Source organism: Chelonia mydas, chromosome 27 (genome assembly GCF_015237465.2).
Source record: "Chelonia mydas isolate rCheMyd1 chromosome 27, rCheMyd1.pri.v2, whole genome shotgun sequence".
Taxonomy (NCBI): Eukaryota; Metazoa; Chordata; order Testudines; family Cheloniidae; genus Chelonia; species Chelonia mydas.
The window spans coordinates 3,535,459-3,677,302 of record NC_057860.1 but is presented as its reverse complement, the minus strand read 5'-3'; the positions used below and the strand labels follow the sequence as shown (position 1 = coordinate 3,677,302).

At 53.5% G+C, this 141,844-nt stretch overlaps 1 protein-coding gene across 1 annotated transcript; it reads left to right on the top strand.

Annotated features, from left to right (window-relative positions):
- Positions 1 to 52,526: 52,526 nt before the first annotated feature.
- On the top strand, positions 52,527 to 116,172 carry LOC102943899 (alpha-2-macroglobulin-like protein 1). Its single transcript, XM_043536975.1, has 36 exons — positions 52,527 to 52,597; positions 53,624 to 53,813; positions 54,260 to 54,422; positions 54,888 to 54,940; positions 55,984 to 56,004; positions 56,842 to 56,995; positions 58,879 to 58,963; positions 59,231 to 59,360; positions 72,754 to 72,868; positions 73,814 to 73,923; positions 81,651 to 81,815; positions 82,906 to 83,136; positions 83,557 to 83,620; positions 83,766 to 83,911; positions 84,754 to 84,903; positions 85,543 to 85,722; positions 89,315 to 89,438; positions 95,715 to 95,871; positions 97,660 to 97,885; positions 99,018 to 99,144; positions 99,692 to 99,813; positions 100,367 to 100,418; positions 101,026 to 101,100; positions 101,499 to 101,675; positions 102,146 to 102,227; positions 102,508 to 102,664; positions 103,903 to 103,977; positions 104,725 to 104,881; positions 107,102 to 107,313; positions 107,567 to 107,782; positions 107,933 to 108,057; positions 112,592 to 112,682; positions 113,105 to 113,173; positions 113,622 to 113,724; positions 114,160 to 114,201; positions 114,545 to 116,172. The coding sequence occupies exons 1-36, from the start codon at positions 52,527 to 52,529 to the stop codon at positions 114,577 to 114,579; spliced, it is 4,452 nt and encodes a 1,483-aa protein (XP_043392910.1). The 3' UTR covers positions 114,580 to 116,172.
- The last annotated feature ends 25,672 nt before the right edge of the window (positions 116,173 to 141,844 follow it).

The following is a 141,844-nucleotide window of genomic DNA, read 5'->3' as shown; positions in this document are numbered from 1 at the left end:
TGTGTTTGGTGCTCACTCCTGCCTGAGCCCTGAGACTGTGTTACCAATCTGCCCTGACTGCAGGCCAGAGCCCCTAACTGTTTGTTCCCTGCAGTAAGGGCCTGGGTTTATAGACTGTGTTACTCTGCCCTGACTGCAGGCCAGAGCCCCAATCTGTGCCCTGCCTTGCCTGAGGGCCAGAGTTCATACACTCGCTATTGCCCAGCCCGGATCAAGCGGATTGAGCTCCAAAGACTGCTAATTCCCCACTAATTGATTGCAGTACTAAGGGCTCGATAGCAAGGAGGCATGGCCTCCCTCAGAGACAGACCAGGAGGGACGGCCGCGCAGCTTACAGGGCCCTAAAGAAACATCACAAAACAAGGAAATGCTTCTAATTCCATGAAATCAGATCTACTCAGTGGAATCTCAGCAGACTCACTCGGCAGCTCTTCAGTGCATGTTGCCCGTGCTGGAGATTCATCACAGTCCAGTTGTTCCGGTGGTTAATTACCCTCACTGTTAAAGATGTGCACCTTATTTCCAGGCTGAATTTGTCTCAGCACCAAGGCAGGATGGCTGAGAGTCCACATTTACAATTGCCACCTGAATGCAGGCGGCGGGAATGTTGTCGCATCATCCACGGAGCAGCTGGCATGGAGGAGCCGTTCAGCAAGTGAATGCAACAGAGAGGCAGTGGGACCAGGAACAAGAGACGGCAAAGCCCCATTGAAACAGCAGGACCTTCGCAACAAGGGTCAGGGCCCAAGGGTCAGCACCCCTGAGAAGCATCCCCGTGAGTCCCGGTTGCCATAGAGCTGCCGAGGAGATGAAGTCCCCACCCCTCCCGCCCACTCTTGACCTTTCAGCTTCCAATTATTTCCAGCATGGCCGTATGAAAAAGCAAAGCCATTTAATGCATTCCTGAGTGTCATTAGCAGGGTAATTTCCACGCACTGTAGTTGTAACTATCATTAAGAGGGTAATTTGCAGAGATCTGCCATTAGTCAATTCGAGCTGACGTGAGTCTAAAAATAGCCCCCAGCAGAGCGACATTTGCAGGAGGGTCAAGCTGTGGTACAGACCAGCCCTGGCCCCCTGCCTCCTAGGAATCACCCTGATGGTTGCTCACCTGGCTTGGGCTCGACAGCTGCCAGCCCAGCACCCCACCTGTGTGATTGCCGCGTGGTAATATTACACCAGCACCCTGAGGCTGTCACAGAAATCAAGGCCCCACTGTGCGAGGCACTCTGCATACACATATGAAGAGACAGTCCCTGTCGGTAGAGTTTACAGTCTAGACAAGGCAGACAAAGAGTGGGAGGAGAAACTGAGGCACAGAGACAGGAAGGGACTTGCCCAAGATCACCCAGCAGGACAGCAGGGGAGCTGCGACTAGAACACAGGTCTCCTAAGTCCCCGGCGTCTGGACCATGCGGTGACGAATGGGGGAGCGTTCTGTAATATTGTTATGAACAACATGACTCTCCCCGCTGGGCTTTGCATTGTCACCCCTGGGATGCTGCAGGGTTAAGATGTTTCCTCTGGATCAGAGCAGGAGGCATGAGGGTCACACAGCCATCTGGCATTAGCATGCCCCCCCAGCGCAGGGCTGGAATCAACCCAGATGAATGGAAGACCCTAGAGGAGCGATAGGGACCTCAAGGACTGAAGATGAACACCTCGCTGCAGAGGCAGCTGAAGGGCGGAGCCCAGAGAACGGAGCCCACGAGGTGTCTGTGATAAAAAGAGCAGCGTGCACAGACGCAGGGGAGCACTCCTGGGACTGGAGGGACAGAGAGAGCAGGGATAGCCCTATGGGGAGTAACTCCCACTAATGGGAACTGTATGCCAAGCCTGCCTCGCTCATGCTACCCCAAAAACAGTCAGATTTGGTATGCCAGGTGGCTAACAGATCCTTAGGTCTTTCTGAACAGGCTGCCTGGTGTTACTGCAGACACTTACTGTGCCCTGAAAGGGGAAGGAAAGTCTCCTGGAGAAGCCTGGCTTGACTGGACCTAGCAGGTCTCAAACCCCAGCATACAAAGGTACTAAATAGCAGACACCACCCAGCAGCAGCTACATAGAGCTTGCCCTCCACTTCACACAACCCACTATGGACACAGACCATCGGCAGAAGTCCCGCCTCAAGGGATCTGACAGGCAGCAGCCTCCTAGTGCCTGATTGGTTCCCCAGCCTATATAAACCCAAGGAATGGCCCAGGAAGTGACCAGGAAACAGTGTGGTTCTTTTGTAGCAGCTGTGACCATTTCTACCCCCTGAACTCTTGGCTTCAACCTTGGCTTGATTTGGACTTTGCCTTCTAATCCAGACCCTGAAACCTGACTTGGACTCTGGTCCTTGCTATCTACCCCAGCCTGGAACCTGGCCGCGAACTCCTCTGCTACTGCCAGCCCTCGGGTTTGACCCAGCTCTGCCCCTTGGTCCTGGTGGCCTTTGTTAGGGTCCTGAGAAGAGGTTGCTCTGGGCACCTCTCTCTCTCGGTCCCAAAGGCCTTGTTTGTGCTACTGAACGGCTTGTCCGTTCTCCGGGTCTGTGGCATGTGTGCCTTCCTCTGCAGCACAGAGCTTCCCATGGGCCCCCCGCCTCTGGCCTAAACCACTGTCACTTACTTCTGATAGTGCTTCCTGCAAAATGGCGCTGGGGCTGTGGAAATTACAGCCAGGGCCAGCCTTAGGGAAAATAGCACCCTGGGTGACCTGGTATTTTGGTGCCTCTGGCCGCTGCTGCCTCCCTGAGCCTCCCACAATGGGTCAGCAGCCCAAGGGGAGGTGCAGTGACAGGAGGGGACCAGAGGGCTGTGGTGGCAGGGGAGCATGGTGACCGGAGAGCCCCAGAAAGGGGGAAGCGAACCAGAGGCATACAAATGGAGCCCCACTGGCTTGGGGATGCGGGGGGGGGCAGTGACATGGGGGCTCCAGAAGGGCAGATCTCTCCCAGTAGTGAGCATTCCCAATATTCAAGTGCCCCTTCCCAGGGAAGGTGCATTATTGGGGGGCAGGGAGGTTAAAATGCAAATGCCCCAGTGCAGTGGAGGTAGCTGGGGTGGGTGGTGATGGTGAAAGATTTGCTCCTGAAATATCCCCCACACCCTGCACTAACACCTCCCTTTGGGATGAGCAAGAAAAAGGGGGAACCTCTGAGATCTGGGGAGCACAGGGAACTGGGGGAGTCAATGTGTGGCATGGGAGAAGGGAACCTTGAAGACTTGGGGTGAATGGGGGGGCCCTGAGAACTAGGACCTGGGGGGCAGAGGGAGAGGCCCCTGGGAGCAGGGCTATGGGGTCAGGAACCCCCTGAGTTACTCATCTATTTCCCCTGCAGTTTCAGCTCCCTTCCCCTCCCAACCCAGAAGAGGCTGGCAACTTCCAGCTCCCATGGGCTGGCCGTGATGCCACGCTCGCCTTCCATTGAGCCGCATCGCTTTCATTCAGGCTGCCATGGAAGGAGGAATGGTCCAGACTGGGGATGGTCCCGGGGTGGGGGAGCCTGCTGGCTCACAGGGCGCGGAGGCGGGACTAGGAGCTGGGCTGGTAAACCACATGGGGTGGCAAGCAGGGGGACTCTGCTCAGGAGCAGGGAGGCGGGCGCTCCTGCCGCACCGGGCTGCACCTCATAGGCAGCAAAGGGGAGCCTGAGCCCCTTGCCTCTGCACCACAGTGCCCCCATGGTGCACCGTAGCACGCAGCTCCTTGGTGCAGGGATGAGGGACTCCGGCTATGGCTACACTTGAAACGCTACAGCCGTAGTGCTTCAGTGTGGACACTTACTACAGCGACTGGAGGGGTTGTCCCATTGACGTAGGTAATCCGCCTCCCTGACAGGCAGTAGCTAGGTCGAGGGAAGAATTCTTCCAGCCAGTGTCCACACTGCAAGTTATGTCAGCATAACTATGTCACACCCGGAGAGACATAGCTCTGTGGCTGTAACTTTTCAGCGTAGACAAGCCCTTACACTATGAGCTTTTTGAGGCAGGGACCCTCTTTTTGTTCTGTGTTTGTACGGCACCTAGCGCCATGGTTCATGACTGTGGCTCCTTGGTGCTACAGTAATAGAAAAAATAAATAACCAGCTGCCCTGGTGAGCCAACAAATCGCCTCAGATCTTGCTGACGGAATATGGTGCCCTTAAAGTGGGTCTCTGCTCTGAAAGGGACCACGTAAATATGGCTTCTGCAGATCTGCTCCCTGCCTGCATCCGAGTCAGAGCTGCTGTCTTTAACAACTACAATCTGTTGCACGGTTCTTTGTTCCCGCTAGCCCTGCAGAGCCAGGCCAGCTAATGGACAAGGAACTAGAATCTGTTCTGAACTGATTGCAAGACCCCATTAAATCCTCACTCACTTCTGGGTAACCCACTGATGTCCTGGTCCTGCTTGCAGGTTCTGAGGGAACATGCAAGTGGGGGTCAAGTTGCAGCCAGCCAACATAGAGCCAGGGGAGTTGAGTGTTCCTCTCTTTTGTAGGGAGTGACCTGCTTTGTGTGTCTGGGGTTGGTTGGTTGGTTTGTTTTTTTAATTCTTATGTGGTGTTATTCTGGATTCTGAGAAATAGTCATGTTATGATGCAACACTCCTTCAAGAGGATTTTGTTTTTATTTAATTCTTCTGTGTGTATGCTGTGAAACATAATTATTGCTTTCTATATTTTGTAAAGTGCCCAGATACAGTGTTGGCCAGTATCTAAATAGGTCAGGGCCCAACTGTGCTTCCCGTACTCCCATTGTGTAATCAGTAGTCAATCTTATTGATAGGGAATGAGCAGACCCGCTTCCCCCAGTTACTCACCCTGCCAAGTGGGTTGCATCTGCATGGGCAGGGAAGCTGATCCTGCTGCAGGCTCCCCCTCATGCCACACACTGTGTCCTCTGCTGGGGCAGGGTTGACAAGACCCCAAGAGCTGTAGAGTTGGAGGCTAACATCCCATTGAGACTCATGAGGCAGTTCCCCTGTCTAAGAGCTATTGACTCAGGCTCTCAGCAAACTCAGGCAAACATCACTTCATCAGTCGTACTAGTGTCTCATCTTTGAGCTTCTCTTTGCAATGATACTTTATTCTGAATGGAAGCTGAGATTCCACCCTCTCACATGACTCCAGGAGATGGGGGCCTGTTGCTCCTCAATCCAGGCCTGATACCCTTTGCTGTCTTTCCAGATATGTGTCTCTGAGTAAGTGCATCGCCTGGCTCCAGTGCTTCAGACCGAGTCCCTGTGCTTCTCTTGCCAAATGGCCAATTCACCATGAAGACTTTACTGCAAGCCCCAGCAGGACCATCTGGGGCTGGGAAGGAGCCTGTAACACACAAATACCGTCAATAATTAAGCTGTGTGGCAAGAAAAGCTCTTCAGCCCAATAAGAAGAGTTGGCTTTCTGCCAGACCTCGCCTCTGCTGGAGAGCAGACCCCACCCTCAACCCCACAGGAAAGTCCTTCTTGAAGGATTTCCGCCAAACTCAGCTGCACTTTTACCCTTGATTCAGAGAGAGCCTGCTGCAGTCAGAGGAAGTGTTCCTGTCCCCTGAAAGGGCCTGATCCTGGGAGACTCCTGGAAGAAGGGGCCTCCCTGGGAGCTGGCACTCAGTTGGGCCCCAAGGCCATTATTAACAGGCAGAAGGATTCTCGGCCAAGGGAAGTGTCCCCAGGGAGCCATACTAGGCAATAATCACACGTGAGAGCCATTTTAGTGTGCTATAAGCAGCCTTGGATTGAAGCAAAGAATGAACTTGGATTAATAGGGGGCTCTTAAATTTTTCATTGCCGAGCACAATATGCATTGGTAGGAACGGCGAGGGAGCTGATATCTATTTATCATCCTGAATGCCAGCAGCAAAGGGATACAAGAGAGGGCAAAGTAATAAGTGCCTTCTAATCCATTATTAGTATTATGGTAGCCCATAAAAATCAAGGATCGGGGCCCTGTTGTATTAAGCACCAGATGAAGAATAACAAGGAAGAGGCCCTGGCCCAAAAAGTGGGGAGAAGGATGGCCCGGGGTTAGGCTGGTGTGCTAGAGACCCAGGTTCAAGTCCTCCTCTATCGGACTCTTTCTGTGACCTTGGTCAAGTTGCTCACAGCCAGATCCTGAGAGGTGAATTTAGATGCCGAACTGCCAGTGGAATCAACCGAAATTCAGGAGCAAGCTGGGTCTGGAATCGGAAAACGTGCCGAGAGCAGGATGGAACAGCTTCTGTGGGAGGAGAGATTAAACAGGCTGGGACTGGTCAGCTTGGAAAAGAGACGACTGGGGGCGGGGGGTGATAGACACCGTGGCAGATTAGCCACTGGGCCAGCTGGGCCTGTGCCTGGGGGGGCTATGGAAAATGGGAGGCCCTGATCCGCCCAGCGGGCCTGCTTGGCAAGCCCCCAACACTGCTCCTTGGCAGAAGTGTGGGGGGAGTGCGGGGGGCCCCAGGGCCCCACAGACCCTGATTCTGCCTCTGGAGAGAGGTCTATAAAATCGTGAAAGGTCTGGAGAATACAAACAGGGAAGTGTTATTTACTCCTTCATGCAACACAAGCATGAGAGGTCACTCTATGGAATTAATAAGCAACAGGATTAAAACAAACATAAGGCAACTTCACACAACGCCTGGCCAGCTAGGGGATGTTGTGAAAGCCAAAAACATAACTGGGTTCAAAAAAGAACTAGATAAGTTCACGGAGGACGAATGGCTATTCTCCAAGATGGTCAGGGATGCAACCCCATGCTCTGGGTGTCCCTAAACCTTCAGCTGGACTGGACAACAGGGGATGGATCACTCGATAATTGCCCTGTTCTGTTCATTCTCTCTGAAGCATCTGGCACTGGCCACTCACAGGCTACTGGGCTGCGGGGACCATTGGTCTGACCCAGAATGGCCCTTCTAATGTACTTGTATTTCAGGAGCTGGACTTTGGAAGCTCTCTGTCTTCTCTCGCTATCTGCCATGTGAGGAGTATAGCCCTTCCCTGCTTCATAGGGGTGTTGTGAGCAGAAGTACATGAAAGATTATGATACAGCGATAGATTGCTATGGTAACAGGAGCCAGACAGGTACCTGAGCCAGATCAATAGGGTGGGAGTAATAAAATGAGCAGAGTTTAGCAGGAAGATGGGGAATGTCTCATTCCAGCTCTTGCCAGGTGGGCGTGGGCTCTGCTCAATGTCTTAGAGTGATTAGATAGAAATGCGGGAGACCAAATGTAGAAGATGGGACGGAAGGGAGAAGCAGTCCGGTTCAGCTGAGATCCTGCTCCCCAGGAGGGACGTGGGGCTTTGCTCTGATAATGTCTGTCTGATCGTTGTAAGGGATAGTTACAGACTGACCGTACTGGGTAAAATCAACAGGGCTATTGGGAAACAAACAGGAAGGCAAAGCAAGGACTGGAGAGACGACTTCCCGTGCATCCTTCCCCCCCCAAACACTTGGAGTGGGGGATTGTTACAAGACAAAGGAGTCTGTTTCAGCCTCCCACCAAACTGATTTTGGGCAGCAAGTCCAAGCCCCGGCAAACTGAAGGCAAAGAACTGTGGGCAAGTTAGACTCTACGATTGGTAGGAGGTTGTGAGGGGAAAGGGAGGGCAATATGGGGCAGGTGGGAGACAGGAGAGTGTGGAGAACTTGGAGGGAGGATGTGTGGGGGCAGCTGTTTGTCCTGTCTAGCTAGGGAGGGGATGGAGAGGGACAGAACGGGTCAGAGAAGGTAAATGGAATCCCCTCCGGTCAGTGACTGGGGAGGTCACATCTGGGTATAGCTCAGGGGGTCTGGCTTTTTTACATCGCTCAGGGGCTGGCTTTTCCCTCTTGCCCAGGAATGATGCAAGGCTAAAGCTCTTTGAGGTGGGCTCTCAGAGTTGGTATTATGAAAAACTCTGCAATCTATCAACAATTATGTTTTCACAGTTCAACTAACTGCAACTCTAACAATTGTGGACAGACAAAGGCAGAGGGGTCAGAAAATTCTCTCCTGCATAGATTACCTTTAAGTAATAATAATAATTAATAATAAAAAGCCAAGACGCCTAGCTTTCTCCATATATAACCCTCTTCCTTGCCTGTGTGCCCTGCAATCCCTCATACACTTTTATTGAATAACATTTTAGGTTGTATTCTAGAAACAGATGAAAAATCAAAGTCTACCTTTGGCACGTAGATACACAGAAAGGAGCAAGAAGTATAGGCTATTGAGATGCTGGGTCTGATTCATTGCTCTCATAAAAGAGTGCAGCTCCCTTAAACCCACTGATTTATGCCATTTTGTACCAGCAGTGGATTTGACCCACAGTATCCATGTGAATAAAGTGAGACAATTTTCGAGTAAAATGAAAACTTTGCAATTGGAAAGAGTCCAGCAGAGGGCAACAAAAATGATTTGGGGACTGGAACACATGACTTATGAGGAGAGGCTGAGGGAACTGGGGATGTTTAGTCTACGGAAGAGAAAAATGAGGGGAGATTTGATAGCTGCTTTCAACTACCTGAAAGGGGGCTCCAAAGAGGGCGGCTCTAGACTGTTCTCAGTGGTAGCAGATGACAGAACGAGGAGTAATGGTCTCAAGTTGCAGTAGGGGAGATTTAGGTTGGATATTAGGAAAAACTTTTTCACTAGGAGGGTGGTGAAACACTGGAATGCGTTACCTAGGGAGGTGGTGGAATCTCCTTCCTTAGAAGTTTTTAAGGTCAGGCTTGACAAAGCCCTGGCTGGGATGATTTAATTGGGGATCGGTCCTGCTTTGAGCAGGGGGTTGGCCTAGATGACCTCCTGAGGTCCTTTCCAACCCTGATATTCTATGATTCTATGATTCAGTGATCCACCTGCAGAAGGCATCACTTCCCAACAAGCGATCACAGAGGGAGTTTGTGAATTCCTGTCCTGATGGAAAGTTGAGAATAATTTATGGAGAATGTGGTAACGAGGGGAGGGAAGCTGCTAACTTGCTGCAAGGGAATAAATTCCAGGGGATCAGGTTGGGCTGGGCATGGCAGTGCACTCAGCATGGTTGTTAACCAGTGCTTGGGGACATAGGCGCTAAGTTTTATTTTTCCCCAGAGGTGCTCCACCCTCGCTCTCCCCCAAGGTCCCACCCTCACTCTGCCCCCTCCTGCCAGGCTCCACCCTTATTCCACCTCTTCCCACACCTGCTCTGCCCCGTCCCCCAAGGCCCAAGCCCTCTCTTCCAGCCTCTTCCCACCCCGGTCCACCCCCGAGGCCCCGTCTGCCGCTCCCAAGTGCCTCCCCCACCAACAGCACCCAACAGATGTGGCTGGTGGGTGCTGTGCACCCACTGTTTTTTTCCATGGATGCTTAAGCACCCAGGGAGTCAGCACCTCTGCTTGGGGAGATGAGGAATTACTCCTTGCAACCTAAGACTGTGGCCAGTCCCTGTGAAGATGTGTGCCAGGAGCTCCCCACCTGTCAAGCTTAATGGGGTGAGTCTGCTACCCGCCTGTATCATCATCATCCTACCCAGCTCTTAGCTAGTATTTTTCATAAGTAGATCTTGAAAGCACTTCACGATCTTTAATGTAGTTCTCTTTCCAGCACACCTGTGCTATCGTCCCCATGGTACAGGTGGGGAACAGAGGCACAGAGAGGCTAAGCGACTTGCCTAAGGTCACTCTGGAAGCCTGTGGTAGAGCAGGGATCCCTCAAGCTCTAGGCTAGTGCCTTAACCCCTGGATAAAGTTACTAACATCACACGCGTGAGTTCGGAAAGACCCAATCCTACAACAAGGACACTGCTGTCAGAGTTTGAGACTGGAAGGGACTCTTAGATCACCTAGTTTGGCCTCCCATGTAACACAGGCCATTAAATTCACCCCGTCACCCCTGTATTGAGCCCAATAACTCATGTTTGGCTCCAGTATCTTCCAGAAAGGCCTCCTGGCCTGGTCTGAAGACTTCAAGAGATGGAGAAACCCTTGGGGGTTTGTCCCACTACTGGCTAATCACCTTCACAGCTAAAACATTGCACCTAATTTCAATTTGTCTGGCTTCAGTTTCCAGCCATTCGTTCTACTCTGCTCTTCTCCACTAGATGAAAGAGCCCTTTAGGACTCAGGGTTTTCTTCCCAGGAAGGTATTTACACAGTAATTGAGTCTTCTTTACGACAAACTAAAGAGCCTGAGCTCTGTACGTTTCTCCCTGTGAGGATGTTCTCCTGTCATTGGGGTGGCTCTTTCTGCCCCCTCGCCAATTTATCACATTCCATGGGGCTACTTTACGCTACTGATATGCATAAGGTTACTCGTGGACGTGTTTGCAGGAGTGGGGCTTTTGTGCTTTCAGAAGGGATGTTTTGTTAATAGCTGAAGGATTTTCAAACACAGGAATTATGACATGAAAGACATAATGGCTTGAAGAAAGCCGAACATCCTCTGCTGTTTTTATACCAGTCTAAAGCAAAACATCTTTCAAGTGTCGGTTTTTATGTGGTTTTATCCATAATCATGGCAGAGAGATAAAGTTCTGTAATTTATTTCCACTAATGAAGCCAGTCAGCAGTTGATGCTTTTATGAGGGTGACTATGATGTCTGTGCAATGTACCGATGTTTCTAGGGTGGTAAATTGGATTTATATAGAATACTCGGCACTCCTGTTGATCAAGGAGTGATGTTTCCAGGACAGCTAATGTGGTTTGGATTGATTAGATTAATAGCAACTCAGTGAGGTGACATTTGTGATGCACTCTTTTTTTTGGCAGGGGGTAGGTTCTAACATCCCTAACCCTAGCAGTGGTGCTGCTTGTATTCGCAGTCAGAGGCCAGGTGTCAAAGACACGGAATGAAGAGAGGGTCTGTTGTCGCTCCTAGCCAAGATAATACAAAACGGCCACATCATTTGCTGGAGCTGCCCGTGCACCAAGCCCCAGGCAAGGGGATGCTGAAGCCGCAATCCTTTACCTTTAGGCCGTCCCTCCCGATTCAGCCTCTGATGGGTGATTGTGAGGCAGGAGACAGGGTGGTGGATGCTGATCTATCTGAGGCTCCTCTCCAGGGGCGGGCAGGGCAGGGAAGGGAGCTCTGGGCAGCAGCCGAGAGAGGTGCCGGTCATCTCATCAGATCCCGCAGCGATGGCCCTTGGGCAGGAGCACCCCCCTCCACACACACACACACCAGAGATTTCTGAAGGAGCCTCCTGGCTGGGAATGCAGAGGTTTTCCTGGCTTGGAGGATAGGGGGCATTTAGACACAGGAAAAGACCATGTGGGGTGGGGATGCCAGTGAACTCCCTCCCCACCCCACACCCCACTGTTCACCACCTAGGCAAGCTGCTGTCCTGAGCCGAAGCCCCACGAAGGTGCCCCCTGGTGCTGCACTGCCCAAGGGCTGTCTTTTACTGAGCCATTGAAACCGAGCCCCTGGCTACCAGATAAAGGAAACGGCTGGACTGTGTCGTCAGTTCTAATGATAAATCAGCCTCTGGGGCGGCTTGGCGAAGGCTACTGTGTTCCCAGTATGGATGGGGAAGGAATTTCAGTGATTCAGGTTGTGCTCGTGCCTAGGAGCCCTAGTCATGCTACACACTCTATATTGTCTACTAGGTGTATTATGGTAACACCTAGGCATCCCAGCCAGGGACCAGGCCCCCACTGTGCTAGGGGCTGTACGTTGTCTATTAGGTGTATTATGGTAGTGCCTCGGAACGCTAGTCATGGATCAGGCCCCTCTGGTGTGAGGGGCTGTGCACACGCGGAACAGAAACATGGTCCCTAATCAATATTGTACCCCCTGAATGCGCGGCGGAGCTGTAATTCCGTTTCTGACTCCCTGCGGGAAGGCACAGCAGCGCGACACGTGGTTTGCAGTCCCAGCCCTCGCCTCCACGACCTGCCAATTTCCGCGCTTCCAGCCCTCAAGTGCTGCGTAGCCTCCGTGTCTGTGTTCTCATGGCTTGTCTCGGTGTCCGCCAGAACCCGAGGGCAGGGTCTGCTCCTTAAACAGCAGTTGCTTTCTACCCCAGAAGTGGCTGCCTTTCAGCCCTGGTTGAAAATACACCTACACCTCCCTGATCTTCCTGCCAGTGGGAGGCGGATAAATTGCTATTTGTAAAACACCGTGAGGCCCCTCTGATGGACAGTGCTCTGGATGGGTGAGGGGTGATTATTGGTTATATCAGGTAACAAATGAAGTGCCCCGGAGATCCCAAAAGAAAAGACCTTCCTCCAGCCTCTCCCTCTCTGCTGCCTCCTGATCCGCCCTTCTAGCTAAAACCCAGCCCCTGTGTTGCCCTGGGCCCAGGGCTGCACCGCCTCCATTGGAATGGGAAGCGCCTGAACTGACCCTGTTGCTCCAGGCCGATGCTGGGTACCTGGCTGCGTCAGACTCATTCTGTGTGTTGCTTTGCAGGCCCCCAGCCAGTTTAATGTTTCTCCTGCTCACAGATGGTGCTTGAAAAGCTGCTCTGAGGACCACGATTACCCCAGGAGTGGAGAGAGGAAAGCAATCCCCACTCCGCTCACTGTGCCCGTCCCGGACGACATCGGCCCCAGTCACTGACGGGCCTGGCACGGGGAGTAACGTCTCGGTTTTGCAAGGTGTCCGGGTAATCGAAGGGCTGCACGGCCCTCAGTGACATCATGGGCAGCGGGTGTCACAGGCCAAGGGAGGCTAAGCCTCCCCTAACCCGGGTCATGACCCCACCCACGGCTCAGCCCAAGGCCTTGCCCTGACTCCCCCTCTCCCCCAAAGCTGGCAGAGGCTCAGCTCAGGCCGGCGACCTGGAGCTGGGGCTTGGCTTACCACTTCAGGAGCATGGAAGGCTGCCTGGGGGCCAGCCTGGCGCTCGGGTTGGAAGGCAGCCGGGGGTCAGGGCGGTTTGGCTGGAGCTCCTCTGGCTGCGGTCGGGTGCAGTGAGGGCTCGGGGCTCTGGTGGGCAAGGGGGGACAGAAGGGGCAGGGTAGGGGTGGGGCCTCAGGCAGAAGGGGCAGGGCCGGGGAAGGTCTAGTCTCCCCGAAGGGGGTGTTCATGCGCCACCCATGGGTAACGTGACCTTTGATCCAGTCACCCACTGTGCATCATGCCAACGGAGCACGCCATCTGTGTGGGCAAGGCACCTTCGCACTTAACCAGAGGCACTCGGCCCAGCTGCTTTCGTTGGGTCTCTGGTGCTGGGGCTTTGCTCACGAGTCCAGTGCTCTGAAAATGTCATTTCCCAAAGGGTGCCGAGTGCACTCCTCCATGCACGCACAGAGTCGTTCCTGTGCACACACTCGCTTGCACCTTGCACGCTTCCTCGTACGCATGTACTGATGCACACACTTGCTCAGGCTTGCACATGCTCTCACACAGCTGTGTGATTTGGACACCTTGCCGGAGGCATATTTTTGAGAATGTGCCACCCTAGGGGTCAGCTGGCAGCCGCGGTGGTGTGGGAACAGGAATGAACTAACGTCCAGGTCATATTGCCACGGCCTCCTACTGCTAATGCAGCATGTCTCAGCGGGTTCTCTTGGGCACATTTGTACAGCCACTAATCATGGTGGTGTCTCACTGCCCCCTTGTGCTGAAGAGTTGTTTTATATTCTTATTTTTCTCCAGCCTGGCAGAAGGCAAGCAACTTCAGTGCTGAGAATTACCAACAAAACCCTGCCTGGCAGAGAACCGCAGCTGAGTGTGCTGGCTACCTGTCCACACCCGCAAACTCAACGCCCCCTAACGCAGAGAGAGGCCAGCCAAGGTGCTACTCACCTTCCAGTCCAGCACAGCCAGGACATCGCTCTGAGAAACGAAACGGGTCCCTTGATCTCGTGGGACTGCGGGAGAGGCTCCCTCCCCACGCAGTCCATCCGGACAAAGGTTCTGCTTGTGTAACCAGGCCACATAGAGCCAACCAAACCTCCTCCACCGCTTCCCATCATCCTTTCCACTGACACCAGAGTCACTAAGACAAGGAAGCGAGGGCACAGAACACCTTGGGGAGGGCCCGAGATTTTCCACTGTGATCAAACCATTAAACGTTGCAGGAGGCGGCCCTTCCTTTCTACATGGTGCACACTGCAGAAGTGGGAATGGGCAGTGAACAAAGATGGAGAAACCTCACTGGGAGGGCACAATCCTCCTATGATCTGGACGAACAGTAACTGCAGCACATACCTGGAGCTCCCACGCCCGCCCCCGGCCCTGCAGGAGACCACAGCACAGAGGGGCAGCTCATGAATATGGAGGCTGAAGGGGAACTGACTAGCCAGGAGAATGAATCCAGGCAGGGCGTCTCCGTAACCCTTACAGCCCTGGGCAGCCAGAGATGCAGTCCCACACAAAGCACTCGAAATCTACACCTGAGCAACAGCAAAATGGACAAGCCCCCCATCTCCGGAACGCTCCTGCAACACCCGCCCCCCCCCCGAGCACTTCCTGGGGCCCAGCTCCCCAGCGCTGCCCCAGTCTGGCACCGTTCCAACTCCTCCCACCTCCCCCCCGAGCACCCCACGGGCGGTGGGCACAGCCAGGGAAATCGCTGTGCAGTGCCACCCATAGGGAGCGAGGGGAGGAGCAGCACACACCAGTGTGACTGGTGCTGGGGCCCATACCTGTCACAGGTATCCCCTGCCCCCTGCTGGCTGCACTCGGAAAGACTTCTGTGCAGGAATCCAGAGGCCATCTAGCAAAGGTGCAGTGGTTGACTGCCTGGCGAAGCCCTACTGAGGTCTCTCTCCCAGAGGGTTATTAAAAGCGACAGCAGAGCACTGGCACCGTTGTTACACACAGCACACGTTCCCGAGAGCTGGGACGGGAGCCACCCTCCTCCAGGGGTAAGAACAGGGGCTTTACTACTGGAGCTAACGGGGATTTCACTCTGCTGGCAGTGGGTTTGTCCTCTTGTGGGCCAGCTACTAGAAGACACCTCACTCCTGCGGCTCCCCAAAGCCTCATTAGACATTGCTTGTGGTGCCCTGGAGAGGAGCTTGGTCAGGGGCCATCTCGCACACTGTGCTTTCAGCAGGTGTCTGAAGGCAACAGAGGGCATGTAAGCTAGCATGCCTGAGAGGTGCGGTTAAGTACATGTGTGAGCCTTGGGCTGTGGCATGACCCCATATCCATGGGCAGTGTGGACAGGCTAAGGGGCAGGTACAAGGTCTCAAGCTTCAATCGTCTCCCGCCTTGCGCTGAGCCCTTTTCTGCCTGACTCTTATCCAGTCTCTTACGGTCCCTGTCCCTGCATTGTCGCTGGCAGTTCCGAGCTGTGCTGACCACGTCAGAACAGCTTCCACTGCCCTCTTTACCGATCAGTCCTGGTGAGCGTGGATCCTGCTCCGAGAGCAGCCAGCCAGTCGACCCGGGTGCTGATCAGTGGGGGTGGGTGGAGTGCACACTGCTCCACGGCCTCGCCCCATGCAACAGAACATTCACCTGTACCGGGGACTCTCACAGAGGCTGGAGCAGGGAGGCATTGACCAGACTCCGGCCCTGTGCTGGGAACGCACCAAGCCCCTGCAGCTCAAACAGTCACTCCAGGAGGGCAGGTCTTACAGGCTTCTTTTACAACAAGCTGGACCCAGTGGTGTCAAGGGCTCCCAGTACAGAGCCTGGAGTGGCTCACGACCCCTCCTTCTTGTCCGACAGGATGCCAATGAGGCCAGGGTGAGGAGGCAGCAGGGACCAGCAGGTGACCAGCTTGGCTTAACAGTGAAATCTTTGCTGATCTTAAACACAAAAAAGAAGCTTACAAGAAGTGGAAGCTTGGACAAATGACCAGGGAGGAGTATAAAATTATTGCTCAGGCAATCAGGAGTGAAATCAGGAAGGCCAAATCACTCCTGGAGTTGTAGCTAGCAAGAGATGTTAAAAGTAACAAGAAGGGTTTCTTCAGGTATGTCAGCAACAAGAAGAAAGTCAAGGAAAGTGTGGGCCCCTTCCTGAATGAGGGAGGCAACCTAGTGACAGAGGATGTGGAAAAAGCTACAGTGGGGCGCAGACTCCACTACTTGACCGTGTACATGCTCCCACCAGTTCGCCATGTGATTCTATGACCATGGATACCCCAGAAGTCCCAGGAGGTGAGCAGCATGTGATTCAGCACCTCTGCCAGGAGGAGCCAGTTGAAGAAACCCCCGCCCCCCGATGAAACCGACAAGGACCCCGAGCCCTGGCAGGAACCAGAACCCAACGTTGGTAAGTTACAACAGACCCTACCTTGCCCCCCAACATCCCTCTTGCTCTGATGCTACATTCCTGATTTGAAGCCCAGCCTGCTCTCTGCTCTACCCCGAGCATGACGCAGCCATAAATCAATGAGTTTATTGATTTCCAATCAGCCACTGTTATGCATTTGGCAGAAGCTGTGCAATAGATTATTAATGAACCATCATATGCCTCTGTGCCTGTACTTTTTGCCCAGCACACAGCCAGCCATTGGTCCGGGGGCCACATGTGGGTGGGTTTAGAAAGGTCTCAGCTGAGGATTGTGCTAATGCTGGGTAATGACAGAGGCAGGGTGGACGTGGGCACGGTGCATGACACTCGTGTCCAGCATGGCGGACGTGGCCTCTCGGCGTAGGTATGGCGAACTGGTGGGAGCATGTACACGGTCAAGTAGTAGAGTCTGCGCCCCACTGTAGCCATAACCTCAGTTTGAGGGGAACATCAATGCATTTCTCTGCCCCTGGCACAACTTTCAGCCCCCACCCACAGAGGCGGGACAGTCTGCCGCTGCTCAGCACCCCACCCCAACCCCTGGCTGGAGATCAGCTGTTGGACTGGCCAGGGAGGCAGCAACTGCAGTTGCAGCCTAAAGCCACTAGGGCACACTCTGTCCCCCTGCTGGTTAGGTGTGGTGCTTCAGTCTGGAGCCTTCGCTGCCCCCTGCCTGATCCCCCACACCAAGCTGGGAGTACAGAGCAGGGGGCCAGCATGGCAGGCATGGGGCTGGGTAGGCTCCTGAGGAGAGACTGACCCCCTTGCTTCCTGCCCAGCAGGAGCTCCAGCTCTTACTCCCTCCCCCACCCCCCACCCAAGGGGGTTGGGAGCTTGGGGATGACACAGCCACATGGTGAAGAACACTGGCTTGAAAGGGCACTATGGGAAGGGGAAGTGGGGACGACAGCCCCATGAGCTCTTGGTGCTAGGAAGGTACAGGCCCACCCCCAGTGGTGCTAGCAAAGTTACTCCAGTGCCCATCAGGAGTAACCTGTACCTGACTGAAAGCAGGGTCCGGCCCACTGAAGGCATTTTCTCCTGTTAAAGCACTGAAGGTGACTGAGTAAAAGTTCTTCTGGTATAAAATCTATAGCAGCCTGCACGGGACTTGGAGGGAGGAGCACAGGGTGCAGGAGGGAAGAGTTTGGAGGAGGCACCAGGAAGTCAGTCTGCATGCACATGGCAGGAATGTCAAACACAGTCCCAGCATCTCTGTAAATAGTTCTATTAATAAGTTCAGATTTAAAAACATGGAGTCCTCTCCTGTTATTACCCAGCATGCATTGTGTCAGCCGAGATGGCAGCCATCACCCATGCACCTAGTGATCCCAGCCACACATTGCTAAATGCCCAGCCACGGTGTGCAAGATTCAGCAGAAAAAATCATCTGCCACCAATTTGCAGCTCACCGAGCTTACATGGAGGGGACTGAGTGGCTTTTCCCCAGACAACACAACCCAGCCCCGCAGCAATAACCTTGGTTGGTTGGATGGAATTTGACAGGCTCCAGACACAGCCTCAAAACTCCCATCCAGCCAAGGACGACTGAACAGGGAAACGCCAAACTCAGTCTCTTTACAGCCCGAAGAAGAAAGCCAAACATGAACCATCTTCCCAGTGTAAGATTAATTTCTCCTGACAGGGCAGCTTCCCCTGAACAGGTGAATAATTTAGAACCAGGTTTTCAGGCTGGCGGTAACTCCAAGTCTAGTGGTGCATTATGTAAGCTGCCAGGCAGAATGGCATCAGAAGCTCGAGCTGCCTTGGAAATGGAGTAGCGGTGGGGGCTGTGCGGCTGGAGAGGGATTGTGCTTTGCACCAAGCTGGGGCATGAGATAAATCTCAATAGCACATGGGCCACGTCTGCATTACAGACATACATCGGTATAACTATGTTGCTGGGTGTCAGGGTTCCTTCCCCACTCTTAACTCTAGGGTACAGATGTGGGGACCCGCATGAAAGACCCCCTAAACTTATTCTTACCAGCTTAGGTTAAAAACTTCCCCAAGGTACAAACTTTGCCTTGGCCTTGAACCCTATGCTGCCACCACCAAGCGTTTTAAACAAAGAACAGAGAAAGAGACCACTTGGAGATGTCTTCCCCCAAAATATCCCCCCAAGCCCTACACCTCCTTTCCTGGGGAAGGCTTAATAATAATCCTCACCAATTTGTACAGGTGAACACAGACCCAAACCCTTGGCTCTTAAGAACAATGAAAAATCAATCAGGTTCTTAAAAGAAGAATTTTAATTAAAGAAAAGGTAAAAGAATCACCTCTGTAAAATCAGGATGGAAAATACTTTACAGGGAATTTAGATTCAAAACACAGAGGATCCCCCTCTGGGCAAAACCTTAAAGTTACAGAAAACAGGAATAAACCTCCCTCTTAACACAGGGAAAATTCACATAAAACAACAGATAAACTCATCCGCCTTGCCTGGCTTACCTATACTGGTTGCAATATTGGAGACTTGGATTAGGATGGGTTGGAGAAGATGGATTCTGTCTGGCCTCTCTCAGTCCCAAGAGAGAACAACCACGTAAACAAAGAGCACAAACAAAAGCCTTTCCCCGCCCCAAGATTTGAAAGTATCTTGTCCCCTTATTGGTCCTTTGGGTCAGGTGCCAGCCAGGTTAGCTGAGCTTCTTAACCCTTTACAGGTAACAGGATGTTGCCTCTGGCCATGAGGGATTTTATAGCACTGTATACAGAAAGGTGGTTACCCTTCCCTTTATATTTATGACATGCCCCCCAAATCACAGATAGGATGAAACACTGGCTGTGATTTCTTCCTGGAGCTCTAGGAGAAAACAGAGTTAATAAGACACAAGTATCTCTAAATATACTACTAACTGTATAAAGACTAACAATATTTCCCACATCTTAAGGACGATTTGGACCTCAAGGTAGGCGACCGCATATTCTTCCAATCCCGCTAGGAGACCATCTACAAGTTTTTGGAAGGTGGTGGGTGCATTCCGCAGCCCGAAAGGGAGCACATTAAATTCATGCAGCCAGACACATGTGATGAAGGCTGACCTTTCCTTGGCGGATTCATCTAGCGGTACCTGCCAGTACCCCTTGGTTAAGTCCAAGGTAGAGATGAACTGGGCCCGTCCCAGTTTCTACAACAGTTCATCTGTGCGTGGCATTGGATAGTTGTCTGGGTGAGTTACAGCATTTAGCTTATGGTAGTCCATGCAAAAACGTATTTCCCCATCTGGTTTGGGAACTAGAACCACTGGAGATGCCCATGCACTTCCAGAGGGGCGGATTACACCCATCTGTAGCATATCCTGGATCTCCCATTCTATAGCAGTTTTAGCTTGAGGAGACACCCAGTAAGGTTGGGCTCTAATTGGGTGAGCATTCTCTGTGTCAATGGAGTGATATGCCCGTTCAGTCAGTCCTGGGGTGGCTGAGAATGTCGGCGCACAGTTAGTGCACAGCTTCTGGATCTGCTGTCGCTGCATACGCCCAAGGGTCATGGAGAGGTTCACCTCTTCCACGCCACCATCACTTTTCCCTTCATAGTAGACACCTTCAGGCCAGTCAGCGTCATCTCCTCCCTGGGCTGTAAACTGACAAACCTTTAATTCTCTGGAATAAAAGGGCTTTAGATATGGTACACCTTAGGCTTTCGGTTTGAGGTGGGGAATGCTATGAGATAATTAACAGCTCCCAGGCACTCTTGGACCGTGAATGGCCCTTCCCACGACTCTTCCATTTTATGGGCCTGGAGCGCCTTTAAGACCATGACCTGGTCCCCTACTTTGAAGGAACGCTCTCTGGCATGTTCATCATACCAGGCTTTTTGCTCTTTTTGAGCATCCTGTAAGTTTTCTTTAGCAAGGGCTAGAGAGGTTCAGAGGGTGTTTTGTAGGTTGGTTACAAAGTCCAGAATATTAGTTCCTGGAGAAGGTGTAAACCCCTCCCATTGCTGCTTCACCAACTGTAATGGCCCGTTAACTTCGTGGCCATATACAAGTTCAAATGGTGAAAACCCTAAACTGGGATGGGGTACAGCTCTGTAGGCAAAGAGCAACTGCTTCAACACTAGGTCCCAATCACTGGAGTGCTCATTTACGAATTTACATATCATGGCCCCCAAAGTTCCATTAAACTTCTCCACCATGCCATTTGTTTGATGGTGGCAAGGGGTGGCAACCAAATGATTTACCCATGAGCTTCCAAAAGGCTTTCCATCATTCCTGCCAGGAAATTAGTTCCTGCATCTGTAAGGATGTCGGAGGGCCAACCTACCCTGGCAAAAATGTCTGTTAGTGTCTGGCACACACTTTTAGCCCCGGTGTTGCTTAGAGCTACTGCTTCCAGCCATCGAGTGGCAAAATCCATGAAAGTCAGTATGTACTGCTTTCCTCTGGGTGTCTTTTTCAGAAAAGGACCCAGAATATCCACAGCTACTCACTGAAATGGAACCTCAATGATGGGGAGTGGCTGGAGAGGGGCTTTGACCTGGTCTTGGGGTTTTCTCACTCTTTGGCATACCTCACAAGATCAGACATAGCCAGAAACATCCTTGCCCATTCCCTCCCAGTGGAATGACCTCCCCAAACGGTCTTTGGTCCTGTTCACCCCAGCGTGGCCACTAGGATGATCATGGGCTAAGCTCAAGAGCTTTTCCCGGTACCTATTTGGAACTACCAACTGTCTCTGAGGATGCCAGTTTTCCAGGTGCTAATCAGAAAGAGTTTCCTTGTATAAAAGTCCTGTTTCTACAACAAACCAGGATCGATTAGAAGAGTTGAGAGGTGGTGGGTTGCTCCATGCTTCTGTCCAAGCTCTCTGGAGGCTTTCATCTGCTTCCTGTACGGCCTGGAACTGTTCCCTTGATGCTGGAGACATCAGTTCCTCACTGGATTGTGGACCTGGGCTTGGTCCCTCTGGAAGCGATGCAGGTGATGGGGCCTTTTCGGTTGATGGTGAACCACTCTCCGCTATGGGGTGCACTATGGGGTATTTCAGGCTCTGGCTGAGCCTCTCGTGTAGGGTCATCTGCTGCTGCTGCCAGTGCAGGCTCGGTGGTGCCCTCTGGTGTTAGAGCTGTAGACGGGGTTGCAAGCACTGGACTCAGTACTGGCAATGGTTCTGGTGTTGTTTGCTTCTCCAGTTTCGGTTCGGGGACTGGCTTTGCCTGGGTTTCTGGGACTGGATCCACTACAGCCGTTGCAGTTGTTGGCAGGGGACCCGGTTCCACCACCTCCATCTGGGTCTCTGGTAACACGGACGGGGCCCTAGTGGAAGGCTCAGGAACAGGGATAGGTGTGGAAGCTCACTTAGTCTGGCTGCAGATGACCATTCCCACCCTCTTGGCCAGCTTTACCTGGTTGCCCAAGTCTTCCCCCAGCAGCATGGGAATGGGATAATCATCATAGACTGCAAAAGTCCACGTTCCTGACCAGCCCTTGTACTGGACCAGCAACTTGGCTGTAGGCAAATTGAAAGAGTTGGACTTGAAGGTTTGAATCATCACTTGGGCTTCTGGGTTGATTAAGTTGGGGTCCACTAAGGATTGATGGATAGCTGACACCTGCGCCCACTAACCCAGGAACCTATCCTTGCAACAAAGCCCATTGCGAACTGTGTCCACACTTCTATTCAGGGGACACCATCATAGGGCCTAATCACATCAGCCACACTATCAGAGGCTCATTCACCTGCACATCTACCAATGTGATCTATGCCATCATGTGCCAGCAATGCCCCTCTGCCATGTACATTGGTCAAACTGGACAGTCTCTACGTAAAAGAATAAATGGACACAAATCAGACGTCAAGAATTATAGCATTCAAAAACCAGATGGAGAACACTTCAATCTCTTTGGTGACTCGATTACAGACCTAACAGTTGCAATTCTTCAACAAAAAAACTTCAGAAACAGACTCCAATGAGAGACTGCTGAATTGGAATTAATTTGCAAACTGGATACAATTAACTTAGGCTTGAATAGAGACTGGGAGTGGATGGGTCATTACACAAAGTAAAACTATTTCCCCATGTTTATTCCCCACCCCGCACCTTCCACTGTTCCTCAGACATTCTTGTCAACTGCTGGAAATGGCCCACCTTGATTATCACTACAAAAGATTCTCCCCCCCATCCCCCGCTCTCCTGCTGGTAATAGCTCACCTTACCTGATCACTCTCATTACAGTGTGTATGGTAACACCCGTTGTTTCATGTTCTCTATGTATATAAATCTCCCCACTGTATTTTCCACTGCATGCATCCGATGAAGTGAGCTGTAGCTCATGAAAGCTTATGCTCAAATAAATTTGTTAGTCTCTAAGGTGCCACAAGTCCTCCTTTTCTTTTTGCGAATACAGACTAACACGGCTGTTACTCTGAAACCATGAGAGTGTCTCTCTCCATGGGTGTTTTCTTTGTGTCTAGTGCCTGGTGACATCCCCTGGGCTCAGATGCCATCCACCCTGGGGCCTGTCGCTGTGCCCTGGGGCAATGGGCTCCTGAGATTTCACAATGAACGCAAGGCTGAGGCTGCTCAGGACCCGGAGGGGAGCCCATTGAGGAAAGTCGGGAGGCTGCAGACAGTGGGGTTGGGGAGTCATTGCTGAACCAGCCGTCCCACATGGCGCTAGGGAAAACTGCTCCTGGCGCATCAAGGCTGCCTTACTAGCAATGTCCAGGGCTGCCCAGTGGGGTCGGGGCAGGGAGCTGCTGCCTGAAGAGTTGGGGTGGGGTCAGGATGTGAGTACTGGAGTTTTGGGGGGAACAAGGCTCAGCTGACCCCTGGATTGGAAGTGGGAAGTTGGGGCTCTGGGTGAGGGGAGATTTCTAGCCAGTGAAAGGGGAGGCAGGCATTAAAACTGGGAGCGCAGATATTGTGCTGAGCTGGATTCAGGGGGACGACAGCTATGGCAGTTTCTTGAGGAGGCAAGGGGAGAAGTGAGGAGGCCTGAGTGCTTAGTGGGAGGGACGGGACTTCCACCGAACACATGGAAACCCCCAATCCATTCCCTGGGCCTCATCTGTATCCAGCCTCTTGAGGTAGCTTGAGGTGGGTCGGAGGGGGCGACTGCTGCCCGCGGCAGGGGGAATGGGATGTTTTTGCAGAATGGGTGGGTAGGAAGGGGGGATGCATAATGAGTGGGGAGATGTGTGTGGAATGGCTGGGTGGAAAATACGTGGCAGTGTGGGGCAGGTATGGGAAGCGTGCAGCATGGGTGGGGTGCGCCCTGTGGGTAGGGGTGCACCAAATGAGCAGCTGTATGTGTTCAGGGTGTGGGCAGGTTGGGTGAACGGGGCGTGAAAGGAAGTGGGGGGGAGTACATTGCGTCTGGGGATTAAGTTGCATAGTGCATGTGTGAGTGCAAAGAAGGGGTGGCGAAAAAGCAGGTGCCCTGGGCTGGCTGGAATGAATGCACGGAGGGGGTGCAAGCAGGGCAGTCAGGCAATATGGGCACAAATGTCTGCATAGTTATGAAAACTCAGATCCCAAGCTTTTCTGTTTGCCCGTACTTGCCAGGCGAGAGAACTGTGAAGCAACACTGGCTGCTGAGGCTTGATTCCCTTCTCCCATCACCCGGGAGCTATTCAGGAACTGCTCTCAGCAGGCTGTCAGAACCCTGCCTGACACTGATGGAATAATTGTGGCTATTTTGTTAATGCAATAAAATAGGCCAATTTAATCCCTAATTAAAAGATAGCAGTGTGCCGTTTTACTGGCCTGCCTTCCTGTCCCTACACAGCCCAATCATCTCTCCACATCGTGGGCAGAGAGCCCCTGATTATTTTAAATGCCTGCCACACGCTGGGCTTGGAGGCTGAGCTGGGGAAGTGACGGGTGGCTCAGACATGCCAACACTAAATGGACTCTGTGCCGTTGTTTGTATAGCCAAGTGCGCTATCGCACCTCGGCGGCGGCTGCTGCTGTTGGCTGGAGTCATGGCGGGGGCAGAGCCACAGTGCATTGGTGCTGTTCTGAAGCATGAAAAGGGACGGATTTCATCTGTGAAGCAAAAGCCGACCTGCTGCAGTCTACGTGGGCAATGATCCTAAAACCCAGCACCCCCCATCACCTGGCCTCCGCCTTTGTGCAAAGGGGTAAGTTACTGGGGAGGGTGAGTGGAGAAGAGTCCGGCGGAGCTAAAGAAACTTCTAGGGCCACGTCTATGCTACAGACTTTGTTGTTACATCACCATGGGCAGTATGTCGCTCAGGCTCATGTGTACTTGGCTGCTTGTGTAGGCACTGCGCCTATTTACCAGGAGTGCTTGTGTCAATGCAAAGTGCAGTACGCTGTGGGTAAGTATCCCAGTGTGCCCCACGCCCCACACACACCCCGGCACAATGCGGTTTGGGGAAACGTCACACCATATCGTGGTGCAGAAACGAGTCATGCAAGGTGGACTGAGAGCAAGGGGACAAGTTCCCATCATGCAACTTTCTCCATCCCATAATGCCACCCATATCCTATATCTTTCCCACCTCTTTTTGACAATCCCATAAACCCACATAGGACCTGTCATAAATATAAAGGGAAGGGTAACCACCTTTCTGTATACAGTGCTATAAAATCCCTCCTGGCCAGAGGCAAAATCCTTTCACCTGTAAAGGGTTAAGAAGCTAAAGTAACCTAGCTGGCACCTGACCCAAAATGGCCAAAGGGGACAAATTCTTTCAAATCTGGAGGGGGGGAACAAAGGGTTTGGTCTGTCTGTGTGATGTTTTTGACAGGAACAGATCAGGAATGCAGCCTCACAACTCCTGTTAAGTTAGTAAGTAATCTACCTAGAAATGCGTTAGATTTCCTTTTGTTTAATGGCTGGTAAAATAAGCTGTGCTGGATGGAATGTATATTCCTGTTTTTGTGTCTTTTTGTAACTTAAGGTTTTGCCTAGAGGGATTCTCTGTGTTTTGAATCTGATTACCCTGTAAGGCATTTACCATCCTGATTTTACAGAGGTGATTCTTTTACCTTTTCTTTAATTAAAATTCTTCTTTTAAGAACCTGATTGATTTTTCATTGTTCTTAAGATCCAAGGGTTTGGGTCTGTGTTCACCTGTACAAATTGGTGAGGATTCTCATCAAGCCCTCCCCAGGAAAGGAGGTGTAGGGCTTGGGGGGATATTTTGGAGGGGAAGACGTCTCCAAGTGGGCTCTTTCCCTATTTTTTGTTTAAACGCTTGGTGGTGGCAGCATAGGGTTCAAGGCCAAGGCACAGTTTGTACCTTGGGGAAGTTTTTAACCTAAGCTGGTAAGAATAAGCTTAGGGGGTCTTTCTTGCAGATCCCCACATCTGAACCCTAGAGTTCAGACTGGGGAAGGGACCTTGACAGGGCCATTCACCGTCTGTGACAGAAGCATGGAGCCCGCACAGCTCTGCACTATTCTCATAGATGTTGCAAACACAGCATGCAAGTATCCTGTTGCAGATCACAGGATCCACCACTACAATGGGGAACAGGATGATTTCTCGGAGGACAGTTTGCCAAGGAACAGAGCCAAAAACAAGTCAAGGTTGTTGGTGGCATTCACAGGGCAGCTGGGGACAATGGAGCACCGCGTCTGGGCCGGAGAAATGAGCACTGACTGGTGGGATCGCAGTGTAATGCAAGTTTGGGACAATGAGCAGGGACAGCTGAACTTTCAGATGTGCAAAGCCACATTCCTGGATCTGTGTGCGGAGCTCACCCCAGCCCTCCAGGGCAGGGACACCCACATGAGAGCTGCACTGGCAGTGTAGAAGCAAGCGGCAATCACACGGTGGACGCTTGCAACACCGGATTGTTCCTGGTCAGAGGGAAATCATTTTGGAGCTGCAGGGCGTGGCTAAGTCTGCAGAGCCATTAATCATCTGTTACACAGGACTGTGACTCTGGCAATTTGCAAGGCATCCTGGATGGATCTGCAGCAATGGGGTTCCTGAACGGTGGTGGAACAATAGCACACACATCCTGGTTTTGGCACCAGCCCCCAGAGTACATCAACCGAGAGGCCTGCTTTCCTGTGGCGTTGCAGGCGTTGGTGGATCTCAGGGGACACTTCACCGACATCAGTGTTGGCTGCTCGCCTCTTTAAGAGCACAGGACTGTTCAGGAAGCTGCAAGCAGGGACATTTTTTTCACGACCGGCAGATTCCCATTGGCGATGCTGAAATGCCAAGAGTGATCCTGGGGGACCCAGTCTACCCCTTGCTGCCTGGCTCAGGAAGCTGTACATCAGCCTCCTTGACAGCACCAAGGAAAGATTCAGCTACTGGCTCAGCTGGTGCAGAATGACGGTTGAATGTGCTTGTGGGTAGCTGGAAGGAAGCTGGCAGCATGTACTCGCTACACGGGGGGGTGGCTGCCTGTTGTGTTCCGGGTGACATCTGCGAGGCAGAGTTGCTGCGTGGGGGGAAGTGGAGCAGCTGTCTGCTGAGTTTGAACAGCCAGACACAAGGGCTGCTGGAAAAGCTCAGCACGGATCTAGGCAGCTGATGGAGGCCTTGAAAAAGCACTTCAACAGTCAACCACAATAATGGGGTGTGCCAGGCAGGGCTTTACCTGTCCCTGAAGTTTCAGGGGGTGTTAGGAATTGAGTGTGGCTTGGTGTATATTTATCACCCTGTCTTTTAATGAAGCTATGAATTACGTGGTGCTTACTGTACATTTATAATTATTACACTGTTTGTCACTGAACCTCTGAGTTTCTTTGCAAGCAGTGCGTGCTTTGAGGAGCACGAGGCATTCCGCTGCGCACTTTTTGTGAAGTAATAAAGAGGAATTGATTTCCAAAAAATAAAAATGTATTGCGTAGCAACAACAACAGCACAAAGAATAATGTGCAATTAAAAACCAAGTCTGTGCAAACTTATAAAATAAATTAATGGATCAGAACTTTAAAAACAGGACGGTAGTAAACGTTCCTCTCCAGTTCTGCCAAACATACACCAACCGTGGCGCTCACAGGTCAGTATGTGAAGCTGTGGTTGTCCTTTACTGTCGGGGCGTCAGAACTGGCAGAGTCAGGGGCCAGTGGGGCCCATCACTTTTAAAAGTGGGTTCACTACACTTTTTTCTGGTTGTAAGGCCAAGTGCAGGGGGGGTGGAGAAAAGTGAGTGGAGGGCAGGGTCTTGGGAGGGAAGGGCAGGGCGGAGGGGTGGGGCCACGGTTCAGGCATGGTGGTTCCCTCACTTTTAGGAAGCTTCTGCCTCTCCTGTGGTAAGGATAGGGACGTGCCCTCCCCCATACCACATGAATATGGGGTGTGGGGAGCCGATGAAATGCAGTTGTCCATTGCAAAGGGAGGCGAGCTTGTGATTGTTGGACCTGTAGGGGCATCTCCCTCTCCTGGTCCGGCTGGGACCCCCTGGGCCTTTCTCCTGCCTGCTTTTTCCTTCTCCAGGCTGTTGAAGAGATTCACCCTCCAGGCCCTTTGCTCAAGGCCCAATGCAGTGCTGACTTGCAAAATCTCACTTCTTTCATCAGGGTCAGGTGTTCTCTGGGTGTGGAGGGGGATCACTGGATTCACACTCACACCGGGAAGGGAAAGAGATGTTTCAAAACTCCCTTCCCTTATTCCCAGACAAGTTTTAAATAAGACACCTAATGGACGCTTCAGCTCTGCAGGGCCCGGCTCTCCAGCCACAACCTTGATAAGTGTGGAGACGACGGTGGAGAGGAATGGGAGGGAATTTTTCAGTTGTGTAAAACAAAAAAAAGTGTGGCCCCTACTTCCACAGGTATGCGTGCAAGGCAATGGCCCTGAATAATGGTGCTGTTTTTCCACAGGCAGTGGTGATCATAGCTGAGATCTCACTCCTAAGGGTAACAAAGGCACAGAGAGCCCAGCTGTTGCTGGCGTCCCGAAGCTGCCTGGGTCCATGTACCATTAGCCTGTGTGCAGCAATGGTGCCAGCCGAACTCATGGCGTGGGAAAGTATCCTACTGGGAAGGAAGAAATAAGGCTGCCATCCCTAGAAACCTTCTGGAGAGGCCTGCAGAGTACCTCCATGGATGTTGTCAGCGAGATCTCTCAGGAGGATATAAGGGACATCCCTGTGACCGTAAACCCACTGCTGTGCATGGCTCCCCTCCCCCCACCTCACCCTGCAAGGGGAATGAAAAGCAGATAACAAGGCTACCTCTGTTTGTTGGGAGGAGACTCTTCTCATCCACGTAAAACAATGGAATGCAGATATCTGCACCCTGATAACGAGGCTGGGCCAGGTTCCATCGTCCCATTTAAACACATGTACCCAGGTTCCTTCCCCTGCCTTAGGCTTGGCTGAGCTCAGCTGGCAGGACTGACTAGATTGCAATGGAGTTTTAAAGGTCCTGGCTCACAGCATAGCTGGACACCCCCATGTGCTCCATCTCCCCCTCCTCTACCTCGCTGGGGCTCTGTCTTGGGTTCCTCAGAGGTATCCAGGGTGGTGTGCGGGGTGCTAGTGGGGTATTGGTCAAATACGGCAGGCAGCTCGTAGTACCGTGATACAAGGCACTGGTGAGACCTCACCTGGAATACTGTGTGCAGTTCTGGTCTCCCATGTTTAAGACGGATGAATTCAAACTGGAATAGGTACAGAGAAGGGCTACTAGGATGATAGGAGGAATGGAAAACCTGTCTTATGAAAGGAGACTCAAAAAGTTTGGCTTGTTTAGCCTAACCAAAAGAAGGCTGAGGGGAGATGTGATTGCTCTCTATAAATATATCAGAGGGATAAATACCAGGGAGGGAGAGGAATTATTTAAGCTCAGTACCAATGTGGACACAAGAACAAATGGATATAAACTGGCCATCAGGAAGTTTAGACTTGAAATTAGATGAAGGTTTCTAACCATCAGAGGAGTGAAGTTCTGGAACAGCCTTCCAAGGGGAGCAGTGGGGGAAAAAGACATATCTGGCTTCAAGACTAAGCTTGATAAGTTTATGGAGGGGATGGTATGATGGGATAGCCTAATTTTGGCAATTAATTGATCTTTGACTATTAGCGGTAAACATGCCCAATGGCCTGCGATGGGACGCTAGATAGGGTGGGATCTGAGTTTTTACAGAAAATTCTTTCCTGGGTATCTGGCTGGTGAATCTTGCCCACATGCTCAGGGTTTAGCTGATCGCCATATTTGGAGATGGGAAGGAATTTTCCTCCAGGGCAGATTGGAAGAGGCCCTGGGGGTTTTTTGCCTTCCTCTGCAGCGTGGGGCACGGGTCACTTGCTGGAGGATTCTCTGCACCTTGAAGTCTTTAAACCATGATTTGAGGACTTCAGTAGCTCAGACATAGGTCAGGGGTTTGTTACAGGAGTGGGTGGGTGCGATTCTGTGGCCTGCAATGCAGGAGGTCAGACTAGACGATCATAATGGTCACTTCTGACCTTAAAGTCTGTGAGTCTATGATAAAAGCAGCAGCTCTGCGGCTTGGCACCAGATAAACTGTTGGCCTCGCTGGCCTTGTGGTACATCTGCCATAGTTTCTCTGCTTTCCCGCAGCACTGCTGCTGGTCCTGGTGGTGCCTCTTCTGCATCCCTCCCGCAATCTGCTCGTAGATGTTCTACTGTTGGTCCCTAACTGGGCCTGCACAGCCTCTTCTCCCCCCAGGCCCCGGAGATCCAACAACTTCGATCTACCCCAGGCAGGAGCACAGCTAAAGGATGTAGCCAGCACGGTCAGCTGGGCTGTTGCACACAAGAAGGGAGAGCTGATAGATGTGTGTGCCAAGCTGGGCAAGCAGGAAAATCATTTCAAAACTACATGAGGGTTTTAAAGGGGGATAGCTACTAGTCTCCATCATTCCTGGGCAGCGGAGTTCACAGTTGTGACAAGAGTGGTTGCTTTCAGGCATTGTGGGACAGCTTCTGGAGGACTGCTAGGGTCAACGTAAGTCATTCAGTGTCTACCCTAGCACCTCATTGCCCATCGTACGTCAACCATGCTCCAACGCCTTTTGGGGAGGTGGTGTTCCTGCGTCCCTGTAATGGGGCACTTAAATTGGCAGGAGACAAATTTCAGTGTTGACAGGTGCACACACAGTGGTCGACACACAGTGACTTAGGTTGGCCTAACTTTGTAGCGTAGACCAGGCCAAGGGTATGTTTCTGGAGGAGGCAAACGAGTGACTGAGGATTGGGAGTGAGAAGGTAAATTAATCAAGGGCTGGTCTGTTCGGTTTAGATGACCTCTTCCCATTCCTCATGAAATTATTCCAGTTCTCATTTCATGGGCCAGAAATGGCCTGGGGAGATCAACAGTCGATGGTATTTATACAGCCCATGATGCTGCACTATCTTTGATATATCGACCCTCACAGCCCCACCCCCACGAGGCAGGGTGGTGCTAGGAGCCCCCCTGTGCAGATGGGGAAAGGAGACACTAAGTGACTGTCCCATATGGATGTCTGTGGCAGAGCAGGGAACTGAAGCCAAGACGCCAGTGGGCCAGGCTGGCATCCAGTCCACTAGGCCAGGGTTTATCAAACTGCATAGCACCATGACCCCCTTCTGACAACAAAAATTACGACATGACCCCAGGAGGGGGGACCAAAGCCTGAGCCTACCCAAACTCTGCCGCCCCAGGGCCGGGGGGGGGGGGGGGTCAAAGCCAAAGTCCGACCCCCATTGGCCTGGGCAGGGGGGCCAAAGGCAAAGCCCAAGGGCATCAGCCCCAGGCAGGGGGCCTGTAACTTGAGCCCCAGTATCCAGGCTTTGGCCCTGAGCCCCAGCAAATCTAAGACTGCCCTGGAAACCCCATTAAAATGGGGTCAGGACCCAATTTGGGGTCCCAATCCACAGTTTGAGAGCTACTGCACTAGGCCATCCTTCCAGCCACAGTGACATCATTTTGTGTGATTCTCATGGGGAGTAACTCTGAGGAACATGGCTCCATTCCGTTCTCTGCGTTTTGGGAGGCGGGATGTTGCTGTGACATGACTCCCTGGTACATTCACCCAGGGAGATTACAGGGAGTTTATGACGTTAGCGACTCATTTATTACAATGAGCCACCGTTGGGTTGACCACCAGCCACTGATATTGCCTGCTCCTCCCATCCCCTGCCAACCTCCAGGCCACCTCTGAAGGAGGAGGGAAGCTGAAAGGTAAGAAAAGTGAGGGGCAGGCCTCGCCTGGCCTGGCCGAGTGTCTAGGGCACTGGCTTGATTTGGCTTCAGAAAGACCTGTGTTCAAGTCACACTCCACCACAGATGCTGGGTGAGTTAGTTAGTCTCTCTGCACCTCTGTTATCTACCTGTACAATGGGGATAATAGCTGTGTCCTGTCTTATGGGGGGTTGTGAGGCTAATTACACACCCTAAGTGCACAGACAGAAAATAACCATGAGATGTTTTTGCTCATCAAGTCTGTGAGCCTCACTGCAGAAGCTCTTCCTTTCTTCTAGAGCAGTGGTCCCCAACTTTCTTGTGGGAATAGCACAACCTTTCTTGGGGACCCCTGTTCTAGAGCAGTGGTTTTCAGCCCGTGGCCCGTGGGCCCCTGGGGGTCCTCAGACTAAGTGTAAGATTTCCAAGGGGGTCCGTACCTCCATTTGAAATTTTTTAGTGGTCCGCAAATGAAAAAAGGTTGAAAACCACTGTTCTAGAGTCACAAAGCTGCTTTCCCAGCAGAGCTGCCATCTGCATCTTCAGTGCTGAGTTTCTTCTGCCCTGGGCCCTCAGTACGGTATCTCCTAGAACCACACATGGTCACCTTGTGTCCAGCTGACCTGTGGCTGAGAGAGAATTTGGGAAGGGGGCTTGAGTGACAGTGGCTTCCATCCAGCTCCACGTCTCCGAGATTGTCGGAAGCGAATGATTTGTCAGCCTTGTCTAGACTGTGGTGGAGGCTAAGACAATTTCCTTCACCAATGCAGCTGCAAAGCTGAGGCCAGCAGACTCTGGGCAGCCTGCTGGTGCCAGGTTGTCCCCCTAGTATACGGAGCCACGTATTTGTTGCTGCAAAGACTTTTCCATCTCCACTGCAGATGAAATCCGTGGTGTTGGACTGTCTCCAAGCTGCGGAGTTCTAGCGGGACGGGCTGCGTGCACCTGCCCTCTCTGGCTGAGTTAGGGCAGGACTTGCACCTGTTCGGCGGCTGGAGCAGCATTTTTAGACACACACCAGCAAGAGAAAAATCTTCTTTCCCCTAATGCTGCTGGGAAAGTGACATTGTTTGCGATGCTCACCGTACATCTGTCCCCGCAGGATCCTGCTGACTTCTTCAAAGAGTGAATCCACCCGATCTGACTGGGCACCCTCCTTTTCTTCCTCCATCCCCACTTCCCCCGTCACTGAAACTGAGCTCACTTGTCCCCTCTCCACCTCTAAACCCCCCTCGGCCCCCTTCCATCCTGCCTCCTGATTTCTCTTGCTCCCACTCTCCTCCCCCCGCACCTCTCTCACTCCCCTCATTCACTCCCTCCCAAGACACTTTAGCTCATCCCTCCTTCAACGTGTTCCTGACCTCACCTGCTTCTCTGGCTACCGCCCTACAGCAGGACTGGGTGTCTGTCTCAAAGATACACTCCAGCTCAGCCAGCAGGGGTGAGCACCCTGCAGAATTCCTGGCTGACGTTCTCTGCCCTGTGCTATGCAAACCAGACTAGATGGCCACAGTGGTCCCAGATGTGTGCAACTATGAATCTCTCTCCCTCCAGCCCTTTGCTGGCCATGCTGTCTGCAAGCACTGGAGCTTGCCTCTCCTTCAGCTCCATCCTAGCCCATCTCCACTCGAGCTTCTACCCCCTGCGCTCCACTCAAACGCCTCTCCCCAGAGTCTCTAATGACCTCTTCCTAGCCAAATCCCAGAATCAGCTTTCCAGCCTCATCCTCCTCAGCGCCTCAGCCACCTTTGAAACTGTCAGCCACGCTCCTCTCCTTGGAATCAGGTCCTCCCTCAACCTTCCTGGCTCCATCTTCTCCTCCCTCTCCAATAGCCCCTTGTTCAGTGGAACATCTGATCTCCCTCAAGAAAATCTCTATCCAGATGCCTAGATCTGCATTGAAGGGGCTGGCAGAGTGCCTCAACCCTCCCCCCCACACACACACACACTCTTCCCCACTTAAGGGCTAGACTCCCCCAGTGGGACACAGAGAAAGGGGCAAAGAGGAAGCCGAGGGAGAGTGAGGGTGATTTCAGACAGAGCACCTCATGGAGGGAGAGAGATGGGGGTCAGAGGGTAGATTTGGCAAGGAGGGAACTGGGCCCTGGGGAATAGGAGATCCCAGATGGGGAGCTACCTCAAAGACACAGCGCAGGGGGTGTTGTGTTAATTTAGATGAAATATATGGGACAAAGGCGTTAACATAACCGAGTGACTGTCCAACATTAGACAGTGTTAAACAAGGTCAGGGGTTTGGTAAACAGAGACCTCAGCCTGCTTCATACCATGATGAACACCCCATTAAAAGTCCTCTGAACCTGTTATTAAAGATGCAGAGAAGAGAGGAAAAGAGTTGAGTGAGGATTTTGTTGTAACAACCTGACTTGTTCCCCTTCCCTTTAACAGGAGGGAACTCTTGGAAGGAAAACCCTCCTGTTTGACAGTCTCTTAGAAGGTAACAAAGATGCTAATAACTGTCCTTGGGGATGCAGGGGAAGAGAAGAAGTTACTTGAGATGGGCTAGAGCTGTGGTTGTTAGGGTCTGATCCCATTACATCTGGGGTTCAGCTGGAGCTGGTAGGGGTGGCGATGTTACCTGGGTCCCTCTCTCTGCCCTGGTCTGGTCAGGACATCACTCAGGATTAGAAAGAAGACAGTCCGGGACCCCAGGAGAGAGTTGGGGTGGGGGATAGCCAAAATGGTGAAGCTTGCTCCAGTAGCCTCCATCTGTTCTTCTGTCTATTCCCCCAAAAGTCTCTTTCTTTAAGGACCCCTGAAGGGAGTGGTGGATAGAATTGCCCCTCCCCTCATTATTTTGTCCACCAGTTGGGCCTAATATCTGCCATACCGATTTTGGTTCATTAAATTCCAGTTCCACAACTTCTGTTTTTACCAAGCACGGTTTCAGCACGATCCTTGAGTTCTAGCAGGAGGCCTTTTTGGCTAGACTAATTCCGTTGATCTCCCTTTCGTCCCTTTTGCCATCAAGATTTATTATTATAGGTTACGGTGACATTTTATGAACTTTCAGATACTTTCTATGTGTTTCTGCTGTTGCCTGGGCCCTGGGAGCTTTGTGATCTCTGTGACACCACCTAGCTCACCTGAGAAATAATAGTCTCAGCTGATGCTTTCATGCATATCTGTGACTGTTCATTTCTGTCTGACCTTGTGTGTCTCTTTCCCCAGGTCACCCAAAAAGCCATTCCAGGATCTCTCACCCCACTCCCCTCCCTGAAGCACAAATTGGCCACCAGCAGAGATTTGCAATTTATATGTTAATTGAGACCCTATCATGGGACTGTTTTGACTCTGGAGAAAGGGAGTCTTAATTGGGAAATATGCAAAAGACGCTGTTTTAACTTTATTTCCCTAGTGGAAGTTCCCTGGTGTCTGTGTAAACAGATGAGAATGTATCTGCTCCTTGGAAACATACAAGGCATCTCCGTGGATGGGAGAAGGTGGGGTTGCTAATCAGATGTCAGCCTATGTCACGTGATGGAAAAAGAAACCATGATAATTATCTTTATTCCTAGCTGCCACAGAAAAAGCTCTTTAATGAGAAACCTGGTGTACTTTGACCCTATGCTAATGATCTGACACCTAGTGGGATAATGAAAAATGTCAAAACTATCAGAGGGCTTCTGACAAAGCTAATGATTTTTTTTTTTTTTGACACTCCTGGGAAAAATGTCAGTGGAGGAGCTCAAAATATTGGTTCACTGTCTCTAGCTGAATAACTGGAGATGCACACACATACAGCAGTGTGTAGCTCTAGCGTGATGCTGTGAAGGATCAAACTCACAAAAGCTAAGGGTTTGTATTTGCCAGAGACTGCAGCTTTCCCAGAGCCATGACTTTAGCTTACAGAACATCAATATATGTCTGCAATATGAAGGACACAGTAAACGCCAGCTGTCTGTCACATGCAGGGACCAGTGGCTGCAGTGGGGACCCTGGGGTTTGCTGCCCGTCCTGCCTGGGGCGGCAGGTTCAGTGTAAAACAAAATACAAAACCCCACCTCTTTGTGAGGCTGTTTTGTCGCTTTGTGCCTGCCCTGCTCCTGCTCCTCACATGGCTCCTGTGGATCCTGAGAGCAGCCAGATCCTGGGACCGTGGCTCTGTCCCCTTCCCCAGCCCTTCGGTCATTGCTGTCGGGTTTGGCTTTAACCCTGGGGATGGCAGAGTCAGCGACAGCCCCCCGGGTTCCAGCTCCGCTTGGCAGAGCTGCTCTTGTTACACACGTCTACATGAAAATGGAACCAGTTGAACTGAAATTAGTTTTAAAACCAGTTTACTTACACCAGTGAAAACCCCAGTGTGGATGCACTTATTGTGGTGTGAAGGAGGGTTATTTTACTTTAGGTTCAATCAATTAGGAATTGAAGCTAACCCAGAATCTACTCTTCTCTCAGACTGACAGAAGCACCTCTACCAGCTTGCATGGGTTGAACTAAATTGATTTTAAAAGCCAAGGCCCAAGAGAAAGAGGAATAGTTTGTCAGATGCCTTACAACTCTTCCTTGTTTTGTTTGTGTTTTGTTACCATCTGTTTAATTCCAGGGACTAAGGAACATTGTGGGGAGAGGCGATCTCTGTGAAAGGTCTATCCCCAGTCAAGCTAGGTGTGAGAGCCTAGTGTACATGCTGTGAGATACCCAGCCAGTCCTCCAGAGACCCCAGGGCAGATCAGACTTGACATTCCTGATACTTACAGGGTAAATAGGAAGCAAGAAAAATAAATTCATAGACCGTGCAGACCCTCCCTATCCATCGTAAAGAATCAAGAACTCTTTGTGGGTCCCCTTTAAAAGCAGGAAGCTCATTTTCCTTTGTGCAGATGTTAAAGGCACCTGCTGCAGTTTGTGGCTGCAGGGGCTTTCCCCAGGTCTGGAGTGTGAAAGATTCACCAAAGAGTCACGATCACGAGCTCAGTCGCACTTGGAAAGGATGGCACAAATACATCCCAGAGGGATCTAAGAGGGAAAGAGAACTGGACTTTAATATTTGGGGAATAGGATGTGCTCCCATATTGAAAGACGGTATTGTCCTGTGTACAGCCAGAGGGAGGTCACAAAACGACATTTCTTTTTCTCTTTGCCCGGGCCTGGCTTCTGTAACAATAATGTTACACTAACACACCTCGTAGTATTTAATTCCTGTTGCTGGTGATGTTTATAGGGGGAGCTCATAGCAACCCCTATATTTAGGCTGCCTGACCCTTTCCATGATAAAATAGTCTTGCAATCTTTTCTTTGAGACAAATCTGAGGAAAACTGTCCCAGATTGAGCTGTTAGAGGAGGTTTTGGAACAAACTGATAAACTAAACAGTCATAAGTTACCAGGACCAGATGGGATTCCCCCAAGAGTTCTGAAGGAACTCAAATGTGAAATTGCAGAACTACTAACTGTAATCTACAAACTATCATTTAAATCAGCTTCTGTACTGAAATGACTGCTCACAAACAAGGAAGAATTAGTAGGGGGAGCTACAGTGGATGGGAACCTGAGAGGCAGTGACCATGCGATGGTCGAGTTCAGGATCCTGACACAAGGAAGAAAGGAGAGCAGCAGAATACGGACCCTGGACTTCAGAAAAGCAGACTTTGACTTCCTCAGGGAACTGATGGGCAGGATCTCCTGGGAGAATAGCATGAGGGTGAAAGGAGTCCAGGAGAGCTGGCTGTATTTTAAAGAATCCTTATTGAGGTTACAGGGACAAACCATCCCGATGTGTAGAAAGAATAGTAAATATGGCAGGCGACCAGCTTGGCTTAACAGTGAAATCCTTGCTGATCTTAAACACACAAAAAAAGCTTACAAGAAGTGGAAGATTGGACAAATGTCCAGGGAGGAGTATAAAAATATTGCTCAGGCATGCAGGAGTGAAATCAGGAAGGCCAAATCACACCTGGAGTCATAGCTAGCAGGGGATGTTAAGAGTAACAAGAAGGGTTTCTTCAGGTATGTTAGCAACAAGAACAAAGTCAAGGAAAGTGTGGGCCCCTTACTGAACGAGGGAGGCAACCTAGTGACAGAGAATGTGGAAAAAGCTAATGTACTCAATGCTTTTTTTGCCTCTCTCTTCACGAACAAGGTCAGCTCCCAGACTACTACACTGGGCAGCACAGCATGGGGAGGAGGTGACCAGCCCTCTGTGGAGAAAGAAGTGGTTCGGGACTATTTAGAAAAGCTGGACAAGCACAAGTCCATGGGGCCGGATGCGTTGCGTCCGAGAGTGCTAAAGGAGTTGGCGGATGTGATTGCAGAGCCATTGGCCATTATCTTTAAAAACTCATGGCGATCAGGGGAGGTCCCGGGCAACTGGAAAAAGACTAATGTAGTGCCCATCTTTAAAAAAGGGAAGAAGGAGGATCCTGGGAACTACAGGCCAGTCAGCCTCACCTCAGTCCCTGGAAAAATCATGGAGCAGGTCCTCAAGGAATCAATCCTGAAGCACTTCGAGGAGAGGAAAGTGATCAGGAACAGTCAGCATGGATTCACCAAGGACAAGTCATACCTGACTAATCTAATTGCCTTCTATGACGAGATAACTGGCTCTGCGGATGAGGGGAAGGCAGTGGACATGTTATTCCGTGATTTTAGCAAAGCTTTTGATACGGTCTCCTACAGTATTCTAGTCAGCAAGTTAAAGAAGTATGGGCTGGATGAATGCACTATACGGTGGGTAGAAAGCTGGCTAGATCGTTGGGCTCAACAGGTAGTGATCAATGGCTTCATGTATAGTTGGCAGCCGGTATCAAGTGGTTGGTCCTGTGGCTGGTTTTGTTCAATATCTTCATTAATGATCTAGAGGATGGCATGGATTGCACCCTCAGCAAGTTTGCAGATGACACTAAACTGGGAGGAGTGGTAGATACGCTGGAGGGCAGGGATAGGATACAGAGGGACCTAGACTAATGAGAGGATTGGGCCAAAAGAAATCTGATGAGGTTCAACAAGGGCAAGTGCAGAGTCCTGCATTTAGGATGGAAGAATCCCATGCACCGCTATAGACTAGGGACCGAGTGGCTAGGCAGAAGTTCTGCAGAAAAGGACCTAGGGGTTCCAGTGGATGAGAAGCTGGATATGAGTCAACAGTCTGCCCTTGTTGCCAAGAAAGCTAATGGCATTTGGGGCTGTATACGTAGGGGCGTTGCCAGCAGATCGAGGGACGTGATCATTCCACTGTATTCGGCATTGGTGAGGCCTCATCTGGAGTACTGTGTCCAGTTTTGGGCCCCACACTACAAGAAGGATGTGAGAAAATTGGAAAGCATCCCGCGGAGGGCAACAAAAATGATTAGGGGGCTGGAACACATGTGTTATGAGGAGAGGCTGAGGGAAGTGGGATTGTTTAGTCTGCGGAAGAGAAGAATGAGGGGGGATTTGATAGCTGCTTTCAACTACCTGAAAGGGGGCTCCAAAGAGGATGGATCTAGACTGTTCTCAGTGGTAGCAGATGACAGTACGAGGAGTAATGGTCTCAAGTTGCAGTGGGGGAGGTTTAGGTTGGATATTAGGAAAAACTTTTTCACTAGGAGGGTGGTGAAGCACTGGAATTCGTTACCTAGGGAGGTGGTGGAATCTCCTTCCTTTGAAGTTTTTAAGGTCAGGCTTGATAAAGCTCTGGCTGGGATGATTTAGTTGGGAACTGGTCCTGCTTTGAGCAGGGGGTTGGACTAGATGACCTCCTGAGGTCCCTTCCAACGCTGATATTCTATGATTCTATGATTCTCTGACTGGAGGATAGCTAATGTGACACCAATTTTTAAAAAGGGCTCTAGAGGTGATCCTGGCAATTACAGGTCAGTAAGCCTGACTTCAGTACCGGGCAAACTGGTTGAAACTATAGTGAAGAACAAAATTGTCAGACACACAGATGAACATAATTTGTTGGGGAACAGTCAATATGGTTTTGTAAAGGGAAATCATGCCTCACCAATCTACTAGAATTCTTTGAGAGGGTCAAAAAGCATGTGGACAAGGGGCATCCAGTGGATATAGTGTAGTTAGATTTTCAGAAAGCCTTTGACAAGGTCTCTCAACAAAGGCTCTTAAGCAAAGTAAGCTGTGATGGGATAAGAGGGAAGGTCCTCTCATGTACTGGTAACTGGTTAAAAGATAGGAAACAAAGAGTAGGAATAAATGGTCAATTTTCAGAATGGAGCACAGGCGCCGACTCCGTGGGTGCTCTGGGGCTGGAGCACCCTCGCGGAAAAATTGGTGGGTGCTCTGCGCCCACCGGCAGCTCCCCGCCCCAGCTCACCTGCGCCTCTGCCTCCTCCACAAGCACGCCGTGTGCCCGCTTTCCCCCTCCCTCCCAGCGCTTGCTGCCGCGAAGCAGCTGGGAGGGAGGGGGTTCAATAAGGACAGGGAGGGGGCGGAGTTGGGGTGGGGACTTTGGAGGAAGGGGTTGGAATGGGGGTGGGGCTGGGGGTGGGGCGCAAGCACCCACCGGCACCATGAGAAGTTGGTGCCTATGGAATGGAGAGAGGTAAATAGTGGTGTCCCCCAGGGGTCTGTACTGGGCCCAGTCCTATTCCACATATTCATAAACGATCTGGGAAAAGTAGTAAGCAGTGAAGTGGCAAAATTTGCAGATGATACAAAACTGCTCAAGATAGTTAAGTCCCAGGCAGACTGCGAAGAGCTACAAAAGGATCTCACAAAACTGGGTGACTGGGCAACAAAATGGCAGATGAAATTCAATGTTGATAAGTGCAAAGTAATGCACATTGGAAAACATAATCCCAGCTATACATATACAATGATGGGGTCTAAATTAGTGGTTACCACTCAAGAAAGAGATCTTGGAGTCACTTTGGATGGTTCTCTGAAAATATCCACTCAATGTGCAGCGGCAGTCAAAAAAGCAAACAGAACGTTGGGCATCATTAAGAAAGGGATGGATAAGACAGAAAATAACCTATTGCCTCTATACACATCCACGGTATGCTCACAGCTGGAATACTGTGTGCAGATCTGGTCGCCCCATCTCAAAAAAGATATATTGGACTTGGAAAAGGGTCAGAAAAGGGCAACAAAAATGATTAGGGGTATGGAACAGCTTCCGTATGAGGAGAGATTAATAAGACTGGAACTTTTCAGCTTGGAAAAGAGAAATCTAAGGGGGGATAAAATAGAGGTTTATAAAATCTTGACTGGTGCAGAGAAAGCGAATAAAGAATTGTTATTTATTCCATCACATAACACAAGAACTAGGGGTCACCACATGACATTGATAGGCAGCAGGTTTAAAACAAACCAAAGGAAGTCTTTCTTCACACAACGCACAGTCAACCTGTGGAACTCTTTGGCAGAGGATGTTGTGAAGGCCAAGACTATAACAGTGTTCAAAAAAGACCTAGATAAATTCATGGAGGACAGGTCCATCAATGGCTATTAGAATCAGAATTTTTAGACATGTCTGTGGAGTCGCAGGGGGCCGTGGACCACACGCTGTAAACCACTGTTCCATCGGCACCGAGTGCAGGGTGCTCTGAGGCTGGAGCACCCACGGAAAAAAATAGGGGGTGCTCAAAACCCACAGGCAGCCCTGTGGGTCAGCTCCTCTCCCTCCCCGACCCAGGGCCTCCCACCTGCCGGAGGACCCTGCCCAGCAGCTCCTCCCCCTCCCTCCCTGAGCCTCCCGCCCGCCAAGGATCAGCTGTTCAGAGGCGTGCAGGAGGCTCTGCGGGGGACAGGAAGAGGCGGGGGGGCAGAGTGGGGGCATGAAGAAGGGAGGCGGGGTGGGGGGTTGGGGGAAGGGGTGGAGTGGGGGCAGGACCTGGCGGGGAGGGGGAGGAACAGGGACAGGAAGAGGCAGGGGGAAGGGTGGGGTGGGGCAGAGTGGGGGCATGAAGAAGCGAGACGGGGTGGGGGTTTGGGGGAAGGGGTGGACTGGGCCGGGACCTGGGGGGGAGGGGTTGAGCAGCCCCAGGGAACTGTCAAAGTCGGCGCCTGTGCCCTGTTCTGTGGGAACGACGGCCTTTCGCGGACTCCTTAGACGTAGTTTGCCAGCCCCCGTTTGTCCTCGGGCCACAGCTGGAGAACCACTGACATAAACTGTTCAGAACAGCCCCCATTTCCCCTCCGGCACTTGTGCTCCTGCCAGAATCGCACTGAACTCGAACCTTGCACAGAGCCGCCTCCTGCTGCCCCCACCAAAGCACCGATGGGCTCACGCCGGGCACCGCCAGGCGTTTCCTCAGCGTGAGAGCCATTAGCCTGGTCAGCAGGGGGCGCTGCAGACCCATCCCCTGAGTCATTTCAATCCGGCCCTGGGAAAGCCTGCACTGCCCGGGGACAGGGCCGGGTCGGGAGGGGCAGGACGAGCTGTCCCCAGTCGCTCGGTCCCAGCTCTGATTTCCGGGGGGTAAATTCTGCTCTCGGAGACGCTCCCGCAGCTGTGCCCAGACCACACTGGGGCTGTGTAGCCTGTTTGGGTCATCGGCTGGGGCTGTCTCGGGATGCCCAGCTCTGACCGAGGGCATAATTGGGCTCTGTGATGCCAGGACTGAGACCTGAGCCGTTCCATGGATGCCGATCTAAGGGATATGGCCCCAGGCCTGATGCCTGATACTCACCGCCTTCCTGAATCACTGCCCTCGGGGCAAGGGCCTCCCACCCCACCACCAGCTTCACCAGCTCCAAAGGGCCCTGTCTGCCTGTTGGTGCTGAAATCCCCGTTATGTTTGAACAGTCCCTGAGGACAGGTAAATATTTGAGGGTAAACCAGCAAGGGGCAGTGACCTGGGGCCAGATCTCTGCATCCCTGGAGCTGACAGCGAGCCAGGGCAAGCAGGCTGCTGCCTCACTGTGGAGGTGTCTGCAGTGGTGGGGGAGGGGAGGTGACAGACCAGCCCTCTCCCCTCCCCCTCTTCCCAATCCCAACTCACTACCTTGTGTTTTCTTCTGAGTCTCTCTCTGCGGGACCCAGCCAGTCCCAATGGATCATACATCCCTCTCCCGCCCCCGTCTGCCCCCTGCACTGGACGGGACATTCATGAGACACAATGCACCCCCACCCCCACTGCAGGGATTCAGAATGGACTGGGTGTAGGGGACTCCGGGGCAGTGCCGGGTTTACTATGGTGCCAGTGACTCCATGGCCCATGCTCAGAAGGGGCCCTGGCCTGCTCTGCTTACACTGTACCCTGAAATCCCGCCAGCCCCCGCACTCCACCCCACACACCACTTGCTTCTCGTGGCCTGTCCACCAGCTGGCCGAGGACTCCTCTCCGCCCTCTGGCCCCACCCACCGGCTTCTTGCCAGCAAGTTAAAGAAGTATGGGCTGGATGAATGGACTATAAGGTGGATAGAAAATTGGCTAGATCATCGGGCTCAAGGGGTAGTGATCAATGGCTCCATGTCTAGTTGGCAGCCGGTATCAAGCGGAGTGCCCAACTGGTCGGTCCTGGGGAGTGTTCCCACTAATTTTTCCCACCCATGTGCGAAATTAATTTTGTTATTTGCACCAATATGAAGGTGATATGTGAGGGTTGGTGTGCAGGGGTGTGAGGGCCCCAGCTGGGGGTGCGAGCTCTGGGGTGGGGCTGGGGATGAGGGGTTTGGGGTGTGGGAGGGGGCTACAGGGCCACGGTGGGGAGAGAGGACTCCCCCCAGCTGTCTCTCCCCACAGGAACACCTGGGCTGTGAGGGAGAGACACCTCTCCCCACCACGGCAGCTCCGGGGCTGGGGCTGCAGGATAGGCGCCCCTCCCCCGGCCCCAGCAGGTCCAGGCTGGGGCTGGGATTGGGCCAGGGGAGGGGCGCCCCAGCTGCACCTGGGTCCATGCCGTGCCTCCCGGGCCGTGACTGGGGTTGGGCCACGCTGCCCTGGCCATGTCTGGGGCCGGGCTGGGCTGGGCCACGCCACCCTGGGTGCTCCTGGGTCCAGGCCGGGCCACTCCGGCTGGGCCTGGGTCCACGCTGCCCTGGCTGCAGCTAGGGCTGGGTCAGGCCACACTGCTCCGGCCACACCTGGGGCCAGGCCGGGCCAGGCCTCTCTGTCCATGCCTGGGTTTGGGCCAGGCCACTCCTGGGTTTGCACCGCCCCGAGCCGTGCCTGGGTCCGGGCCCGGCTGCTCAAACTGCGCCTGGATCCAGGCTGGTCCAGGCCACTCCTGGGTCCAGGCTGCGGCTATGGGGGCCTGGCTATGTTGGGGCCGGGGGAGAAGCTCACCTCCCTCGGCCAGTTCCAGGCCATGGCAGGTCCCCAGGCAGATTCCCTGAGCACCTGTGTGGTGCTAAATAGGCTGCTGCATGGCCACACAGTTTACAGGGAATTTAGGGTGTGGGGTCAGTTTTGTTCAACATCTTCATTAATGATCTGGATGATGGTGTGGATTGCACCCTCAGCAAGTTCGCAGATGACACTAAGCTGGGGCGAGAGGTAGATACGCTGGAGGGTAGGGATAGGGTCCAGAGTCACCTAGACAAATTGGAGGATTGGGCCAAAAGAAATCTGATGAGGTTCAACAAGGACAAGTGCAGAGTCCTGTACTTAGGATGGAAGAATCCCATGCACTGCTACAGGCTCGGGACTGACTGGCTAAGCAGCAGTTCTGCAGAAAAGGACCTGGGGATTACAGTGGATGAGAAGCTGGATATGAGTCAGCAGTGTGCCCTTGTTGCCAAGAAGGCCAACGGCATATTGGGCTACATTAGTAGGAGCACTGCCAGCAGATCAAGGGCAGTGATTATTCCCCTCTACTCGGCATTGGTGAGGCTACATCTGGAGCACTGCGTCCAGTTTTGGGCCCCCCGCTACAGAAAGGATGTGGACAAATTGGAGAGAGTCCAACGGAGAGCAACAAAAATTATTAGGGCGCTGGAGCACATGGCTTATGAGGAGAGGCTGAGGAAACTGGGCTTGCTTAGTCTGCAGAAGAGAAAAGTGAGGGGGGATTTAATATCAGCCTTCAACTACCTGAAGTGGGGTGTGATGGGTTGGGTCACAGAAACCCCCTTGGGAGCTGCCACCTGATGTGCTGAGACTACCTCTGAGCCTGTTTTCCTTGGCAGCTTGGGACTTCAGTACACTGCCTTGTTGTGCCAGACACGCCAGCCTGCTATAACCACAGACCCAGGTCTGAACCACGTCCCCCAAAAGCTGCAGGCTTAACTGAAAACAGCTTAAGAAGTGCTCTTGTCTCCAGCACCCAGATCCCAACTCCCAATGGGATCCAAACCCCAAATAAATCCATTTTACCCTGTACAAAGATTATACAGGGTAAACTCAAATTGTTCGCCCTCTATAACACTGATAGAGAGATATGCACAGCTGTTCCTGCCCCGCCCCCCACCCCCGGGTATTAATACTTACTCTGGGTTAATTAATAAGTAAAAAGTGATTTTATTAAATACAAAAAGCAGGATTTAAGTGGTTCCAAGTAATAACAGACCGAACAAAGTGAATTACCGAGCAAAATAAAATAAAACATGCAAGTCTAAGCCTAATAAGGTAGAAAACTGAATAGAGATAAAATCTCACCCTCAGAGATGTTTCAATAAGCTTCTTTCACAGATTGGATGCCTTCCTAGTCAGGGCCTTCCTAGTCAGGGCCCAATCCTTTCCCCTGGTACGGTCTTTGTTCCAGCTCAGGTGGTAGCAAGGGGATTTCTCATGACTGCAGCCCCCTTTGTTCTGTTCCACCCCCTTATATATTTTTGGCAAAAGGCTAGAATCCTTTGTCCCTCTCTGGGTCCCCACCCCTCCTTCTAAATGGAAAAGCATCAGGTTAAAGATGGATTCCAGTTCAGGTGACATGGTCACATGTCACTGTAAGACTTCATTACCCACTTGCCAGCCCACAGGTATATAGGAAGACTTACAAATAAACAGAGCCATCTACAGTTAATTGTCCTGGTTAATGGGAGCCATCAAGATTCCAGACCACCATTAATGGCCCACACTTTGCATAATTACAATAGGAACTCAGAGTTATATTTCATATTTCTAGCTTCAGATACAAGAACGATACATTCATACAAATTGGATGACCACACTAATAGATTATAAGCTTTGTGATAATACCTTACAAGAGACCTTTTCCATGAAGCATATTCCAGTTACATTATATTCACGCTCATTAGCATATTTTCATAAAATCATATAAAGTGCAGTGTCACAGGGGGGTCCAAAGAGGATGGAGCTCAGCTGTTCTCAGTGGTGGCAGATGACAGAAAAAGGAGCAACCGTCTCAAGTTGCAGTGGGGGAGGTCTAGGTTGGATATTAGGAAACACTATTTCACGAGGAGGGTGGTGAAGCACTGGAATGGGTTACCTAGGGAGGTGGTGGGATCTCCATCCTTACAGGTTTTTAAGACCCGGCTTGACAAAGCCCTGTCTGGGATGATTTAGTTGGGGTTGGTCCTGCTTTGAGCAAGGTGTTGGACTAGATGACTTCCTGAGGTCTCTCCCAACCCTGATATTCTATGATTCTATGATTCTCTCTGCCCCCTGCCTCTCTGCCAGTGCACCTCTGGCTCCGGGCCGTCTCTGCTTTCCACCACCTGTGTAGCCCCACCTGTCTCCCTGGAGCTGAGCTGCGTGGGACTGGTGCAGAAGCCTGGCCAGTCTCAGCCAGTTGATGGGGGGCAGGGTGAGGAGCTGTCACGGAGTCCCCCGGCGATGCTCTGGAACTGCTCCCTATGAAGCCAGTCAGGACTCTGGGGAAGTCTCCTTTCTGTGAGCAGCCTGTCTGCAGGACACACAGCTCACACAGCTTCTACCTTCCTGGGTCTGACCTCAGAGCATTCAGCCTCCTCTGCCCCTCTGTGCGCTTCCCACAGCGAGTCCTCCCAGGCGGGGTCCTGGGGAAGCCAGAGGGTCCTGCCCCGCAACTCCGCAGTCAGACGTGACTCTCAGCCAGCCAGTAAAACAGAAGGTTTATTAGAGGACAGGAACATAGCCTAAAACAGAGCTTGCAGGTAGAGAGAACAGGACCCCTCAGCTGGGTCTATTTTGGGGGGCGGCAGTGAGCCAGACAACCACGTCTGCACTTCACTCCATGTCCCCAGCCAGCCCCAAACTGAAACTCCCTCCAGCCCCTCCTCCTCTGGGCTTTGTCCCTTTCCTGGGCCAGGAGGTCACCTGATTCCTTTGTTCTCCAACCCTTTAGCTCTCACCTTGCAGGGGGGAAGGCCCAGGCCATCAGTTGCCAGGAAACAGGGTGTTGGCCATTCTCTGTGTCCAGAGCCCTGCACACACCTGCCCTCTAGGGCTCTGCAACAATCATACACCCTTATCTCCCCACCTAGATACTTAAGAACTGCATAGGGGAAACTGAGGCACCCCCACAATATTCAGAGGAAACATTAAGAACAGTCCCGCTTCGTCACAGGAGCTTGGCTGGGGCCCCTCCAGGCAAGTGGGTCCTGAGGGAGGCTGGTTGGGGCAGGCCCTGGCCGGGATGATCGTGCCACTCCTGAGGGGCCAGAATGATTCTCCACCCCGGGACCAGCCCTGGCTGCACTGGCAGCTCAGCCTGGCAGACACAGTCACCTCCCAGCAGGGCCGATGAGCGCGGCCGGGAGGCAGGACATGGGGGAGTGTGTCTCTGGGGGACCTGGGGGGGTGCTGGGCTGTGAGGGGGCGGAGGAGATCTGTGTGATGGGGCACTAGGGAGTGGGGGCTCTGTGTGGGATGCTGGGAAGTTGTGGTGGGGCTGTGGGCAGGGGTCACTGGACCGGGTGGTGGTGTGCAGGGCACTGTGCATTTGTGGCAGGGTCTGGGGCGGGCGCTGGGCATAGCAGGTCCGAGGGGGCTCTAGCCATAAGGAATGGGGGGGGGGGGGGTGTTCTGGTGTTGGGTGGGAGAGATGTGCAGTGCGGGATGGCCCACTCCCGAGGGAAAGGGGCATGCTGGCAGCAAAGGGTCAGGCGGGCCACTGTGTGTCTGGCAACTGCCGGTTTGTAAATAGTGCCCTCGCACTGGGCTGGGAAGAGCGGGGCCACCCCTGCCATACCATACCCCTGGCCAGCCCCTCACTCCGGGGACTGCCCCCCCCTCCCCGCGCTATACTCCATTGCCCCCATGGAAGCCAACATATATGTTTGACGCTGGGCCCACAAAAGGTTAATCTGGCCCTGCTTGGGGCAGTGGGTATTTCTGTTACCCAACCGATTTCCCCGTTACACAAGGAAACCCAGTTCTCTTCCCCCCCGGAGCGAGGGCAAACATGGAAACTGAATTCTCCTCCCAGCCCAGCTGGGGCTCTGCTGGCGCATGTGTGCCCATGTGTGAGTGAGAGCGCTCAGCCAGCTGGTAGATTTTTGCACCCCAGGTAATTATTTCATACCATAAACCTACCTTAAAAGAACATGATTCACGTGGCGAAGCTGAGCGCTGGAACGTTAGGAAATGCCCGACTCAAGGAACGGACAGGACGTGCTTGTGTCAGAACACACTGTACTATGACGTGCTCGCACGAGGGGGCCGAATGAAGGATGACACGGGCAATCTGCCTTCTGGCATTGCTGAACTTTTCACTTCTAGACTTTGCAACCTTAATGCTCCTGGGATGGAGTTTTTGTGTTTAATTTCTCGTGCTGGGGGTAGGGGTTAAAGAAAAACAAACATTTTCTGGAATGCCCCTGTAAAGACCCCACCACTACAGCCCAGGGCCATGGAGTGTAAGGCCAGGAGGGACCATTAGATCATCTAGACCAGTGGTTCTCAAACTTTTCTATTGGCGACCCCTTTCGCTCAGCAAGCCTGTGTGTGCGACCCCCCCTTATAAATTACGAGTCCTTTTTTTATATTTAGCGCTATTATAAATGCTGGAGGTGAAGTGGGGTTTGAGGGTGGAGGCTGCCAGCTTGCGACCCCAACATAATAACCGTGTGACCCCCTGAGGGATCACGACTCCCAATTTGGGAACCAGTGATTGAGACTGACCTCCTGCATAACACAGGCCAGAGAGTTTCATCAGCTATCCCTGCGCTGAGTCCATTGCTTGTGTTTGATTGAAGCCCGTCCTCCCGAAAGGCATCCAGTCTGGATTTGAAGATGTCCTTTGTTGTTCTCTCCATCCAAACTCATAAATAAGAGCCAGTGGAAAAATGAAAGTTGGCTCCAAGTACAATGCTCCTTCCCCTAGGCCAAGGTGTATTTCGATGGGAACCCATAGGAGGATCTATTTTGTCTGTGCCCTGACCCATCCAGGGGGTCCGTGGGGCTGGCTCCGTGCGGTAGAAGAGCAGGGTGAGCGCACATGGGTCTGTGGGGCTAGGAACAGGCTCAGCGGCAGTGGGTCTGTACAACATGTTCAGTGTGGAAGGAAGAGACCAGGGCTGGAGCCACAGGCTCTGGCTTCCTCTGGGCCCTGGGGGTGCTCAACCCGCTGCTCTGCCCCAAGCCCCCACCCCGCCCCTTCCCACCCAGTACCACCCCTCCCCTCAGCGCATCCTGTCCCCGCTCCTCCCACTCCCTCCAGCTCCTCCTGCACACTGTGGAACAGCTGATTATGGAGGGTGGGAAGCGCTGGGAGGGAGGGGGAAGAGTTGATCAGCTGGGCCTCATTTTTTTCCATGGGTGCGCCACAGCTGAAGTCAGAGTCGGTGCCTAGGGCTGGAGTGTGCTCAGCGCAGATGCAATATACAGAGACTTTAGCAGCAAAGATTTATAGATTCCAAGGCCAGAGCAGACCATTGTGTTTCATCTAGTCTCACCTCCTGTATAACCCAGGCCAGGGAATTCCCCCAAAATAATTCCTGGAGCAGAGCAAATCAAGGAAAACATCCAACCTTGATTTAAAAATTGCCAGTGATGGAGAATTCATCACAACGCTTGGGAAATTGTTCCACTGGTTAATTACTCTCCATGTTAAAAATATACACCATATTTCCAGGCTCAAAATTTTTCTAGCTTCAACTTCCACCCATTGGATCGTATTATGCCTTTCTCTGCTAAATTGAACCGTCTGTTATCCAATATTTGTTCCCTGTGTAGGTACTTACAAACTGTAATCGAATCACCCCTTGGCCATCTCTGTGGTAAGGTAAATAAGTTCAGCTCTTGAGGATATCACTATAAGGCACGTTTCTAATCCGTTAGTCATTCTCGTGGCTCTTCTCTGAACGCTCTCCAATTTATCAAATTCTTCTTGAATGATGGACACTGGAACTGGACACAGGATTCCAGCAGTGGTCGCACCAGTGCCAAATACTGTACAGAGATAAGATCACCTCTCTGCTCCTACTCCTGATTCCCCTGTTTATGCATCCAAGGATCACATTAAACCTTTCGGACACAGCATCACACAGGAAGGTCATGTTCAGCTGATTATCCATCACTGCCCCGAAATCTTTTTCCTGTAAGTATGGCCTACAGTCTTTGTTCCCAGATGCGTAAATTTACATTTAGCCAAACTGAAACTCATATTGTTTGATTGTGCCCAGTTTACCAAATGTACCAGTAAACTGTCCTCTTTGTTGTTTACCACTTCCTCAATTTTTGTGTTGTCTGCAGGCTTCATCACTGATGATTTTAGGTTTTCTTCCAGGTCATTGATAAAAATGTTAAATATCATAGGACAAAAAAATGATCCTTACGCGACCCCCTGGAAACTCCCCTGATCAATCATGTTTCCCATTTACACTTACATTTTGAGACCTATCAGTTAGCCAGTTTTTAATCCATTTAATGCGTACCATGTTAATTTTATATAATGTTCCAGTTTTTTAATCAAAATGTTGTGTCATATCAAGTCAAACACCTTACAGAAATCTCAGTATAGTACATCAACACTATTACCTTTATCTACCAAATTTATAATCTCATCAAAAAAAGATATCAAATTAGTTTGACAGGATCTGTTTTCCATAAGCCCATGCTAATTGGTATTAATCATATGACTCTCTTCTAATTCTTTATTAACCAAGTCCTATATCAGCCACTCCATTATTGTGCCAGGGATCCATGCCAGACTGACAGGCCTCTCATTACCCAGGTCATCCCATTTACTATTTCAAGTATTAGCACAACATTAGCTTTCTCCCAATTGTCTGGAACTTCCCCAGTGTTCAAGACTTACTGAGAATCACCATTAATGGTCCAGTGAGCTCCTCAGCCAGCTCTTTTAAAACTCTTGGATATAAATTATCTGGAGCTGCTGATTTTAAAATGTCTCACTTTTGGTAGCTGCTGTTTAACATTCTCCCCAGATACTAGTGGAAGGGAACGAGTGTTCTCCCTTTAATATGATATGACAACTTTATCTGTTTTTTCCCAAATGCAGAACAGAAATATTTATTGAACCCTTCTGCCTTCTCAGCATTCAGGAGCAGCAGAAGCTCCCGAAAAGTGGGGAGCCACTGGTGACCAAGCAATGGCCCCACCTTTGCATCGCCCACTCCACCCGAGGCCACATCCCCATGTCACCTCTTTCCCCCAAGACCCCACCCCCCCCATTTCCTCCTCTCCGCCCCCTTGAACCCATTGCTTGCCCTCACAGATAGTAAAAAGTGGGAGGGCATAGCCCTGCCACTTTTAAAAGTGATGGGGCCATGGCCCCTTGGCACCCCCATTCCAGTGCCCTTGTCTGCATTTTTATTGATAATTCTACCATTTCATCTAGTAATTGACCAATACCATTGTTAGAATTCAAATTGTTCTTAAGAACCAGTTTTTAAAGTATATTATTGTCCTTAATTCTGCTGGCCATATATTTCTTCTTGTATCGCTTTGCTTTCCTTATCAATTTTCTACAGTTCTTAGCTTCTGATTTATACTTATTACTGTCAACTTCTCCCTTCTTCCCTTTGATATACATTATTTTTAAAAATATTTTATCGTTGCTTTCATGTGCCTTCTAAGCCAGGTCAGTTTTTTAACCGGTATGGCTTCCTTCCTTGATTGTGGCTTTTGGAGCATCTAATAAAGTGTTCTTAAACAATTTCCAATTATCAGTCCCACTTTTCTGATTAAATTCTTCCTCCCAGCTGGTTTGGCTCATAATTGTTTTCAATTTCAAAGTGAAATTGGCCCTTTCACAGCACCAAGTACAAATATTTCTGGTTTGGACTTTATTCTGTTGGTGCATTATAAATGTGATTGTCAGGATCACTTGTACCTAGGCTATCGTTCATTTTTAGTTCTTGTGATCAGTTCCTCTTTATCTCTCAAGACGAGGGCTAATGTAGAATACTCCCATGCTGGATGCAACACTTTTTGAGTTAGGAAATTGTCATCTTTAATATGATGAAATTCCAAGATGATTTTGGTATTAGCAGCATCACACCGCCAACATGTCACTCACACTGAAATCCCCCATGATCACGCAGCTTTTTTTCCTACACTCTACAAAGAGCTGCATAAGGAGCTTCTCATCCTGTTCCTTAGTGTGATTTGGTGATCTGCCCCAGACACCAGCTAACCGTCCATCTTGTGCTGTATCGGTTAGGACAGTGATCCATAACCATTCAAGATCATTTTCTCTGAAGTTGTCAGTGACTCAGAAACAAGTCTGAGACACCCTACTGACTTTGTGCACATGGCAATGGTCTGTACTTTATAATCTAGCCAGATCGACATGGATTTTCATGGCATCAGGAAAAACCCTTCTCTTCCCCTAGCACAATCCCCCTGCCAAATTTCAATTCCAGGCTCCGAGGCCTGGAGGTGCTAGAACTCCTCAAAGAAATGCTCAGAAAAATGGATTGCCCTGGAAAACCCTACCTGTGTTAATGCTAACCGTGTTCTAAGAAATGGTGTGATTAGTTTTTGCTGAAAGTTTACCAAAAACATTCAACCCAAGGCAGAGACTGAGCATGGAAAGTTCATCCCCGACAGTCCCAGTTTGGGAAAGTTAGAAGCGATCGTGAATGGGGTTTTCATGAGACATGCTCAGCAACCCCAATGTTCCTCTCATTTGCATTGCAGTAGTGGGGTAGCTGCCAGAACCCCACTTTAACGAACTCATTTCTCAGCAAGCTCCTCCTTTTCCCCCGCTCCCGCCAGGGCTTTCCCAGCATCCTGGCTTCTGCACCACCCCCTGCTGTGTAACCAATGCAAGGGGCCTCCTGGCCCACCTGAGACTTTGCCAGGCAGCATCCTCTGACTCAAGTTGCAACACCCTGTCAGAGCCTCGAATCCAGCAGCTGGGTGTGGTGGGTAAATATTGTCCTGGCTGCGTCCCCCAGCTCCAGCCAGAGACCTGACACGACCCTTGTTTACCCTCGATCAAAGCGAAACTCTGGCTCCAGAGTCTGTATCAGGGCAGAGCAGGCTGGTCTCCAGCACAGAGCCGGGGAGAGAGGGAGGAAGAAAGACCCAGAGGGGGGTAACGTGTATGTGTCCCCTTGCGCCTGCCCATCTGCCTGCACCCCAGGAATGGGGGCCCCAGTAACCCCGGCCTGCCTGCTGCTTCTCCTGCACCTCACAGCTGGGACGTCTGCAGAGCCGTAAGCCCTGTCCGTGTCTGTCTGTCTGCATGGTGGGCAGTGTGGGGGGGTTGGAAGCAGCCAAGGGCACCGATGAGGGGGCTGCTCGATCCGAAACTGACGGGACAGTTCCGTTCTCCCCTGGGAATTCAGACCCCGATGCTGGGTCCCTCCTGGGCCCCCTGGTCCTGCGCCTCCCAGCGCCGGGGGAGGTTGGCTCTGGTTAAGACAGTGGCTTGGGGCGCAGGAGAGCTGGGTTCAGTGCCCGGCTCTGCTACAGACCCCCTGTGCGCCCCCAGCCAGACCCCGACCCTCTGAGCCTCAGCTCCGCTCTGTACCATGGGGTGATAATCCTCTGTGGCTGCCTGCTCCGTCAGCCTGTCACCTCCTCGGGCCACGGCCTGTCTCTGCCTGCGGGTCTGTCCAGCCCCAGTGCAGGGGGGCCAGGCTGGGATGGGTCTCTAGGCCCATAGTGAAATAGAAAACTAATTACCGACAAACGCAGTGTGTTAAACGAACGTCTCAGCCAGAACCTGGGAGTGCCCCGAAGGTGCAAACGCCGAAGGGTCCCTGTGAGAGCGGGCGGAGGCCCCGGGGTGCAGAGTGGCCTGGGGGTGGAGGTGGGGTTGTATCTAAGCCAGTTACTGGCTGCAAAGGACTCAGGTGCTCAGACCAGCTCCAGACTAATCAGCCCCCCCCACAGCCCACGCCGTGCACAGGGGTCTCTGCTCACTCTCAGGGCCACTAGCTGCCCCCTTCTGAGGAGACCGAGCAGCCGAGAGGACGGGGATGGACGGGAACTGAGCCCCTCTCTGTGCCCCTGAGGCCCCTCCAGCTCCGCGGGAGGCAGGCTGGGGCAGGGGATGCAGCGGGGGGCCTTGCCCTGCCCCTGCCCTGTGGTTAGAGAAACGAACCAGCCTCCAGCCCCGTCGACCCAGCCCTGTCCCCAGCAGGAGGGACACTCAGGAATCGGGAGTCACCCCCGGCCCTGGGGGAGGCTCTGGGCTGTCCCCTCCCGCACTGCCCATGGTGCTTTCCCCTCCCCAGGCACTATGTGGTGGTGAGCCCAGCCGTGCTCTACCACCCGCACACGGGGACGGTGTCAGTTCATCTCAGTGAGCTCAACGAGACCGTCCGGGTGAGCGTCCGGCTGGAGCGGGGGGATGGACCCAGCGCTATCCCCCTGCTGGAGAGAGAGGTCCAGGAGCCCCGTCTGCACGAGAACGTGCGCTTCCAGGTGAGCCCCCGCCCGCAGCCATGGGCACGGCCCCGGGCACTGGCCATGGGCACGGAGCCCGTCAGCCCCGGGTCTGCAGCCCCCGCCCAGCCTCAGGGCCCGGGCACAGCAGGGCTCAGGGGACTGGCCCTGGGCACGGAGCTGGTCACTCACTGGGCAGCTGTAGCCGCAGAACTCGAGACCATCCCTCAGCAGCGACAGGCAGGAGGGAGCGGGGATGGGGTGGGGGGTACAGAGAGCGCCCTGGCTTCCAACTCCATCGAGCGCCCCAGGTTCATGCTCCCTCCCATTCAGGGCCCCAGGCTGGGGAGGGGGTTCCTGTGTTTTGGGGGGCTGGAACAGGGACTCACAAACACCACTGCCCCCCTGCCCACGCGATAGCGGGTCTGCACCACGACCGGCCCGTTACCAGCCGCTGTGGCCTTGCTGGGGTTCCCCGTGTGCAGGTGCCAGCCCCGTCCGGGGGGCAGCAGGAAGTGGCGGAGCTGCACGTCTCGATCCGGGGAGACGCCCTGCACTTCTCTGAGCGGAAGAAAGTACTGCTGCAGGCCCTGGAGCCCGGGACCTTGGTGCAGACGGACAAGGCCGTCTACAAGCCGGGACAGACAGGTGAGAGGGCAGGAGCTGCTGGAGAGAGAGTCCTGGGGCCCCAGCCCCTTGGGACGGACGCCTGGGCCCTGGGGTCGGGCTGGGGGCCTCGCGAGGGACACGGGTCTCTCATTTCTAGGCCTGTCTGCACCCGGTCCCGGGGCGAGAGGCCCCAAGCCTGAGGCCTGTTTGGGGGCCTGTATGGAACCAAGTGGGGGTCTCAGCCCGTCCTTGGTGATGGCACAGACGCGGCAGGGGGCACCGATCGTCCCCCCCGGCAGCCTCCAGCCGCGCAGGGCAGGGCCGTGGTCGTTGGCAGAGGGCAGCGTGGGGAAGCTGGCGCTGCACTGCCCGGGCGGTGCCCATTCTGCGGGTTCACAGAGGCCGTCAGTGCCCGGGCGTCCGGCTGGCACCTTCCCCAGCTGGGAATTCACTCAGACAAACCAAGCCGGGGCTGATCCCACCTCTGCCTCTGCTCCTTTCCAGTGAAGTTTCGAATCGTCAGTTTGGACAAAGACTTCATTCCCAGTCCCAGGAAGGTGAGAGCGGGGGGCAGGGGCTGGGGGGCAGGTAACAGGGCCCTGGTGCACTGAACATGTTAGGTATGTTTACACCAGGCAGGCCATTCATCCAGTGTGAAATCAGACAGTCCTCTTCCTGGGTGGTTTGCCCCCGTCCAGTACATGCTTGTGTCTGGTATTGGATGGCGGGCGCCCTTTGGAAGAGCGCACTGCTCCGCCCTTGCTGGGGTGAACTCACACACACCGAGTGTGGGAGGTCACGCCAGCGGGGAGGGCCCTCGCCATTCCCGGAAACACCGGGATCTCCGGTATCCTGGGAAGGCCTCAGCCGCCACCCCGGTCTTCACTGCTGCTGGGGGCGAGTCTCCCAGGGCAGGTTAACAGACTTGCAATCGCAGGGCTTGTGCTGGCCGGCTGAAAACAGCAGTGTGGACCCGCCCCCGGGGCCTAGTGCCTTGGGCAGTCGCCTCTGTTGTTTGCAGTCTCTTTACTACGCAGAGAGGGGTGATTGCACATGGCATGGAGCCTGAATGAGGGCGCTGGGCACCCCCTGGCTTTAGTGAAGTCTGTGATTGGCTGTGGATGCCAGCCCCCCACCCCTGGCATGACAGTCATTAGCACCTTTCAGCCTAACCGCGCTGGGCGCTCTGAGTGAGGTGGCAGAATCGGGCCCAGTGTGGAAATACAGATTGACAGCTCCCCTCCCAGCTGTCTCGCCCGGCCACTGGCTGCAACACAGACCCCCGGCCCTTCGACTGCCCCTTGGCAGAGACCCCAGCCTCTCGCCCTGCTCCTCCACGCACAGACCAGCCACCCATTGCCCTGCATCCGCCACTGCAGGGAGGGGAGGTGCGAGGTGCCAGCCTCATGGTCCCAGTGTGGGCAGGGCTGTGGGCTCCCCTTCCGGTCCCTGCTCTCTCGGTCACCCCCGCTGCTGTCTGCATGATCCCCCATGGCCCGAGAGACACCCCGGCCCTGGGGAGGTCACAGGCAGAGCCCTGGGCAGTGGGGGGTGTTTCCTGTCCCTCTAACCAGCCATCTCCTGTCTGTTTGCTTTGCAGCTGCCCCTGGTGACTCTGCAGGTCAGTCTGTGCCTCTCCAGCCTCCTCCTCTTCCTGTCTGGCTCATCTGAGGGCACCCAGGGGTGTTCAGTCATAGGGATCCCAGAGGAGTCTGGGCTGTGACCACAGTGTCCAGCAATCCAGCCCTAGACCCCTCTGCCCCGCTGTGGGGGTGCAAAACGTCCCAGAGCAGAGGGTGTTTCTGGGCTGGGCCACATGGGGGGCAGGGAGGGGACATTTGTGCCATCAGGTTATGTCCTCCTCACCCCCCCATTGCAGCGTCTGGGGCTGCCTGTCCAGGAGGCAGGTGGGTTTGGGGCTGGCTGGGATCCCTGCCTGAGTCGCTCACCTCGAATGTTCCCAGCCCCCGAACTCCGGGTCAGGCGGCGACTTGATCAGGCCAGTGGGGAACTCAGCGGGGAGCTCCCGTGGGAGCCTAAATGGGGGAAGGGCAGGGGAGGAGGGAGGGTCTCTGGGAGCTGCAGGGGCAGTGGGGAGGGGTGGAGGTTTGGGGGGGCTGTGTGGGGGGAGGGGAACAGGGAACATACCCACAAAGACCTAGCACTGAGATGGAAATGGTCCCTACGGCCTGTTCCCTGGGCTTCATCCAGGCTGGAGATGGGGCGTCCCTTGGGAGCCTGTTCCCCCCTCAGGTGGTGCCCTCGGGTCAGGGCTGAGGGGCGCTGGCAGGGCCCCCTTGCCCAGGGGCTGCCCGGAGGTGCCTGCTCCAGGCTAAGGAGAAGGATTTGAGCCCCTGGCCGTCGATCCAGCCCCGTCGGCAGCACGAGGCACTCGGGGGCTGCCGGGGACGAGCCGTGTGTGGGGGCAGCTGCTGAGCAGGGCATGTCCGTGTGCCAGGACCCCAGCGGGAACCGCATCGCCCAGTGGCGAGATGTGACTCCGCAGCAGGGCATCGTGGATCTGTCCCTCCCGCTGTCTACAGAGCCAGCCCTGGGGACGTACGCCATCGAGGCGCAGGGGACGAGGCACTCGTTCAGCGTGGAGGAATACGGTGAGCAGCAGGGCCCAGGGCAGCGACCGAGGCCACGGGTCCGGCACGAGTCTCCCAACTCCATCTATGCACCTCCTGGAGCACAAGGGGCTCTTCACACATACTCACCCTTCCCAGAGCGGGTGTTGCTGGGAGGGGAAGGGAAATGTCAGCTGCTCCCTCTCCATTCCCCCCCGCAAAAAAACCCTTCTCTGGCTACTGCAGGGGAGGGGGACAGATGAGCTCTGAGGTTTCCCTTGAAACAGCTGGCACCTACCCCCACCCTCACCCCAGGCACCTGCCCCGACTCCCTCCCCACTGCCTCCCACCCCTCGCTTCCCCACACACCCTGCCTGTGAGCCCCACTTCCCCAATGCTCCCACCTTTCCCTTGCTGGCCAACCCCCCATTCCGTAAGCAGGAGGGAAAAAGCAGGCACCCCACAACTTCCCACCCCACCCAGTGCCCCATCCCAGCGCTGCACATTCACCCAGCCCCGATACACACTCCCCTCCTGGGACTTGTGGGCCTCGGAGCCGTACAGCCAGCTCTTGTCAGTGCCCCAGGACGGCCCAGACCCTGAGGGACAAAGTACCGTGGAGCAGCCCCCCGGCTCCTCTGGGCTGAGCCCAGGTGTGAGTTTGGCCCTGTCTGTCCAGGCTGCCTGGTGGGGCCTGGCAGGGGGCGAGGTCCCAGCCGAACACCAGCTCCTGGAGGGGAACAGCCAGGACCTCATCAGCCAGGAGAAATGCCCCCATCCACTGGGCCCACGTGGTCCCTGGCCCTGGTCCAGCTCTCAGCCCCACATGGTCCCTGGCATGTCCCTGCTCTCAGGCCCATGTTGTCCCTGGTCCAAACCCCAGGTCTTGAGCTAGGCTGACGATACATTCTGGTTTGGCCAGGACAGTCCTTTCTTTTAAGCTCTGTCCCGCTGTCCCAAGTATTTTTGGCAAAAGTGGGCATTTGTCCTATTTTCTCTTGCCAACTTGATCTGTGGAGGGTAGAGGAACATGTGGGGGGGGTGAGCGGCAATGCCAGCCCCAAGCGCGGGGGAGGCAGGGCTCTTGCAGGGGGCAGGCAGGGCGTGAGCAAACAGTGACGCCATCCCCAGCCTTTGGGAAATATGATCACCCCATCTAGTATGTGGGGTTGGGGCCGAGGGGTTTGGAGTGCGGAATGGGGTTCAGGGCTGGGGCAGAGGGTTGGGGTGTGGTGAGGTGAGGCCTCCGGCTGGAGGTGTGAGCTCTGGGGTGGGGCCAGGGATGAGGGGTTTGGGGTGCAGGAGGGTGCTCTGGGCTGGGATCGAGGAGTTCGGAGAGGGATAAGGGCTGGGGCTGGGGTGGGGGTTGGGGCGTGGGAGGGGGTGAGGGATGCAGGCTGCGGGCATTGCTTATCTCAAGCAGCTCCTGGAAGCAGCAGCATGTCCCGCCCTCTGGCTCCCAGCCACGGTTTCCAGCCAATGGGAGCTGTGGGGGGCGGCGCTTGGGGCGGGGTTAGCGTGCGGAGCCCCCTGGCTGCCCCTACAGGTAGGAGCCGAAGGGAGGACATGCCGATGCTTCCAGGAGCAGCACGTAGCCATGGTACACAGGGAGCCTGCCTTAGCCCTGCTGCCCCGCCAACCGGACTTTTAATGGCCCAGTCTGTGGTGCCAACCGGAGCTGCCAGGATCCCTTTTTGACCGGGTGTTCCACTTGAAAACTGGACAGCTGGCAACCCTACTGCTACAGCCTAAAGCCTCTTCCCAGCCCTGCTGCATTTCCAGGCCCTTCCCCTTCCCAGCCCTGCCGGCAGGTTGGTGAGGGGGCTGCAAGACCCGGGGAGAAGCTCCGAGGCCGAGGATCACAATGAAACCCCCAAGCTGGGGCTGCAAGTCAGTTTCACCCCGTCTCTCTCTGCCCCCCCCAGTGCTGCCCAAGTTCGAAGTGATCCTTGAGCTGCCCCCCGTGGTGACGGTGCTGGATGAGACGATCCTGCTGCGAGTGTGCGGCCGGTGAGTCTGAAAGCAGCACTGCCGGGCCGATAAAAGGAAGGCTGGTACCGCCCTGGACCTGCCTCCCCACCCCTGCGCCCCCAGGCCAGCATCTGACCTGCCACTTCCCTGCCTGCCCCCTGCTCTGCCCCATGCTCATGGCCAGGGCTCCCTGGGGCTCTCACTCCCATCCACATGACCAGCCCCACCCCAGCAGGGACCCCCCATGGGCAGGGGCATTGGCCTCCTCCCCTCCCACTTACCGTCTCCCTCCCCTCTGCTAAACAGATACACCTACGGGAAGCCCGTCCTGGGGAGGGTCCAGGCCAGCCTGTGTCGGGAGAAACAACCATCATATCTCTGGTACCGTCTTGATGCCGAGCTAACCAGGGCTCTGTGCACGGAGCTTTCTGGCCAGGTGAGTGTGACTGGGGGCGGGGGGAGGGGAGGTACATGGCATGCAGCTGGGGGAGACTCCTCTCCATGCTTTTCTTACACTGGCCAGAGGGGGCGCTGTGATCTGCCTTGATGATGTTGGTGACATTGGTGTAAGTGCAGGCGAATCAGGCCCTGGATCCATCAGGGTCCCCCATCTGGCAGGCTGGGGGGTGGGGACATAAGAACGGCCATACTGGTCAGACCGAAGGTCCATCTAGCCCAGTGTCCTGTCTTCTGACAGTGGCCAGTGCCAGGTGCCCCAGAGGGAATGAACAGAACAGGTAATCATCGAGTGATCCATCCCTTGTCGCCCATTCCCAGCCTCTGCCAAACAGAGGCTAGGGACACCATCCCTGCCCATCCTGGCTAATAGCCATTGATGGACCTATCCTCCATGAACTTATCTAGTTCTTTTTTGAACCCTGTTATAGTCTTGGCCTTCACAACATCCTCTGGCAAGAAGTTCCACAGGTTGACTGTGCGTTGTGTGAAAAAATACTTCCTTTTGTTTGTTTTAAACCTGCTGCCTATTAATTTCATGTGGTGACCCCTAGTTCTTGTGTTATGAGAAGGAGTAAATAACATCTCTTTATTCACTTTCTCCGCACCAGTGTTTATAGACCTCTGTCCTATCCTCCCTTCGTCGTCTCTTTTCCAAGGTGAAATTCCCAATCTTATTAATTTCTCCTCATATGACAGCTGTTCCATACCCCTAATCATTTTTGTTGCCCTTTTCTGAACCTTTTCCAATTCCAACATATCTTTTTTGAGATGAGACGACCCATCTGCACACAGTATTCAAGATGTGGGCTTACCAGGGATTTATACAGAGACGATATGATATTTTCTGTCTTATTATCTATCCCTTTCTTGATGATTCCCAACATTCTGTTTGCTTTTTTGATGGCCGCTGCACATTGAGTGGATGTTTTCTGAGAACTATCCACAATGACTCCAAGATTTCTTTCTTGAGTGGTAACAGCCAATTTAGACCCCATCATTTTATATGTATAGTTGGGATCTGTGTTCCCTGTAAGCTGCGAGAGATGAGATTTAAGTGCCACCCAGCTAATTAGCAGAGCAGACGTAGCCCTCAGCGTGCAGTCAGGTCCCCCTCCCCTGTACCCCATCTCCACAGAGCAGGGTAGCAGGGACAGCCTGGCTCAGGAGGACTGGGAGCTGCTGCCCTCTGAATGGTGAGTGGCTGAGTGCCTTTCTTAAAGAGACAGTGAGTGCACTGTTTCTGAGATTTCCCCAGCAGCCAGCTCACAGAGTCTCTGTCTCTCTTCCCCTCCCCCTCCCCAGGTACCCCATCTCCTCAGAGCTGGGGAGGGGAGACAACAGGGCTCAGGACAGAGCAGGAGAGCTTTTAGTGAGTGTCTTAAAGAGACAGCGCACGGCTTTCCCCAGCAGCCCGCACACACACTGTCTCTGTGTCACACACACAATCTCTGTGTCACACACACACACACACTCTGTCTCTGTCGCACTCACCTCCCAGCACATACTTGTATTATTGTTGTTAGTACTTCTTAGTACTTCCTGTAATGCACATATATTCTCTAAAAAAACAGGAGGACTAACAAATTTATTAGAGCATAAGCTTTCATGGGCTACAGCTCACTTCATCGGATGCATAGAATGGAACATATAGTAAGAAGATATATATATGCATACAGAGAAGGTGGAAGTTGCCATACAAACTGTGAGAGGCTAATTAATTAAGATGAGCTATTAGCAGCAGGAGAAAAAAAACTTTTGAGTAATAATCAAGATGGCCCATTTAGAGAGTTGACAAGAAGGTGTGAGGATACTTAACATGTGGAAATAGATTCAATATGTGTAATGACCCAGCCACTCCCAGTCTCTATTCAAACCCAAGTTAATGGGATCTAGTTTGCATATTCATTCAAGCTCAGCAGTTTCTCGCTGGAGTCACTTTCTGAAGCTTTTCTGTTGCAGAATTGCCACCCTTAAATCTTAGTGGCCAGCGAGGTTGAAGTGTTCTCCTACCGGTTTTTGAATGTTATGATTCCTGATGTCAGATTTGTGTCCATTTATTATATTGCGTAGAGACTGTCCGGTTTGGCCAATGTACATGGCAGAGGGGCATTGCTGGCACATGATGGCATATATCACATTGGTAGATGTGCAGGTGAACGAGCCCCTGATGGTGTGGCTAATGTGATTAGGTCCTATGATGGTGTCACTTGAATAAATATGTGGACAGAGTTGGCATCGGGCTTTGTTGGAAGGATAGGTTCCTGGGTTAGTGTTTTTGTTGTGTGGTGTGTGGTTGCTGGAGAGTATTTGCTTCAGGTTGGGGGGCTGTCTGTAAGTGAGGACTGGTCTGTCTCCCAAGATCTGTGAGAGTGAGGGATCATTTTTCAGGATAGACTGGGGGAAGGAGTTTATCCTACAAACCGATGCCTCTGATGTAGGGTTGGGGGCGGTACTTTCACAAATGGTCGGGGATGACAAACACCCCGTCCTCTTCCTCAGTAGGAAGCTCCTACCTAGGGAACGGAAATACGCCGTTGTTGAAAAAGAATGCCTGGCGGTAAAATGGGCCGTAGAAAGCCTCCACTACTATCTACTGGGACGGAGGTTTACCCTTGTCACGGACCATGCCCCTCTGCAGTGGATGCACCAAAATAAAGACAAAAATGCCAGAGTGACAAGATGGTTCCTGTCGCTTCAACCCTTCCACTTCAGAGTACAACAGGTCTGGAATCCAACGTGGCAATGCGGCTGGCCCGTCGAGAGTGCACTGTCTGCCGACCCAAGTAGCCCAACCCCGTAGTGTTGAGCAGGGGCGGGGGGATATGTGGTAAACCCAGAACAAACAGCTACAAAAGGGGGGTAGCAATTAGTCCCAGGGGTTTAAACGGCCCCTCCCTATCCACTGAGGAGAGAGAACCAGGGGGCAATAAGGTTCAGCGGGAAAAGGGGTTGCTTGGGAACCAATTAGGTTCAGCTGACTCCAACTACTTGGGACCTTTTTAAACCCTCCCCTGGGGGGCGGGGGGGGAGAGTGAAGGAGTGAGAGGAGCAGGGAAGGGGCCAGTAGGTTGTTTGCAGCAAGACACCAAACCTTCCCAGTAGGGAGGCTGCACTCGCTCCCCAGGAGAGAAGGAAAATAAGGACAAGGACTGACTGAGAAGAGGAGTAGCAGGACCCTGTGCCACCCTGTGCCTTGCCCCAAACCTGAGTCTCCAAGACTAAAAAGGATGGAGCCTACGGAGGCGAACAAGGTATTTTGCCACAATATATTATATCTAGGTTTTTTGTTTCTACTGGTGGTACACATAGGCACATACCTCGGTACACATAACAAAATGTATTCCGCACATGGATGGAAAAAATTAGTGGGAACGTTGGCTGGGATTATGTTTTCCAATGTGCCTTACTTTGCATTTATCAACATTGAATTTCATCTGCAATTTTGTTGCCCAGTCACTCAGTTTTGTGAGATCCTTTTGCAGCTCTTTGCAGTCTGCCTGGGATTTAACTATCTTGAGTAGTTTTGTATCATCTGCAAATTTTGCCACCTCACTGTTTAACCCTTTTTCCAGATCATTTAAGAATATATTGAATAGGACCGGTCCCCGTACAGACCCCTGCGGGACACCACTATTTACCTCTCTTCATTCTGAAAACTGACCATTTATTCCTACCCTTTGTTTCTTAACTTTTAATCAGTTACCAATCCATGAGAGAACCTTCCCTCTTATCATAGAATCATAGAATATCAGGGTTGGAAGGGACCTCAGAAGGTCATCTAGTCCAACCCCCTGCTCGAAGCAGGACCAAGTCCCAGTTAAATCATCCCAGCCAGGGCTTTGTCAAGCCTGACCTTAAAAACTTCTAAGGAAGGAGATTCTACCACCTCCCTACGTAACGCATTCCAGTGTCTCACCACCCTCTTAGTGAAAAAGTTTTTCCTAATATCCAATCTAAACCTCCCCCACTGCAACTTGAGACCATTACTCCTCGTTCTGTCATCTGCTACCATTGAGAACAGTCTAGAGCCATCCTCTTTGGAACCCCCTTTCAGGTAGTTGAAAGCAGCTATCAAATCCCCCCTCATTCTTCTCTTCTGTAGACTAAACAATCCCACTTCCCTCAGCCTCTCCTCATAAGTCATGTGTTCTAGACCCCTAATCATTTTTGTTGCCCTTCGCTGGACTCTCTCCAATTTATCCACATCCTTCTTGTAGGATGGTGGGGCCCAAAACTGGACACAGTACTCCAGATGAGGCCTCACCAATGTCGAATAGAGGGGAACGATCACGTCCCTCGATCTGCTCGCTATGCCCCTACTTATACATCCCAAAATGCCATTGGCCTTCTTGGCAACAAGGGCACACTGCTGACTCATATCCAGCTTGTCGTCCACTGTCACCCCTAGGTCCTTTTCCGCAGAACTGCTGCCTAGCCATTCGGTCCCTAGTCTGTAGCGGTGCATTGGATTCTTCCGTCCTAAGTGCAGGACCCTGCACTTATCCTTATTGAACCTCATCAGATTTCTTTTGGCCCAATCCTCCAATTTGTCTAGGTCCTTCTGTATCCTATCCCTCCCCTCCAGCGTATCTACCACTCCTCCCAGTTTAGTATCATCCGCAAATTTGCTGAGAGTGCAATCCACACCATCCTTCAGATCATTTAGGAAGATATTGAACAAAACCGGCCCCAGGACCGACCCCACTTGACACCGGCTGCCAACTAGACATGGAGCCATTGATCACTACCCATTGAGCCCGACAATCTAGCCAACTTTCTACCCACCTTATAGTGCATTCATCCAGCCCATACTTCCTTAACTTGCTGACAAGAATACTGTGGGAGACCGTGTCAAAAGCTTTGCTAAAGTCAAGAAACAATACATCCACTGCTTTCCCTTCATCCACAGAACCAGTAATCTCATCATAAAAGGCGATTAGATTAGTCAGGCATGACCTACCCTTGGTGAATCCATGCTGGCTGTTCCTGATCACTTTCCTCTCATGCAAGTGCTTCAGGATTGATTCTTCGAGGACCTGCTCCATGATTTTTCCAGGGACTGAGGTGAGGCTGACTGGCCTGTAGTTCCCAGGATCCTCCTTCTTCCCTTTTTTAAAGATTGGCACTACATTAGCCTTTTTCCAGTCATCTGGGACTTCCCCCGTTCGCCACGAGTTTTCAAAGATAATGGCCAGTGGCTCTGCAATCACAGCCGCCAATTCCTTCAGCACTCTCGGATGCAACTCGTCCGGCCCCATGGACTTGTGCACGTCCAGCTTTTCTAAATAGTCCCTAACCACCTCTATCTCCACAGAGGGCTGGCCATCCATGACAGCTTACATTGCTTAACAGCCTTTGGTGAGGAACCTTGTCAAAGGCTTTCCAAAAATCTAGGTACACTATATCCACTGGATCCCCCTTGTCCATATGCTTTTAATTCCCCACAAGGAATTCTGGTAGATTGGTGAGGCATGATTTCCCTTTACAAAAACCATGTTGGCTCTTCCCCAACAAATTATGTTCAACTATGTGTCTGACAATTTTGTTCTTTACTATAGTTTCAACCAGTTTGCCCAGTACTGAAGTCAGACTTACCAGCCTGTATTTGCTGGGATCACCTCTGGAGCCCTTTTTAAAAATTGGCATCACATTAGCTATCCTCCAATCATTTGGTACAGAAGCTGATTTAAATGATAGGTTACAGACTACAGTTAGTAGTCCTGGAATTTCACATTTGAATTCCTTCAGAACTCTTGGTGAATACCATCTGGTCCTGGTGACTTATTACGGTTTAGTTTATTAATTTGTTCTATAACCTCCTCTAATGACACCTCAATCTGGGACAGTTCCTCAGATTTGTCACCTAAAAAGAATGGCTCAGGTTTGGGAATCTCCCTCACATCCTCAGCTGTGAAGACCAATGCAAAGAATTCATTTAATTTCTCTGCAATGGCCTTATCGTCTTTGAGTGCTCCTTCAGCATCTCGATTGTCCAGTGGCCCCCACTGGTTGTTTAGCAGGCTTCCTGCTTCTGATGTACTTAAACAAATTTTTGCTATTACTTTCTGAGTCTTTGGCTAGCTGTTCTTCAAATTCTTTTTTGGCCTTTCTAATTATATTTTTACAGGTTTCAGAGTAACAGCCGTGTTAGTCTGTATTCGTAAAAAGAAAAGGAGTACTTGTGGCACCTTAGAGACTAACCAGTTTATTTGAGCATGAGCTTTCGTGAGCTACAGCTCACTTCATCGGATGCATAGCATATCGTGGAAACTGCAGAAGACATTATATACACACAGAGACCATGAAACAAAACTTCCTCCCACCCCACTCTCCTGCTGGTAACAGCTTATCTAAAGTGATCATCAAGTAGGGCCATTTCCAGCACAAATCCAGGTTTTCTCACCCTTCCCCCCCCCCCCCCCACACACACATACAAACTCACTCTCCTGCTGGTAATAGCCCATCCCTCTTTGAAACCTGCATCCGATGAAGTGAGCTGTAGCTCACGAAAGCTCATGCTCAAATAAACTGGTTAGTCTCTAAGGTGCCACAAGTACTCCTTTTCTTTTTACGAATACAGACTAACACGGCTGTTACTCTGAAACCTCTCTTTATAATGCGCATGATAATCAAGGTGGATCATTTCCAGCACTAATCCAGGTTTTCTCACACACCCCCACACACCCCCCTCCAAAAACCACACACACAAACTCACTCTCCTGCTGGCAATAGCTCATCTTACAATGTGCACAGCAATAATCCAAGTTTAACCAGAACGTCTTGGGGGGGGTTTGTAGGAAAAAAACAAGGGGAGATAGGCTACCTTGCATAATGACTTAGCCACTCCCAGTCTCTATTCAAGCCCAAATTAATAGTATCCAATTTGCAAATGAATTCCAATTCAGCAGTTTCTCGCTGGAGTCTGGATTTGAAGTTTTTTTGCTTTAAGATAGCGACCCTCATGTCTGTGATTGCGTGACCAGAGAGATTGAAGTGTTCTCCGACTGGTTTATGGATGTTATAATTCTTAACATCTGATTTGTGTCCATTTATTCTTTTACGTAGAGACTGTCCAGTTTGACCAATATACATGGCAGAGGGGCATTGCTGGCACATGATGGCATATATCACATTGGTGGATGTGCAGGTGAACGAGCCTCTGATAGTGTGGCTGATGTTATTAGGCCCTGTGATGGTGTCCCCTGAATAGATATGTGGGCACAGTTGGCAACGGGCTTTGTTGCAAGGATAGGTTCCTGGGTTAGTGGTTCTGTTGTGTGGTATGTGGTTGTTGGTGAGTATTCGCTTCAGGTTGGGGGGCTGTCTGTAGGCAAGGACTGGCCTTTCTCCCAAGATTTGTGAGAGTGTTGGGGGAAGGGTGAGAAAACCTGGATTTGTGCTGGAAATGGCCCTACTTGATGATCACTTTAGATAAGCTGTTACCAGCAGGAGAGTGGGGTGGGAGGAAGTTTTGTTTCATGGTCTCTGTGTGTATATAATGTCTTCTGCAGTTTCCACGATATGCTGTGCATCCGATGAAGTGAGCTGTAGCTCACGAAAGCTCATGCTCAAATAAACTGGTTAGTCTCTAAGGTGCCACAAGTACTCCTTATATTTTTACACTTCATTTGCCAGAGTTTATGCTCCTTTCTATTTTCCTCACTAGGATTTTACTTCCAACTTTTTAAAGGGTGCCTTTTTACCTTTCACTGCTTCTTTTACTTTGTTGTTTAGCCACGGTGGCACTTTTTTGGTTCTCTTACTATGTTTTTTAATATGGGGGATAATTTAAGCTGAGCCTCTAATATGGTGTTTTTAAAAAGCTTCCTTGCAGCTTGCAGGGTTTTCACTTTTGGCGCTGTACCTTTTAATTTCTGTTTAACAAACCTCCTCATTTTTGTGTAGTTCCTCTTTCTGAAATTAAATGCCACCATGTTGGGCTGCTGTGGTGTTAAATTTAATTATATTGTGGTCACTATTACCAAGCAGTCCAGTTATATTCACCTCTTGGACCAGATCCTGTGCTCTACTTAGAACTAAATCAAGAATTGCCTCCCCTCTTGTGGGTTCCAGGACTAGCCGCTCCAAGAAGCGGTCATTAATGGTATCCAGAAATTTTATCTCTACATCCCATCCGGAGGTGACACATACCCAGTCAGCATTGGGATAGTTGAAATCCGCCATTATTATTAGTTTTTTATTTTTATAGCCTCTCTAATCTCCCTGAGCATTTCACAGTCACTATCACCATCCTGGTCAGGTGGTCAGTAATATCTCCCTACTACTATATTCCTATTATTAGAGCATGGAATTTCTATCCATAGAGATTCTATGGCACAGTTTGATTCATTTACAATTTTTACTTCATTTGATTCTACGCTTTCTTTCACATATAGTGCCACTCCCTCACCAGCACGACCTGTTCTGTCCTTCTGATATATTTTGTACCCTGGTATTACTGTGTCCCATTGATTATCCTCATTCCACCAAGCTTCTGTGATGCCTATTATATCAATATCCTCATTTAAAATGGGGCACTCTAGGTCATCCATCTTATTATTTAGACTCCTAGCATTGGTATATAAGCACTTTAAAAACTTGTCACTTTTTAGCTGTCTGCCATTGCATGGTGTAATTGAACTGGACTCTTTTTCATTTGACTGTTTCTCATCAGATCCTACCTGTATTTTATCATCTTGCATCCTCTCCTCCTCTGTTCTACTAGGACATAGAAAATCTCCATTAATAGATCCTCCCCTAAGGGATGTCGCTGTCTGACCCATGTGCTCCTCCGCACCTGTTGGCTTTCCCCCAGGCTTTAGTTTAAAAACTGCTCTATGGCCTTTTTAGTGCCAGCAATCTGGTTCCATTTTGGTTTAGGTGGAGCCCATCCTTCCTGTATAGGCTCCCCCTTTCCCAAAAGTTTCCCCAGTTCCTAATAAATCTAAACCCCTCCTCCCTACACCATTGTCTCATCCGCGCATTGAGACCCTGCAGTTCTGCCGGTCTAACTGGTCCTGTAAGTGGAACTGGGAGCATTTCAGAGAATGTCACCAGGGAGGTCCTGGACTTCAACCTCTTACCTAGCAGCCTAAATTTGGCCTCCAGGACCTCTCTCCTATCCTTTCCTGTGTCATTGGTATCTACATGTACCCAGTGATGAGCTGTCAAAATCTTAACAGCCAGTTCCCTATAAAAAGTTCTGATTTAAGGGATGTGCCCCAGTATGTGTTTTTTGCACCAACAGGGTTACCATATGTCCATATTTTCCCGGGAGGAATTTTTAAAATTTTAATTTTAAAATTTAAAAATTCCTCCCGGACGGCGATTTAAGAACCAAAAAACCTGACCTGTCCAGGAAAATACGGATGTGTGTTAACCCTGCCTAAAAAGATGGGCCTGAACTAGAAATGAGCTCCGTTTCACAGGTGTGGGTCCCTGCCACTCCCTGGGGGTGTGCTGGGGGGACCAGATGTCCCGATTTTATAGGGACAGTCCCGATTTTGGGGTCTTTTTCTTAGATAGGCTCCTATTACCCCCCACCCCCTGTGCTGATTCTTCACACTTGCTGTCTGGTCACCCTAGGGTGTGCACATGTGTGGGTCCCAGCTGCTCCCTGCCCCCCTCATTGAAGCAGGTGTGCAGGGTTACTGCCCTGGGAACTGCAGGGCACCAGTGGACGTGGGGCCAGCTGCAGACAGGGGCGTGGGGCAGGGCTAGCTGGAGGCAGGCGGTGCAGGGCTGGCTGCGGGCAGGGCAGGAGGTGCGGAGCTGGCTGGAGACAGGAGGATGCAGGGTTGGCTGGGGGCAAGGGGGTGTGGGGCTGGCTGGAGACAGGGGCAGGCTGAGGGCAGGGCAGGGGGTGCATGCGGCAGGGGTTGGCTGGTTACAGGGCAGGGGGTGCAGGGCCGACTGGAGACAGGGCAGGGAATCATGCGGCAGGGGCTGGCTGTGGGCAGGGGCTGGCTGCGGGCAGGACAGGGAGTGCATGTGGCAGGGTCTGGCTGCGGGCAGGGCAGGGGGGGTGCAGGGCTGGCTGGAGACAGGGGCTGGCTGCGGGCAGGGCAGGGAGTGTGTGTGGCAGGGGTTGGCTGGATACAGGGCAGGGGGTGTGGCAGGGGCTGGCTGCAGGCAGGGGGTGCAGGGCTGGCTGGAGACAGGGCAGGGGTGCGTGCGGCAGGGGCTGGCTGTGGGCAGGGGCTGGCTGCGGGCAGGGCAGGGGGTGCGGGGGTGGCTGGAGACGGGCTGGCTGCGGGCAGGGCTGGGGGTGTGTGCGGCAGGGGTTGGCTGGTTACAGGGCAGGGGGTGCAGGGCCGGCTGGAGACAGGGCAGGGAATCATGCGGCAGGGGCTGGCTGTGGGCAGGGGCTGGCTGCGGGCAGGACAGGGAGTGCATGTGGCAGGGGCTGGCTGCGGGCAGGGCAGGGGGTGTGGGGGTGGCTGGAGACAGGGGCTGGCTGCAGGCAGGGGGTACGGCAGGGGCTGACTGGAGGTAGGGGCTGGCTACAGGCAGGGCAGGGGGGGTGCAGGGCTGGCTGGAGACAGGGGCTGGCTGCGGGCAGGGCAGGGAGTGTGTGTGGCAGGGGTTGGCTGGATACAGGGCAGGGGATGCGGCAGGGGCTGGCTGCAGGCAGGGGGTGCAGGGCTGGCTGGAGACAGGGCAGGGGTGCGTGCGGCAGGGGCTGGCTGTGGGCAGGGGCTGGCTGCGGGCAGGGCAGGGGGTGCATGTGGCAGGGGCTGGTTGCAGGCAGGGCAGGGGATGCGGGGGTGGCTGGAGACGGGCTGGCTGTGGGCAGGGCTGGGGGTGTGTGCGGCAGGGGCTGGCTGCAGGCAGTGGGTGCGGGGGTGGCTGGAGATGGGCTTGCTGCAGGCAGGGGGTGCGGCAGGGGCTGCTGCGGGCAGGGGGTGCAGGGGTGGCTGGAGACGGGGGCTGGCTGCAGGCAGGGGGTGGCTGAAAGCAGGGCAGGGGGTGCGGGGGTGGCTGGAGGCAGGGCAGGGGGTGCAGGGGTGGCTGGAGACAGGGGCTGGCTGCGGGCAGGGCAGGGGGTGCGGCAGGGGCTGGCTGGAGGCAAGGGGTGCGGGGTTGGCTGGAGGCAGGGCAGGGGTGGCTGGAGACGGGGGCTGGCTGCAGGCAGGGGGTGGCTGAAGGCAGGGCAGGGGGTGCGGGGGTGGCTGTGGGCAGGGTGGGGGGGGCTCACAGGGAGAGCAGCAGGACACCACCCAGGCCCAGCAGAGCAGCCGGGGACCCACCCGGCAGCAGCGGGAGCCCCAGGGCCAGGGGAGCAGCAGCAGCACCAGGGCTCGTGCCCAGGGCCAGGTGGCAGCCCACTTGGCTCCCGCAGCGCAGCGCCCCCGGCGGCCAGAGGAGGAATTACATCACTTCCCGGCCAGAGCCCATCAAAGCCTCAGTGTCCCCTGCAGCGAAGCAGGTTAACAACCGGCTCCAAAACTGGTTCAAAATTTACAGCTGGTTCGCGTGAACCGGTGAGAACCGGCTCCAGCTCACCACTGCATGTACCACGACCACCGGCTCCTCCCCAGCACTACACATAAGTCTATCTAGATGCCTCGAGAGATCTGCAGCCTTCGCACCAGGCAGGCAAGTCACCATGCGGTTCTCCCAGTCATCACAAACCCAGCTATCTTTGTTTCTAATGATCGAATCCCCCATAACTATTACCTGTCTCTTCCTAATAACGGGAGTTCCCTCCCACAGAGAGGTATCCTCAGGGCGAGAGGACACCACGACATCATCTGGAAGGAGAGTCCCAACTATGGGATCGTTTCACTCTGCTCCAGTTGGATGTTCTCCTTCCCTGAGACTTTCATCCTCCTCAACAGCACAGAGGCTGTCAGACGGGGGGGTGGGACTGTTCTACTGTGTCCCGGAAAGTCTCATCTATGTACCTCTCTGTCTCCCTTAGCTCCTCCAGCTCAGCCACTCTGGTCTCCAAAGCCCGTATACGGTCTCTGAGGGCCAGGAGCTCTTTGCACTGAATGCACACATATGACATCTGCCGTAGGGCAGGTAATCATACATGCTGCATTGGGTGCAATAAACTCGATAGCCCCCACTCTGTTGCTGGACTTCTGCCTGCATTCTCTTTTTACTCCTGAAGCTCGTTCCTTTGTTGTTGCTTTGGTTTTATCAGGAGGTGGTTTGGGCTTTAAATTTAAAGAATGTTAAGTGTATTTAGCCCCGCGGCTCACACTCCCTGCTCTAAACTCCCCCGTAAAACTCCCCTGTTAGCCGCTCCTATTCGCTAGCTCCTCTGGTTGCTTACGAGCAGGCTTTTTAAAGCCCGGGTCCTCCTGAGTAGTCCCGCCCCCTGGTTAAAGGTTGATGGGGGCTAAATGGCTTAGGGATCACAGCCTCCTTAAGCAGCTCTCAGCCTTGCCTAGCAGCCCGCTAGGCTCAGCACACACATGGTCAGCACAAACAAACAGACCACACAGTATATTTCAATCACACTACAGACAACTGGCAGCTGTTGAGCAGGGCTTAGGGCCTTATATGCCTCCCCCCCTTCACCATAATATCTCAGGGCCTCACTGACCCTCCTAGCCCTGGGAGGCGGGGCAGGCTCCTGTCCCCATTGTACAGATGGGGAATTGAGGCACGGAGATGCTCAGCGTCCGTCTGCGCAGCAAAAACCCTGCGGCAGCGTCTCTGAGCCCAGCTCTGCTGCCTGGGGCTTGCGCCGTGGCGCTAAAGTAACAGTGTAGATGCTCGGCTGCAGCCTGGGCTCCGAGACCCTCCCCCCTCCCCGGGTCTAGAGCCTGGACCTGAACATCGACCTGCTGGTTTTAGCCCCGCAGCTGGGCTCTGAGACTCGGTGCCGCAGGGTGTTTCTGCTGGAGCCGTACTCAGAGGGACTTGCAGGCAGTCTGTGGCAGAGCAGGGACTTGCCCGCAGGTCTCTCCAGACCTAGGCCAGTGCCCTAGGTTACGGGGCCTCCCTTCCTCATCAGCAGCTCTCGTTAGGCGGGGGCACTGTAAAGACACAGATCTCCCCGAATGCTCTCAGTCCTGGGGGGTTGGGGGGCCGATTGGAATAATCCAGCGTTAACACGACGATGGGGACAAGCACCAGGGGATGGTCACGAGTGGCCAGGGCCTCTGTTTTACGTCTCATCCATCCACAGCAGCTCCAGCTGCACAGCGCCCCCTAGCGCCGTGCTGGGATACCGGTGTCAGGGCCGACTCCAAGGTGTGAGCGCCCCCTGCTGCTGACTTCAGCACCCAGGTTTTCTCTGAGTGTCTCCCGTCCAAGCGCTAACCAGGCCAAGCCCGATTAGAGACCTGCTGAGCTGACGCCTGCAGGGCCTGGTGCAGAGCTGCTGCTAACGGGCCGTGATTCTCTCCCTCCAGACTGAGAGCAATGGCTGCTTTTCCAGAGAGGTGGGGACGGCTCCCTTCAACCTGACCCACTCTGGCTACAAGAGGAGCCTCCAGGCCAAGGCCTCTCTCATGGAGGAGGGGACAGGTGGGACTGAAATCAAGCACACATGCACGCCCCCAGGCAGCCCCCAGCAGTAAACCCCCAGGGGCAGAGGGGTCTCACTTGCACATGTGGTAATGTTGTTTATACCCCAGCTGCTTTAGAGATGGGCCCAAGAGGTAGCGTTTGGGGGTTGGATCTGGGGTTCTGGTTCAGCCCATCTCTGGATCGATCCCTCATGAGGAGTTCAGACCTGGGTACGTTCATGCAAAGACTAAACAGCCTCCCGCGAGTGGCCTCTGGCTTTGGACTGAGCTGGCAGAGTGGAGTGAAGGCCCAGCCTGTGTCGCTGGGTCCTGAGTCACGGCCTCAGTGACGTTAGCGCTTAGCGTTCAAAACTGCAAGTGCTAATCGCTTAGTAATGACCCCAGACAACTCCACATTTAACCCAGAAGAATCCTGATTTCCAGAGCGGTTGACACCCATTTGGCTGAAAACTGTAACTGTGGGGTGGCTACAGTGTTACCCTTGGGTGCTGACATGAGCGATGGCGAAGTGGCTGGAGGAGAGCGGGTCCAGAATGGCAACGGGTCACTGGGCACTTCTGAAAACGGCCCTTTCTGGGGGCAGACACTGTGCCGAGAGGCCTGTGTGCGGGGTCAGCTCTGGGGCCGTTCAGTTAAGAGCTCTCTGCTGGGGAAAGGGCTGCAGCGCAGGAGAGCCTGCTGGCAAATGTCAAGTGGCTGGTTTGGGATTAAGCCCCATGGGAAGGTGGATCTAAATTTTCTAGTTTCCAGATTCCCCAGGAAAATCCTTCTCCGACCCCAGCCGAACTTCCCAAATTCTCCACCAAGATCACACCCTCCAGCCCGTAGCGAGAGGGGGTAGAAATGGCTGCACGTATTGTTATGCAGAGAAATCTGGGATGTAGCCTGAACTCTGGTGTCGCTCCCAGCACCTTCTTCCTATCGTCCCTCCCTCTCCTGCTAGGGGTGGAGCTCAACGCAACCAAGAGCTGCAAGATCACATCTGAAATCGCTACCGTGACCTTTGAGGACGCTGACACTACCTACAAGGCTGGAATCCCCTACACTGGCAAGGTAACAGGATTACCAGTGTGACAGAGTGGAATATGTCTGAACCAAACTGTAACCTCCATTTACACTGACTGTTTGCCAGATGTGCTGCACTTCTGGTGCACATGTTCCCCATGCACTGGAGATCAGAATGCTTTAGCTGTGCTCTCCATGTCCTCAAGCCCCCTCTTACCGAGGGCACAATGGGGGTTGAGCAACCAGGCAACCCTCAGTTCCTTCTCAGGGCCTCTGGCTGTGAGAGCAAGCCAGAAGCAGTGTCCGGGCTCCTGCTCCGCTGAAATTTTTCTCTTTATGTTTTGTAAATAGTAATTTTTGATAGTTAACAATTTTTACTGGAGATAGTGGTTTAGTTAGTTTAGCTGAACTCTCCTGTTTTAGGAAGGATTTGAGTCTTAGACGCCCTCTCCTCGGAGCAAAGAATGTCAGCCATACTTACAGGGTGGGGGGGTCTAGCTGGGAAGCAGGGACTCTGAAAAACACTTGGGGATCGAAGACAAACTCCCAGTGTGCCAACGGGGCCAAAAGAGCTAATGCAATCCTGGGATGTATAAACAGGAGACTCTCGAGTAGGAATAGACAGGTTCTGTTACCTTTATATTTTTCACTTGTGTGTCCACTGCTGGAACACTGTGTCCAGTTCTGGTGCCCACAATTCAACAAGGATAATGATAAATTGAAGAGGGTTCAGAGAAGAGCCCCAAGAATGGCTGAAATATTAGAAATCATACATTATAGTGAGAGACTCAAAGAGCTGCATCTATTTATCTTAACAAAGAGAAGGTTAAGCGGTGACTTGATTACAATTTGTAAGTATCAACATTGGGAACAAATATTCAATAATGGGCTCTTCAATCTAGCAGGGAAAGGTCTAACACAATCTGGAAGTTGAAGCTAGACAAATTCGAACTGGAAATCAGGTGTACATTTTTTATAGTGAGGGTAATTAACAATTTACTGAGGTTTGTGGTGGATTCTCCATCCCTGACAATTTGTAAATGAAGACGGGATGTTGTTCTAACAGATTGGCTCTGGGAATTATTTTGGGGCAGTTCTCTGGCCTGTGCTGTGCAGGAGATCAGACTGGATGATCACAATGATGCCTTCTGGCCTTGGAATCCATGAATCCTGGTATGGGGGGGTAGGGCTCTGAGATGAGCAGCTGCTGTCTTCTCCAGGCACAGGGGGGTTTAGTCCCCAGGATTTAAATTATGTCCCTTACGTGGGTCTGCCATGCCGGGAACAACAGACACTCTAAGTGTCTGTATTGTTTGGGTACACAGACACACATTAGAGAGCTGTGCAGGGACTTCAGAGGCCTCCCAAATCGGGCTGTGAAATCCAGGGAGACTAGACTGAAAGTATTTCTCCTGGAGAAGTCTAGGAATCCAGGCTCCGTCCCTAAAGAGATGCAAGATCATCCCAGGACCGGTCACCCTTGAGTAAAAAGTACCCTGGTAGCCATTCAGCCTCTAAGGCTGTGCCTGCCCCGGTTAGCAACCTCGAGTGTGATGGACACTGTCAGGGTTTCCTCCCCACTCTGAACTCTAGGGTACAGATGTGGGGACCCGCATGAAAGACCCCCTAAACTTATTCTTACCAGCTTAGGTTAAAAACTTCCCCAAGGTACAAACTTTGCCTTGGCCTTGAACAGTATGCTGCCACCACCAAGCGTTTAAACAAAAAACAGGGAAAGAGACCACTTGGAGACGTCTTCCCCCAAAATATGCCCCCAACCCTACACCCCCTTTCCTGGGGAGGCTTGAGAATAGTATCCTAACCAATTGGTTACAAAATCATCAAAGACCCAAACCCCTGGATCTTGGAACAATGGAAAAATCAGTCAGGTTCTTAAAAGAAGGATTTTATTTAAAAAAAAAAGAAAGGTAAAAAGCATCTCTATAAAATCAGAATGGAAAATACTTTACAGGGTATTCAGATTCAAAACACAGAGGATCCCTCTCTGGGCAAAATCTTACAGTTACAGAAAACAGGAATAAACCTCCCTCTTAACACAGGGAAAATTCACATAAAACAACAGATAAACTAATCCGCATTGCCTGGCTTACCTATACTGGTTGCAATATTGGAGACTTGGATTAGGATGGGTTGGAGAAGATGGATTCTGTCTGGCCTCTCTCAGTCCCAAGAGAGAACACCCACATAAACAAAGAGCACAAACAAAAGCCTTCCCCCCCCCCGCCCCGAGTTGAAAGTATCTTGTCCCCTTATTGGTCCTTTGAGTCAGGTGCCAGCCAGGTTAGCTGAGCTTCTTAACCCTTTACAGGTAACAGGATGTTATCTCTGGCCATGAGGGATTTTATAGCACTGTATACAGAAAGGTGGTTACCCTTCCCTTTATATTTATGACAGACACCATCCTGCCAAGAGCATGGGAGTAGATCTCCTCCTCAGGTGCCTGCTAAGTCACCTCTTTCTTTGTGACTTAAGAAGGGCAGCTCAAGGCCAATCCCTGTTCCCTCTGGCGCCCAAAGAGAAGGAGTCCTGAGTCCTTAGTTCCTCTGGTGACTGATCCCTTGGCACTGCAGACAGGACTTGGTGTCTAATGGGGTCCCTCAAGCATCAATCCTGGCTCCAGTACTACTCAGTATTGTAATTCAATGACTTGGATAATGGAATGGAGAGTGTGCTTATAAAATTTGCTGATGACACCAAGCTGGGAGGGGTTGCAAGCACTTTGGAGGACAGGATTAAAATTCTACACAACTCTGACAAATTAGAGAGAATGGGTCTGAAATCAATAAGATGTAATTAATTAAAGACAAGTGCAATGTACAACACTTAGGGAGTTGAAATCAAATGAACAACTACAAAATGAGGAATACCTGGCTAGATGATAATACTGCTGGAAAGGATGTGTGAGTTACAGTCAATCACAAACTGAATACAAGTCAACAGTGTGATGCAGTTACAGAAAAGGCTAATATAATTCTGGGGTGTAGTAACAGGAGTGCTGAATGTATAGCACGGGAGGTAATTGTCCCACTCCACTCGGCACTGGTGAGACCTCAGCTGCAATAGTGTGTCCAGTTCTGGGTGCCACGCTTTAAGAAAGATGTGGATAAATTGGAGACAGTCCAGAGGAGAGCAACAAAAATGATCAAAGGCAAATGACCTGCCATATGAGGAAAGGTTAAAAAACTGGGCATATTTAATCTGAAGAAAAGAAGGCTGATGGGGGATCTGATGACAGTCTTCAAATATGTTAAGGGCTGTTATAAAGAGGATGGAGATCAATTGTTTCCATCTCCACTGAAGGTCAGACAAGGAGTAATGGGCTTAATCTGCTGCAAGGGAGATTTAGGGTTAGTTATGAGGAAAAACTTTCTAACTATAAATTCACTTAAGCTCTGGAACACACTTCCAAGCGTGGTTGTGGAAACCCCATCACTGGAGGTGTTTAAGAACAGGTTGGGCAAACACCTGTCAGGGATGGTCTTGTCTAGGTTTACTTGATCCTGCCTCAGTGCAGGGGGCTGGACTAGATGGACTAGGAACCTCTCAATGTTCCTGCCAGCCCTACGTTTCTGTGATCCCATGATGTTCCTCAGACACCCTTAAGATCAGCCCATCCCTTAGAAGAAGAGTTTTCAGCCTCCTCTTCTTCTTGTGAGGGTAGTGAAGGGGGCTCACTATTCTGTTCTGCTAGGATACCCTTTTTTGGCCCTTATGTATTAGAGAAAGCCTTTAGGAATAAGGGTAGATATAGGTATGATAGCACTAGACCAGGGGTGGGCAAACTTTTTGGCCCGAGGGCCACATCTGGGTGGGGAAATTGCATGCAGGGCCATGAATGTAGGGCTGGGGTAGGGGGTTGGGGTGCAGGAGGGAGAGCAGGCTATGGGAGGAGGTGCATGTGCAGGAAGGGGCTCAGGGCAAAGGGTTGAGGCACAGGAGGGGTCCAGGGTGTACGAGGGGGCTCAGGGCAGGGGGCTGGGGTGCAGGGAGGGATGCGGAGTGCAGAAGGAGGCTCAGGGCAGGGGGTTGGGGTGCAGGAGGGGTGCGGGATGTACGAGGGGACTCAGGGCAGGGGGTTGGGGTGCAGGCTCCAGCTCATCGCCGCTTACCTTGAGCAGCTCAGAAAATCAAACAGGACAAAGCCTTGGTCATACTGGCAGCCCCAGCTTGGCCAGACAATACTGGCATCCAGAACTCAAATCTCTGTCACTGACCCCTCCAGTTGCACTACCTCTGTTCTTCACCCAGACCTGATATCCCTGTATCTGATAGCACGGAAACTGCGTGGTTACTGGACGTAGAAAAAACTTGTTTTGCAGATGTACAAAATATCCTAGTTCAGAGTAGAAACAGTCCAGTAGGTGTACCTAGGCTGCGATGTGGACACACCTCTCTGCATGGTCATCTCAACACAATCTGCCCCCAACAGGGCCATCAATTCCTGATATACTTCAATATTTGCTGTCCTTGAAAACATCTGGCCCATCTGTGAGCTCAATATGGGTTCATCTGGTGGTGAACTTGGTGCATAATCCACCAGCAAAACATTATACAGTTTTCTCTCATCGTCTAGTAAGCAAGATTTTAAGGGGACTTATCAGAGTCTTTCTCCTGGAGCAACAGTTTCCTCCATCATAGGACCTTAATATGGTGCTTATCTGTCTGATGGACCATCTGTTTGAGCTGGTCTACACTGGTCTATGAAGACTTCATTCCTCATAACATTTACATCAGCTCATAGGGTTGGCAGATTACAAGGTCATCATAGACTGTCTTTCATAAAGATAATGTGGCATTTAAACCACATCCTAAATTTCTCTCAGAAGCGGTTTCAGACAATCATTTAAACCATTTCATACCTTTATCTGTATTCTTTCCTAAGCCCCGTTCCTTGAGAGGTGAAGTGGCCTTACACGTTAGATGTCCTTCAAGCCCTGTCATTCTATCTGGAAGACAGAGCTTGAAGGGGTAGGGATAGATAACAAGACAGAAAGTATCCAAATACATCTATGTAAATCCATAGTATGTCCCCATCTTAAATACTGTGTACAGATCTGGTTGCCCCGTCTCAAAAAAGATACATTGGAATTGGAAAGGGTTAAGAAATGGCAACTAAAATGATTAGGGGCACGGAATAGCTTCCGTATGAGGAGAAATTAAAAAGACTGTGACTTTTCAGTTTGGAAAAGAGACGCCTAAGCGGGTGATAAAATCTTGACTGGTGTGGAGAAAGTAAATAAGGAATTGTTATTTACTCTGTCACATAATGCGAGAACTAGGGGTCAACCAATGAAATGAACAGGCAACAGTTTAACACAAACAACAGGAAGTTCTTCTTCACACAATGCACAGTCAACTTGTAGAACTCTTTGCCAAGGGATGTTGTGAAGGTCAAAACAGGGTTCAAAAAAGAACTAGATAACTTTATGGAAGATAGGTCTAGTGATGGGTATTAGCCAGGATGGGCTGGGATGCAAAACCATGCTCCGAGTGTCCCTAACCTCTGTTCACCAGAAGCTGGCAGTGGACAACAGGTCACTTGATGATTACCTGTTCTGTTCATTCCCTCTGAAGCACCTGGCATTGGCCACTGTCGGAAGACAGGATACTGGGCTAGATGGACCAATGGTCTGACCCAGTATGGCCATTCTTATGAATAGGACAAAGCCTTTCAGGGTATCTCCTAGGCTATTTATTTCTATAGCTGAGATGTCAAAGGGTCAAGGAATTTTGATTCAGAGGATTTCCAAGTGGGTGTCCAGTTGCATTAAACTAGCTTATGAGACAGAATTTAGAACAATCATGACAGGTTAAATTACATTCTATCAGGCAGCTTCCACTGCTTCCTTGTAGGGTGTTTCTTTAACTGATGTATGTAGCTGCTACATGGGGTAGCGTACATACTTTTACCAAAAAGAAAAAGAGTACCTGTGGCACCTTACAGACTAACAAATTTATTTGAGCATAAGCTTTCGTGAGCTACAGCGCATTTCATCGGATGCATTTACCAGACACTACTCGATTGTGAAATCCTCTCCTTCTGATGCTTGGTTCGACAGAGATGCATGATAGAATGTTTCAGTAGACTCACTCCTCTCCATCTTTTTGATACCCTGTGCGTCACCAGAAGTGGAGCAAATATAGACAAGCACTTGATGGAGAAAAGGAAGTTACGTACCTGCTAATAACTGGAGTTTTTGAGATGTGTTGTTTAAATATGCTGCACAATCCACCTCCCTTTCCCCACTACTGACAAGTCTATTGTTATGGTCTTGACAGTTGGGGTGGAGCTGAGGGGAGGAGGTTTAGTGGGGGAGGTTTAGGTTGGATATTAGGAAAAACTTTTTCACTAGGAGGGTGGTGAAGCACTGGAATGGGTTACCTAGGGAGGTGGTGGAATCTTCTTCCTTTGATATTTTTAAGGTCAGGCTTGACAAAGCCCTGGCTGGGTTGATTTAGTTGGGGATTGGTCCTGCTTTGAGCAGGGGGTTGGACTAGATGACCTCCTGAGGTCCCTTCCAACCCTGATATTCTATGATTCTATGAGGGTTGTTTGGTTGCTCCTCCCCCTTTATGCCCTTGGTAAGGGTGTGCCCAAAGGAGGCATGCAGGGCGCAGGCACAACCAATGGCCACTGGAGGCTAAAGCATTCAAATCTGCATCACATGGGGCAGATACGCACCAGAAGTGGAGCACATGTAGGCACCACATCTCAAAGAACTCCAGTTACTAACAGGTAAGTACCTTCCCTTTGTATTATGTGCTGTACACACACATAAATTTACCCAAGGCAGATTATCTTATTGCATTCTCGACAGGTGCCCAGCCTAGGAAAAGTGCGTGACACTTTGTTGAAGGACTATCATGGAGCAGATCTCAAGATGGCAATCTAGTGCCATCAATATTGATTGTCTCTCAAGTACCGGCCCACCCCCAGAGAACAATGTTATTTCTACACAAGGGCCTGCAGGTGGGGTGAGCACGTCTGGGGGAGGGGGAAGGAGTTTTCCAGCTGAGCACATGGCAGAAGGGTCCAGAGAGGCTCTACTTAAGAAGGGGCGCTGCTCTGTGCAGCCGTGCCGACCATCGCCACATGGCAGAAGGACTGGCTGGAGACAGACAAGGCAGGAGGGATTCTGCCCAGCCTCAACTGTTGACAAACCCCAGAGTCAGGGGCAGGATGAGATCAGACTGGAGAAGGGTGCTCATCAGGACGTTTGTTCTTTGGCAAAGATCTGTAACTCTTGAGCCGTCTCCGTGACTGTGGTTCAGAAATTCCTTTGTTAACCCCAAGTTCTTTGCTTTCCTACCACCTTGTCCCTAAGGGGTTAATCTGGAATCCCAGAGTGGCCACAGCTCAGGTGAGACTCTGAGAGAATGTGTGCAAGCAAAGCAACGGGGTGGGGGAGGAGGTCTGAGGCCCTGGTTTCAGGGTCTGAGAGCAGTTGGACTGCAGAGTCCCACATCCCAAGGGAGGGCTCAGTCAAGGGGTCAGACAACCTGTTACCCCTCAGTGCTCACCCCAGCACCCCCAGCTATTCCAGTCCTGCCCCAACTTCTTCCCAGATCTGCTAATGCCCCTCAGTCCTCAGCCCCAACGCCCCATCCCAGCCCTGGGCTTTCCCAGTGCGTCTCAGGGCTGGATTGCATTGTCCCTTTCTGCCGCCATCCAGCTCTTTAGCCCCTAGTGGGCAACACTCTCCCAGGAGTCTGCTCCCTTGAATGGTGCGTCTCCCCCTTTCTCTCCGGCTCAGATGCTCCTGAAGACGGCAGATGGCTCTGCACTGAAGAATGAGAAGCTGCAACTCTTTGTTAGCTACGGAGACGTGAGGCAGGACCAGACCTTCCTGACGGACGAGTCTGGCAGAGCCTCCTTCGAGCTGGACACCTCCGGCTGGACTGGGAGGGTCACTCTGAAGGTAAGTGACGGGCATCCCAACACCTGTGGGGACCCTGCACTCCAGCCTCTGATCATCTACTCTGGACTGGACACCCGCACTTGATGTACGAGGGCACCCAGCACTGGGCCCAGCAACTCAGGGGTTGCTGCATTGCTTCTGTCAGGCTGCTTCATTTGAACCACGGGGGTTTTCCATGTCACTCATGTTAAGTGCTGAGAAATGTTGTTTTTGCTGCGATTACGCTGTCTAGGCTGCTAAGCTGTTACAGCAGCTCAGTGCTTCTGTTCTTGGAGCTCCGTGTTAGCAGCACTAGCAGAGAGTGCCGAGAGACCACAGGCACGGTTCAGCGGCAAAGGCACTTGGCTAGGTTTATTGTCAGTGAAGCACAGTCCTAGCGCCTGGGCTCCGTGGTTACAGGTACACTAATGTATGTATGCGCATGACAATGGACCAGCTCAGTCAGCAGCGGGACTGTCTGCTGCTCCCTCGGCTGGACAAAGGTGCCCTTCCTATGACTTCCCCCTTTTATACATTGATGCAAACAAGTTACGTATGAAACTCCTGACATGGTTAGTTACCCACCCTACACCTTTTACCTGCTGGTTCAAACAAAACATCCCCATTCATTACTCTGTCATCCCATTCTTATCTTACTTCAGGTCGGCGTGTTCCTGTACCATCTCCAAGGATTGTGTTTATGCCGTTACTTGAGAGCTCTAGGTTAGGGTGTACCTGTGCTTGCCTTCTGGAATGTGTTTACTTGGACACGTACTACTTCTTAGGAAAGCCCATGTTTTAGCAATGCTAGTCATATCTTTGCCAAGTTCTTGTACCAGACAGTGGACTTGTAAGCAGGCGTCTGCTTTATGACAGGGCCTGAGTTTTGCTCATAGCATGGCCTGGCTATGCCGACTGTGGTTCAGGCCTCAGATCTTACACCAGGCCCAGTGCTCCAGATTCTCTCTCTTTCTACTCTAACTCTTGTGGACACAGGGCAAGGGGTCTTGAAGGAATCAGTTAGCAAAGCCTGCCCTGCCCCGGCAGCATTCCTGTCCATGCTGGGCACTCTGCATCCCTGATGATCCCCATCGCTCTCTCTATCCCCCAGGGGCAGTTCAAGCAGGTGGATCGCAGCTATGTGTATGGGAGAGTCTCTCCCAGTTACCCAGATGCCTATCGTCACCTGGAGCCCTTCTACTCCAAGAGCCAGAGTTTCCTGAAGATCCGCTCGCTGGGTGGGGTGCTGCCCTGCGACCAGGCCCAGCAGCTCCAGGTGGATTATGTCATTGCTAGGGAGGCCCTGGGGAACGGGTCCAGGAGCCTGGATTTCATCTTCCTGGTGAGCCCCATGCTGGGAGACTAAAGTGTGTGTGTGTGTGTGTGTGTGTGTGAGCACAAGGTGTGTGTGTGAGCATGAGATGAGCTATCAGTGCTGTGACCCCACAACAGACCAGTGGGCAATAGAACAGTTCCTTTCAATGACAAGGGTGGGGCTAGATCAAGGCGGGGCTTTTCTCCTTTTCCCACTCGGGGCTCTGGTTACAATCTGGTCTCAAAGTGGGGGCTGGCTGACCTGGGGGGCTGGGAAATAGGATACCTGCCTGAATATGCTTTCTTGCTCCCCTGCCATGGCTCAGTCCATGAAGTGGAGAGGCCGCACCCTGCCCTGACTCCGGCCTGTGTAGCCATCCCCACATCAGGGAGTTTGTCAGCCCCCGATATAGCATCTGCTCAGTGACTCCCGTCTCCTCCTCCGCAGGTCGTGGCCAAGGGAGCCATCACCAGGATCCTCCACGAAGGGCTGGACCTCAGGGAGGGGGCTGGTAAGTGGCAGGGGAGGGGTCACTGCAGGGAGGCCCCTGCTCCCAGGAGCAACTGGGGATTGAGCCCCTGAGCAGGGGCCAGGCTGGGGGAGGGGGCTCTGCCTGCTGGGCCTGACTTCCCCTCTGTGTTTCCCACCATCCCTAGGGCTGAAGGGCTCCTTCTCTGTGGAGCTGCCCATCGGTGCTGAGCTGGCACCCACTGCCAAGGTGCTGGGTTACACGGTGCTGCCCGATGGCGAGATGGCTGCCGACAGCACCCTGCTGCGCATGGCCAAGTGCCTCCCGAACAAGGTGAGCCTGGGGCTCGGGGCGGAGGAGCCTTTGGGGTGGGGGAATCGCTCCCTGCCACATAACAGGAGCCCTGAGCAGGGGCATCACTGGGTGCCCTCGGCTCCTCCCTTCGCTGGCCTTACAGCAGCGCCAGGGTCGTTGCACCCCCATTCCCCTCACCCGGGGTGTCTATGAATAACTGGTTTCAGAGTAACAGCCGTGTTAGTCTGTATTCGCAAAAAGAAAAGGAGTACTTATGGCACCTTAGAGACTAACCAATTTATTTGAGCATAAGCTTTCGTGAGCTACAGCTCACTTCATCGGATGCATACCGTGGAAATTGCAGAAGACATTATTATATACACAGACACCATGAAACAATACCTCCTCCCACCCCACTCTCCTGCTGGTAATAGCTTATCTAAAGTGATCATCAAGAAGGGCCATTTCCAGCACAAATCCAGGTTTTCTCACCCTCCGCCCCCCCACAGACAAACTCACTCTCTTGCTGGTAATAGCCCATTCAAAGTGACCACTCTCTTCACAATGTGTATGATAATCAAGGTGGGCCATTTCCTGCAGGAATCCAGGTTCTCTCACCCCCTCACCCCCCTCCAAAAACCACACACACAAACTCACTCTCCTGCTGGTCTCCATGAGCCGTCCCATGGGGGCGCTGAATGAGCTTGGGCTGCCTCAACCCCCGACCCCCAGCACCGACTCCCAAAGCCCCAACTCTTCATCCAGTGGGGTCTGGGGCCAGAGTGTCCCTCGGTGCCTGCCCCCGCCCCTGCCCTGGCCTGTCTCCTCCTGCCCCTGGGGGTCTGTCTCCCCCTCCCCTCTGACACGCTGTGCCTCCCCAGGTGAAGCTGGCCTTCTCGCAGGACCGGGCCCTGCCGGGCTCAGAGCTCCAGCTGCGGGTGCAGGCTGCCCCCGGGTCCCTGTGCGCCGTCCGCGCCGTGGATCAGAGCGTGCTGCTCATGAAGCCCGAGGCCGAGCTCAGCGTCGACACCGTGAGTCCAGAGCAGCTTGGCCGCTCGCCCGGCCACCTCCCCCTCAAGTCCTCCCCCCATGCAGGGAGGGGCGATGCATGGCTGCTGGGGGACCTCGAGGCCACCTCTCCCCGTCTGAGGGCTTCTCCCATGGCATTTGACAGCCCCTAACTCTGGGGGGTCCCCACTTGCCTTGCCTGTTCTCCCATCAGCCCATGCAGTGCCCCGCTCCCGGCACCCACTCCCCCCGGCTCTAGCTGGGAACATGGAGCTCGGAGCTGAGATAATGGCCGGGGTAACCGGAGCTCGCTCTCCAGGGCAGAGCTGGTCCCCAGGGGCAGGGGCAGGAGAATTCCCTGCCCCCCATGTACAGAAGGGGACAACTGGCCAGGTGCACTGTGGGAGGCTCTACCTTCCTCTGCGGCAGCAGGAGTTGCCCCTGCCCAGGTGATAGTAAGGAATGGATCTGGGGGAGCTGCAGCAACAGACGCCCATGCGGGAGATGGAGTTGGGTGCTAGGGCTGGATGGAGGGAGGCATCTGTGCTGGAGATTGGCCAGGGCAATTGGGGAGGTTTGTGGGGTGGTGCATCAGTGAGAGAAGGGGCTGGAATTGGGCCCTGGCTTAGCTCACACACCTCATGTTGTCTGTTTATTTTTAGGTCTATAACTTGCTCCCCCATTTTCCCCAAGGAGACTATCCCGCTGGGGCTCGAGAGCACGAGTCAGGCAATTGTCCATATTTCCCTGGGTACCCTGGATACATGCGTCCCTGGTGGCAGCATCACAGCAGGCCCTGGCCTGCCCAGTTTTCTGACAGTGACTCCTACCATTTATTTAAGGTAAAGTAAATGTGTAGGCCAGAGCGGGATGAGGCCACAGTTGCTGAACCGGAGCCTCAAAATCAGAGAGAGAAATATACGTAGGTATTGGGGCCAGATCCCCAGCTGGTGTAAATGGTCCCACCACCATTGGAGTCCAAAGGGCCAGATCCCCAGCTGGTGTAAATTGGAGTCAATGAAATGACACCGATTATGCTGAGGTCTGGCCGATAGCAAGAGGGACATGGTAGTGCTAGCTTGCCTGAAATACCACTGATCATGAGCAGCTGTTGACTCACCTGTGGACCCTAGAGAGAGCTGAGAAACTCGCCCTCAAGTAGGCTTGTCCCTTCGGTAGAGATCCCAGAGGTTGGTGCTGGGCTATCGCTCCTGAGTGCGTTTCAAGGTCCTGCCTTGTCTCCCACTCCTATCCAGTGTGTCTGTGCAGTGCCAGGAGGGTGAGTGAGGGGCGTAGCTTGCAATGCCTTCTGTCTGCTGCCGACGTGCAGCTCGTTGTGTCCACCACACTAAGCCACAAAGGTTCAGTTGAGTGCTTACCCAGGGTCCAGTTGAGGCTGGGGCACAGCAGAGCTATCCGGCTGTTCAGGTAAGGCTGAGATTAGGTTGGGGAAAACAACCAGAAGAGATGGCAGAGATTGTATCAGCCCCTCCCACAGGGAGGTCACCCACAAGTTTGCAATGTGCAGGTCACAGTGACTCTGTAGCTGCTTTGAGTTGATCAGATAGCAGCAGTAGCCAGGACGGCATCTCTCCATATAAGTCTGACCAAACTCTTGCAACCTTTTCAGTGTGGCGTGGACCTTGCTACCGTTATCCAGGCCTTTGTCACCTCAAGACTTGGGTTACTGCATTGTGCTCCACAGGGAATGCACCATCAGTCCATTCAGAGACTTGGGCTGGTGCAGAGCTCTGTAGCTGTGGCTAGTCGGGGGGCACAAATGAAAGATTCTGGGGGGGTCACTTGCCCCCCAGACTCCTCAGGATGCCTGTGGTGGGGATGCAGCAGCACTCTCGGTGTGTCTGTGCAGTGCATGGAGTGAGGAAGCCACAAGCAATTCATTCAGACCTGCTAAATCACTCTCTGCGTTTGCTGGAAATAAGCTTTAAGGTTATTCCTGAGTGTTACTTAGTGCTGTATAATATAGCAAAGATGTTACTCTTGCCCCTAAAAAGTTAAAATCTATGTTCTACAATATCTGAGAAGCAAAACCAAGTAAACTTGAAGTTTAAGTGAGCAGTTTTTAATGCCCCGCCCCTCCTCTGAGGTTCTGCCCCCGCTCACTCCATACCCCCCTCCCTCTGTTGCTCGTGGTGGGGCGAGAAGGAGTTCAGAGTGCGGGAGGGGGCTCCAGGCTGAGGCAGTGGGTTGAGATGCGAGAGCGGGTGAGGGCTTCAGTTGAGGGGTTTGGGGTGCAGGAGAGGGCTCCGGGCTAGAGGGTGCAGCCAAGGAGTTTGGAGTATGGGAGGGGGCTCTGGGCTGAGGCAGGGGGTTGGGGTGTGGGAGGAGGTACAGGCTCTGGGCTGGGGGGTGCGGGTTCCGGAGTGGAGTCAGAAATTAGGGGTTCAGGGTGCGGGAGGGGGCTCTGGGCTGGGACTGAGGGGTTCAGAGGGCAGAAGGGGGATCAGGGTTGGGTTGGGGCATGGGGGGGAGTGAGGGCTCTGGCTGGGGGTCTGGGCTCGGATGGGACTAGGAATGAGGAGTTTGGGGAGCAGGAGGGTTCTCCAGGCTGGGATTGAGGGGTTTGGAGGGCGGGAGGGGGATCAGGGCTGGGGCAGGGGGTTGTGGAGAGGATCAGGGGTGCAGGGTCTGGGAGACATTCACCGCAAGCAGCTCCCAGAAGCAGTGGCATTTCCCCCCTCCGCCCCTCCGGCTCCTACACGGAGGCTCGGCCAGGTGGCTTTGCACACTGCCCCGTCTGCCGGCACTGCCCCTGCAGCTCCCACTGGCCATGGTTCCTGGGGGCAGTGCTTGGGGCAGGGGCAGGGGCAGCAGAGGAGCCAGCATGTAGGAGTCAGAGGGGGACATGCCGGCTGCTTCCTGGGAGCCACGCAGCGTGGAGGCTAGTGGTGCTGTCCGGAGACGCCAAAATCCCTTTTTGACCTGGTGTTCCAGTCAAAAACTGGACACCTGGTCACCCTACACCTCTGGTGGGGACGCCCAGTAGCGAGGACAGCAGCACTCTCCCTATGTCCCTGCAGCCAAGGGGAGGGAGGAAGCAGCAAGGTGGCTGGCTGCTGACTGAGCTCTTCCCCCACACATGGGGCTGCTGCGCCTTCTCTGATGCTGGAGTCCCAGCGCTGCTGCCTGCCTTGCAGACCATCTGCCCAGGTGAGTCAGGGAGTGGAGGCAGAGGCAACACATGTGACTCCAGGAGCAGGGAAGGTGCAGCAGCGCCAAGTGGCGGGAGAGGAGCTCAGCCAGCAGCCAGCCACCCTCGTGCTTCCTCCCTCTCTGGGCTGCAGGGACACAGGGAGAGTGCCACAGTGGTGATCAGCAGAGCTGCTGGAGTTGAAGCCCCCTGTGTTAAAAAAGGAGGGGGAAACTGGCTGTGGGGTGTTCTCTGCAGAAGGCCCTCAGTCTAGTTGGGGAATCATAGAGGATTAGGGTTGGAAGAGACCTCAGGAGGTCATCTAGTCCAATCCCCTGCTCAAAGCAGGACCAACCCCAACTAATCATCCCAGGCAGGGCTTTGTCAAGCCGGGCCTTAAAACCTCTAAGGATGGAGATTCCACCACCTCCCTAGGTAACCCATTCCTGTGCTTCACCACCCTCCTAGTGAAATAGTGTTTCCTAACATCCAACCTAGACCTCCCCCACTGCAACTTGAGACCATTGCTCCTTGTTCTGTCATCTGCCACCACTGAGAACAGCTGAGCTCCATCCTCTTTGGAAGGTAGTTGAAGGCTGCTATCAAATCCCCCCTCACTCTTCTCTTCTGCAGATTAAATAAGCCCAGTTCCCTCAACCTCTCCTCGTAAGTCATGTGCCCCAGCCCCCTAATCATTTTCATTGCCATCCGCTGGACTCTCTCCAATTTGTCCACATCCTTTCTGTAGTGGAGGGCCCAAAACTGGATGCAATACTCCAGCTGTGGCCTCACCAGTGCCGAACAGAGGGGAATAATCACTTCCCTCGATCTCCTGCCAATGCTCCTACTAATGCACCAGAAACCTGAGTCACCAGAACATGTTGACCTTCGAGGTCGATAGATGCTGCAGGGCCCATCTGTTTCTCCGGCACTTGGGGATGGGTTTGGGGAGCGCAGAGTGGCATGACAGTGAGTGGGGTATTTTGTCGAATTGAATTGCTAGACTGGTTGTTCGTTGCATTGTCCAGATTGAGCCGTGCGGCTGGGAGGGTTGTTTGTGTCATGAGTTGCTGTTATGAGAGCATCTGGACTTTAGAAGACTTGCCTCCTCTCATCCAAGCAAACTCACAGATATAGAACCACACTCTTGGGACTGCTAGTATTTCAGCTTTATTGCTTCATAGTTACTTTCCCCTTTAATGGCCAGCGAAAAACAGCCCCTTACTGCCTCTTGTGCAGTTTTTTGCTGGTTGTATTGTTTTCCCTTCTTTCCTTTTTCCCAGGATGCGGCTTTGAAAATTCTCACCAATGCCAACACCAAGAAACCTTTTATCTGCCCTGATATTCCGATCTTCAGATTCAGCAGTCAACCCAACTTTAACCGCGGCCCACCGGGAAGCCCGATGGGTGAGCTCCCATCCTTCTTGTTTCTGAAATTCTCCCTGAAGAGCCAGAAATGGGATTGGTCAGGCTGGGGAAAGCCCTCAGAGTCGCTGGGGAGAGAGCTCTATGAAACCGTCTGCCCGGAGTGAAGCAGCACTCAGAAAAGCCAGCCCATGTTGGTGGTGGGTTACAGAGAATGTGTCTCAATGGCGTTAGAGAGAGCACTGACCACCTTCATGCGGAGCCCTGCACTCAGTTTTGGTTGTTGCTCCTGAGCTGAGGAAGGCCTAGAGAAGGGCAATACAGATGGGGAATTTCATGGCAGAACGAAGGTTGTTTAGTCTAGGAAAAAAAGAAGAGAAGGAGGGGACTTTGCTGAGATGTTTCAGATTCTGATGGATTTAGAGAAAAGAGCTCAGTCCCTGCTTTGGATCCTGCCCCACAATATGAGACCCAGGGGACATTTGCTTGAATGAACAGACAGCTGGGAGATTTAGAACAAATAGAAATAAATTCTGGGGGATTCACTGAAGCTTCAGGAGTTGTGGAGTCAGATACTGTCTCCACTGCTAGTAAACCCCTCTGGCTGGCTTATGTCAGCTGACTCACGGGGCTCAAACTATGGGGTTGTTTAATTGCAGTGTAGACATTCAGGCTCAGGCTGGAGTCTGGGCTCCGGGACCCTCCCCCACGCAGGGCCTCAGAGTCCAGGCTGCAGCCTGCACCTGAATGTCTACACCTCAGTTAAACAGCCCTGGAGCCCGAGACCTGCAAGCCTGAGTCAGCTGACACAAGCCAGCCACGGAAATATACTCAGAGAGCTGGAGCTGTGCAAGGCTATCAAATCTCTTCCTTCGGGACATCAGCTAATCACTGCAGGGGTCAGGAAGGGCTCATGATTGGTTTGTTTATTTTGATCTGTTCCCAGCTTGGACCAACAGCCGGGACCAGATGTAAACTTTATAAACTGCACAATAATCAGACCCACCTAATGTCAGAGCCACTGCCAGGGCATTCCAACTCCACCTAAACCCAAGTTACAATCCCTACTCCCAGCCCATCAGAGAGGGGCAGGATCTCGGATACCTAAATCCCAAACCACAGAGAATTTTATATGTAACCCTTCTGCCCATCAGAGTTGGCAGCAACAAGGGCCGGGTCCAATATCTAGGGGATCCATTCCAATAGCACAATGCAAACCGGCTCGAGCCCCCACCCAGTGACCTGGGACAAATATATACCACCCCCGCTGGGTGCCTCCAAGAGGCAATACTTCCCCTCTTGCAAGCACATAGTCTGAGTATAGCAAAAAGCCTTTTAATAACAGAGAGAAACAATGTGGCATTATGTTGTGGAAACACCACCAACAGGATTCATAACACAACCCATGAGCAAAAAACCCACTCCAAGCAAATTGGGGCATGCCCTTTCCCTTTGGTTCTTGAGTCCAGCAACCCCAAATCACCCAAAGTCCCTAAAGTCCAATGACCCAAAGTCTCTGTCCCTGGTCAGGGCAGCCCCAGAGTTCAAAAGTTTATCTACAGAGCTTTACCTCCCAACCTGGGTGGAGATGGGGGCGGAGGCAAGAGGCACCTTACATGATCTGAAGCTGACCGCCCCACAGCTCCATAGGCCTTCGCTCCGCGAGCCGCCCCACAAACTGCTTCGCTCAGCCCCGCAGCCCACACGCAGCTCCCACCGTCCCACAAACTGCTCCGCGTCCCACCAGCCACTCCCGCCGTCCTATGAACTGCTCCACCAGCCTGTCCACAAGGCACTCCAGCCATCCCGCAAACTGCTCCACAATATATCTTCAGGCTCCCCCACTACTTAACACAACGCTCAGTGATTTCAGCTCTTAGTCAGTTCAGCTCTTTGATGAATTCAGCTTGTAGTAGGGGAGCCTCAGTACTGGTACACCATTAGCCCCAAGTGAGCTCAGCAGCCTGTAACTAGACTCCTAATGGAATCAAAGGTTTCAGAGTAACAGCCGTGTTAGTCTGTATTCGCAAAAAGAAAAGGAGTACTTGTGGCACCTTAGAGACTAACCAATTTATTTGAGCATAAGCTTTCGTGAGCTACAGCTCACTTCATCGGATGCATACTGTGGAAAGTATAGAAGATCTTATTATATACACACAAAAAGCATGAAAAAATACCTCCTCCCACCCCACTCTCCTGCTGGTAATAGCTTATCTAAAGTGACCACTCTCCTTACAATGTGTATGATAATCAAGGTGGGCCATTTCCAGCACAAATTAGATAAGCTATTACCAGCAGGAGAGTGAGTTTGTGTGGGGGGAGGGAGGGTGAGAAAACCTGGATTTGTGCTGGAAATGGCCCAACTTGATTATCATACACATGGTAAGGAGAGTGATCACTTTAGATAAGCTATTACCAGCAGGAGAGTGGGGTGGGAGGAGGTATTTTTTCATGCTTTTTGTGTGTATGTAATAAGATCTTCTATACTTTCCACTGTATGCATCCGATGAAGTGAGCTGTAGCTCACAAAAACTTATGCTCAAATAAATTGGTTAGTTTCTAAGGTGCTACAAGTACTCCTTTTCTTTTAATGAAATCAAAATTAGCTCTGATATTCCACAGTAGACAGAGGAGGAAGTACAATTAGCATGTAAAGCCTTCACCAAGGGGCCCATGCCACCAAGTATTAATACCTATCCCCAGCCTCTCTCAATTCACAGAGTTTTGGAACCCATGACCCTTGCCTAGCGAGTGCTACTTAGTTGATGGTGAGTCCCTCCATCATAACAAAAGGCCAAGTACAGTTCCAAGCACAGTTCCCATAATCAGGGTAATAACAATTTATTCTTCCTGCCCCAATAACAGAGACACTGGGGATCCCACAGCAGCCAAAGTGACCATTTGGGCAGCTATGGCCTCATTCTAGGTGGGGTGGGTGTGCCTATGCAAATGAGACCAGCCCCTGAAGTTCTTTTCCACAACTTGCCACACCTCACCACCAGATGTCAGGGTGGAGCTCATCCTGACACTGCTTACATATAGATTCAAACAAATACTTTGAATGACAACCAGAAATGAACGGGAGGCCCGTGCTGTCTCTGGAGCCCCTTCCACAGAGCACCCCCAAGCAAGCAGACAGCCACCTTCCGCACTCTCGAAGGGATTCCCCCCTGCTCTGTCCTGCACAGCTAGTGCATTCTGGGTATTTTTTCTTCCTCTGACATTAACCACAGCCAGGATCCTGGAGCAGGTGGGTCAGCGTTTTGATTCAATTTGGGGAATCCTGGGGTATGTCTAATCCAAGAGGCAGCAGCCAGTGGGGACGTCCTTCTACATTATACCTGCTTTATTGCCACTTGGGAAAATGTCTAACGCTATGTGGGGGAGGGGAGGGTATTGTTGTGTCTAACACTGTGAGGGGGAGGGTGTTGGTGTGTGTGAGGGGCGGGCGTTGCCGTGTCTCATGCCGTGGGGGGGCGGGGTGTTGGTGCGTGTGAGGGGCGGGCGTCGCCGTGTCTCACGCCGTGGGGGGGCGGGGTGTTGGTGCGTGGGAGCGGAGGGCGTCGCCGTGTCTCACGCCGGGGGGGGGGCGGGGTGTTGGTGTGTGCGAGGGGAGGGCGTCGCCGTGTCTAATGCCGTGGGGGGGCAGGGGTGTTGGTGTGTGCGAGGGGAGGACGTTGCCGTGTCTCACGCCGTGGGGGGGGGGGGGTTGGTGTGTGTGAGGGGCGGGCGTTGCCGTGTCTCACGCCATGGGGGGGCGGGGTGTTGGTGTGTGTGAGGGGCGGGCGTCGCCGTGTCTCACGCCGTGGGGGGGGCGGGGTGTTGGTGTGTGTGAGGGGAGGGCGTCGCCGTGTCTCACGCCGTGGGGGGGCGGGGTGTTGGTGCGTGGGAGCGGAGGGCGTCGCCGTGTCTCACGCCGTGGGGGGGCGGGGTGTTGGTGTGTGCGAGGGGAGGGCGTCGCCGTGTCTAATGCCGTGGGGGGGCAGGGGTGTTGGTGTGTGCGAGGGGAGGACGTTGCCGTGTCTCACGCCGTGGGGGGGGGGGGGTTGGTGTGTGTGAGGGGCGGGCGTTGCCGTGTCTCACGCCATGGGGGGGGCGGGGTGTTGGTGTGTGTGAGGGGCGGGCGTCGCCGTGTCTCACGCCGTGGGGGGGCGGGGTGTTGGTGTGTGTGAGGGGAGGGCGTCGCCGTGTCTCACGCCGTGGGGGGGCGGGGTGTTGGTGTGTGTGAGGGGCGGGCGTCGCCGTGTCTCACGCCGTGGGGGGGGCGGGGTGTTGGTGTGTGTGAGGGGCGGGCGTTGCCGTGTCTCACGCCGTGGGGGGGCGGGGTGTTGGTGTGTGTGAGGGGCGGGCGTCGCCGTGTCTCACGCCGTGGGGGGGCGGGGTGTTGGTGTGTGTGAGGGGCGGGCGTTGCCGTGTCTCATGCCGTGGGGGGGCGGGGTGTTGGTGTGTGTGAGGGGAGGGCGTTGCCGTGTCTCACGCCGTGGGGGGGCGGGGTGTTGGTGTGTGGGAGGGGAGGGCGTCGCCGTGTCTCACGCCGTAGGGGGGCGGGGTGTTGGTGTGTGGGAGGGGAGGGCGTTGCCGTGTCTCACGCCATGGGGGGGGGGGTGTTGGTGTGTGCGAGGGGAGGGCGTCGCCGTGTCTCACGCCGTGGGGGGGCGGGGTGTTGGTGTGTGTGAGGGGAGGGCGTCGCCGTGTCTCACGCCGTGGGGGGGCGGGGTGTTGGTGTGTGCGAGGGGAGGGCGTCGCCGTGTCTCACGCCGTGGGGGGGCGGGGTGTTGGTGTGTGGGAGGGGAGGGCGTCGCCATGTCTCACGCCGTGGGGGGCGGGGTGTTGGTGTGTGGGAGGGGAGGGCATCGCCGTGTCTCACGCCGTGGGGGGGCGGGGTGTTGGTGTGTGTGAGGGGCGGGCGTCGCCGTGCCTCACGCCGTGGGGGGCGGGGTGTTGGTGTGTGTGAGGGGACGGCGTTGCCGTGTCTCATGCCATGGGGGGGTGGGGTGTTGGTGTGTGTGGGGGCGGGCGTTGCCATGTCTCACGCCGTGGGGGGGCGGGGGTGTTGGTGTGTGTGAGGGGGAGGGCGTCGCCGTGTCTCACGCCGTGGGGGGGCGGGGTGTTGGTGTGTGTGAGGGGCGGGCGTTGCCGTGTCTCACGCCGTGGGGGGGCGGGGTGTTGGGGTGTGGGAGGGGAGGGCGTCGCCATGTCTCACGCCGTGGGGGGGGCGGGGTGTTGGTGTGTGGGAGGGGAGGGCGTCGCCGTGTCTCACGCCGTGGGGGGGCGGGGTGTTGGTGTGTGTGAGGGGCGGGCGTCACCGTGTCTAACGCCGTGGGGGCGGGGTGTTGGTGTGTGTGAGGGGCGGGCGTTGCCGTGTCTCACGCCGTGGGGGGGGCGGGGGTGTTGGTGTGTGCGAGGGGAGGGCGTCGCCGTGTCTCACGCCGTGGGGGGCGGGGTGTTGGTGTGTGGGAGGGGAGGGCGTCACCGTGTCTCACGCCGTGGGGGGGCGGGGTGTTGGTGCGTGGGAGCGGAGGGCGTCGCCGTGTCTCACGCCGTGGGGGGGCGGGGTGTTGGTGTGTGTGAGGGGCGGGCGTTGCCGTGTCTCACGCCGTGGGGGGGCGGGGTGTTGGTGCGTGGGAGCGGAGGGCATCGCCGTGTCTCACGCCGTGGGGGGGCGGGGTGTTGGTGTGTGTGAGGGGTGGGCGTTGCCGTGTCTCACGCCGTGAGGGGCGGGGTGTTGGTGTGTGTGAGGGGCGGGCGTTGCCGTGTCTCACGCCGTGGGGGGGTGGGGTGTTGGTGTGTGTGGGGGCGGGCGTTGCCATGTCTCACGCCGTGGGGGGGCGGGGGTGTTGGTGTGCGTGAGGGGAGGGCGTCGCCGTGTCTCACACCGTGGGGGGGGCGGGGGTGTTGGTGTGCGTGAGGGGAGGGCGTCGCCGTGTCTCACACCGTGGGGGGGCGGGGTGTTGGTGTGTGTGGGGGCGGGCGTTGCCATGTCTCACGCCGTGGGGGGGCGGGGTGTTGGTGCGTGGGAGCGGAGGGCGTCGCCGTGTCTCACGCCGTGGGGGGGCGGGGTGTTGGTGTGTGTGAGGGGCGGGCGTTGCCGTGTCTAACGCCGTGGGGGGGAGGGCTCTTGGTGTGGGTGAATGTGGAGGGGGTAGTGTACCTAGTGGTGTTTTTGTGAGGGGGAGGGGCATTGTTGCAGGTAGGAGGGTTGGTGTGGGGGAAAGGCCTCTGTGCCCCTAGAGATGGGGGGGGGGGAAGGGCCTGGATGTGCCTGAAGCTGCCTGTGTGCGGTGACAAGCCTTGCTCTTCCCTGTCGCACTTTTCTAGACTCTTCATATAGAGCCGGGATTTCGAGGGAGGACCTACTCGTAGGGCATGGTGGGTTAGGTAACGCCCTGCCTGAGCCAGAGCCCAGCACCGAGTCGGAGCCAGCGCCACGTGCCTACTTCCCAGAGACGTGGCTGTGGGACCTGGTCCCCGTTGGGTGAGTGAGGAGCTCCTGCAGACCTTCCCTATGGAGCAACCTCCATGCCTGGCCCTCTAAAGCAGTGGTCCCCAAACTTTTGAAGGTTGTGCCCCCTCTTCCCCTTGCCCCCACCCCTTGCCCCCACTCTGGAGCTGGGGTCAGCTGGCTCCAGGGGGTGGGAGCTGCAAACTGGGGTAAGGGAGCTGAGGCTGCAGCTGGGGGTGGGGCTGGGGCCAGGAGCAGGGCCAGGGACAGAGCCAGGGCCAGGGGCTGAGGCTGGGGGCGGAGGCAGGCGCAGAGCCGCAGCCACGCTGCAGTGGGGGCCAGCAGCCAGGCCTGCAGCCAGGTGCGACTCTGCTCCTGGCCTCACCCCTGCACCCACCCTCCACCCCGGGCTGGGAACGAAGCGGTGGCCAGAGGCCCAGGCTGAGGGCGGGGCTGGGGTCCGCGGCTGGGGGCTGGCAGCCAGGTCCCTCAGCCGGGTGCAGAGCCGTGCCAAGGCTGGGGGCGGGGCTGGAACAGAGCTGGGTATAGGGCAGGGCTGGTGGCGGGGGGCAGCCATGGCATTGCATCACATTTCTGGCCTCCACATTCCTAGGGCACGCTGAAGGTAGATTCAGCCCCCCGCTTAGAGGAGAGATACCTTTGTGCTAGCCAGCAAACACACTTCCATGTGGCTTAGGGCTGCTTTAAGCCCTCTGTGTGCTCCTGTAGTAGCCCAAAGGGGCCTTATCAAGGGCAGAACTGAGTCCTGTGTCTAAGCTTGGCAGAATTCAAATTTAATTTTTTATAATTATAATTTTGATAGATAATATTGCTGTTTATTTTTAAGGTTTTTTTTTCAATTTTTATCAATTTAAATGTTCACAGTTGCACAGAATTATGGGCTTTAAGCAATGATTTTATTTTATCTTTATCTATTTGAATTTTCACATTTGCAGAAAATGATGGGAGGTCAGACAACAGGGCAGGCCAGACAGCAATTATTTAATGACAATAGACATTGGTAGTGGCTTTCACTCGGAGGCCAGCAGGCCTAGTGGACAGGTCATGGCTCAACAGTTTTTCCTACCCCAAAAGTCCTGGGATGGGCTTCTCTGATGGTGCCAAGCCGTCCAACAGTGGTACGTTGTTCCCCAGATGAATGGGCGGAGGGGAAGGTAGTGGGACCAGGCCCTCCCTTTTCACCAGGTCCTGGCCCAGTGCACAAGGAAAAGAGGCATGGAGTGCCTCACTTGTCTCTTCCTAGCATACCTGACCAGTCTTCTGTCAGTTACCTCTGCTTCCGACCTCCCTGCTTTCTCTTCGGCTTGGTTGCAACCTCTATCCCCTGCTAGCGGGGAGTTACCAGTCAGTCCCAGCAGCTCAGTTGGTCCAATAAGTGATCCCCAGTCCCCCTCCTAGTGTTCAGTTATTCTCCCTCATCCGCCTGCCCTGCTGTTAAGGACTTGGGGGGCGGGGGTTAGACGGCTGTTCGTCTGGAACCTCACCTTCAACCTTGCCGCCTTGGGTGACTCTGCCAGGAGTTGAGACTCCTGACAGCATCGCTCTCAGGATCATGGGAACACTCATGCCGCTCCACCACATCAAGGTCACAATTCTCTGGGACGGGGACATGAATTTGGAGGATGCCTGTGCGTAAATTCTTTCAATGTGGAGACACCGTTGTACACAAGGGACACTCCCTGGCATTCGATATTACTGTGCAACATACAGCTGCCATCCAGAGGCTGAGGTGGGATGACAGACAGAGAAAACCTGAGTTGCACGTTTGTCTAAAATTGCTTTGTGTCTGTCCCGGCCCAGCGAGGGGGGCTCCAAGGACGTCCCACTCTCGGTACCCGACACCATCACGGAGTGGAAAGCTGGGATGTTCTGCACGGCAGAGGTGGGCTTTGGGCTCTCCCGCACAGCCACCTTCACGGCCTTCAAACCCTTCTTTGTGGAGCTGGCCTTGCCGTACTCAGTGATCCGGGGAGAGGCCTTCGCCCTAAAGGCCACCGTCTTCAACTACCTGCAGCAGTGCATCAAGGTGAGCGCCGCCCGGGGCTGAGCTGCTGGGGCTGGTGACCTGGGGCTGGGGAGCTGGGCAGTGGCGCAGGCTAGCAAGTGGCACTGGCAGTCACTGGCTGTGACCTGGATGCCCCACAGTAATTGTGTGACCACTGGGGTAAACACATCATAGAATCATAGAATATCAGGGTTGGAAGGGACCTCAGGAGGTCATCTAGTCCAACCCCCTGCTCAAAGCAGGACCGATCCCCAACTAAATCATCCCAGCCAGGGCTTTGTCAAGTCTGACCTTAAAAACTTCTAAGGAAGGAGATTCCACCATCTCCCTAGGTAACGCATTCCAGTGTTTCACCACCCTCCTCATGAAAAAGTTTTTCCTAATATCCAACCTAAACCACCCCCACTGCAACTTGAGACCATTACTCCTTGTTCTGTCATCTGCTACCAGTGAGAACAGTCTAGAGCCATCCTCTTTGGAACCCCCTTTCAGGTAGTTGAAAGCAGCTATCAAATCCCCCCTCATTCTTCTCTTCCGTAGACTAGACAATCCCAGTTCCCTCAGCCTCTCCTCATAAGTCATGTGTTCCAGTCCCCTAATCATTTTTGTTGCTCTTCACTGGACTCTCTCCAATTTTTCCACATCCTTCTTGTAGTGTGGGGCCCAAAACTGGACACAGTATTCCAGATGAGGCCTCACCAATGTCGAATAGAGGGAAACGATCACGTCCCTCGATCTGCTGGCAATGCCCCTACTTATACACCCCAAAATGCCATTGGCCTTCTTGGCAACAAGGGCACACTGTTGACTCATATCCAGCTTCTCGTCCACTGTAACCCCTAGGTCCTTTTCTGCAGAACTGCTGCCGAGCCATTCGGTCCCTAGTCTGTAGCGGTGCATGGGATTCTTCCGTCCTAAGAGCAGGACTCTGCACTTGTCCTTGTTGAACCTCATCAGATTTCTTTTGGCCCAATCCTCCAATTTGTCTAGGTCCCTCTGTATCCTATCCCTACCCTCCAGCGTATCTACCATTCCTCCCAGTTTAGTGTCACAGTGAGTGGGGCCTGGCCTGATCCCCAGAGGAGCCACCTCTTGGGCTGGATCTGGCGCGTCCCCCACAGCCCTAAGGGGGTTCTCGTGTTGGGCCCCACAGGTGCGGCTGACGCTGGCGGAGTCTGCGCAGTTCCAGGTGCAGGCAAGTGAGGACGGCGCCTACACCAGCTGCCTCTGTGCAGACGAAGGGAAAACCTTCCAGTGGGAGGTGACGGCGAGCAGCCTGGGTAAGGGGCGCAGGGGGCTCTGTGCTGGAGGGGAGGGGCAGGGAAGGAGTGGGGGGGCTCTGCACAGCGGGGGGGCAGAGGGGGTGCTGGAGCCTTTGCACTAGGGAAGCAGGTAGGGGCCTTTGGAGGCTCTCCATGGGGGGACAGACGGGTAAGGGGCATTGGAGGCTCTGTTCTCGGAGTGAGAAGAAGGGCGCAGGACAGGGTCACTGAGGGCGTGGTGCAAGGGGAGGGGATGAGAAGAGCTGCTGGGTTGAAGGGGCTGAGAGGACGCCCCAAAAGTGAAACCCCTTACTGCCTGCTTGCAATTTCCACAGTCACCACTTCCCTCTGTCCTTTCCTTCCCCTCTGGCCTTCTCTCCCCCATTCTCGCTCTCTCCATTTTCTTTCTTTTTCTACTTTTCTCTCCCTTCTTCACCACCCTACCCCTTCAAGTATCCTCCCGCCCTCAGCCCCGGGGTTCTCTCTGCCTCAACCCGGGGTTCTGTCTCCCTTGGGCAGCGGCGTTGGTCTGTCTAACGGGGGCATCTCCCGCCTTGCTCGGCAGGGGAGGTGAACTTCACCATCAGCACCGAGGCGCTGCACACCGAGGAGCTGTGCGGCAATGAACTGGCCGTGGTGCCGGTCCAGGGGCGAATGGACACCGTTATAAAGCCCCTGCTGGTCCAGGTCAGTGTCTGGTCAGGGCCTCTGGGCAGAGCACAGATCCCGTGCCTGTGTCTCACCCCCTGGTAGCCGTGGGCCGAGTCTGCACTTGTGACTGTTCTTTGTCCTGCCACAGAAAATAATGTCCCAGCACCGCACAATCGGCCTCCCAGACCCCGACCTGCACTGGCCCCGTCACACGGCCCCGTCACAGCGAGATCAGGGAGCTGTCAGGAGAGTCCTGGGGTAGATGGAGATGGGGGTTAGCCCCAAGGGGGGTGGTTGAGTGTGACACGTGGGAGGGCTTGAGGGGGCGGAGGGAATTAGCAGAGGGAAACTCTGTGCTGAAGAGGAAGAAGTGGCAAGATCTGCTGGGCTGGGAGCCGTCTCCCCGAGGAAGGGACAGGAGCCCCATCGCTGGAGCGCTGAGAGCTGGATGTGCCTGAGCCCCACAGCATGGGCTGTAGGGAATGATCCTGCCCTGGCTAGGGGCACTGGCTGACCTAGCAGGCCCTGTCAGGCTGTGACGTGCACGGTCCCTCGTCCTGACCTTCTGTCTGATGCTCCTTCCCAACAGCCGGGGGGGATCCTGGAGGAGAAGGCGCACAGCTCCCTGCTCTGCCAGGAAGGTAGGATCCCAGCGCCTGTGCGGGGCTCAGTGGGTGTCAGTAACGCGGGGAGACGCCCGAGCCGTCACTTGGCTGCAGCACGTCAGTGATGACTGGGCCGCTGGATGGCTCAGCTAGGGGCACAGGAGCGGCCAGACCGGACCAGGGGGCATCCAGACCAATGTCCGGCCTGGGACAGGGTCCAGGCCCAGCTGCCCGGGGAAGATGCACCCCCTAGTGGGCAGTTATGGAACTGTCTGCCACAGGCCAAAGGCTCGAGTACGTCCAACTCCTGCTCCCGAGTGTCACTGGACCCCTGTTGCGCCAGCTCCTCTCCCCGTCAGCCTGGCCCCTGTGTGTAGGATGCTCCCTGCAGAGCTCATCACACCGGCTCTCTGGGGCCAGGAGAGGGACCGAGTCCCACAGGCAGGACCCCACACTGTGAACCCCCAGCCCTCACCCTCAAGGGCACGTATATGCCACGGTGGGAGGAGTTTGGGATTGAGAGAGGGGCTGTGACTGGGCGAGAGACCCGAACGGTGAGGAATGGAGGGATCCGATTGGCTGGAGGCAGGGGCAGGTTCCCAACAGACCTTTAACGGTGTGTCTTCGCCTTCGTGTTACGCAGCATCCGAAGAAATCTCCTTGCAGCTGCCTGCGAACGTCCTGGCGGGGTCCGAGCGGGCCCACGTGACTGTCCTGGGTAAGGAATTCCCGTGCCCCCTCCCTGTCAGGGCACAGTGCCCTTCGCCAGCCAGCCCGTCTGTGGCCCAGCGCTCTGATCAGAGAGGCTGGGGCATCATGGATGGAAAAGACCAATGAGGTCTAGTGGGTGCCTGGGGCCGGAGCAGGACTGGTCCCTGTAGTCTGTGCTCCAGGGCCTCGTCCCCAGCAAGGGGCAATAGACTCCTGCGGTGATGCCATGAAGCTGTGCCAGGGCATTGGCATCTTACCCATTCAGCACCACGTATCCACGTAACCCCACCAGACCGGAATCGAACTGGCCCCCATGAGCCAGGGCTCCACAGACATGGTGTTAGGGACGGGGCAGCTGTTGCGCAGCATGGTAATTCTCTGCTTCCCCGACTCCCTTGGTGCCAGGAGACATAATGGGCACGGCTCTGCAGAATATAGATCGCCTGCTGGCCATGCCCTACGGCTGCGGAGAGCAGAACATGGTCCGGTTCGCTCCCAACATCTACATCCAGCAGTACCTGGAGAAGAGCGGGCAGCTGAGCCCGGAGATCAGACACAAGGCCCAGGGATTCCTCCAGAGCGGTGAGTGTCCTCCCGCCCCTGCGCTCCCAGAGCATGGCGGGGCCATGTGAGGGCCGTGTCCATGCCACCTCCAGGGCCCGGATTCCAATCCAGCCCCAGATCAGCGCCCTGGCTGGCTCTGGGGGCCAGGGAATCCGGGTGTCCTTTCATATCTGGGGCACCAATTCCGAGCCCTAGGTCATAAGGACTGTTTGACTCAGGATTCAGGGAATGGGAGAGGAGCCCTTTCCCCTCTAGGGGGCGCTGGTTGGGATCTAGCCCCGGCTCGGGCACTGGTGGGTTTCGGGGGATCAGGGCACTATTCAGCCTTAACTCCATTCCCTTATTCAAACCTACCCCGGAATCTCTGAGTCTCAGGGTCGTGGGGGAGAGGAGGGCTAGCGGGCCCCACGGGGCGCAGGCTGGGGGTGGATTCTAGCCCCTGGGAGTGAGCGGATCCAGGACTCGCTGTCTCCCTCCTGTCCCCGCAGGCTACCAGCGCGAGCTGCTCTATAAACACAACGACGGCTCGTACAGCGCCTTTGGGGAGAGCGACGCCGTGGGCAACACCTGGTGAGGGGCCGCACGGCACGGGCAAGTCAGGGCTCTGGGTGGGCAGGGCCTACCGTGCTGCAGCCTGACCCCCAGCCCCTCTGCTATCCCAGTCCTGCTTCCCACACAGGTCTGCCCCACGTACTCACTCCAAATCCCCCCCATTCCTGTCCTGGGCTCCCCTGACAGCTCTGCTCACCTCCCACAATGCTGACCCCCAGCCCCGTCCCCCATGCACCTCCCTCCTGGCCCGCAGCATCACCGGCAGAGTGTCCCTCTAACGCGGTCTCTCCCCGCCCAGGCTGACGGCCTTCGTTCTCAAGTCCTTTGGCCAGGCCAGACCCTACATCTCCATCGATGAGAAGCACCTAGAGGACGCCCTAGGGTGGCTGCAGCGTCACCAGCTGGAGAGCGGCTGCTTCCGCAGCGTGGGGAAGCTGTTCAACAATGCCCTGCAGGTGGGAGTCTGGGGGGATGGGCTGATGGGATGGGGGAAGAGGGGATAATCTGGGGAAGGGGATGGGGGCCCCTCATGGCAGCTGGTTGTTGTTACTCGGTTTGGTCTGGGGGATTTCCCTTGGTTTTTAGCAACGGCTGAATGGGTTGAACGGCCGAGGCAGCAGGTTATTGCACCGAACAAGGGAGCAGCCCTGGTCCAGCCACCCCTGGCTCCTGTACAGCCCGGTCTCCCTGCAGGCGCTGAGCAGACCCCGCATTCATTGCATGGCATGGAGAGCCTGATGGGCAGGACCCAGCCCAGCCCTGAAGTCATGCAACTCCCACAACTCCCCATGTGGCTCAGTCAGCAGGGCAGCTGCAGTGCATCATGGGAGATGTAGTCCAAAGGAGCCCAAGTCTATAGGGGAACGGGGGCACAAGGCCGGTGCAGCTGAATGTTGAACCGGTTTGCAGTGGAAGGTTTCGGTTCAGGTTGCCAACCCAAGAGGCTGCGATTTGGGCCCCACCGACCCACAGCAGAATGTTGTGTTTCCATTTTCCCAACAGAAATCAAAATGTTTCAGCAAAAATAACATTTTCTCTCAAAGTTTTGGTTTTGTGGAAACTGCATCGTCTGTGGAGAAATCATTTCAGTAGGAAATTCCCACCCAGCTCGAGTCACAGCCTAATTCCTGCCACTGCCCTGGAGTTTGCAGGGATCCAGGACTGTATGGGAGGGGCCGGGGCTGTACCCGGCTGTTTGGGAGCTAGAAGGAGACAAATTTTAATCAAACGCATGGGGGGACTATTTAATAAGCAGGAATTCGCCCAGCAAGGGGCAAATCCCTCAGCCTCTGCAGAAACAGCCCCTGGTCTTCACAGGAAATCTGGCAAATGTCAGTTCAAACCAACTTAACAGCCTCTGGTTCCAGGGGGCCTCAGATATGATTTTATACTGAAATTTTATACAGCTTTGACAATGGAGCAGCTACTGGCACTGCCTCTCCCTATAACAAAGCTGTGGAACTCACTGCCACAGTGTGGCCTCCCTGGCTGCTATGACTGGGGGCAGCTGCTCAGGACCCAGAGGGCCTGACAGGTCCCAGCAGGAGGCAGGACCCAAACCCAGCCACTCGGAGCACTGGAGCCGGTTCTGTTCTGGCCCAATGGGCCTGTCCTTAGCAGCGGCTCACCTGTTCCTGGCAAGGTGGCCCACAACTCGGTCTGAGCCGGCTCCCGGTGTCTCCATCCCCCTCAGGGCGGCGTGGTGGACGAGCTCTCTCTCTCGGCTTACATCACGGCGGCGCTGCTGGAGCTGGGGCAGCCGCTCACGGTGAGGCCAAGCCCTGCTGTCCCAGAGGAGGGGCCAACAGTTGGGGGGAATGGAGATTGTTGGTGACAGTGAGGGGGGAGTTAGTGCCACGGAAGGGTTTGGGGTGAGACGGGGGAGTCATGGGGGGTTGGTACCAGGGAAGGGTTTGGGGTGAGACGGGGGAGTCGTGGGGGGTTGGTAGCAGGGAAGGGTTTGGGGTGAGACGGGGGAGTCGTCGGGGGTTGGTACCAGGGAAGAGTTTGGGGTGAGACGGGGGAGTTGTGAGGGGTTGGTAGCAGGGAAGGGTTTGGGGTGAGACGGGGGAGTCGTCGGGGGTTGGTACCAGGGAAGGGTTTGGGGTGAGATGGGGGAGTCATGGGGGGGTTGGTACCAGGGGGGGATTTGGGGTACTGTTGGGGGCCGTGGGGTACTGTTGGGGTTGGTACTGGGAAGTGGGTGAGGGAGAGATTGGGATGGGGACAGTGGAGTCAGGGCATCAGAAAGATGCAGCAGCTCGGTCAGTTTCTGGGTCCGGCTCCAGCTCTGGCTCTGGGTGTGGCTTGGGCGGGCAGTTTATAGATGGGCCCAGGGCACAGGTGGTGGTGGGGAGAGATGGGTCAGGGGAGGTGACAGATGCCTGCCTGGTGGAGCATTGTTAAGGCCCCATGGGGTGGTTGCCGGGGGACGTGCACAGGCCCCAGGCGCAGGGTGTCTCCTCTGGCCGGCTCAGCCTGACGGGGAGTCTGGTCGGTGTCTCCCCCGTCCCAGGACCCCATGATGACCAGGGCCCTCCAGTGCCTCCGGGAGTCGAGCACCAGTGACCTCTACACGCAGGCGCTGCTGGCCTACGCCTTCGGGCTGGCGGGGAGCACGGAGCTGCGGGGCGTCCTTCTGCAGAGCCTGGCCCAGCACAGCGTCAGCGCCGGTACCGGCAGCCCCTTGCTCTAGTGCTCTCCTCGCTGCCGGCCTCTCGACATGGCAGGGCCAGCTGCCCCCCACGGCTCTGCCCACCCAGGTGTCACCCCTGCCCCGGGGCCTTCTCAGCCTGGCAAGGGAGCTGGGTCTCTGTGGCCCAGTCAGTCCGTGGTCTCTGCTGAGGCTGCCAGTGAGGGGCCGACGCGCTGGGCTCTGTCATGGGGACACTTGTCCCCTCAGACCTGGAGTGAGATCGGCCCGCCATTTCCCAGAGCCCAGCGCATGGAGTGAAGAGGGACGAGTCTGGGTCGCTTCCAGGCTGGGGGGATCGGAGCTGAGAACCTAGAGGGGCAAAGCCCCATGTCCCACCGAGCCCTCTAAAGCACCCGGGGCCAGGAGCGTGATGGGGTCCAGTGGGCTCAGAGCCTGTGGGACAGGGCTTTGCCTAGGCAGCTCCCAAGGGGAACGGGCCGTAACCGAGCCCTGGGGAGATGCCGCAGGATCCCAGCACCCATCCTGTGTTGGGGACATCCCAGCTGGGGAGTCCCTGCCTGAGTCTCTGCTTGGCCCAGCTAATACTGGGAGGGGAACAGACTGCATTGGGCCAGGGCCAGCTAGGCCCTGCTGTCTCTGTGTGTGGGAGTTGGGCAGAGGAGGAGGTTTCTGTCTGCATCATGTGCCCCCCATGTTCCTGCTGGGCAGTTGCCCGTCCCCCAGCTCCAGTTCCCCTAGCCTTTCCCTGAACAAATGGCCTTGTGCCACTCCCAGCCCAGCCCCCGGTGTGAGCTGTGCAGCCTGGGGTCAGCTCCCCATAGGGTGGGAGGTCCCATGGGAAGCATGAAGCCCACTGGGAGCGTGGCTGGGGACACAGGAGGTGGTGCTCCTGCAGTGCTGAGCTGAAGGAGCCCTCGTCATGAGGCCAGGAGGCGCTGGGAGTGCCAGGTTAGGTCCCTCACACTCGTCATGAACAGGCCCCGTGATCTCTGTGCATCTCCTCGGCTCCATTTGAGCTCAGACTGAGCCGTGCTGGGAGCTGAGGCCTGGCGCGCTCGGTTCCTGCCGGGCTCTGGAGAGATATCCCCCCACAGAGAGGAGCCGACTGCGTGGTCTAGGCAGCTTGGTTGTGTCATAGCTCAGATGAAAGGTTCCTTCTCTGCAAGCCCCGGCACAGCGGCTGGAGATGGTCTGTGCCCACAAGTTGTGTGTGTCGCCTCCTGCCCCGCCCCGAGGTGGATAAGAATTTCTGGGGCACATGGCTCCTGCCCCAGGGAAGGGAGAGGTGGGTGCTCTGCTGCTGGGGGCACCAAGGGGCCACCAGGCACTGTGGTAAAACAGCCCTTGGGTAACAGGACACATCTGTGAGGTCCCTAACACCCCGTGGGATCTGGTGATAACCCAGTGTCTGCTCCACCGCTGCCCTTCAGCTGGGTCCAGCTCCCGCTCCAGCCTCAGGGGGCCCACATTAACTCAGGGGCTCTCTGCCCCCCTCTAGCAGTGGCAGCACTAGGCATAAGCAGACAAAGCAATTGCTTAGGGCCCAAGCAGCTCACAGCCCTGCCAGCTCTGTGCGTAGGGGTGGGGCAGGGAGGAGGCCTCTGGGCGCGACCCTGTCTGCACCCTACGCCCCATCAGGGCTTCTCACCGGCTCCATTTGAGCTCAGACTGAGCTGTGCTCCTAGGGGCGCACTGAGGGCCCATTGGACACTGGACAGAAACAGCCCTTGGGTGAGGGTCCCATCTTCAAGGCCCCAGTGATCACTCAGGAGGGCGGTGTTAACCCGGCATCAGGTCTGCCCCATGCCCTTTGGCTGGGTCAGGCTCTGGGCAGGGGCCCAAACTAACACAGGGGATCTCTGCCCCCCTCTAGTGGCTGCACCCCAGAGGCTTAGGGGTTGCCTGGAGCCAGTGACCCACCTGGGCTCAGCTTTTAGCTCAGGCACCAGAGGTTCAGGGGTTTCGAGCTCAGCAGAGGCTCAGGGGTTTTGAGCCAGAGGTCCAGGGTTCAATCCCTGCTGATGACCCACCCAGTGGCATGATGTTACACTTGTGTAGCCCTCCTGTGCGCTCTGAATCAGCTGCCGTGTCCTGCCCCAGAGGTGGCTGCATTCAGTGCGGGGCAGGCGTCCCTCTGGCCTGAGAAGCCCCTGGGGCCCCTTTGGAAAGCAAACAGGTGACCCACTGTATTGTAACTGCAGCCGTGGGGCTGCCCTTCCCTCGGCCCCTCTCCTAGGGGGACAACTCCACTGGCAGAGGAAGGTGAAGGCCCTGCCCAGCCCCTACGGGAACAAGGCCCCGTCAGCGGAGGTGGAGATGACGGCTTACGTGCTCCTGGCCTATCTCTCCCTGCCCAATGTGTCTGCTGCCGACATGGCGACCGCCACCCAGATCGTCCGCTGGCTCAGCAAGCAGCAGAACCCCTACGGGGGCTTTGCCTCCACACAGGTAACACCCCTGCCCTCGGGGCAAACCAGCGCCGGGGCCCTGGTGCAGGAAGGGGCCAGGAGCTGCATCTCCACAGCTGAGCCGGGCCCTTCCTGGGAGAGGGAGTCCTGGGTGCCGAGCCCCCTGCCCTCAGGGGCCGGGAGCCGGGGTCCCGGTGTCAGCGCCCCGGCAGGTCCCGATGCGGCCGCAGTGAGTCTGAGCCGGGCTCCTCTCCCCAGAGCGTGACAGCAGCTCGGTGACTCTCCTTCCCCAGGACACGGTGGTGGCCCTGCAGGCCCTGGCCAGATATGCAGCCCTGACATACAGCACGAGCGGGGCTGTGTCGGTGACAGTGAGCTCCCAGGCCGGCGCCCGGCAGCAATTCCACGTGGAGAACGCCAACCGGCTGGTGCTGCAGCGAGCGGCCCTGCAGGAGATCCCCGGGCAGTACACGGTGCGGGCCAGCGGCGAGGGCTGTGTCTTTGTGCAGGTGAGTGCAGGGGCCCCTGGGGACCAGCCGGCCCAGCGGTGACTGGCTGTGCCCTGGCACTGCCCCACGGCACCTGGCTCTGGGCCCAGGCTCTGATCTGCTGTGGCAGACGCAGCAGGCTCTGCCCCAACCCTCCTGCTTTTCTCCCAGCTGACTCTGCGCTACAACGTGCCGCCCCCAAAGAGCGCCGTGACCTTTGACCTGCGGGTGGAGACGGAGCCGAAGGAGTGCACCGAGAGCGCCAGATCCCACTTCAGCCTCGTCCTGCACGCCCGGTATGAGCCCCAGCCCCCCACCCATCTGGGTCTGAGCTCCCGGGGGCAGGGACAGGCCCCAGGCAGTGGGGAAATGGCCGGGGCAGAGCCGTCCCACTGCAGGGCCGGGGCATGGCTGGAATCGCTGGGGGTCCCATCCCCCCCAGGGCTCGGGGCAGAGGCAGGGGGCCCCTTGGAATGTGCCAGGGACTAAAGAGCTGGTTCCGGGGCTGATCTAGAACAGACAGTCGGGCTCCCAAGACACTCCTGGGGCCAGGGCCCCTTGCCTGGGGAGCTCAGGGCTGGCTGGGGCTAGTGGGGCTGTCATAACCATACAGCTAAGGGTAGCCTAAAATTCCTCCATTACCTGTAAGGGGTTAAGAAGCTCAAATAATATGGTTGGCACCTGACCAAAAGGACCAACGGAGAAAGAAGATAATTTAAAAACTTGTGGGAGGGAGGCTTGGTTTGTGCTCTTTGTTTGTGTGTTTTCTTGGGAGGCAGAGAAGCACCAGGTCAGGCAGAAATCCATCTCCTCCAAACAATCCTGAAATGAGTCTCTAATCTTACAAAAAGTGTAAGTAACCAAGGTAAGGTGCATTAAGTTATCTTTTGTTTGAGCTTGTGAATTTTTCCTTTGCTAGAGGGAGGCGTATTCCTGTTTTTGTAACTTTGAAGTTGCCTAGAGGGAATTCCTCTGTGTTACCCTGTAAAGTTACCTTCCATCCTGATTTTACAGAGGTGATGCTTTTACCTTTTTTTTTTCTTAATAAAATTCTTCTTTTAAGAACCTGAAATGATTTTCAGTGTCCTTAAGACCCAGGGGTTTGGGTCTGTGCTCACTTTCTAACCAATTGGTTAGGATATTATTCTCAAGCCTCCCCAGGAAAGCGGGTGTAGGGGCTTGGGGGGATATTTTGGGGAAGATAGGGCTTCAAGTGGCCCTCCCTGAATGTTTGTTTAAATCACTTGGTGGTGGCAGCGATACCAAGGGCAAGGAAGGAATTTGTGCCTTGGGGAAGTTTTTAACTTAAGCTGGTAGAAATAAGCTTAGGGGGTCTTTCATGCAGGACCCCAAATCTGTACCCCAGAGTTCAGAGTGGGGAGGGAACCCTGACATGGTGGCAGCATGGAGGGATCATTTTGAACCAAAAGCACAGAGCTTAGGATTTTAAAAGGACAATTTTTTTTTTTCCTTTTGGCTGCTTGGAAAGCAGGGAGGTTTTTTTTTAAAGGACACCTTTTTTTTTTTTTAAGCTAAGAGCAGCTGGAGTTTTTCTTTCTCTGCCTAAGGGCAGGGTAGTTAACTTCCTGCAAGGGAATTCCCAAGTGGGGTTTTTTTTTTCTTTCTAGCTCTTGGGTTAGGCTAAGCTAAGCACATGAAGGCTAGGATGACGGAAAGTGAGGTCCAAAAAAAATTAGAATTAGCCAGATTGGAAGCTGAAGAGAGACAGAAAGAACATGAAAGACAGATGGCCTTTAGGTGCTTGGAGTTGGAGGAGAAGGAAAGAGAGAGGCAGCATGCTGAGAAGGAGATGGATTTCTGTCTGATCTGGTGCCTCTCTGCCTCCTGAGAAAACACATAAACAAAGAGCACAAACCAAGCCTTCCCCCCTGACCCCCAAGATTTTGAAGTATCTTCTTTCCCCATTGCTCCTTTTGGTCAGGTGCCAACCAGGTTATTTGAGCTTCTTAACCCCTTACAGATAACAAAGGAATTTTACGCTACCCTTAGCTATATGGTTATGACATGCCCCCCAAATCACAGATGGTGCTGGACAGCCTGTTCCACACTGGCTGTGATTTCTTCCTGATTATATAAAAACTAACAATATGTCCCACATTTCAAGGACAATTTTAACCAGTTGATTCTGGGAAACTTTCACAGGAGAGTGCATCAGCCACTTTGTTAGAAGTTCCTGGAATGTGTTATATTTCAAAATCAAAGTCTTGGAGAGCTAAACTCCACTGAAGAAGTTTTTTATTCTTTTCCTTGACGGTATGAAGCCACTTCAACACAGCATGGTTGGTTTGCAAGTCAAAACACCGTCCCCAAATGTATCAGCGTAGCTTTTCCAGAGCATACACAATAGCGTAACATTCCTTTTCGGTGATTGACCAGTGGCTTTCCCTTTCAGACACTTTTTTTGCTGAGAATCACGACAGGATGCAATTCTTGATTTCTGCATTAAAACTGCTCCCACACCATGCTCAGATGCATCCGTGGTTACTAGGAAAGGTTTGTCAAAGTCTGGGGCCCTGAGCATAGGGTCAGACATGAGTGTCACTTTAAGCTGGTTAAAGGCCTTCTGACACTCTTCGGTCCACTGAATCATAGAATCATAGAATATCAGGGTTGGAAGGGACCTCAGGAGGTCATCTAGTCCAACCCTCTGCTCAAAGCAGGACCGATCCCCAATTAAATCATCCCAGCCAGGGCTTTGTCAAGCCTGACCTTAAAAACTTCTAAGGAAGGAGATTCCACCACCTCCCTAGATAACGCATTCCAGTGTTTCACCACCCTCCTCATGAAAAAGTTTTTCCTAATATCCAACCTAAATCTCCCCCACTGCAACTTGAGACCATTACTCCTTGTTCTGTCATCTGCTACCACTGAGAACAGTCTAGAGCCATCCTTTTTGGAACCCCCTTTCAGGTAGTTGAAAGCAGCTATCAAATCCCCCCTCATTCTTCTTTTCCGCAGACTAAACATCCCCAGTTCCCTCAGCCTCTCCTCATAAGTCATGTGTTCCAGTCTCCTAATCATTTTTGTTGCCCTCCGCTGGACTCTTTCCAATTTTTCCACATCCTTCTTGTAGTGTGGGGCCCAAAACTGGACACAGTACTCCAGATGAGGCCTCACCAGTGTCGAATAGAGGGAAATGATCACGTCCCTCGATCTGCTGGCAATGCCCCTACTTATACAGCCCCAAATGCCGTTAGCTTTCTTGGCAACAAGGGCAGACTGTTGACTCATATCCAGCTTCTCGTCCACTGTAACCCCTAGGTTCTTTTCTGCAGAACTGCTGCCTAGCCATTCGGTCCCTAGACTGTAGCGGTGCATTGGATTCTTCTGTCCTAAGTGTAGGACTCTGCACTTGTCCTTGTTGAACCTCATCGGATTTCTTTTGGCCCAATCTTCCAATTTGTCTAGGTCCCTCTGTATCCTATCCCTACCCTCCAGCGTATCTACCTCTCCTCCCAGTTTAGTGTCATCTGCAAACTTGCTGAGGGTGCAATCCACACCATCCTCCAGATCATTTATGAAGATACTGAACAAAACTGAACTGCATTTGGCTGTTTCTTTTTGGTTACGTCTGTCAGTGGGGTGGCGATTTGGCTGTAGTGCGGTACAAATCGCCTGTAATATCCAGCCAAGCCTAAGAAGGATTGGACCTGTTTCTTTGACTTTGGGACAGGCCACTTTTGGATAACATCCACTTTGGCCTGCAGGGGGTTGATAGTTCCTTGCCCACCTGGTGTCCAAGGTAAGTCACTCTGTTTAAGCCTATTTGACACTTTTTAGCCTTAACAGTTAGTCCTGCCTCCCTTATGCGCTCGAAGACCTTCTGGAAATGCTCCAGGTGTTCTGCCCAGGAATCACAAAATATAGCCACATTGTCAAGGTAGGCGACTGCAGACTCTCCCAATCCCGCTAGGAGACCATCTACAAGTCTTTGGAAGGTGGCAGGTGCATTCCACAGCCCGAAAGGGAGTACATTAAATTCATACAGCCCGACGTGTGATGAAGGCTGACCTTTCCTTGGCGGATTCATCTAGTGGTACCTGCCAGTACCCCTTGGTTAAGTCCAAGGTAGAGATGAACTGGGCACGTCCCAGTTTCTCCAATACTCATCTGTGCGTGGCATTGGATAGTTGTCTGGGCGAGTTACAGCATTTAGCTTACGGTAGTCCACGCAAAAGCTTATTTCCCCATCCGGTTTGGGAACTAGAACCACTGGAGATGCCTATGCACTGTTAGAGGGGTAGATTACACCCACCTGTAACATATCCTGGATCTCCCGGTCTATAGCAATTTTGGCTTGAGGAGCCACCCGGTAAGGTTGGGCTCTAATTGGGCGAGCATTACCTGTGTCAATGGAGTGGTATGCCCGTTCAGTCTGTCTGGGGTGGCTGAGAACATTGGTGCGAAGCTAGTGCACAGCTCCTTGATCTGCTGGCACTGCATACGCCCAAGGGTCATGGAGAGGTTCACCTCTTCCACGCCACCGTCACTTTTTCCTTCGTAGTAGACACCTTCAAGCCACTCAACATCATCTCCTCCCTGGGCTGCAAACTGACAAACCTTTAATTCTCTGGAATAAAAGGGCTTTAGAGAATTAACATGATACACTTTAGGCTTTAGGTTTGACGTGGGGGATGCTATGAGATAGTTAACAGCTCCCAGATGCTCTGGGCTCACAACCCAGAGCAGGCAGAGGGCATTAGAGATGCTGGCAGGTCTGAGAAGACAGGAGGCCTCCCCTCCCCGTCCATCCCCCTGGGGTCTGTATCCAGAGCAAACCCTGACCTCAGCGCACGGCTCCTGTTGCAGGTACAGCGGGGAGCGCTCAGCCACCAACATGGCCATCATCGAGGCCAAGCTGCCGTCCGGCTACACCCCCGTCAAGAGCTCCCTGCAGCAGGTGAGCTTCCCAGGGAGGAGAACAGGCCGGGCCAGTCACAGCATGAAACCAGGGGCTGATCCATGGGGGAGAGCCCAGACCCCCAGGAGAACACAGATTGCAGCTCTGACCCCCAGGGGGAGCTCCCCCTGCAGAGCCCTGCCCCCTGCAGCGGGTCACTGTACAGCCCTGGGGTCTCCCATCCAGTCACTGAGCAGTTCCTGACCCTGCTTAGCTCCCCCAGAACAGGACGCCCATGTCTAGACTCTCGCCCCTCCCCCAGCAGACACCCAGTGCTCAGCTGTGACTGACGTGGAGGGTGGCAGCCAGGCCCCTCGGCAATGGGGGCATTTGGTGCCCCATGTCCCAGCCCCCAGCAGAGCAGACACTCCGGCCCCAGCCCCTCCGTTCCTGGCTCAGCCGTTTCCTCCCTCTGCTCCTAGCTGGAAAAGCAGCGTTTGGTGAAGAGGCTGGAGGTGCAGAACGACCAGGTGACACTCTATCTGGACCAGGTGAGTGCGGGCAGCTCGGGGCTCCGGGAGGGCCTGGTGTGAACGGGGAGGGCATGTCCTGTCCTGGCTCCACCCCCATTACAGTTGCTCTCATGGGCTCTGTGTCACACGCCCGGTGTGGGGTCACTGAAATCTCCCCTGGTTCAAGTGACCCGTTTCCATAAAGGACGGGGAGATGGGACCAGACTCAGCCAACCCCAGGGAGGGCAGTGAACCAAGCGACGGGGAGCTCAGGGTTGTGGAGGCTGGAGCTGGGCCATGAGTGATGAAAGGGGTCACATTTTGCAGGGGGGTGGAACAGGGATTCGGGGGGAGCCTTTTCTCACTGCTCCAGGCCGCAGGGGCAGAGGGAAGTGGGTTGGGCCAGTCCGAGCCTCGGGGAGGAGGGGGTTAGAGCTGCCAGTGCAGACGTTCAGCCCAGGGGCTCGCTCTGTCGCTCTCTCGGTAGCTGACGAAGGAGGCGGCGAATTTCACCTTCTCCCTGGAGCAGGATTTCCCTGTGAAGAATCTCAGAGCAGCCCCAGTGAGACTGTACGATTACTACGAGACGGGTGAGTCCTGCCCTAGTAGAGCTGTTCCCGTGGGTCCCATGGTGCAGTCTGTGGCTGCAGAGCGGTGTCCTGTCCTGGCTCCACCCCAGTGCTCTGTGGCACACTCAGTGGCTGGGTGGGCATGTCCTGTGCTGGCTGTACCCCCATTACAGCTGTTCTCGTGGGCTCTGTGTCACACTCAAGGCGTGGGATCACTGAAATCTCCCCAGGTTCCAAGTGCCCCATTTCCATAAATCCCACTCAGGTCAGAGCCTTCCCAGGTTAGATCTGTGGGGTCGGCTCACCGCGAGGGACACAGGAGCCGTGTGCTCATCTGGCTAGTGGGGAGGGTGTGGCTGGTGTAACTGGGGCCGTCCCAGCAGGAGCAGCTGAGTCCTGGCCCTTCAGGGGCCCCAACATTTACCGTGCCATTCCTTTCATCCCTTGCTTTTGCAGGTGAACACACAGAGGCTGAGTACAGCGCCCCCTGCGGCTCAGGTAGGTGTGATGCACCCACACACACCTCCAGTCCCTACCGCTTTATGGGTGGGGGGAGTCCGTGGGCGGGAGAGGTCTATGTGTGCTGTAGATGGCAAAGGATGGGGAGATGGGAGCATGGAACCCACCAGGACCATGTGTGGGGGGGGGGAGAGACATCTGGGGAGAAGGGTCTATGTGGGGCACAAGGGAATCTCTCTTGAGGGCGGGGGGTGACTCTGAGGGGAGAGTCTTTGTGGGGGTTGGGAGAGTTCTGCGGGGTCCATGTCTACAGGTGTCTGCCAGGTGTGGGGAGAGGGCTGATTTTGATCCTGTCTCAGGGAATGTTTGTGTTTGTTTAAAGCCCCTGATGTCGACACGATGGAAAATTCCCGCTGAAGCCCCTGCCCATGCTGGGCAGCCCCCTCCCATCCATCCCGAGAGCGCCGCGCCAGCAACCAGACACCTCAGGATCGGGGCGGCACAGACAGGCCTCATCTCATCTGCTGCTCTTCCCCGTACCAGATGCATTATCCCCCTTAGCACCTTCTTCAGGCAATGCCTCCCCGTTCCCCCTGCAAACATCCCACCTGCTATCCCATCTCATCCTCCAGACCGGCCCATGTGATCCCAGCTGTCTGTCACACGCAGGGACCAGTGGCTGCAGTGGGGACCCCTGGGGTTTGCTGCCCGTCCTGCCTGGAGCGGCAGGTTCAGTGTAAAACAAAATACAAAAACCCACCTCCTTGTGGGGCTGTTTTGTCTCTTTGTGCCTGCCCTGCTCCTGCTCCTCGCATGGCTCCTGTGGATCCTGAGAGCAGCCAGATCCTGGGACCGTGGCTCTGTCCCCTTCCCCAGCCCTTCGGTCGTTGCTGTGGGGTTTGGCTTTAACCCTGGGGAGGGCAGCATCAGCGACAGCCCCCCGGGTTCCAGCCCTGGCTCACAGAGCTGCTCTTGTTACACACGTCTACATGAAAATGAACCAATTCAACTGAAGTTAGTTTTTAAACCAGTTTACTTACACCAGTGAAAACCTCAGTGTGGATGCACTTATTGTGGTGTGAAGGAGGGTTATTTTAGTTTAGGTTCAATCAATTAGGAATTGAAGTTAAACCAGAATCTACTCTTCTCTCAGACTGACAGAAGCACCTCTACCAGCTTGCATGGGTTGAACTAAATTGGTTTTAAAAGCCCAGGCCTAAGAGAGGGAGGAATAGCATGTCTGACTCCTTACCACTCTTGCTTGTTTTGTTTGTGTTTTGTTACCATCTGTTTAATTCCAGGGACTAAGGAACATTGTGGGGAAAGGCGATCTCTGTGAAAGTCTATCCCTAGTCAAGCTAGGTGTGAGACCCTAATGTACATGCTGTGAGATACCCAGCCAGTCCTCCAGAGACCCCAGGGCAGACCAGACTTGACATTCCTGATACTTACAGGGTAAATAAGACCGAAGAAAAATAAATACATAGACCGTGCAGACCCTCCCTATCCATCGTAAAGAATCAAGAACTCTTTGTGGGTCCCCTTTAAAAGCGGGAATTTCATTTTCCTTTGGGCAGATATTAAAGGCACCTGATTCAGTTTATAGCTGCAGGGGCTTTCCCCAGGGCCGGAGTGTGAAAGATTCACCAAAGAGTCACGATCACGAGCTCAGTCTCAATTGGAAAGGATGGCACAAATACATCCCAGAAGGCTGCATGTGCCTGTCCAAGGGGGAAAGAGAACTGGACTTTAATATTTGGGGAATAGGATGTGCTCCCATATTGAAAGACGGTATTGTCCTGTGTACAGGCAGGGGGCAGTCACAAAAAGGCATTTCTCCTTCTCTTTGCCTGGGCCTGGCTTCTGTAAGGATACGGTTACACTAACAGAGCTGGTGGTATTTAATTCCTGCTGCCTGTGACGTTTGTAGGGGGAGCTCGTAGCAGCCCCTCTATTTAGGCTGCCATGATAAAATAGTCTTTGAGATGCTCTCACCCCGTCATTGTTTGCTGTGGGTCTTTGATATTCAGCCCTCAGGCTGAACCAGAGCTGATCCAGAAAATAGGAGGGTGTGCTGTCTTCCGGGTGCTAAGATACAGGATGTAGACCTGAGGTTGAAAAGGATTCTAAAGGGAGCGGGAAAGAATCCCCTAATTATCCTTCATGTGGGAACAAATGATACGGCTAGATTCTCGCTGGAAAGTATTAAGGGAGACTATGCTAGGCTGGGGAGGACACTTAAGGAAATTGAGGCTCAGGTGATCTTTAGTGGGATTCTGCCTGTTCCTAGAGAAGGGCAACAAAGGTGTGACAAGATTATGACTATCAATAGATGGCTTAGGCAGTGGTGCTATAAGGAGGGCTTTGGGATGTATGGCCATTGGGAGGCATTCATGGATAGAGGACAGTTCTCTCGGGATGGACTTCATCTGAGTAGGGAAGGAAATAGACTTCTAGGATGGAGGCTGGCACAACTGATTAAGAGAGCTTTAAACTAGGAATTTGGGGGAGATGGTTGGGAGATGTCCAGGTAATCTCCACGCCAGAATTCAGCATAGAGTGGAAAGAAAATGAAGTAAGAGTGGATACAGCTGTAGGTAGGAGGAAGGGCAGTGTAGATACAAGTCTAATAGGTTATACTGGTAGTAAAATAACCGTGCCTAATAGGGTACAGAATGTGAGTGAGGCTAAACAGCAAAAATTAAGATGTTTGTACACTAATGCAAGGAGCCTAGGTAACAAAATGGAGGAACTAGAGTTACTGGTGCAGGAAGTGAAACCAGATATCATAGGTATAACAGAGACCTGGTGGAATAATAGTCATGACTGGGCTACAGGTATTGAAGGGTATGTGCTGTTTAGGAAAGACCGAAATAAAGGTAAAGGTGGTGGAGTAGCACTGTATATCAATGATAAGATAGAATGTAAAGAAATAAGAAGCGATGAAATGGGTATGACTGAGTCTGTCTGGGCAAAAATTAAATTGGGGAAGAAAACTATTAGAGCCTCCCCTGGGATAGTGCTTGGGGTGTGCTATAGACCGCCGGGATCTAATTTGGATATGGATAGAGCCCTTTTTAATGTTTTTAATAAAGTAAATACTAATGGAAACTGTGTGATCATGGGAGACTTTAACTTCCCAGATATAGACTGGAGGACGAGTGCTAGTAATAATAATAGGGCTCAGATTTTCCTAGATGCGATAGCTGATGGATTCCTTCAGCAAGTAGTTGCTGAACCGACTAGAGGGGATGCCATTTTAGATTTGGTCTTGGTGAGTAATGAGGACCTCATAGAGGAAATGGTTGTAGGGGATAATCTTGGCTCAAGTGATCATGAGCTAATTCAGTTCAAACTGAATGGAAGGATTAACAAAAATAAATCTGCGACTAGGGTTTTTGATTTCAAAAGGGCTGACTTTCAAAAATTAAGGAAATTAGTTAGGGAAGTGGATTGGACTGAAGAATTTATGGGTTTAAAGGTAGAGCAGGCCTGGGATTATTTTAAATTAAAGCTGCAGAAGCTATCGGAAGCCTGCATCCCAAGAAAGGGGGAAAAATTCATAGGCAGGAGTTGTAGACCAAGCTGGATGAGCAAGCATCTTAGAGAGGTAATTAAGAAAAAGCAGAAAGCATATAGGGAGTGGAAGAAGGGAGGGATCAGTAAGGCAAGCTACCTTATTGAGGTCAGAATATGTAGGGATAAAGTGAGACAGGCTAAAAGTCAAGTAGAGTTGGACCTTGCAAAGGGAATTAAAACCAATAGTAAAAGGTTCTATAGTCATATAAATAGGAAGAAAACAAAGAAAGAGGAAGTGGGACCGCTAAAAACTGAGGATGGAGTGGAGGTCAAGGATAATCTAGGCATGGCCCAATATCTAAACAAATACTTTGCCTCAGTCTTTAATAAGACTAAAGAGGATCTTAGGGATAATGGTAGCATGATAAATGGGAATGAGGATATGGAGGTAGACATCACCATATCTGAGGTAGAAGCGAAACTCAAACAGCTTAATGGGACTAAATCGGGGGGCCCAGATAATCTTCATCCAAGAATATTAAAGGAATTGGCACAAGAAATTGCAAGCCCATTAGCAAGAATTTTTAATGAATCTGTAAACTCAGGGCTTGTACCGTATGATTGGAGAATTGCTAACATAGTTCCTATTTTTAAGAAAGGGAAAAAAAGTGATCCAAGTAATTATAGGCCTGTTAGTTTGACATCTGTAGTATGCAAGGTCTTGGAAAAAATTTTGAAGGAGAAGGTAGTTAAGGTCATTGAAGTCAATGGTAAATGGGACAAAATACAACATGGTTTTACAAAAGGTAGATCGTGCCAAACCAACCTGATCTCCTTCTTCGAGAAAGTAACAGATTTTTTAGATAAAGGAAACGCAGTGGATCTAATTTACTTAGATTTTAGTAAGGCGTTTGATACGGTGCCACATGGGGAATTATTAGTTAAATTGGATAAGATGGGCATCAATAGGAAAATTGAAAGGTGGATAGGGAATTGGTTAAAGGGGAGACTACAACGGGTCCTACTGAAAGGTGAACTGTCAAGTTGGAGGGAGGTTACCAGTGGAGTTCCTCAGGGATCGGTTTTGGGACCAATCTTATTTAATCTTTTTATTACTGACCACAAAAAGTGGGAGTGTGCTAATAAAGTTTGCAGATGATACAAAGCTGGGAGGTATTGCTAATTTAGAGAAGGATAGGGATACCCTACAGGAGGATCTGGATGACCTTGTAAACTGGAGTAATAGGAATAGGATGAAATTTAATAGTGAGAAGTGTAAGGTCATGCATTTAGGGATTAATAACAAGAATTTTAGTTATAAGCTAGGGACGCATCAACTAGAAGTAACGGAGGAGGAAAAGGACCTTGGAGTATTGGTTGATCATAGGATGACTATGAGCTGCCAATGTGATATGGCTGTGAAAAAAGCTAATGTCGTCTTGGGATGCATCAGGAGAGGTATTTCCAGTAGGGATAAGGAGGTCTTAGTACCGTTATATAAGGCACTGGTGAGACCTCACCTGGAGTACTGTGTGCAGTTCTGGTCTCCCATGTTTAAGAAGGATGAATTCAAACTGGAACAGGTACAGAGAAGGGCTACTAGGATGATCCGAGGAATGGAAAACTTGTCTTATGAAAGGAGACTCAGGGAGCTTGGCTTGTTTAGCCTAACTAAAAGAAGGTTGAGGGGAGATATGATTGCTCTCTATAAATATATCAGAGGGATAAATACCAGAGAGGGAGAGGAATTATTTAAACTCAGTACCAATGTGGACACAAGAACAAATGGATATAAACTGGCCACTAGGAAATTTAGATTAGAAATTAGACGAAGGTTTCTAACCATCAGAGGAGTGAAGTTTTGGAATAGCCTTCCGAGGGAAGTAGTGGGGGCAAAAGATCTATCTTGCTTTAAGATTAAACTCGATAAGTTTATGGAGGAGATGGTATGATGGGATAACATGGCTTTGGTAATTAAATATTCATGGTAAATAGGCCCAATGGCCTGTGATGGGTTTTAGATGGGGTAAGATCCAAGTTACCCGGGAAAGAATTTTCTGTAGTATCTGGCTGATGAATCTTGCCCATATGCTCAGGGTTTAGCTGATCGCCATATTTGGGGTCGGGAAGGAATTTTCCTCCAGGGCAGATTGGAAGGCCCTGGAGGTTTTTCGCCTTCCTCTGTAGCATGGGGCACGGATCACTTGCTGGAGGATTCTCTGCTCCTTGAGGTCTTTGAACTACAATTTGAGGACTTCAATAGCACAGATATAGGTGTGAGGTTTTTTGTGGGAGTGGTGGGTGAAATTCTGTGGCCTGCGTTGTGCAGGAGGTCAGACTAGATGATCATAATGGTCCCTTCTGACCTAAATATCTATGAATCTATGAATCTATGAATTGGCTTTTCTTTGTGCCATCAGATTCCATTCAGATATTGCTTAGATAGGAACCCCAGGGTTTCTACCTTTTTTTCATTTGTGGACCCCTAAAACATTTCCAGTGGAGGTGCTGACCCCCTTGGAAGTCTTAGAGTTTGCGGACTCCCAGGGGGCTGCAGACCACAGGCTGAAAACCACTGTTCTGTGGGAATGACAGCCTTTTGTGGACTCCTTAGACATAGTTTGCCAACCCCCGTTTGTCCTCGGGCCACAGCTGGAGAACCACTGACACAAACTGTTCAGAACAACCCCCATTTCCCCTCCGGCACTTGTGCTCCTGCCAGAATATCACTGATCTCGAACCTTCCGCAGAGCCGCCTCCTGCTGCCCCCACCAAAGCAGCAGCGCCAGCTCCTGTCCTGGGAACAAGTGGGAGCTGCTCTAGCAAGAGGGGTGGGCTTCCCTCACTGGGCACAGAACATGGCTCCAGTGGCCCATGGCACCTCTGGGCGATCACATGGAGCAGGACCTCCATCCCACCCAGCCCACAGAGCCGAACAGCCCATCACCCATCCAGGACAACAACCTGGTCCTGCTGCGACTGAACAGAATGCTGTGGCTCAAGTTGTAGCAGCCCGGGCTGAAGGCTCAAACACACAGAGGGAGGTTGCACGCTTAGCAAATACTGGACGCCCAAGCAGTGTGGGAAGCCCTGCGGTGTGAAGCCTGGAGACTGAATTCAGTTGTGAATGTCTCAGACCCAGGGCTGGCTCAGCACAACCGGAGCCTTGGAGATGCAGCTGAAAACCGCAGAGCAGATCAAATGGAGACAGCGCAAGAGAGAAGTGGGTCCCTGCGCAGCCCGCGTGGGCTTAGGTCCCACCCGCTCTGCTTTCCCTTTATGGGGACCCTCTGCACCGATCGTGGCTCCCCGCCAGGGGCTGTCTCGGGATGCCCAGCTGTGACCGAGGGCAGAATTGGGCTCTGTGATGCCAGGACTGGCCATGACCGAGATCTGAGCCATTCCATGGATGCCAATATAAGGGATACGGACCCCAGGCCTGATGCCTGATGCTCACCCGTTTCCTGAATCACTCTCCCCTGGACAGGGGCCTCCCACCCCACCCCGGCTTCACCAGCCCCAAAGGGCCCTGTTTGCCTGGTGGGACTGAAATCCAGGTGACTTTTCAACCATCCCAGAGGACAGGTAAATATTTGAGGATAAACCAGCAAGGGGCAGTGACCTGGGGCCAGATCGCTGCATCCCTGGAGCTGGCAGAGAGCCAGGGCAAGCAGGCAGCAGCCTCACTGTGTAGCAGTGGTGAGCTGGAGCCGGTTCACACCAGTTCACTGGAGCGGGTTGTTAAATTTAGAAGCCCTTTTAGAACCGGGTGTCCTGCGAGGGACAACTGGTTCTAAAAGGGCTTCTAAATTTAACAACCGGCCAAAAGTGGCGCCTTAGGCGCCGACTCCGTGGGTGCTCCAGGGCTGGGGCACCTACGGGGAAAATTTGGTGGGTGCAGAGCACCCACCGGCAGCTCCCCGCCCTGTGCCCGGCCCCAGCTCACCTCCGCTCCGCCTCCTCCCCTGAAGGCCCCCCCCAGCTTCCTGCGAATCAGCTGTTCATGCGGGAAGCCAGGGAGGGCTGAGAAGCAGACGGCGGCTTTGGGCTCAGGCCCAGGGAGGTGGAGCGGAGGTGAGCTGGGGCAGGGGGGGCGTGAGGAGGGCCGCCCGCGCCGCAGCAGGTAACCCGGGGGGGGGGCGCACAGGGGAACTGCGCCCCACCCCTGCTCACCTCCACCTCCCTGGGCCTGAGCGGGAAGCCGCCGCCTGCTTCTCAGCCCTCCCAGGCTTCCCGCGCAAACAGCTGATTCGCGGGAAGCCAGGGCCGGGGGGTGGACAAGCAGAGCGGGGCGGCGCGTTCAGGGGAGGAGGCGGAAGTGAGGTGAGCTGGGTCCGGGCGCGGGGCGGGGAGCTGCCGGAGGGGGCTCTGCACCCACAAAATTTCCCCCGTGGGGGCTCCAGCCCCAGAGCACCCAGGGAGTCAGTGTCTAAGGCACCACTTTTGATGTGATCAGTGGTGGGAGCGGCCGCTCCCCCCCCAGCTACGCTCCCCCACCCCTAGGAGCCAGAGGGACCTGCTGGATCCTTCCTGGGAGCTGCTCCAGGTAAGAAGCGCCAGGACTCCCCACCTTGCCCCCTGGCAGGTCCCTCTGGCTCTTAGGGGCGGGGTGGGCACCCACTACAGTGGCCCACAAGACCCTCCTGCCCGGTTCTGGGGGCATTTAGGGGACAGGGGAGGGGGGGTGGATGGGGCAGGAGTCCCGGGGGGCGGGGGTGGGCTATGACCCCTTCGTGGGGTGAGGAGGGAACCCGTTGTTAAGATTTTGGCAGCTCATCACTGCTGCGTAGGGTCTGCAGTGGTGGGGGAGGGGAGCTGACAGAACAACCCTCTCCCCTCCCACTCTTCCCAAACCCAGAGCTCCCTTGTGAGTCTCCCTACAGGTCAGGACCCAGCCAGTCCCAATGATCGTATATTCAATGTGGATGGAAGAGACCTGGGCTGAAGCGTGCTCAGCGCAGCTGCAATGTAGAAAGACAAATATTCATAGCTTGATAGATTCCAAGGCCAGGAGAGAACATTGTGATTGTCTAGTCAGACCTCTTGTATAACCCAGGCCAGGGAATTTCCCAAATATAATTCCTAGAGCAGATCTTTTAGAAAAGCATCTCATCTTGACTTAAAAATTACCCTCACTGTTAAAAACGTACACTATATTTCCAATCTCGATTTGTCTAGCTTCAACTTCCAGCTATTGGATCATGTTATACCTTTCTCTGCTAAATTAAAGAGCCTGTTATCCAATATTTCTCTGCCATGTAGGTACATATAGACTGTAACCATATCACCCTTTAGCCCATCTCTGTGCTAAGCTAATAAATTCAGCTCTTGAGGATATCACTATAACCCATGTTTCCAATCCGTTAGTCATTCTCGTGGCTCTTCTCTGAATTCTCTCCAATTTATCAAATCCTTCTTGAATGACGGACACTGGAACTGGACACAGTATTCCAGCAGCAGTCGCACCAGTGCCAAATACTGTACAGAGATAAAATAACCTCTCTACTCCTACTCCAGATTCCCCTGTTTATGCATCCAAGGATCTTATTAACCCTTTTGGCCACAGCATCACATTGGGAGGCCATGTTCAGCTGATCCACACACCCTTCCCAAACTTTTTCAGTCATCGCTTCCCAGAGCAGAGTCCCCAATCCTGTAAGTATGGCCTACATGCTTTGTTCCTAGATGTGTACATTTACACTGAGCTACACTGAAACACATATTGTTTGCCTGTGCCCAGCTTACCAAGTTATCCATAGAACCCTGTATCAGTGACCTGTCTTCTTCGTTATTTAACACTCCTCCAATTTTTGTGTTGTCTGCAGTCTTTATCGCTGATGATTTTAAGTTTTCTTCCAGGTCATTGATAAAAATGTTAAATAGCACAGAACCAAGAACTGATCCCTATGCAACCCCCTCGATGTATGATGATTCCCCATTTACAGTTACATTTTGAGACCTATCAGCCAGTTTTTAATCCATTTAATGTGTGCTGTATTACTTTGTATCATTCTAGTTTTTTAATCAAAATGTCATGTGGTATTAAGTCAAACACTTCACAGAAATCTTAGTAAATTACATTGACATTATTACCTTTATCTACTAAATTTATAATCTCATCAAAAAAAGATATCAAATTAGTTTGACAGGATCTGATTTCCATAAACCATTGCTAATTGGCATTAATCATGAGAGTCTCTTCTAATTCTTTATTAATGAAGTCCCGTATCAGCCACTCCATTATTGTGCCTGGGATCCATGTCAGACTGACAGGCTGCTAATTACCCAGGTCATCCCATTTACCATTTAAAGTATTGGCACAATATAAGCTTTCTTCCAGTCTTCTGCAACTTCACCATTAACAGTCAAGCGAGCTCCTCAGCCAGCTCTTTTAAAATTCTTGGATATAAGTTATCTGGAGCTGCTGGTTTTAAAATGTCTCACTTTGGTAGCTGCTGTTTAACATTCTCCCCAGATACTAGTGGAATGGAACAACTTCAACTGTTTTTTTCCCAAATGCAAAACAAAAATATTTATTGAACCTTTCTGCCTTTTCAGCATTCAGGCATGGGGGATGCTTCCTAAATTGGGGAGACACCGGCACTGAACTATGCCCCCACCACCACCACCCCTTCCCCTCAGGCCCTGCCCCCACACTGCCCCTTCTCCCCAAGCTCCCACCCTCACACCACTCCGCTCATTCCATCCGAGGTGCCACCCCCACACCACCTCTTCCCCCAAGGACCTGACCCAATGCCACCTCTTCCCCTCAGATTTCTGAACGTAATAGAGCCAAGGCCCGCTGTCCCTCCCCCGCCCCTCTTCCGGCTTCCCGTCTGCATTGTTATTGATAATTCTGCCATTTGATTTGATAATAGACCAGTACTACTGTTAATATTCATTTTGTTCCTAATATACTTTAAAAGATCCCTCTTACTGTCCTTAACTTGGCTGGCCATAGATTTCTTCATGTGTCATTTTACTTCCCTTATCAATTTTCTATAGTCCTCATTTATATTCATTTCTGTCAACTTCTCCTTTCTTCCCTTTGATATACATAATTTTTAAAAATATTTTATAGTTGCTTTCATTTGCCCTCTGAGCCAGGTCAGTTTTTTAACCAGTTTGATTGGTTGTGGCTTTTGGGACATCTAGTAAAGTGTTCTTAAATAATTCACAATTATCATTCACATTTTTCTGATTAAATTCTTCTTCCCAGCTGGTTTGGCTCATAATTGTTTTCAGCTTTGTGAAACAGGCCCTTTCAAAGCACCGAGTGGAAACATTACTGGTCTGGATGTTACTCTCTTGGCACATTATAAATGTGATCGAGTCAGGATCACCTGTACCTAGGCTACCGTTCATGTTTAGTTCTGTAATCAGTTCCTCTTAGCTCATATAGAACACTCCTAGGGAGCTGGAACACTTTTTGAGATAGGAAAATATATAAGAAATTCCAAAGACATTTTAGTATTGGCAGCACCAGACTGCCAGCATGTGTCACTCACATTGAAATCCCCCATGATCACACAGTTTTTTTTCCCTACATTCTATAAATAGCCGCATAAGGAGCCACTGATCCTGTTCCTTAGCATGATTTGGTGATCTGCCCCAGACACCAGCTAACTGCAAACCCCCCCCCCGCCCCCAATCTTGTGCTGTATCGGTTAGGACAGTGATCCATAACCATTCAAGATCATTTTCTACCAAGTTGTCAGTGACAAGTTGTCAGTGACTGAGACACTCTACTGACCAGGTCCAAACGGCAATGGTCTGTACTTTATAACCTAGCCACATCGACGTGGATTTTCATGGCAACAGGAAAAACCCTTCTCTTCCCCTAGAACAGGGGTGGCCAACCTGGGGCTCCGGAGCCAACTGCGGCTCTGCAGAAGTTAATCTGCGGCTCCTTGTATTGGCACCGACTCTGGGGCTGGAGCTACAGGCGCCAACTTTCCAATGTGCCGGGGGATTCTCGCTGCTCAACCCAGGACCGGCCCACAACATTTTGGCACCTGAGGCGGGGAGCTCAGATGATCCCCCCATGCCCCCTCGCTTGGGCCAAAACTTTGAAAGGTCTCAATTCTGCCTTCTTCCTGTTCTAATCCTCTCCTGGTACTGCTCTGTTGCCTACCCCAATAAAGGAGAACTAACAACTTCAAATGCCGTGTTCAAAAATTTTAAGTAACACTTAACTTTCAAACGCCTGAACAGCAAATGTAACTTTTCTTGTCTGCCTAGTAAACACTGGCATTTTTATCTGTTTGAATAATCAAAGTGGTGCCTTCCGTGCCTTCTTGGTTGCACAGATTTGAACTGCTTCCTGAAGGTCCACAGTCTGGGCCAGCTCATGCTCTGTTGAGATGGTTGCAAGGCCGACCAGCCTCTCCTGTGTCATTGTGGAGCGTAGATGTGTTTTTATTAACTTCAACTTGGAGAAGCTGCGTTCTCCACTGGCAGCTGTTACAGGAAGTGTTAGAAGTATGCACAGAGCAACAAAAGCATTTGGAAAGACGGTGGCCATCTTATTTGTGCACATATATTCCAGAACAGCCTTTGGAGTTGATCCTGCTGAAATGTATTTTGAAAGGGCTTTCAGTTCATCACCTAAATCACTCGCATCAATATTGCGCATGTCATCAGGTGTCAACACTGTCTCTAGTGCCCTGCATTGCTGGTGTAAGTCTTCTTCAGGTATAGTGAGGAGTTTTGGAATGTCAGACAACATCCCAAATATACTGCTGTGTTCCTTGAGCTGCATGAAACGTTCTTCAACTGACTGTATTGCACAATCTAGCACCTGGTTAAAGAATTCAACTTTGAATTGTTGTTTGGGGTCTCTTATGGGATTATCCCGTGCCTTGTAATCAAAATGTCGTCTTCTTCGGTGACTCTTGTATTCTTGAATGGGTGGGAAAATAGCTTCAGTGTGAAGTTCCTCTGCCAACTTCTGTGCACTCTTCAGAACGTTTTGAAATCCCTCATCTGACAGGTAAGACTGTAGGTCTGACTTTGCTTTGTCCAGTTGTTCCATTGCTCCAGATATATCAAGGTCAGCACCTTGGAGTCTCTTGCTTACAACATTTATTTCAAACCGTATGTCATGCCACAACACTAAGCCACACAGAAATTTGCAGTTATGTATGTTTCTGGTGATTCCATTTCCCTCTGCCCCTGTTCTCCCACGAACAGTTCCTGTCATAGCATTATCCTCCATAATGGCAACGGTGGCATCATCTATCTTCCCAAGCTGGTGTTTGATAGGCTTTATCGCCTCCACTCGACTTTCCCATCATGTGGCATTCAGTGGTTTCAGTGTCAGAGAGGATGTTCCCAGATGTTGCTTCAAAATTTGCCATCGATGAGATGATGCAGAGAAAAATACATAGATGCTTTGAATTACATTTAAAAATTCAGCAGCCTCACTAGAAGCTGATGCTGCATCACTGACCACCAAGTTCAGTGAATGAGAACTGCATGGGACAAAAAAAGCTCGAGGGTTTAACTCTCGGATCCGTGTCTGCTCTCCTCTGTTCTTTCCTCTCATGTTGGCACCATTATCGTAGCCCTGACCTCTCATGTCAGCTATCGCAATTCCCGTATCTTCCAGCTTTTTAAGAAGCACATTTAAGAAGCACAGCTCCTGTAGTATCATCAATGTCAATAAATTCTAGAAAATGCTCTGACAGTCACCATTGCAGGGACACTTTCACTAGGTTCTGTTGTTGTTACAAAACGCACCATTAAAGTCATTTGTTCCGTATGGCTGATGTCAGGTGTGCAGTCCAGAATAACAGAGGAATATCTTGCTGACTTCAGATCTGCCACAATCTTCTGTGTGACTTTTGTTGCCAGTAACTGTATGATCGCATTTTGAATTGTTTTTCCAAGGTAGTGGTGTGTGTACATTTCTTGGGTGGTGACTCTTCTTAGATGCTCCTGAAGTCCAGCATCAAACTCAGCCATCAGCTCCACAATTTTAAGGGTGTTTCCATTGTTCGGCACATACAGCTGATCTGAAGTGCCACGCAGGGCTAGGTTTTGGGTCGCGAGCATTCTCACAATGGCAATGAGCTTTTCAGAACATTTTGCCAGTAAAGAGACTCTGACGCAATCTTCTCTTGAGGCTGATCATCTATGGTGGCCTTTAACCTTAGTCTCATCTCAAGCTCTTTCCACCTATGGAATGCTCTCTGGTGATTTCCTGCCTTCTCATGGCATGCCAGATTTCCAGCCAGATTTTTCCAGTCCTTTGTTCCTGTAGAACTCAGTGTGGCTGGAACATTAGACTGGAAGAGTTGGCAACAAAAACAGTATGCAGCATTCTGGGTTTTTGAGTACATAAGCCATGGCCTCTCCACTTTGTCACCATTGGGGATTTCGTGTCAGTAAAGTGTTGGATGGAAGCTTCTATTTTCATTGTCTTTGGGGAACATGAAGTTTTTCACTTGCTGTGGCCCATGCAGTACAAGGAAGTCCCTCAGGCTACTGCTCAAGTGGGTCCATGGTCCTGGATCATCTAGACTTAAGGAACTAAACGCAGCAGCCTCTGTTTCTTGCGCCTCCACCACACCCTTCTCTGATCTACACTTTTCTTCAGGAATGTGCATGGCTACATCCACTTGAGATGGAGATATGGATGCTGCAGTAGCTGCCAGGTCACCTGCACTCTGACTAACTGGAAGATCAGGCATCTCCTCACCACTCACATCCTCCCTGGGGCCGGAAGGCTCACCGTGAGCATTTGTGTCTGTTTCTCAGGAGAGCTCCTTCCTGCTTAGATAGAAAAGCTTCCTTTGCTTTCTTTCTTTTTCTGAATGCTGCCTCAGAGGGGCGTTTTCTTCTTTCACTCATGGCTGCTGTTCTGGGCCAGCGATAGTGGCTCTCAACACTCAATTGAAGGGGACAAATAAGCAGGCTGGTAGCAGGGCCTGAGCGAGGGAAGATATCAGAGTCTTAAGGACCTAACTGGCTCCTACTACTTCAGTTGACGATCTGTGCTCCTCAAGTGGATTCAGGGAAGCAGCAGGACACAGGAAGCTCCCTGAGAAGCTGGGGTTAATCAGCCCAGGTTCCTGGGGGGCTAGAGAGGGACATAAGAGGCACCTCCTCCTCTCTCTCCCTGCAGCTCCTGCTGCTTTCTGTGATTCCCGCTCCCCTTTTCTCCTGCCTGCCTGTTCTGTCCCTTGTGCCCTCCTCCCTCCAGCCCAGCACTCCCCCCTCTCTGTGCGTCTCGAGCGGAGAGGATACAGATGCACCAGCAGCAGACACCATCTTCTACACTCTGGGTCCTAGGGACACCCCACACACACAGAGTCTGGCACCTGAGGCGGCCGCCTCATGGTAAGGCCAGCCCTGGCTTAACCCCTGGCTCTGCCACAGGCCCTGCCCCCACTCCACCCCTTGCCGCCCCTTCCCCTGAGCCTGCCGTGCCCTCGCTCCTCCCCCCACCCCAGCCTCCTGCACGCCGGGAAACAGCTGATCAGGAGGTGCAGGGAGGGAGGGGGAGGTGCTCATCGGTGGGGCTGCCAGAGGGTGGGAGGATCTGGGAGTGGGGGTGGGGAGCTGACGGGGGGCTGTTGACGTATTACGGTGGCTCCTTGGCAACGTACATTGGTAAATTCTGGCTCCTTCTCAGGCTCAGGTTGGCCACCCCCGGCCAAGCACAATCCCCCTGCCAAATTTCAATTCCAGGCTCCGAGGCCCGGACGCTAGAACTCCTCAAAGAAATGCTCAGAAAAATGGATTGCCCTGGAAAAACCTACCTGTGTTAATGCTAACCGTGTTCTAAGAAATGGTGTGATTAGTTTTTGCTGAAAGTTTACCAAAAACATTCAACCCAAAGCAGAGCCTGAGCTTGGAAAGTTCCTCCCCGGCAGTCCCAATTTGGGAACGTTAGCAGCGATCGTGAATGGGGTTTTCACGAGACATGCTCAGCAACCCCAACGTTCTTCTCATTTGCTTTGCAGTAGTGGGGTTGCTGCCAGAACCCACTTTAACAAACTCATTTCTCAGCAAGTGCCTCCCGCCTGCTCCGGCCAGGGCTTTCCCAGCATCCGGGCTTCTGCACCACCACTGACCCCCAGAGGGGCCCCACCCCCTGCCATGTAACCAATGCAAGGGGCCTCCTGGCCCACCTAAACCTTTGCAACAACCCATCAGAGCCTCGAATCCAGCAGCTGTGGGTGGTGTTTAACTATTATCCTGGCTGCATCCCCCAGCCCCAGCCAGAGACCTGACATGACCCTTGTTTACCCTGGATCAAAGCAAAACTCTGGCTCCAGAGTCTGTACCAGGGCAGAGCAGGCTGGTCTCCAGCACAGAGCGGGGGAGAGCGCGAGGAAGAAAGACCCAGAGGGGAAGCAGCCGAGGGCACTGGTGAGGGGGCTGCTTGATCTGAAACTGACGGGACAGTTCCGTTCTCCCCGGGAACTCAGACCCCGATGCTCGGTCCCTCCTGGGCCCCTTGTTCCTGCCCCTCCCAGCGCCGGGGGAGGTTGGCTCTGGTTAAGACAGTGGCTTGGGGCACAGGAGAGCTGAGTTCAGTGCCCGGTTCTGCTACAGACGCCCTGTGCGCCCCCAGCCAGACCCCGACCCTCTGAGCCTCAGCTAGGCTCTGTGCCATGGGGTGATAATCCTCTGTGGCTGCCTGCTCCGTCAGCCTGTCACCTCCTCGGGCCACGGCCTGTCTCTGCCTGCGGGTCTGTCCAGCCCCAGTGCAGGGGGGCCAGGCTGGGATGGGTCTCTAGGCCCCAATGAAATAGAACAGTAATTACCGATGAACACAGGGTGTTAAACGAACGTCTCAGCCAGAACCTGGGAGTGCCCCGAAGGTGCAAACGCTGAAGGGTCCCTGTGAGAGCAGGCGGAGGCCCTGGGGTGCAGAGTGGCCTGGAGGTGGGGTTGTGTCAAGGTTCCTTCCCCACTCTGAACTCTAGGGTACAGATGTGGGGACCTGCATGAAAGCCTCCTAAGCTTACTTTTACCAGCTTAGGTTAAAACTTCCCCAAGGTACAAACTATTTTACCCTTTGCCCCTGGACTTCCACTGCCACCACCAAACTTTATCTGGGTTCCTGAGAAAACATGGTTTGGACATGTCTTTCCCCCCAAAATCCTCCCAACCCTTGCACCCCACTTCCTGGGAAAGGTTTGGTAAAAATCCTCACCAATTTGCAGAGGTGACCACAGACCCAAACCCTTGGATCTGAGAACAATGAAAAAGCATTCAGTTTTCTTACAAGAAGATTTTTAATAGAAGTAAAGAAATCACCTCTGTAAAATCAGGATGGTAGATACCTTACAGGGTAATTAGATTCAAAACATAGAGAATCCCTCTAGGCAAAACCTTAAGTTACAAAAAAGACGCACAGACAGGAATAGGCATTCTATTCAGCACAGTTCTTTTCTCAGCCATTTAAAGAAATCATAATCTAACACATACCTAGCTAGATTACTTACTAAAGTTCTAAGGCTCCATTCCTGGTCTATCCCCGGCAAAAGCAGCATACAGACAGACACCAACCCTTTGTTTCTCTCCCTCCTCCCAGCTTTTGAAAGTATCTTGTCTCCTCATTGGTCATTTTGGTCAGGTGCCAACGAGGTTACCTTTAGCTTCTTAACCCTTTACAGGTGAGAGGATTTTTCCTCTGGCCAGGAGGGATTTTAAAGGGGGTTACCCTTCCCTTTATATTTATGACAGGTTGTATCTAAGCTGGTTACTGGCTGCAAAGGGCTCAGGTGCTCAGTCCAGCCCCAGACTAATCAGCCCCCCCCCACCGCCCACGCCATGCACAGGGGTCTCTGCTCACTCTCAGGGCCACTAGCTGCCCCCTTCTGAGGAGACCGAGCAGCCGAGAGGACGGGGATGGACGGGAACTGAGCCCCTCTCTGTGCCCCTGAGGCCCCTCCAGCTCCGCGGGAGGCAGGCTGGGGTGGGGGATGCAGTGTGGGGCCTTGCCCTGCCCCTGCCCTGTGGTTAGAGAAACGAACCAGCCTCCAGCCCCGTCGACCCAGCCCTGTCCCCAGCAGGAGGGACACTCAGGAATCGGGAGTCACCCCCAGCCCTGGGGGAGGCTCTGGGCTGTCCCCTCCCGCACTGCCCATGGTGCTTTCCCCTCCCCAGGCACTATGTGGTGGTGAGCCCAGCCGTGCTCTACCACCCGCACACGGGGACGGTGTCAGTTCATCTCAGCGAGCTCAACGAGACCGTCCGGGTGAGCGTCCGGCTGGAGAGGGGGGATGGACACAGCGCTATCCCCCTGCTGGAGAGAGAGGTCCAGGAGCCCCGTCTGCACGAGAACGTGCGCTTCCAGGTGAGCCCCCGCCCGCAGCCATGGGCATGGCCCCGGGCACTGGCCATGGGCACGGAGCCCGTCAGCCCCGGGTCTGCAGCCCCCGCCCAGCCTCAGGGCCCGGGCACAGCAAGGCTCAGGGGACTGGCCCTGGGCACGGAGCTGGTCACTCACTGGGCAGCTGTAGCCGCAGAACTCGAGACCATCCCTCAGCAGCGACAGGCAGGAGGGAGCGGGGATGGGGTGGGGGGTACAGAGAGCGCCCTGGCTTCCAACTCCATCGAGCGCCCCAGGTTCATGCTCCCTCCCATTCAGGGCCCCAGGCTGGGGAGGGGGTTCCTGTGTTTTGGGGGGCTGGAACAGGGACTCACAAACACCACTGCCCCCCTGCCCACGCGATAGCGGGTCTGCACCACGACCGGCCCGTTACCAGCCGCTGTGGCCTTGCTGGGGTTCCCTGTGTGCAGGTGCCAGCCCCGTCCGGGGGGCAGCAGGAAGTGGCGGAGCTGCACGTCTCGATCCGGGGAGACGCCCTGCACTTCTCTGAGCGGAAGAAAGTACTGCTGCAGGCCCTGGAGCCCGGGACCTTGGTGCAGACGGACAAGGCCGTCTACAAGCCGGGACAGACAGGTGAGAGGGCAGGAGCTGCTGGAGGGAGAGTCCTGGGGCCCCAGCCCCTTGGGACGGACTCCTGGGCCCTGGGGTCGGGCTGGGGGCCTCGCGAGGGGCACGGGTCTCTCACTTCTAGGCCTGTCTGCACCCGGTCCCAGCAGGCGAGAGGCCCAAAGCCTGAGGCCTGTTTGGGGGCCTGTATGGAACCAAGTGGGGGTCTCAGCCCGTCCTTGGTGATGGCACAGACGCGGCAGGGGGCACCGATCGGCCCCCCCGGCAGCCTCCAGCCGCGCAGGGCAGGGCCGTGGTCGTTGGCAGAGGGCAGCATGGGGAAGCTGGCGCTGCACTGCCTGGGCTGTGCCCATTCTGCGGGTTCACAGAGGCCGTCAGTGCCCGGGCGTCCGGCTGGCACCTTCCCCAGCTGGGAATTCACTCAGACAAACCAAGCCGGGGCTGATCCCACCTCTGCCTCTGCTCCTTTCCAGTGAAGTTTCGAATCGTCAGTTTGGACAAAGACTTCATTCCCAGTCCCAGGAAGGTGAGAGCGGGGGGCAGGGGCTGGGGGGCAGGTAACAGGGCCCTGGTGCACGGAACATCTTAGGTATGTTTACACCAGGCAGGCCATTCATCCAGCTTGAAATCAGACAGTCCTCTTCCTGGGTGGTTTGCCCCCGTCCAGTACATGCTTGTGTCTGGTATTGGATGGCGGGCGCCCTTTGGAAGAGCGCACTGCTCCGCCCCTGCTGGGGTGAACTCACACGCACCGAGTGTGGGAGGTCATGCCAGCGGGGAGGGCCCTCGCCATTCCCGGAAACACCGGGATCTCCGGTATCCTGGGAAGGCCTCAGCCGCCACCCCGGTCTTCACTGCTGCTGGGGGCGAGTCTCCCAGGGCAGGTTAACAGACTTGCAATCGCAGGGCTTGTGCTGGCCGGCTGAAAACAGCAGTGTGGACCCACCCCCTGGGGCCTAGTGCCTTGGGCAGTCGCCTCTGTTGTTTGCAGTCTCTTTACTACGCAGAGAGGGGTGATTGCACATGGCATGGAGCCTGAATGAGGGCGCTGGGCACCCCCTGGCTTTAGTGAAGTCTGTGATTGGCTGTGGATGCCAGCCCCCCACCCCCGGCATGACAGTCATTAGCACCTTTCAGCCTAACCGCGCTGGGCGCTCTGAGTGAGGTGGCAGAATCGGGCCCAGTGTGGAAATACATGTAACCCTTCTGCCCGTCAGAGTTGGCAGCAACAAGGGCCCGGTTCAATATCTAGGGGCTCCATTCCAATAACACAATGCAAACCAGCTCGAGCCCCGACCCAGTGACCTGGGACAAATATATACCACCCCCGCTGGGCACCTCCAAGAGGCAATACTTCCCCTCTCGCAAGCACATAGTCTGAGTGTAGCAAAAGCCTTTTAATAACAGAGAGAAACAATGTGGCATTATGTTGGGGAAACACCACCAACAGGATTCATAACACAACCCATGAGCAAAAAACCCACCCCAAGCAAATTGGGGCATGCCCTTTCCCTTTGGTTCTTGAGTCCAGCAACCCCAAATCACCCAAAGTCCCAAAAGTCCAATGACCCAAAAGTCTCTTTCCCTGGTCAGGGGAGCCCCAGAATTTGAAAGTTTATCTGCAGAGCTTTACCTCCCAACCTGGGTGGAGATGGGGCGGGGGGGAGAAGAGAGGTAAGGGGCACCTTACATGATCTGAAGCTGACCACCCCACAGCTCCATAGGCCTTCGCTCCGCTCCACCAGCCGCCCCACGAACTGCTTCGCTCGGCGCAGCTCCACTCCACTGCCCACCAGCAGCTCCCGCCATCCCACAAACTGCTCCACCAGCCGGTCCACGAACTGCTCCGTGTCCCACCAACAGCTCCCGCTGTCCTACAAACTGCTCCGCCAGCCCGTCCACAAGGCACTCCAGCCGTCCCACAAACTGCTCCACAGTACATCTTCAGGCTCCCCCGCTACTTAACACAACGCTCAGTGATTTCAGCTCTCAGTCAGTTCAGCTCTTTAGTGAATTCACCCTGTAGTAGGGGAGCCTCAGTGCTGGTGCACCATTAGCCCAAAGTGAGCTCAACAGCCTGTAACTAGACTTCTAATGAAATCAAAATTAGCTCTGATATTCCACAGTGGAGAGAGAAAGAAGTGCAACTAACATGTAAGGCCCTCACCAAGGGGCCCATACCACCAAGTATTAATACTTGTCTCCAGCCTCTCTCAATTTACAGAGTTTTGGAACCCATGACCCTTGCCTAGCGAGTGCTACTTAGTTGATGGTGAGTCCCTCCATCATAACAAAAGGCCAAGTACAGTTCCAAGCACAGTTCCCATAATCAGGTTAATAACAATTTATTCTTCCTGCCCCAATAACAGAGACACTGGGGATCCCACAGCAGCCAAAGTGACCATTTGGGCAGCTATGGCCTCATTCTAGGCGGGGTGGGTGTGCCTATGCAAATGAGATCGGCCCCTGAAGTTCTTTTCCACAACTTGCCACACCTCACCACCAGATGTCAGGGTGGAGCTCATCCTGACACTGTTTACATCCAGATTGACAGCTCCCCTTCCAGCCATCTCGCCCGGCCACTGGCTGCAACACGGACCCCCGGCCCTTAGACTGCCCCTTGGCAGAGACCCCAGCCTCTCGCCCTGCTCCTCCACGCACAGACCAGCCCCCATTGCCCTGCATCCGCCACTGCAGGGAGGGGAGGGGCCCATGGGAGGTGCGAGGGCTCCAGCCCCATGGTCCCAGTGTGGACAGGGCTGTGGGTTCCCCTTCCAGTCCCTGCTCTCTTGGTCACCCCCGCTGCTGTCTGCATGATCCCCCATGGCCTCAGAGACACCCCGGCCCTGGGGAGGTCACAGGCAGAGCCCTGGGCAGTGGGGGGTGTTTCCTGTCCCTCTAACCAGCCATCTCCCGTCTGTGTGCTTTGCAGCTGCCCCTGGTGACTCTGCAGGTCAGTCTGTGCCTCTCCAGCCTCCTCCTCTTCCTGTCTGGCTCATCTGAGGGCACCCAGGGGTGTTCAGTCATAGGGATCCCAGAGGAGTCTGGGCTGTGACCACAGTGTCCAGCAATCCAGCCCTAGACCCCTCTGCCCTGCTGTGGGGGTGCAAAGCGTCCCAGAGTACAGGGCGTTTCTGGGCTGGGCCACATGGGGGGCAGGGAGGGGACATTTGTGCCATCGGGTTACGTCCTCCTCACCCCCCCACCCCCCATTGCAGCGTCTGAGGCTGCCTGTCCAGGAGGCAGGTGGGTTTGGGGCTGGCTGGGATCCCTGCCTGAGTCGCTCACCCCGAATGTTCCCAGCCCCCGAACTCTGGGTCAGGCGGCGACTTGATCAGGCCAGTGGGGAACTCAGCGGGGAGCTCCCGTGGGAGCCTGAATGGGGGAAGGGCAGGGGAGGAGGGAGGGTCTCTGGGAGCTGCAGGGGCAGCGGGGAGGGGTGGAGGTTTGGGGGGGCTGTGTGGGGGGCGGGGGACAGGGAACATACCCACAGAGGCCTAGCACTGAGATGGAAATGGTCCCTACGGCGTGTTCCCTGGGCTTCATCCAGGCTGGAGATGGGGCGTCCCTTGGGAGCCTGTTCCCCCCTCAGGCGGTGCCCTCGGGTCAGGGCTGAGGGGCGCTGGCAGGGCCCCCTTGCCCAGGGGCTGCCCGGAGGTGCCTGCTCCAGGCTAAGGAGAAGGATTTGACCCCCCGGCCGTCGATCCAGCCCCGTCGGCAGCACAAGGCACTCGGGAGCTGCCGGGGACGAGCCGTGTGTGGGGGCAGCTGCTGAGCAGGGCATGTCCGTGTGCCAGGATCCCAGCGGGAACCGCATCGCCCAGTGGCGAGATGTGACTCCGCAGCAGGGCATCGTGGATCTGTCCCTCCCGCTGTCTGCAGAGCCGGCCCTGGGGACGTACGCCATCGAGGCGCAGGGGACGAGGCACTCGTTCAGCGTGGACGAATATGGTGAGCATTGGGGCCCAGGGCAGCGACCGAGGCCGCGGGTCCAGCACATGGGGAGGGAGGGGGATTCCTGAGTCTCCTTGGGGCGAGATGTCCATGGGTCCAACATCATGAGTCAAAACCATGACTGCTTCATGTTTTTGGTCTGCTTTGGATTTCTCCAGCCACCCCACCCCCTGCCACCTCCCAGTGTCTGTGGGAGGTGGATGGGGGCAGTTACCATGTCACCCAAATTACCGCGGACGCTGACCCTGGCCCCTGCTGCTGGAGCTCCCTGGCTGCCGGATGGGACGGAGCTTCCAGCTTCTCACCAACCCCCCAGCATCTAACTCTATCCCCCCAGCCCCACCTCAGCACCCACCCACATCTGCCCTGTGCCCCCAGCCCCATCTCTGCTCAGCCCCTGAAGCACAAAGGGCTCTTCACACATACACACCCTTCCCAGAGTGGGTGTTGCTGTGATGTGGAGGGAAATGTCAGTGGCCCCCTCTCCATCCTCCCCCCCCCACACAAAAAAACCTCCTCTGGCTCATGTAAGACTTCTGATGTCACCTACCCCCACCCTTGCCCCAGACACCTGCCCCTGACCCCCCCCACTGCCTCCCCCAGACCCTTGCCCCTGACCTCCCCAAATGCCTTCTACCCTCACCCTTGCCCCAGACACCTGCCCCTGACCCCCTCAACTGCCTCCCACCACCCTGATCCCCCACGGGTGTTTGGGGCTGGGGTAGCGTGAGGAGCCCCCGGCTGCCCCTATGAGTAGGAGCCAGAGGGGGGACATGCTGCAGCTTCTGGGACCAGCACATAGCCACGGCATGCAGGGAGCCTGCCTTAGCCCCGCTGCCCCGCCAACTGGACTTTTAACAGCCCGGTTGGTGGTGCCAACCGGAGCCACCAGGGTCCCTTTTCACCCGGGCGTTCCAGTCGAAAACTGGACAGCTGGCAACCCTACTGCTACAGCCTAAAGCCTCTTCCCAGCCCTGCTGCATTTCCGGGCCCTTCCCCTTCCCAGCCCAGCTGGCAGGTTGGTGAGGGGGCTGCAAGACCCAGGGAGAAGCTCCATGGCCGAGGATCACAATGAAACCCCCAAGCTGGGGCTGCGGGTCAGTTTCACCCTGTCCCTCTCTGCCCCCCAGTGCCGCCCAAGTTCGAAGTGATCCTCGAGCTGCCCCCCGTGGGGACGGTGCTGGATGAGACGATCCTGCTGCGAGTGTGCGGCCGGTGAGTCTGAAAGCAGCCCTGCCGGGCCAATAAAGGGGGGGCTGGTACCGCCCCCAGGCCAGGATCAGACCTGCCCCTTCCCTGCCTGCGCCCCGCTCTGTCCCATGCTCATGGCCAGGCAGGGCTCCCTGGGGCTCTAACTCCCACCCACATGACCAGCCCCACCACAGCAGGGACCCCACCACGGGCAGGGGAGTTGCGCCCTTCCCCTCCCACTTACCCTCTCCCTCCCCTCTGTTAAACAGATACAGCTACGGGAAGCCTGTCCTGGGGAGGGTCCAGGCCAGCCTGTGTTGGGAGAAACAACCATCATATCACAGGTTCAGTTCTTAAGTGGCACTAATTTGGTGCACAGAGCTCACTGGCCAGGTGAGTGCGACTGGGGATGGAGGGAGGGGAGGTACATGGCATGCTGCTGGAGGAGACTCCTCTCCATGTTTTTCTTACACTGGCCAGAGGGGGCGCTGTGATCTGCCTTGATGATGTTGGTGACATTGGTGTAAAGCTGGTGTCTGTGCAGGCCAATCAGGCCCTGGATCCGTCAGGGTCCCCATCTGGCAGGTCGGGGGGTGGGGACTGGCCGCTGTGTAGCAGGGCTTATGGACTTATATGGCCCCCCTCCTTCACCATAATATCTCAGTGCCTCACTGACCCTCCTAGCCCCAGGAGGCAGGGCAGGCTCCTGTCCCCATTGTACAGATGGAGAACTGAGGCACGGAGATGCTCAGCGTCCGTCTGCGCAGCAAAAACCGTGCGGCAGCGTCTCTGAGCCCAGCTCTGCTGCCTGGGGCTTGTGCCGCGGGGCTAAAGTAACAGTGTAGATGCTCGGCTGCAGCCTGGGCTCCGAGACCCTCCCCCCTCCCCGGGTCTAGAGCCTGGACCCGAACGTCGACCTGCTGGTTTTAGCCCCGCAGCTGGGCTCTGAGACTCGGTGCCGCAGGGTGTTTCTGCTGGAGCCGTACTCAGAGGGACTTGCAGGCAGTCTGTGGCAGAGCAGGGACTTGCCCCCAGGTCTCTCCAGACCTAGGCCAGTGCCCTAGGTTACGGGGCCTCCCTTCCTCATCAGCAGCTCTCGTTAGGCCGGGGCACTGTAAAGACACAGATCTCCCCGAATGCTCTCAGTCCTGGGGGGTTGGGGGGCCGATTGGAATAATCCAGCGTTAACACGACGATGGGGGACAAGCACCAGGGGATGGTCACGAGTGGCCAGGGCCTCTGTTTTACGTCTCATCCATCCACAGCAGCTCCAGCTGCACAGCGCCCCCTAGCGCCGCGCTGGGATACCGGTGTCAGGGCCGACTCCAAGGTGCGAGCGCCCCCTGCTGCTGACTTCAGCACCCAGGTTTTCTCTGAGTGTCTCCCGTCCAAGCGCTAACCAGGCCAAGCCCGATTAGAGACCTGCCGAGCTGACACCTGCAGGGCCTGGTGCAGAGCTGCTGCTAACGGGCTGTGATTCTCTCCCTCCAGACTGAGAGCAACGGCTGCTTTTCCAGAGAGGTGGGGACGGCTCCCTTCAACCTGACCCACTCTAGCTACAAGAGGAGCCTCCAGGCCAAGGCCTCTCTCATGGAGGAGGGGACAGGTGGGACTGAAATCAAGCACACATGCACGCCCCCAGGCAGCCCCCAGCAGTAAACCCCCAGGGGCAGAGGAGTCTCACTTGCACATGTGGTAATGACAGGTTTCAGAGTAGCAGCAGGGTTAGTCTGTATCCGCAAAAAGAAAAGGAGGACTTGTGGCACCTTAGAGACTAACAAATTTATTTGAGCATAAGCTTTCATGAGCTACAGCTCACTTCATCGGATGCATGCAGTGGAAAATACAGTGGGGAGATTTTATGTACACAGAGAACATGAAACAATGGGTGTTACCTGATCACTCTTGTTACAGTGTGTATGGTAAGGTGAGCTATTACCAGCGGGGGGGGGGGGGGAGTTTTACTTTGTGTAATGACCCATCCACTCCCAGTCTCTATTCAAGCCTAAATTAATTTTATCCAGTTTGCAAATTAATTCCAATTCAGCAGTCTCTCGTTGGAGTCTGGTTTTGAAGTTTTTTTTGTTGCAGAATTGCCACTTTTAGGTCTGTAATCGTGTGACTAAAGAGATTGAAGTGTTCTCTGATGGGTTTTTGAATGTTATAATTCTTGATGTCTGATTTGTGTCCATTTATTCTTTTACGTAGAGACTGTCCAGTTTGACCAATGTACATGGCAGAGGGGCATTGCTGGCACATGATGGCATATATCACATTGGTAGATGTGCAGGTGAACGAGCCTCTGATAGTGTGGCTGATGTGATTAGGTCCTACGATGGTGTCCCTTGAACAAATATGTGGACAGAGTTGGCAACGGACTTTGTTGCAAGGATAGGTTCCTGGGTTAATGTTTTTGTTGTGTGGTGTTGGAATTAATTTGCAAACTGGATACAATTAAATTAGGCTTGAATAGAGACTGGGAGTGGATGGGCCATTACACAAAGTAAAACTATTTCCCCATGTTTATTCCCCCCCCCCCGCCCCCGTTCCTCACACGTTCTTGTCAACTGCTGGAAATGGCCCACCTTAATTATCACTGCAAAAGGTTTTCCTCCCTCCTCCCCCCCGCCTCCGCTCTCCTGCTGGTAATAGCTCACCTTACTTGATCGCTCTGGTTACAGTCTGTATGGTAACACCCATTGTTTCATGTTCTCTGTGTATATAAAATCTCCCCACCGTATTTTCCACTTCAGCGGATGCATTCAGTGATCTGTAGCTCACAAAAGCTTATGCTCAGATAAACTGGTTAGTCTCTAAGGTGCCACAAGTACTCCTTTTCTTTTTACATGTGGTGATGTCATTTGTAGCCCAGCGGCTTTAGAGATGGGCCCAAGAGGTAGCGTCTAGGGGTTGGATCTGGGGTTCTGGTTCAGCCCATCTCTGGATCGATCCCTCATGAGGAGTTCAGAGCTGGGTACATTCATGCAAAGACTAAACAGCCTCCCGCGAGTGGCCTCTGGCTTTGGACTGAGCTGGCAGAGTGGAGTGAAGGCCCAGCCTGTGTCACTGGGTCCTGAGTCACGGCCTCAGTGACGTTAGCGCTTAGCGTTCAAAACTGCAAGTACTAATCGCTTAGTAATGACTCCAGATAACTCCACATTTAACCCAGAAGAATCCTGATTTCCAGAGCGGCCGACACCCATTTGGCTGAAAACTGTAACTGTGGGGTGGCTACAGCGTTACCCTTGGGTGCTGACGTCAGCGATGGCGAAGTGGCTGGAGGAGAGCGGGTCCAGAATGGCAACAGGTCACTGGGCACTTCTGAAAACAGCCCTTTCTGGGGGCAGGCACTGTGCCGAGGCCTGCGTGCGGGGTCAGCTCTGGGGCCGTTCAGTAAAGAGCTCTCTGCTGGGGAAAGGGCTGCAGCGCCAGGAGAGCCTGCTGGCAAATGTCAAGTGGCTGGTTTGAGATTAAGCCCCAGAGGAAGTAGAATCTAAATTTTCTAGCTTCCAGATTCCCCAGAAAAATCCTTCTCCGACCCCAGCCAAACTTCCCAAATTCTCCACCAAGATCACACCCTCCAGCCCATAGCGAGAGGGGGTAGAAACGGCTGCACGTATTGTTATGGAGAGAAATCTGGGATGTAGCCTGAACTCTGGTGTCCCTCCCTCTCCTGCTAGGGGTGGAGCTGAACGTGACCAAGCGCTGCGACATCATGTCTGAAATCGCTACGGTGATCTTTGAGGATGCTGACGCTACCTACAAGGCTGGAATCCCCTACACTGGCAAGGTAACAGGATTACCAGTGTGACAGAGTGGAATATGTCTGAACCAAACTGTAACCTCCATTTACATTGACTGTTTGCCAGATGTGCTGCACTTCTGGTGCACATGTTCCCCATGCACTGGAGATCAGAATGCTTTAGCTGTGCTCTCCATGTCCTCAAGCCCCCTTTTACCGAGGGCACAATGGGGGCTGAGCAACCAGTCAACCCTCAGTTCCTTCTCAGGGCCTCTGGCTGTGAGACAGAGCCAGCAGCAGTGTCCGGGCTCCTGCTCCGCTGAAGTTTTTCTCTTTACGTTTTGTAAATAGCAATTTTT

Coding starts and splice junctions, on each gene's coding strand:
- LOC102943899 (XM_043536975.1), top strand. CDS start 52,527: ATGGGGGCCCCAGTAACCCCGGCCTGCCTGCTGCTTCTCCTGCACCTC. Junction 102,665..103,902: donor TGTTCAACAATGCCCTGCAG/GTGGGAGTCTGG, acceptor CATCCCCCTCAG/GGCGGCGTGGTGGACGAGCT. Junction 112,683..113,104: donor TCAAGAGCTCCCTGCAGCAG/GTGAGCTTCCCA, acceptor CTCTGCTCCTAG/CTGGAAAAGCAGCGTTTGGT.